This window comes from Lagopus muta, chromosome 2, assembly GCF_023343835.1.
Source record: "Lagopus muta isolate bLagMut1 chromosome 2, bLagMut1 primary, whole genome shotgun sequence".
In the NCBI taxonomy this organism is placed as follows: domain Eukaryota; kingdom Metazoa; phylum Chordata; class Aves; order Galliformes; family Phasianidae; genus Lagopus; species Lagopus muta.
In genome coordinates this window covers 96812923-96957101 of record NC_064434.1, presented here as the reverse complement: position 1 = coordinate 96957101, position 144179 = coordinate 96812923, and the positions used below count along the sequence as shown (strand labels likewise).

The 144179-nt window shown below is 38.5% G+C and overlaps 1 long non-coding RNA gene across 1 annotated transcript; it reads right to left on the bottom strand.

The window, feature by feature from the left end:
• Positions 1–72883: 72883 nt before the first annotated feature.
• Positions 72884–129142, bottom strand: LOC125689016 (uncharacterized). The gene is made up of 3 exons (XR_007374990.1): positions 129009–129142; positions 74151–74235; positions 72884–73026 (listed from the first exon to the last, which is right to left on the bottom strand). It is a non-coding gene; the product is annotated as an uncharacterized LOC125689016 (long non-coding RNA).
• Positions 129143–144179: the final 15037 nt, after the last annotated feature.

The window sequence follows — 144179 nt, the reverse complement described above, 5'->3', positions numbered from 1 at the left end:
ATAGCACACAACAGCCAGAGTTCTAATATTTTTGCCTAACACAAACCACAGAAAAATCCCGTGTCTGTGATGTATGAGGCAATGTTGGTTCAGATCTCTTAAATCTGTAGTTGTTCCCAGGAGCTGGTGCCATAAGAATGCAAAGAGCTTTTCCTTCCATAAATAGATGTTACAGACATACTTGCTTAAATCCTTGAGGTTGATAATCAGCCATAGTTCTTCCAACCCAGCAATAGCTTGAGAACAACCAAATATTGGAAATGGAGAGTTCGTGAACCATCTCCTATGTGTTACTATGACAAGAACTGGGTTTTGAGTGTCACACAGAGATCTGTCTGCTACTGATATTTGTTATGTAACAATCTGATAGCATGGGGGAATTGGGATCTAAAAATCTTGGCACAATATTGTTTGGGAAAACCATAGTATCTGATTAAATTTGCCTCCTACAGAACTGCGAAAAGCTTGCTGACAACTGAAGGAAGATGACTGTAAATAGGTAAGAAGGTTAGGCCAGCTGTACAAGAAAAGAATTATACCAAATGTGTTTACAACTAAAAGAGAATACATTAGGGAATGTCACTTATTTCCAAAGAAAAGACAGTGTGTGTGTTCCATTTAAAAGGATGGATCTCTGACATTTTAAATTATTCTGTCAAATTTAGCTTGTAAAGAGCTTCTTCCCAGGGCAAGCCTGACAGAAAGGGGGGTTGTGATTTTGTCACGTCCTTCAAGCAGTTTTTCAGGCAATAAAAAGATGTCACAACTAACCATCATGGATGAAGCAAAGGAAAAGATTTCTTCTCTTTCCATCTTTTCCTTTTTTTTTTTTAATATCAAGTGTTATGACATAAATTTGTGAGTAAATAATTCACAGTTCTCAAGAAGCCTAAACAGGGGGAAGCCTTTTTAATAATAAAAAAGACATCCAGATTTCAAAATCCAAAGCAGGACACACCAGCTCTCCAAGCAAAGAAAAAAAATCTTCTCAGGAAATCCAAAAAAGGCATAACAAAATTTAAAATGAGGAGCTTAGAAAATAAGTTTTTGCTCTTTCCTAAAACAATGTGCAATTACACAACATGTACTTAAGCAACTTAGACTGTGGAATTTCATCAGAAACAATTATAGTGGTAAAGAGTTTAATAAGATTCATAGCTGTCCTCGAAGAACAGTGACATTTTACTTAGCAAAAGGAGAGGAAAAGTTGCTGCCAGGCTTTCTCATTCAGTGTGTCACCCTCTGCACTGACCAATCTTGTGGCTTAGCAAAAATGGCCCCAAAAATCCCTTCTAACTATTGCATTCTAAGATAATCACTACTGTACTGAAGTCTTTTGCTCTCTCTCCCAACAGTTTTGTTATTCAGTGATATCCTAAGCAAAGGCCACACCCTACTTTTGCCCAAGACAGATAAGGATGGAAAATAATGACCCGAGTTGAAAGCCGTAACATACAATTGTGTTACTTTGCCAGCAGGAAGCTACCCCACTCTCAATCCTTTTTAGGCAGCATCAAATTGTCTTATGTTGTCTGTAAAAAGAATGTGATTGAGTTCATTTTACTTTAAAACTTCTGGATGAAGCACAAGGAGAGTCATGCTAAAGTACACAGCATAGTGGCGAGGCTGATAGAAAATAATGGTGTCTACCAGGAAGCAATCTCAACAGAAATGGAGCACTCATCCAAAAGGCATTTTGGATAGTTCAAAGAAGATTTCACAAAAGGTAGAATTTTTCAAGTTTTCTCAGAACTGTGCTCATCCTTCCAGGGAAAAAGTATTTTCCATTTTTCTAAAACACATCTTTGCTATGTTCTCTACTGAATTTCATAGAAAATATGGAGTTGTAAGCATTATTAACCTTTCGGAGTAAAACAGGCTATGCTCTAAAAGTACCTACCAATACACTTATGTATAATTTCCAAATACAGTTTTAGCAAAATCAATGGTAAATGGTAGGTTTACATATCAAGAAGGACTTTTGTAGATTTCCAGCTTTAGTTTAATACAACATATTTCAAACAAGTGTGTATTGTCATTCAGTATAGCTTAACAAGACACAAAAACAAAGAAAACTTCAAAGTGGTGTGAAATGAAGGGTTCAAACCTCCAGTGCATTCAACAGTTTCTATTATAAGCCTCAACTCATGAAAAATCTGAAAACTTCTAAGAATCTTCACATTTACAAGTAATAGAGCTTGAATGTCTTGGATTTTCTTGCTTGATAATCACCAATCACATCTGATAGTATTGTCACAGGACAGCAGACAGTGCTTGCTGCTCTGCTTTCAAATCCTAAGATACTCAAAATTGAGTGGCATATATAGTAAAATTAAACAATTTCAAAAAGGGTCACATTGAACTATGTCTTCTGATGTATATTTTCTCTCATTTCCTCTGCTGATTCACCCAAAGAAACCATGAGAAAATCAGCTGGGTTAACCTTCAGCTGGAAGACACTCATGAGTGGATTATTGCCTGTCTGCTTCCGTTTTCCTTCTAATATACTTTGTTGTGCAGCTAGCGGAACTGAATGCCTCACCGTATGCCGGAAAAGGCTGAATGTCAAACAGTGGCTGATAAAACAAGACAACATTCACAGCCAAGCTTTCTCCATGGTTTTGTGGATGTAGTTTCAGTATCATTCAGTATGAACCTCATACATTCATAGGTGGCTCTGCTGTCTATGGAAGGAGTGTGTTGTTTTGATTCACAATCTGAAAGAACAGCAAGATGAACATTCATGTAATTAGAGCTAGTCCCTGTATATGCCATTGAAAATGCCATCCTCAGACCTGAGCGGAGCACACTAGGTCTATGGGTTTGACAGTCACCCGGTAATCCAAAAATCTCTCAGTAATTTACATTATTTGGCATTATGCCTCCAAAATACGAGCCCAAAAATAATCTGACATAATACTGTTGACGCCAATATCCTGAGGACTTTTGGCAAAAATATTCCCACAGCTGGATCCTAGTTACGTTACTTAACAAAGGATTGCATTTCTGAATTTTTAACCATATGTCATCTGCCTTGTTACCTCTCCTAGTTCAGAGTGATTTGTACTGCAACAAAGTGGGTGCCTATTACTTCCAGTTACCCTTGATTCTTACTTCAAGATTATGATATATGATCTCTTCTGAAGCTCAGAGATTTCCAACTTTCAGTCTTTCTCTGTCCGGCTTTTCTTTCTTTCAACACCTTGTTACATAGAATAAAATCATCTAACAAGTAATTCAACATTTTATATTAAAATTAACATGAAGAGACAACAATTCTTCAGTTTTTACTATTTGATAGAAATGTGCTCAAAAGATCTCTTTTAGAGCAACTGTGTTTTTACATTTCAAACTAAAGAAGGATTTTCCTTTAAAAACATACTCATATTTCCTACATCATATGCTCCATATGGAAACTACTAGGTGAAATGCTACGGCCCTTAGGTCTGGCACCATGACTGTAATGGTCTTTTCTGACCTCAAAATCTACCCAAATGCTTTAACTTACAGTGCATGAAAAGAAACCAATTTTTTCCACATCATTTTTATGACATTACACAGGCATTTGTGAGCAGAATGTAAAGCAGGTCCAGCATGTCATGGATTTTGAAACCGCTGTATTTGCATGTAAGAAACAGATGGAGAGTTACAGTGCCAAGAGCTTACCCACTTTGTAAGAAATTAATATGAACAACAGTATAAAATCCCCTCCAATTTTAATGTAAGGATTGACTAGGTTTATCAGGTATTTTCTAATTAGTGTCTCAAAGCAGATTTTTGTGGCCATTCATGCAGTAAGGAAACTTTTCCCATAGTGGCCATCCTGAAATGTTTTCTGCACACAAGATATGTGAAAAAAAATATAGAAAAGGTTATCTATAATGCAAGAGAGATTACATCTGTTGCTGATATGTAAGGATCTCCTGCATGCCTGCTGTTTCTACTGGCTTTATCTTCTTCTTTTTATGACATTATCTTCTATGCATGGACTGTCTCTTTGTGGTGTGTAGTTGCTTATCACTTTGTCAAATCACTTTCCAGTTCATGATGGAGAAGAATCACAGTAATAATAATTAAAGCAATATTTTCTTCTCACAGATATTATGTTAGCCTCATGGCTATGGCCCTTAAGTTATGACAGCATTCCATACTGGCATGTACTGTCTTCTTGCAGACAGGCCCTTAGTGCTGAGCTGACAGATTTGGGAGTATTCAAAGCATTGCACTGATATTTCTACTCCACGCTGCACTGAGGACCCTCCCCTCCATATATGCCAAAACAATCCAAAAAGGATTCTGTAGGTTGCCTTATGATCTTCTTTTCCTTTGGTGTCATAAACCTCCTATAATAGGGATTTTCTTTACATTCTCCATCTTCTACTCTGCATAGGCAATATATTTATGCTATGTCAGTGCTGTTTTCCCCTCAAACAACCAGAATGGGAGATGCAGTAAAGATAAGTCTTACAGAACACTGCAGTTCACTTAAATGCTAATGCAACAAAAAGCTGAACATCGAAAGTCAATGAAAGAATTTTAAATAGAAACTGTCTAGCAATATTATACAGCAAATAGTAATAAAATAGTGGGCAGTAAGACAAAAGCCTAAATAATTTTGTTAAATCAGCTATAATTACTATAAATGTGTTACTAGTAGCAGGCAAAATATGCACAAAATGTCTCCTTCAGTATCAAGATGGAACTTGAGCTGATCCATGAAAAAAAAAAAAAAGGCATGAAGCACTCAGATTTGAAGGAAAGGATACATCATTTAGAATATTTAAGTAGAACAATCCAAATGATATCAGCCTTAGGGCCAAAGGAATCTGGACCAAAATCACACCCATATAAGTATTCAAGCTCATGCAGTAGATCTCCATCCAAGAAAAAGGATCAAATATTCTTTATTATTTTTCTGTCTGGCTTTAAAAAAACTTTCTGGAAATGTCAAACCAATACATTTTACACTTGAGATAAGAAAAAATAACCAGAAAACATGCTGCACAAAATGTTTCAGAACACTATTTAGACTCCTTAAGCATAATAAAACATTATTTAAAGGCTTGACCTGAACTTACCGTTAACTAAGATATTGTTGAGGCAGTCAGTCAAGCAAACAAGTTAGATATTATGTTACTCTTGCAATAGAAGAAGTTTTATCATGCAATGATGTGTTGTAGGAGTACATCAAGCACACTTTTCTCCCACAAGTTGTGTCATATAGGCTGTTTCTACATTGCACTTAGTCATAATTCATGAATGTGCAATATTCGTATCAGCAGTGCTAATCTGAATCGTCCTATTCCTAAAGCTAATGTAGGTATTGATTCAAGGATATGATCTGAAGTTTGCTGATACAGAATGCTTTTTCTGCCACCTAGATTTGAAGAGGCATCTCTGGGAGGCACTAAACCTGAAGGAGTGAGAGCTGCAGTCCCAAAGGGAGGAACAAGTGACAGTCTTTTTGTGACATGCATAAGAACATCACGAAGAAAGCAGATTTGAGTTCATAGATTCATGTGTGGAACAAGAAGTAGACTTGGACACGTGCAATAAGATCAGCCAAATGCAGCGTTCACCAGTGTTCAGAACTAAGTAGTGATGAGTAAGGCCAACAGTACCAAGCAGTGCTGGCAGATAGAGACAGAATAATTCAGAATCTGAGAAGGGCTGAAAGAAACTCCTAGAAAATTCTCCTTCTGCCTTGTGGCAGAAGTAAGGTAGTAAGCTGAGCAAAAAGTTCACACATGGAGTAAAATTCCAAATGGAGTATTTGACTATTTTTCAGTTGCCATTTCTACCTAAGCTCAACATGTGGAAGAGTTCAAGGAAAGGGCATACAGATGAAGATTTGCAAAGGTATTTGAAAATGTTTAGCTATCTCAAACTATCTAATAATAAAAATAATAAAACAAATACCATAAAGTGGACAAAAATCTTTCAAAAGGTTAATTTTTTCTTTTTCTTTTCTTTTATTCTTTTTTTCTTTTTTTTTTTTCTTTTTTCTTTTTTTTTATAAAGAGAGAATGCTCAGGATTTCAAACATTTCTGGTACCTCAGTTAATTTGCAAAAGAAAAAGAAATAATGTTAATTTTCACAACTTCCTAATATGGAACATAATAAAGGAAATGTGATGAATTTAGCAAGCTGGAGTTTCTGCATCCTTCACTCTAGACATCAAACAACTCTACCATGTTGCGTCAAGCAAAAGAAACAGGAAGGGAGAGATCACACAGCTTGAGTTCCTTGGCTCCAATAAAGCCTCTGCACTGCCTCTGAGGAGGATGGAAATCCTATAATCTTCCTGCGGGGCAGGAAGTACCTGTAAACATTGCAGAAATATTCTGCTTTAGCATACTATAAATGAGAATACATCATATCCACTGTTTCACGCCATGTAGGGAAAAGAGATGGGAAACCTTGATTTCAACCTAGGAGAGGAGATGGCAGGGGAACTGAGTCATACCTTAAAAAAAAATAAAAAATAAAAAAAAGAAGATTTAGAAGTGCTTTTGGGAAGTTACAGGAACTGAGATTTTAAGTAGGGGCAATTCCTAAGGAAGGAAGGACACCTACTACCTATTCCAATAATACTTTGCATTTATGTAACTGCGGTGGCTGCTGTCCAAGGATCTGAAAATACTGTAGGGTTTCCAGTTAACCGCACTTCAAATTCCATTGTGATTATAAAGCAGGGTTCTTCATTTTTACAAAGACACAGGACAGAAAGCCAAGTGTTTGGGTCCGCTCAAATCCTTAGCTTAAAGCCAGTTTTGCTCTTTCACCTCGAGGTCAGTGCTCATTAACTAAAGAACTTCAGTGAGCATAAAAGGTCATTCCCAAACAAGAACTGGTTGCTGTGCAGAGTGGAGTGTGTACAGCAGACAGACACAGTCGTGCCTACCCAAATGGACTTTATATAAAAATGGATTATACATTTGGAAATTCCCTGACAAGATTTATCGTATTATGAAACATGCAACATATACAGCTACCCTGATGCTTCTGTTCAAAAACGTATGTCCAGAAACCAAATCACAGAATCACAGGATGTGACCTCAAAAGATCATCTAGTCCAATCCTCCTGCTGGAGCAGAAACAGCTAGATTAGCTCACACAGGAACATGACCATGTTTATGTCTGTTTGCTGTCTGTTTACTGAAGGAAGATCCTGGGTAGCAAACTGTATCTCAAATAATTTTCCTTTCTCTGATGTGATGGGAGTAGATGTAATCAATTATACTACTACATCACAATTGAATTTTAGGCAGACCAAATCTCTCAAAGCACTCATGACCTAAACTGTCTTTGTGTTGGCCATCTAATCTGTATCAGAGTTTCAGTGAATCTAATGCCTCGCATCAATTACAACAAAGAAGATAACAGGAAAGTAGAGTATACAGGAAAGTGGAGATAACAGGAAAGAAGAATTCAGGGCAACTTTTCAAGTGTCTAGTTCTCTAGCTGAACCCTGTACTTTCAACACAGAGAAATCAGTGTGATACCTGTTCCCAAAAGGGCCTTAGAAAACTCATTTAATCTTCAGTCTTCCACCTGTTTAAAATGACACTGTGGGTCAGTAACAAGTTTTCGGTTAAAATTCAGCTGACCAATAGGTTTTTCTAAAACCACTACTGCTCTTCCATAGTGATATAGAGAAAAGAATAAATGTTGATGGAAGTAAACAAAGAGGGGTGTTTCCTTTATTGAATGGTGTCCTGTGGAAGGAGAAAATATGTTGCTATTATTACTTCAATAATGAAATCTTTACTGCTCTGTGGAATAGTAGACTCTTGCTAACACATCAAAATAAACAAACAAACACAGATAAAAACATTAATGGAAACCCTCAGTAAAACTACCTAATGCCAGAGCAATATTCTTGAAATGTTTCACTAACAAGCTATTGTATATCAGACTTCAGACTTCATATATTTTCAGTGGAGAAGAGGCTCCAAGTTAGAGTAAATTACAAGTAACCACAGAAAGATTGAATAGAAAAGCTGAAGTAACTAAAGGTGTAGTATACTTTTGCTGCAGAATAATAAATACAGCGTGAAGCACCTGGAGGCATGCAGTTCTATGAACAAACATACTCAGCTATCACTGCATTTTTGTGGATGCTGCTCTGTACATTTCTCCTTAGGATATCAAGAAAGCATGACCCACTTTTATGGGTGCTTTTGTGGTGCAGTCAGATGATCTGGTATGAAGGTTGTTTTTTTCTGTCCCCTGTGAAGGAGGGAAGACCAGACCTTCTTTATAAAGCCATAGTAGTTGGGACTATTTGAAAACCATGGAGCACTACAGCAATGAAGTGTTTTAGCTTGCAATGCTGGAGACCCAGGGATATCAAGACCCCATTTCAATGCCTCTACTGCCTCTGCAAGCTAGCACCAGCACTGATTTTGTTTATTGAAAAGGCTGAGAAAAATGCTCAAGCAAAATCTTCATCTAGCTACACTGAATTCAAGAGAAAATGCTGAGAATCTAGCCTATTTCAACCACTGCTCACATGCCATAACCCACTTATAGCAGTTGTGGGGACAGCACAATAAACTACAGTCCTGAGAAAAGAAAACCAAGATTATATTTAATCAGAGACACATGACACATCAATGGATAACTTCAGATTAATTGAAACCACTGCTAGCAAGAAATTAGGAGCTTAGAAGGTAAAGTTGTAAAAGTGGTTTAGGACTACTTGTGCTCATCAGGCAGTAAAATCTTAAGTAATCTTGCACATATGCAATACTTTGTTCTTTAGATAAATTGTTTGACTGACACTTCAGAAAATTTAGCTGAGCTCTGCAGACAGCAAATCACTATGGAAATTATACTATGGAAATTATATATGGAAATTATGTTTGTAATCTGCTGCACAAGAAGAAAGTGAAATGCATATCCCAAAGTAAGAAAACAGTTAAAAGATACCGATGTCTTTATAAGTTGTAATTTGTCTCTGAGGTAGCAATCTGCATCAAATGGCCTGTAAAATTTAGTGGGAGGGAGAACCTTCCAAAAGAATTATCTATGTAAGAAGAAGTCCTATACTATGAGGGGGAAAAAAAAAAAGCGATCTTTCCAAGATCAGTGTTTAATTATAGCTGACTATATGAAAAGAGAATCAAACAAGAGAGGAATGAAGATCCTACTTATATCAATATGTTCTTTATAACTCAGTTATGTTAGACAAATCATCTATTATGTCCATCATATAAGACAGATCAGCATGTACATATGCTTGCCCATGCATCAACACTGTATCTCAAAGTTTCCTACCAAATCCAGATCTATACTGAGACATTTAAAGAGCTCCATAATCACATTCTTATGGCTAATGCAGATTACTAGTGAACAAGTGGTTCGTGGGTTTGCTTAAAACGCACATCTTGCACACCCCATCTGTATTGTTTCTTGAATGCTCTCACACAAGTTTTGAGACAAAAGCTGCAATCCGTGTCCAAAACGGAGATCCATTTACAAACAATCCCACCCCTCAAGTGGGAGAAAATAAACCACCTTGAGAGAGGACCTTGAGACGTACTACACTTGCCACCAAAGAGTTAGGTTTTGTAAGCCAACAGTTGGATTTATCACAATTGTTATTCCGGATGAATTTTATTCAAAGTTCTCAGAAGGAAGCATGGGACTTTCTTGGTCACCACTTTGTGAGTAAGCCCCACTGCTCGTATCACATCAAATGTTCATAAAAGACCGGCCTAGTCGTAATGGTCTGAAACTGAGGTGTTTGAAGGAAACATTCAGGTCCTTCTACCTCTATTCATCATCAAGGAAAAAGGGATGGAAGATCAAAAGAGATGGGAGAGGATTTGTCTCTCTGCCAACGCATTTTGGCAGCTCTATAAAGTTGGGATGCCCAGACACCATATAACTGCTCTTTAATTACTCTGCATGCTGTCCAGCCCAAGCTGCCTTTGCGAGTGTCTGGGGAGTAGCAGTATTTGCAATTGTTACTAGGCTGCTTGGAAACTCTTTCTAAACTTTCTTTTGTCAGAAAATCAGGTTTTCAATAAGCATTTTTTTTTTCTTTTCATGTGTGTTGCAGAAAGAGCCTGATTTCCTTCCCAAGAAATTATTAATCTTTTGTTCAAAACTGTTTGCTATTGTTAGATTTCTGTTTTTGCTTAAAGTGGTTTTCCTCCAAACATTTTTTGGTTTTGGCACTTCTCACCTGAAAATGCACTTAGTTGCTACAAACTGAAGTAACTGTTCTGATTTTTGGTTTTCCAATTAAATTTGTTCTTTTAATTTGACATTTTACATTCTAATACAGAAACCAAAATATTTTTTGAGCAGCTCAGCCATAATGCAGTGGTCTTTTCTATCGTCTGTTACAATTGGAAGCCTGCCTGCCCTACAAAAGTCGAATTACAGTTCAAAGCCAAGCCCAAGGGAACAACATGAAGATGGGACAGGGAAGGTTCAGGCTGGATATCAGGAAAAGGTTCTTCACCAGAGGGTGATCAGGCACTGAAACAGCCTCCCCAGGGAAGTGGTCGTGGCACTGAGATTTCCAGTTTTCAAAAAGTGTCTGGACAAAGCTCTCAGACACATGGCCTGATTTTTGGGTGGTCCTTGTGGAGCCAAAAGTTGGACTTGATGAATCTTATGGGTCCCTTCCAATTTGAGATATTCTATGATTCTATACCGAAGAAACTGTGCTTCAGTCTGTCAGTATCCACATATATTTGTAAGTGACTTTACACATGAAATGACACTCTTGCATATAACAGGAAAGATTGGTGCAAAACTTCAAGGACATATGCAAAGACTGGCCTTCTATTTGCTTGGTCAGAATAGATACCTGTTCAGACAACGGGTACTTCAGCTTCATAATTCAAGCAGTGTCATTTAAACAGCTGAGTAATGGTGAGACCTTTTAAATTCATGAAGAGAAAAACTAGCTTCCCTCCTAACCTGCAGAAGCTCTTTTATTGACATTTCCCATAGTCTACACATGACAGTAGCTTCATGCCTATACAGCAAGTGATTGCATCCAGACCTCCTAGCAGGAGGGGGTGCAGGTCAGATGAGACAGCCTGCAAAACCACTTAGGACAGTGTTCTCAATACTGCAGTGTTGCTGGAGACCTCAGTGCATCCATACAGAAAGTAGGGAAGCACTCAAAAACCTTTGTGTAGACTCAAATCTGTTCTACTTATTCTACCCTTTGTGAATAATATTGACGGCTGCAAGAGGTCACAGGACACTTTCACATGGTGCAGTTTTTCTTTCTCTAACCAGTTCCAGTGAAACCAGGGGGATTGCTCATGTGAGTAACAGCTACATGAAAAGAGGGCTGGATTATAACACATGACCCATTGGATAGACAGCAGGCAAATGCACAGATTGAACAGAATTAGCAGGGACAGATTCCAGCCTTCTCTAGCAACAACTACACCTCCTGAACTGATGGTAAATCCTGAAGGTTTAGCGACATGCATGCACTGCTACTGAGAATAACACAATGAGAGGAAAATTAACATGAACTGGTCCACCTTAGATTCATACACTAGTTCGTACTGATTGAACTGAACTTGTTGCGAAAATGTTATGGATGGTGACAGCTTTATACCATTACAGGCAAAGCATGTGTTCTCTGTTTTTTATTCCAAATCCCTTTACAGTGATCTAAGATATTGGATCTACAGCTAGATTTTCCGCCATGTAAAGTCCAAGACAACACTGATATTCCTATGTATTCATTTGCTCCTGTGGGATCCCAATATCTGATCTCTCTGGATATTATTTTTGCAGTCCAAAACCACAAAAATCATTTGGCAGTTAAAATTAATGGGTATGTTTTTGAGCCAGAAAGGTACTTAAGCACATGTTCATCTTTAAGTGTACAAGCACCCTATTAATTTAATGAAGTTATCCGTTGCTTGAAACAAAGCAATTGTTAAAGCAGGACTTGCATAATTTTGTGTAACATTTTGCACATACACTAACACATATTCAGTAACTACTTAATTCTTTTTCCATGACTTATGCAAAGCTGGTCTAAAGCTCTGTCCACTCCTTAGGAAGCTTGTATAGCCATTTTCATTAGTTCTTAAACCTACACCAGTGTGCAGTGGTGCACTTGGTTGTTTAATCTACATGCACGTTGCCCATTTTCTATAGCACATATAGGACTACTAGTTTAGCTTAAAGTGTTAAAGATTACTGCATAAAATAAATCAAATGTACTTTAGGCCACATCCCAGTCCAAAGATGTGTTTCCAGGCTGGATTCAGAGCAAACTGTTGAACTGTGCTCTCACCTTATCCAGCAGGAAAGAAAGGAAGGACTTCAGGAGTGAAGGAAGTCACAACAAAGCTTTCTGTCTCTAAGATACTTTCAGCGTTCCCTCGTTACTTCCATAAAATTAATGTGATGCTGTAAAACATGTCACTGTTATAATCAAAAGCCTGTAAATGTCGATTCCATGCTATGGTGTTGTAAATGATGTTCTCATAAAAGAAAGCACTATCCTTTAAAACCACTTGATTTTTCAGTGGATAAGAAAAATCACTAGTGAAGTAATAATTGTGAGAGCTGTAACGAACAATTATGGAGTGATTTGTTTTCTGTTAAGCTAAAAAGGACTAATTTTGAGTAAAAGAATGGCTAATGTCAACCTATTCTCTGTATGTCCATTAGTCAAATTATAGCAAAAACTTGGCTTGCAAGGAAGTTTAGCATTGATGAATTCATTCAGTACTGTATCCATGCATATTTCTAGGAAATTCTGTAATCAGTCCAAATTCTAAGCATTAAGAAGGAAAGTTTCTAAGAAGTCAAAAGACCAGGAGGAAATCTTGCATTTAATTTACACTCTACTCTCTGTTTGGTAAATAGCAGCTATTGCTTACAGTAGAATGCAGTCACCATTCATTATATTTTGACTCTGCATTCTTCATTGGGAATTCAGGAAGTGGTTCAGACTAAAATATTCCCTTATGTTATTTGACCTGTAAAAACTTGGCTAGTGGCCAGATTCTGCAGTACTTGAACAGACAACACTCCCATTGAGTGCAGGATCAGGCCTTAGAATTTGGCTTCCCTACGGCACCATGCTGCTCAGCTCGGTGCAGAGTCAACCATTTGGTGCATGAGAGGCTTTCCTGGTCAACTGAATGGCAGCTTGGTCTGCATGGCAGGATTGTTTTTCTATTTAGAGGAGCAGCAGCACAGCTCGTACAAAGCAATACCTTAGAGACAGAAATAGTCATCACAATATTTCAGGAAATTTTTTACAATGCTGAACTTCTCAGAGCACAAGGTAGCAGAATAGCTGTATTCCTCTGTCAAATAGCTGTATTCCTCTGTCAGCTATTCTATATGCATGTTTTTCATCTCTAATACTTCAGCTCACATCAAACATGGTCCACACTATAATGCACCTTCAGCAATACGACCCGCACAGTCCAAGCTATGTATCCTATGAATGGGATGAAATATTTGCAGGGAGGAATCTGAGTAACTTATGAAGAGTCGGAAGAGAATTGCGGTCCCAGAACACCTGGCTTGGAAAAATATCCCTTTGCAGGTAAGGACAGATAACTGGTGGGTGTTCAATTTAAATTAGTGCCTGATATTTATAGTTCCCCACACAAAAAAATAGTATTTCTCATTTACCTCTTAGAATTTAACCTCAATCAGTCAGAGAAAGCTTAGTTAGGGACCTAGGGTAGGATTACTTGGCATTAGCTCACTGGTTATATTTCTACAGAATTTAAGACACAATTTTCTCTTTTTAGACTTGGTATTTTTTGATAGTGAGTTAATGCATGAAAGTTTATTCACCACTGCTGTAAATAATGGAGCCAGGTGAGGAACTTCCAGATTTTGTTTAGTGTTTCTTTGGCAGTCTTTCTCACTTGGGTCAGGAGAGACCCCTGCCTCTCTTCCACAATGAGGTCTATCCTCCAACCGCCTCAGAGCACATTCCCTTCCTTGCAAAATGGAGCTCCCCTCTTTGGCATCAACAGCAAACTTGGCAAGAGGCAGGTTAGATTTCTTTTTATATTAAGTTTTGAATGATCTTGTGGAATTCTGTAAATATTTTATTACATATTTTATAGGTGGAGCACTTTATATCTAGCAGTCTTTTTGGAAACGTAGTCATTTAGTTGGGTTTCTCCTGCCCCACGGTTCAGCTGTAACTGCTTCCATCTGTCAAAACCTATGAGCAGTTCACTAATTGTCAACCTCTTAGTCAGGCCTTGCATTTTCTACAGGTTTATTGTTAATCATTAGATTCAGGAAAAATAAACTTCTTTGGCAATACCAGTAAGTGTTTCCAAAAACAAAGAGAAAAATTCCTCATACTTTAATTGCTCTTAGCATTTTTAAAAGACATTCCTTCAACAATTTAGTAGGAAATACTTATTGATCGGGCTGCTTAAAAGAAATGTATACCAAAACAACACCCTGGGAAATTGGATTAAATTACCACTACTGCAAACATTTTGTTTTTAATGAAAGATTAATTTTTCAGTGAAGTGCAGTTGAAAGTATTTTTTGAAAATACTCTTTGCCGAGACCAGAGGATTTTTACCTTTTTTGTAAGAAAAGAGTGAAGGTAAGAAGATCAGGGTAAAGATCTTATAAATTGTGCCAGCAACTATTAAAAAAAAAAAAAAAAAAAAAAAAAGAAAAAGAAAGAAAGAAAGAAAGAAAGAAAAGCTACACACAATTCAAGAAATAGTTTAAAAAATATTTCTCAGTGAAATGTTTCACAACAAGAGCATTAATTCTGTCTCTATTTTTCTTTTTCAGCAAAACTGCAGATGACCAGGCTATATCACCTGTTAAATTTTATGTATTTAACAAAATTAAAAACCTGGAGAGATTCCGTCAATAAATCTAGGATCTGCAAAAGTTGATACATCTGATTTCACACTCCTTCAGTTACGCTCTGCTGCCAGCATGAATACAAAGAATAAAATACAGTAAAAGGACAAATGTGGCCCAGATAAATAACTGCACCAGTGCAGAAATGGGAAAATTCTTATGCCTACAAAATAGAGAATGGTACAGGGGGCAAATGGTAAAACAAAGGAAAAACACAGTACCCAAGGCAGAAAATGACAAACTTCAGAAGGAAACAAACCAACAAAGGATGACTCTGATAACAGGAAAGATATAGATTTTTGCCACTTCTTCCATCAGTTAACAGACATCACAGCATAAGAGTAAACTCATGCACAAAAAAGCACTTTTGTCATATGCAATAAAGGCGAGCTAATCCAAAGGGTGATTTGAGAAGTACTGCTTAGCCTGAGGACTGTTAAGGTAAGACTGTGCTTGAGGAAAACCTCTGCAGTCAAGATGTAACTTTGGTGGTGCTTTTGCTTTTTGGTTTTTCTTGTAACAGCCTCACCTGGTTCATATTTTACATAGCAGTTGTCAAAAAACTTAAGCTGTACAACAATATATGAATTTTATCCTTATCAGCTAACATATAGGCATTATTGTATAATCACAGAAGGAAGCCACTGCAAAACTCACCTTGATCTAGGTCCTTCTATTTAGCCCTCTAAACACAATGAACTCTGAGGTATTTAACTACCATATGTGAGTGTACACTGAGAATAACACAGCCACATGATTTTCATGTGCGTGGACAACTTCACATATTAATAAATAAAACCACATTCACAGAGATCAAAATAACAGAGAAATAGCCGGCTGCTTCTAAAAATGTGCCTCTCCTCTGTTGTGTAATTTTACCTAAGCTATTTACTGCTGTAATTGGAAGCCTTATTTCTAAGAGAACCAGAGGAAAGTTGTGTGGAAGTTTAAATGGATGTTTGATGCCTAACTCTGATGTGTAATTTAGAATTTTTCATCTATGTTGAGAAACTTTTTTCATGTCAGATGCATCTCCAGCCTCATTAGAGACGTGGAAAGAGAATAAAAGAACTGTGACAGGTACAGCTGAGTACATAACTGTAAATACATTCCTTCTTCAATGGAATTACAATCATTATGTTTGCAAATGTATTCCTTTCTCAATGGAAAAAGAAATAAATCTGTTCTCGTGAGAGAGAAGTTCTGCTTCTACAAGATAATTACAGTTTTGGTTTTTCTCTTTTATGGAATTCCCTTTAAAAGCTGCTGATTATACCATGAAGAACAGCAGCTGGTGAGTAACTTATTTGATTAACAATTCAAGCAAAATTTGCATACATACTTAGCATAAAGATTGCCACTTCCAGAGGAGGATAGAACCTTGGCTGCTGTATGTCCCAGCAGCCTGGCTGATATCTGTGCAACCTCTTGTTCTGACACATCTATATGTTATCCAGGGCTCAAATTCTTAAACTGATTTAGTGGACTTTACTACTGAATACTTTACACAAATGAAGTAATTACACAGACCTACTTGCGTATTTTTAATTGCCTGAATTCAGGGTTTTTTTGTTGTAGTAGTTGAATTATTTGTTTGCTTGCTTTTAAACATACATGTTCAATAGGCAAGTTTCCTATTCTTGCTAAAGAGGTTTATAAGATTAAAAAAAAAAGTAAAACCTAGAAAGAGTAAACAATTTACCAGCACGAACATTTACCAAGCTGTAAATAAGACGTTATTTGTTGCAAATCATGTGAGAGGATTGAAAGGTTTTTGCTATTTTTTTTTTTAATTAGAACAACCTGAAGTCCTGATGTTAAAGTGAGAAGGTTTTCAAAGCCACCTGAAGATACGTACTAACCCGAAGAAAAAGGAGAAGAGAAATAAAACAAGGAAAATAACAACAACAAAAAACAGTCAGAGCCTTTAGTTTCTGCCGACGAGTGATTGAAGCGATTGATCCTAGCATCCAATCAGAGTAAGGCAAATAACCCATTGCAGATTGGTTCTGCTTCCCTGGCCAGCTCATCCTACCACAATGGCTTTATTTATCCTAAAGCTGTGTTTCTATACAGAGAAAAGTGAAAAATGCAGGCTTAAGCATTCATGGAGAGAAACCTCCAAAACATATACAGTTTTTCTTCTGTACTGTATCTTAGATTTTCATGCAAGTTGCCACATCACCTCCTTGGGTTTACTACAAGCACTGGCCGCTTTACTACTTCTGCTTTCCTGCTGCTCTTACAATTGGAATCAATTTGCCAGGGCCTGTTGAACAATGAGTCCCTTTAGTGGTTTTGCGTAAGGGCTGTTGTCACTGAATCACCAACTACAGGCTTGATCTGAGTCTCGTGAATTTCAGTGATAGCAGGATTGGGCCCCAAATGAGATAGTGTCTCTGACTTCTGAGTCAGACTGCACTGTTAAAACTCCCAGGACTAAAATGCAGCCTTTCTATTTCTTTGTGCACGATCCTCAAGACTCCTCAATAGCAGCAAGCAAGAAAATTCCAATAATGCCAGAGGGAGATTTACTTGCCTCAAGTAGAAGAGAATCCATGGGAATGCTGAGAAGCAATCTCTCTCTTGTTCCCTGCAATTATTTCTTATGCTAGAAGCATAATTGAAGGGAAAAAGCAGATGACATCAGTTACCAAGAAGGAAAACATCCCGAAGAAATGAAGTACTCAGGAACACAAAGATACTTCGCTGTGTCAGGCACTAGGCTGTGATCAGAGGACAGCACTTGCTTCCAGGGGTGACTGTAGATTTCCCGTATGACCTTCAGTAAATATGGCTGCTGCAACTTTTTTTTTTCATAGAAAGCCTCTAGGACAAAACTGAGCACTGACTCATAGGTGTCCGCAGTCTACAGTGATGAAGGCTGTGTAAATATCTAGATAGCTAAAACAAAGCAAGAACAGTTTGAGAGAAAATGTGTAGACAAATGAGTAGTCAGGAAGAATTATCCCTTTAGAAATGAAAAATGACAGACTGCTTTGCCTGGAGATGTAAGGTTCACCCTCACTCTGCTTTGAAAGCTCCTCTCTGCAGAAGAGTGCACTTAGGTTATTGAGTTGTCACAAGAAAACTCAGTTTTCCTTTATTCTGAGGGGATGCATTAAAACCAATTGCAACCTTGTTTTAAGTGGATTAGGAAAAATGAGTCATGTGGGACCGTGTGCACCTACCGCAGGGATTTCCCCACTCTGTTAGAACCACCTGATAGCCTTAATTTAAGCACAGAATTGAAGATGAATTATATTCCTCCTTCCTTTTCCACACCTTCAAAACAAGAACAACAACAAAAAAGGTGACCTAGAGTAATACAGATTGCCTCCCATCACAGTAACTGAAAGAACTTTTGTTGCATTCCTGTTAGCTGGAGTTAAATGCCACCTTCAAATTGACAGGGCAATTCAGTAATGCTCTATGCACCACATGGGAATGATCGGTTGCAGCTCAGTATTGCTCTCAGAGGAAAGCTGAAAAGTCAGTCATTCTGGGACATGAGCAATGCTCAAAACAAGGGTTGGTCTGTGACCCAGAGTTTTCTGCTCTTAGTTTATGTATGTTCTTCCTTTGTTTCAGACATGAGACTGTAAGAAGGCTGGGCCCCCAAGAGTGCATTTTACATGACTTCAGCTCAGAGCAACTTCCCATAAAATATTTTTGAATGAATAAACCATCTTGCTCTGTACATTAAAATTCCTCCGCCTGCGGTAAATGAGTCTGTGACAATTAACCAAACCCACAGAGACCCTAATAAACCACTAAGAAAGGATTTAGAAATTGTGATTTCAAGAATTTAGAAAAGGGAATGGTACCTTTTTCTTGTGGGCACTCTGAGAAAGAAAAACTTTAAAGGGCCACAAAATGCAATCTAATTGGATGTTAAATGGGATTGTTTGAGTATAGAAAACATGAAAAGAAAATGGAAAGGAACACAAAGCTTGTAGAAACTGTAGATAAGGAGGTGCCAATATGATAGAATTTTTCAGTCTGTATGCGTTCAGCACCAAGGAACATCAAGGTGGGAAGAGCAGAATCAGGCCTTATGCATATGTACAAAATAAAAACATTCCCTCCTGATACTTATGATAGAAGCTTTTTATTCTGGCAAACACTAAGACTATCCCTAGGGCAGGCAGCTTTGTTAATGTAACACACATCGGCTCACAGTTACTGGACTCCCCCACAGCATGAGCCACACAGGAGGGATCTGGGGGAAACACGGCCCTTGTGTGGCACCCACCTTGGGTGGCCAGCTGCTTCCCTCCCATGCTCCCTGCTCCCGAGTTTCCTCTCAGTCTCAGGGATCCACTGTCCCCTTTGCTGGTCACTTCATTGGTCGTCTCCCAGCCCCACACATGTGGGGCCATGTCACACTATGTCACAGCAGCTCTCCATGAGTTCGAAGAAGGGAGGTCAGAACCAAACTGGCAGCCCAAGCGCTTCATGAAAGCAATGATTCATGCACACAAGGGACCTTCTTCTGGGCTCAGTCCAGCAGTATTTAGAGAATTCACATGCTCAGGCCTCATAGCCAGAGTCATGTCAACAGAAGAGCTCGTCTGAGTCTTGTGATCTGAAACAAGGGCCAAACAGAGTGCAGCACCCAGAATCTCCCAAAGAGACCTTATTGGAAAAATACAAACAAAAAAACAAACAAACAAAATAACAAAAAATGTTTCTGGACTTGTTCAGCCTAGAGAAAAGAAGGCTCTGGGGAGACCTCATTGTGGTCTTTCAGTACTTGAGAGGAGCTTACTAGCAGGAGAGGGAACAACTTCTACATGGTCTGATAGAAATAGGACAAGGGGGAATGGTTTTAAACTAAAAGAGGGGAGATGTAGATTAGATGTTAGGTGGAAATTCTTTACTCAGAAGGCAGTGGGGCCCTGGCACTGCTGCCCAGAGCTGTGGGTGCCACATGAAGAGTTTCAGGCCAGGTTGGATGGGGCCCTTAGCAGCCTGAGCTGGTGGGGGGCAGCCCTGCCCACAGCTGAGGTAGGTGGACTTTGAGATCCCCTCCAACCTACATCATTCTATGATTCTTCATCTATTTTATCTGAAAACTTGGCCAATTATTGTTGTAGCCTTGGTAACCTGGTCTATACTAGCCTAGAGATGCACTGAATGCTTGCTGTTGCAGGCATTAGCTAAAGCAGAAGTCTTCAATAATGGACCATGAAAAGCGCTTAAGAAAATGAAGGTAGGACAAGGCACTCACAGAATAGTTAGTTCTTTAAGATAGTCCTCATATTTGTTTTCCAAGATAACTGCTCTGCAATGTCAAGATTTTGTTATTTGAATTCTATGTGTTATAAGGAAGTCGTAATTTTAAAATTCCAAAGATAAAAGGCAAGATTTTGCTGAGGGAGAGGGGAAGATGGATACAAATGCCATGGCTCCAAAATTCCCAGGCATAAATCGTGTAATTTAAATCTTCTAAATCTGTGAGTGAGCCCACACTATGTTTACAGCTGTTGTTCAGAATAGAGAAATCTTTTGGCCCGTGATAGTATGGAATCTTATTTCTTTAGTCTTGCCTAGAATTTATTATTCATGGACCATGGTCCTATCCCTTAAGAGTATTTGGCTGGAAGTTCTGCATTTCATGCATCAGTTCTACTCAGATTAACAAAGAAAACACTTAGAATTAAGATAATTTAAATCTATTTACACATAGAATGTTAAAAAGGAAACTCCAAGAAAATGTATTGGTTAAGCTGCTCAGTCACTGTGGTATTCCTTCATCCTCCCTATATGCTTAAAATTTCTAAAAAAAACCCTTAAACTGAGTCATGAAGAAAACCCAGGGGGAATCCATAACATATCCTCTGACTATGTTCTTTCTTGGCCACCTTTTTCTGGTCTGTAATTACCACCTGTTCATTGCCTAAAATAGAAACTCCTTGTCCAGACTTTGTCACATCAAAAGGAAGCTACCATATCTGTCCAGTTTTCTAACCCTAGAGGGCATAAACACCCATTTCTGAGTGGCAGCCTGCCCGCCTTTCAACTCTGTGTACCCTGGCATCACGGGCCAGACCAGTGCTTGCACATGATTCTCTCCCACCTCCTAGTAAGTGTCAGACCTGCCCAGAGCTGCCCTTTCCCTTTAAGCCCACTTGTTGAACCTCTGCTTTCTGTGATCTTCGGTCTGACTAAACTGGAGCTGCTGATGCACAGAGTAGAGAATGCAGCTATTTTCTGATATCTTATCGGTAGGCTGATACCAATGTCTCAAAAAAAGCTTCTTAATGGGAAGGGAACTTCTCATGGTACCAGCATTTCACATAATGTGAAATTTAGCCTCTGGTGGCGCAAATACTTGCCAATACTTTTAATTTTAACGCCTCACCATAGTTCTTTCCAGGGCATTTTATGACTTCCACCTCCTAAGCTATATAATGTATGCAGTACAATGCTCTGCCCTTGCTTCCCTATTTTTGCTGGAGGAAAATCACTATTCAAAATGCAATGTAATCTTTTATTTATGGATTTTGAACAGAGATTTTTGAAGCCTGTCAGATTTTAAATCCAAATGGTCCACTTGGTTTCAAGCCAAGACCTTTTCCTGATAAAGGAGAGCGAGGAAACTTCTGTAAAAGTAGAAGTGTCTGAAAAGAATGTAGCGGCTGGGCTGGCTGATAAGAGGCTCAGTGGGCAGCAACTGAGCCAGCCTCCTAAAAAAAACTATTGCAGCTTGCTTTTGTACCACAACCAAGTCTTTATTTATTTGTTTGTTTTGAAAGAGGCCTCTTATCAGGAAGATAAAAATGAAGTCATATAGGCCAATTTTTTTATTCAGTGGTTTTAATTTAAATCCAAACATATCTCTGTTGAAGAGGCTTATCTTGTATTTTCACCATGATACTCAGAAGAGAAGCAAACATTCACGTCTACGTGGGATTTGATAGTACAGGTGCTTACTAGTCCAACTGCTGCAAAGCACATGTTTATTAATCTATCTATTGCCCACATTCTGGAAAAAGCTTCATTTGCCCATCTGAACTGTCCCACGAATTGTGTGGCTATCACCCCCAGAAGCACTAGTCAGCACAAGACAGATTCCAGCCCTCTTTCCCACACTGATCACCGCCAATCAAGGATACTTCCTTGATTTAAACAAGGGTTACAGAGTGTGGAGCTACTGAAGCTACACGGACCTTCCCCCATGGTTAGTCATTTGGAAAGATAAGAGTCATCTGAAGTCCTTTCCCGTGCAGAACAAACTGCCACATCCACACCATCATATCAGCTCAAAAATGCCTGTATGCTCACAACCATACTACTCAATAAAGTGCCAACATAACTTTGTTAACACTAAGGACTAGGAGAGGATTTAATTATATGAGTCTGGAAAAAAATACCCTCACAACAGTCTAAGTCTCTTGATTAATACTGCAATACTGGCTAAATAAACCCAAACTCTTACATTGCTTGGCTTACATTGGATTACAAACAGCTAATATTTCATTATTAAAGCAGAATAAAACATTAAGAATTGATTATTTAATATAACCACCCATATGGTATTTTTCAAAATATATAATAGCATACTTTTCACAGTTTCCTTGAGTGAAATACCGGTATTTGCAAATGCAAAGATTTTTTTTATTGCCCTTGATTTGTTTTATTTTTATTTGGGTTGTTTGTTTTTGCCATATTTTCCCCAGGTCAAGATTTCAACTGAAGGATGAAGAGAAGCTGCCAAAACACCCTATTTTCTTCTCTGATGTTCTTATAGATCTGAACTGGCTGCAGATGACAAGCATGTGCCACAAAGTTGATTTTCACAAGCTCTCAGATAATATGAGGCCGAAGACCCTTATATACTGTCCCTCAGTATGCTACAACAATCTGTGTGAATTTTACTATTTTTCCTATTCACTTTCATTCCTTATATTACATGCAACATGCCATTTACATAACTTTTCTAATCAGCCAAGTAGCTTTTCATCATGATTTCCCCACGAAAATCATCTTTTTATGAAATTGATATTTTGCTTTTTTCTTTTCCTAAAATCCCATGAGTTGTCTTAATTCTAGAATTTGCTCTAATCAAATGTATTCAAGGCCAATTTACAGCAGCTAAAAGGCCATTACATTTTCTTAAAATTGATTTAGGAAATGCTTTCCCTAACATGACTTTTTCAGTACATATGTAACAAGAATACCAAATTCTACAATGGATTCATCTTTTTTTGTCTTTAGGGTAAAAAAGAGAAACTCCGAGTTTTATTTTCACCTCTGTATTTTTAAACACTACATCCTAAATAAAGGGGTCCCAGGAAAATATCCTACCAGAGGTATCTTTCATTTGCCCTGTGAACCCCTTGCACAGCAAACCACTGTAGGTTTCCCTGACCTTGGTAATATTATAAGGGTCATATTTTCCCATGGATGAGTTGTTCTGAAACAATTTCTCCAGTGTATTAGGCACACTGGCTGTTCTTTGACTTCAGGCACGTACAACTTTTTGGATTCTTTTTTTTTTTTCCTCCTCTTATCCTAAAAACATTTTTTTGTGACTAGCAGTAGGGAAATCTCTCTCCCTTGAAATTTTAGCATGTCTCACTTTGTCCCTTCCCTCATTCCACATAAGAAGATATTATGGAACTATATAACTTCTGTATCCCTGTCAAAACCCACTTCTCCCACATCAAAATGTGGCTACAAAATAGCTAATAGGGTATGTTTCACTTTTCAAGCAGTGATTCGCTGTGTAAGGTAAACATAAGCTCAATACTGACATTTTATCCAGGAACAGCCAAGCTCAAATCAAAATGGATTCATTTCCCCATTTCAAAAGCACACAGAGAAAGCTGTAACAAAGAATTTAGACTGCATGCTGACGCAAGTGAAAAGCTCAGGCTTCAGAAAAATACATACATACATGAGAATATACAGACAAATACTGATCAATGGCAAGGACTGAACTTGAGGTGATTTCAGATGAGATATAATTACTCCCAGAGTTAAGCTTTGTGTATTTGTTGTTGTATAGTAATAAAGAACAACTATACATTTGGGATATGTCCCAAGTGACCAAGGAGAGAGCAGTTCCCTAAGAAAAGACTTTACATCAATTAACTTGGGTAAAATTATGGCTCTTGTTTTAAAATGGATACAGAAACTGGTACATGACATTTCACATGAAGTTGTTAATGGTTTAATGAAGCTGTCAATCACAAATAACATTTCCTATGAAATATGCATGACAGAACTGTGCTTAAGAAGAATTTACATAGAAAATTATAAATGAATGTAAGATGGAGCAAGTATTTATCACAGCTTAGTCTCATTTGCCAATTTGATTTATAGCCAGTTCACTCATGAAAGAATATTAGTGAGCAGACCTGATGCTTACATTTCTGAGCATGCTCATTATTGTGAAGACCAGTAATTACTGTTACTCTTCTTCTTACGCATGCCAGTAATGATTTATCAGTGTTGCTGGATTGAAATGTTGGATATAACTTTCTTAAGATTGTGTTGAATGAAAAAAGACTACAAAGATCAAGAGTTTAAGTTATTTATGTTAACCTTTGTTAAGAAACCACTCTCCACTTTGTAAATAATTTTAAAGAAGTGACCCACTTAGCAAAAAGCATTGTGAAAGACTACTGCCTTCAAGAAGACAATATCCATGGCCATATGTTTTGTACATGTGTTGATTTTCCTTAGAAAATTCAGGACTAGACAATTAGGATTAGGCAATTCAGCTAGAACAAGTCTTGTACAGGGCTTTGGCTGTTGTTTTTTTTTTTTCTTGAGAGTGGTCAAGCAATTCCATAAATTGCTGCCCAGCTGCAGGATTTTTCTTTAGGTGTGAGAAGGGAGTAAAGAGGAAATTCCCATTGGCTTAAACAAGAAGAAAAAAAAAAAACATCTATGAAAACCAAATGAGTAAGAACTTGCTGACTCACTACTGAAGGACAGTGTGGAATTTATCATCCCTATTTCTTCCCCAGAGGTCAGAAAGAATTAGTTTACTGTAATATTTTTGGAGTATTTGAAATACCTAGAAACAAAACAATAAGCCAACTGAAAAACATAGAACTTGACCGGGGAAGTAAGAAAGTGATTTCAACTGAGGACCAAAAAAAAAGTTTTAGAAACAGCTCTGATTTCTTCCTATTTTTGATTTCATCAACTGTTATTTAAAGCCATCTTAGATCTACATTTCTGGGTATCTTACCCAACAGTAAGAAGTCCGCATCACAAACACTGGCCTGCCTCCTTCTGACTTCACATACTGAGCACTCCGAGATTGATGTCCTCGCACACCAGCCCCACATTTTCCCCAAGAGCTTGCTGAAGCCATTTAATAGCAGCACAGTAGATCCAAGAGATCTCAAGAAAAGAGAGGATGGAAATTAAATGTTCTGATTCAAACTCAAGATCTGCCCACTTGTTTTGATGAATTAAAAACATAACTGGACATGTGGGCTCAGGTGTGTGTTCAGTGCCATAGACTCCTCATATTAAAGCTCAGTTCAGGTATTTCATTAATTTGTGTAATAAATAGTGCAGAATTAATGCAACATGTAATTAATGGCCATAAAAATATGGTTGTACATTTATGTGAGTACTACAGTATATGTTTATAACATTACTCAAAAATGAACGAGACTGAGGTGGACAGTGAGTAGTCTGTAACTAAAAGATGGAAAAACTTATTTCTCTTCTTCTTATTATCTAGTATCAAACAACTCAGTCTTAAACGTTTCAACAAACAGAAAAATGAACTGGTCCTGCTTGACAGTGTAGTAAAATGTCAATTGGACTTAATTGTTAAGGGCTAAGCCCTCTCCTGTCACAAAGCAGAAAGTTATTCTCATGTCAGTGTACATGAGCTATTTTATTAAAAGGAATTTGGAACCTCTTTTCATCATTGTTGGATTTAGTACTTCTAAAATAAATCTTTAATAATGATAAAATACTCCATGAAGTGTATGTGAATTGATGCTACATCTTTGTATGTCTCATGTACTGTTAATTTGTGCTATATAATTTTGTTTTATGTTTGTTTTACAGACTTTTTAATATATTGGGAAGACATTTGTGGCACCAAAACAACACAAGTTTTAGTCTTCCAATAGCATATCTATTCCTAAAATATATACATCTCATGCACATTGTCTCTTAAATGTGAGTAGTGGGAGTACACACAGAAACAAAGGGAAATATTGAGATGTTTGAGCAACAGATACTGAAGTTCCTGTGAAACACAAATACGAAAAGATTTGTTTCCATCACACAGTCTCTCTCTAAAAGTTTTTTATGTATGACTCATGAGCCTGATCCAGCTCCCAGAGAAGCCCATGTGAAGTTTCCCGCCACCTCACTGAGCTTTGAAGCAGGCTCCGAAGTCCGTCCATATTGTTTTCAACACAAGACATGCGATTTGCTCAAGTGTGGGATGACACAATGCATTTGACAAGTTTAGATAGAGGTCTGATTGCATTCTTTAAAGCTACGCCTTTATTCCTCACTTTAAAACCTGCTGACCAAGCAAGCTTGAAACGATGAGATGAAGTCTAAGCAGTAGTAGGAGTCAAAAGAATAGCCAAGTCCTAATTTCAGCTAAGTCACTGAACCACCGCAAGACCCTGCACAGGTCTTTATCTTCCTGAACATCCTCTTCCCCTTCTGAAAATAGTCATCCACACAGGTCATCACTAAAAACAAATGCTGCATCTCAAACAAATACTGTACCAAAAATAAAAGAAAACATGCTACCATAAAAAGAAAAGCAAATATCAGGAAGTCATGCCTTTACTTTTCAAGTTATTCTTTCCAACCATTCTCTTTCCAGTGCCTTTTATTTTTACACATGTTCATATATAGACACACAAAATAAATTAGTTAGCAAAAAGAGAGATCAGATCTGCTTTTTTTCCAGACATTTTAAGAAAAGTGACTCTTCTTACATTTTCTGCATCTGCTTCCTCAAAAACAGCAGAGTACTGAGAGGAACCCAGTCACGATGCAGATCGTTTTCCCAGGCTTGACTCAAGCAGCTGGCAGAGGCATGTGACGAGAGTAAAGTGGAGAACTTAAAGAAAGGTATGTTTTGAGAAAAGGCAAAATGATTTAGTGACAGCTCGCACTATTTCCTTCAGACTAAAATTGGTTGTTTTTTTTTTGTTTGTTTGTTTGTTTTTTAACCTCATCAAATAATCCTCAAGCACTCTCAGGCTTTGCAAAACCAAATAAAACAAAACAACATATAAGATGCCTCTTTGCACCTTTCAAATTATGTGACCTGAGCCTCCCTTCAGGCCAATTGCATGCCACTAATGGGGAGCTGATTTATAAGGGACCCTCCACAGGTATCTGACAGCTGTATAAGCCATGAAGATACAGCAACAGTGTACCAACACAGACTGAAAATCATTTAAGCAGAAGAAGCTTTTAGAATAAATGTCTGAAAGCTGAACTCAAGATAGTATCATTTAGAAAGCTATCAAACAGAAGTGCCCCCGTTTGCTTTAAAGTATTCTTACTGCAGGAAACAAAACTTTGTTACATTTTATTCTTCTTTATTCACAGAGTTTCAGTTCTGTTATCAGACAGTCTGGTGTTTTATATAAATGAGACTCCAAACAAGAAAATCCAATGACTGCAGGTTAGAATGGAGCCTACTTCTTGGCAACAAGTCCTCACACCGCATAAATTTGCATTAAGGCTCTTCTTATCTTGTGTAGAAGTTGTGACGTTTTTTATCACTAAGAGACAAATCCACACTGGTGAAAATAGAAATGCACATTATTTTTATTGTGTTAACATATGCCCCGCTCATATTTCTGCTTTTATATACAATGATCTTTGCATTTGCTTTTTGAAGTTTCATCTAAACCGATGTCAGTCCCCAAAACAAACAAAGCAAAAGATGAGCAGCTCTCCAAAGTAAGGAGTGCCTGTATTTTCAGCATAAGTATAGCCTGGTCTTATAATATGTCTTCATATATAGTAGAAAGAGAAAGGTATGCTTGGCTGCACAGGATTTTGTCACTGACCCTCCATGAAACTATATGTCTCAATCCTGCTTCACATCGATAATTTCACTCTGCTTATGTGCTTCACAGAGCATTACATGTACACAGAAGGTTTCATATCCACAGTGTACAATCTATTTTTGGGACAGTCCTTCAGCAGACAGAACATCAATATGAAGCAGCAGAGGATAGTATTCCCTAGGCATACCCAGGCACATCTCAGTGATCTTGGCCTTTTTCTGCTCTCACACATTAGGATCCTTGTCAGCAATGCAAAGGAAAGCCAACAGTTTGTTTCTGCTGTGGTAGACAGAGGTGGTGTAATCCATTGCCGTGTCGGCAAGCTTCTGGTATTTAGCTGTAAGCAAATAACTTTTTAACTATATGAAAAGAGATTGATGAGGTAATAAAAAGTGTTACAGTGGCGCCCAATATAGTCTCTCAGGTTAGTAATATGCAATTTAGAGTGTTCCAAAATAAGTAACAGGCTCTATATACAACAGATTCCAATGGCGTTTAAAAGTGCCCTCATTGCTGAGTTAATTTTAAAGAATCTAGTGTTAACAGTAACTTTTTAAAGTTCCCAACAAAAATTTCTTAAATGAAAAGATTCACAGCCAAATGCAACAAAGCAATGCAGTAGCTTACTGTTCCTCTTTCCCTAATAACACAGCTGCAGTGAATACAAATCCAGCAGCTCCTCCAGCAGCTCAAGAGTCAAGCAACAAGGCCCTGCCTCAAGCACCAGTGGCAGCTCAAGGAGCATCCTACTGCAGCACCTTCATCCCACACTGCTTGGGCTTGTCGGGACAGCAGGCAAGGTAACAGCAGGGCTGTCTGCATATCTGCAGGCTGCCTCCAGAACTACTGGAAATGTTATGACAGATTACAAAATATGTTATTGCTCGTGTTTCAGCATTTTGCCATGTTAGTTTGCCCAAACATCTCTTTCACAACATTTAGAAGGTTTCTGCCCAGTCCATGCTAGATAATCAAGCTCTTCCATATTCGGAAAGGAAAAATAGGATCTCCAAAAGGACATGAAGGTTGTCACCCCCACCAAGGGACTGTAAAAAAGTTGAGATAATTACCATAGACTATATGACTGATTATTAAATTCTACAGTTAGGTGAGACTTGACTCCTCTGGTAGTGGTATTCAAAGCTTTTAATACTAGGAAGTTATCTACACTGCCTAACAAAAGACCACAACTGGAATGGCTGAAATCAAGTGTTGGGACTGTGTGAATTAGGTCCAGGTACCTCCTGCAATTAAGTATCCTGGACTCTTCTTATCCTCTCAATTTTTAATCTCTTGGATTCATCTATGTTATATTTCCCAGTTTGCCCTGACAAGCAATGTCTTTGTTTTAATTCATAACTGAGCACTGAGACTCTTGAAGTTCTAGCATCTAAAGCTTTAAATAAATCCAGACTTTGTGGTATCAGTAACAGCAGCCAAACACTTTCTAAGAGTTAGAGCGCAGAGTCTGGACTATCATACTGATGTAGCCGATGCTTCATTTGAGAAAAGGGTGCAGGTGGCATTCTGTATAATTTGAGGGCGGGGACAGCACTTTTTCCCTTGTTCTTGGACTAAAAAGAGTACACTGGCTAAAGCTTCCTTTTGCTGCTTATTGTTCCAAAACACATACAGAAATAAGGCTGTGTTGTTTCCTATTTTCTAAGGCCTAACAGCAAGAATAAGTGAAACACTAATAACACGGGCCACTTCACTGATACATAATATTGATATCAAACAGTATTTTTCAAATGGTAAAAATAACAGTGTACTCTCAGATATAGAAGCCATAGCAATTCAACATTTCCTACCCTTCCACATGGTGGAATGCTGAAAAAGCTGCATTCCAATTAGTGGCCTTGTGGTACCAGTGATATCCTTTTGCTTTCTTCCCAAAGTATATGAAGTATTTCTTCAAGCATCTTAAATCTCAGTTATCCAAACTTGTTTAGTTTGCTCTATATTATTCAGATAGTAAAAACAAACTATATGTCCCATACTTTTAATTTAATTACGTCCCAGTTGTTTCATTATGCTCTGGTTACTGTTAAATGCATATATATACACACGTACATACATTCTCCACGTTTCTTGAGACAAGTATTCTCCAAGGCACTCTTGGAGCATAAAACAAAGTTGTAATGTTAAACAAGTGGAATATCCCTGATGTAGTAACGGAGGAATGGGGTGTTAGTCCTCAAATTGCTGTTGCCTTTTAACCGTGAAACGCACACCACAAAATGTTACTTGCGGCACAGTAAGAAAGAAGAATTCCTTTCATAAAATTTAATGAGTGTAATGTTTCTATGTTTTATAGGTCACAGGGTGTGAAAAACAGCTCAGTTTTAGCTCTGATGACATTTTCATATAGGTGGAAGTAAAAATAGAGAGAGATTTGACATCTTGACATAAAAGGGGCACAGTATTATGTTGCAAGGGTACTATGTACAAGTTTGAAGTGAAAGTATAACATCTGATTCTAGTTCTAGACACATATGGTTATACAAAGACATTTGGGCATGTTTTCCCTTTACAGCTAATAGAAAGTGCAGTGATTCAAGCATGACAGGAATACAAGATCTTGGGCTGGAAAAATGGATGTTGTCCCAAAAATATCTAGACCAAAACATTCTTCTACATTGTGCTAGTAGCTACTCACTTAGAGTTATTGATCCCAATTTATTCTATTGCCTGTTCAACATTGGAATATTTTAAAAGAAACAAACAAACAAAAACATGCTATTTGATCAATTAAGATAGAAACACAAGGATATAGAACTGATCAGGAAAATGACAGGACGCTGCAGTAACATTATTGTAGGATCTAAAATGCCAACAAATAACCCAAATGGAAATTATAAATGTGAAGTGATGCAAAAGCGTATTTTTTACAAGCTCACAACAAAATTAAAGATGACAAAATTATGTTAACACACACTTGCAATTGATAATATTACAGAAAGATGCAGTGATTTCATCCCTTTGTGCTTCTCTGTACCCAGCTCCTGCCCTGGCTTTAGGAGCATTTCAGTGTGCTTTTATAACTGAACTTCAACACAATCTCATCAGTCCTTGGCATGACCTTCAGCAAAGGCTTGAAGGCAAACACGGTTTAGTTCTAAATTAAGGACTAGCCTTCTACTTAGAGTTTTACGGGACCGGAATATACAGAGCTTTTAAAATAAATATAGAAAATCCCTGTGCATGTCGAAGAGCAAAAGACAGAAGACCCCAAGTTGTATGTATTAGTTCAGAATGGAAAAGGTGTGAGATCTTGACCCCAGGGCTCAGAAAACTTACACAGTCTACCACAGCTGAGTTCAGCCGCTATGTTCTCCACCAGCTTAATGGTGGAGGTAACAAGAAAACACAGCACTGACAGTTCACTGCAATTCAGTAGACAATAGAGTTCAGATGTTTTTATCTACTTCTCTGAATCCAGGGAATGCTTTTACCATAAAGAACCACTTTATTCTTCCAGTTACCATGATAGATTAGTACAAATCTCTCCCTTCACCTCTGGTTGATAGAGCTCCATCACAGCCATTTACCTCTCACTCGGCAGTATTCATTGTCCCTTCAAAATTTTTTAAAAATCTTGCCTTGCCAAAGGGGTTTATTTTTCAACAACTATGAAAAGTTTTTTGCCCACTATTAGAAAATTATTCAGTAAGAGAAGGCACTCTGTAAGACAAAATAAAAAGGCAGTTTCAAATACTCTTATCAGGTATCAAGCTCACTTATTTTTCAGTAATACACTCTCACACTTGCCTAATTTCCAGGACTGACATATTACTCATCAAGGAAAGAATACCAGCTCACATCAAGAACCCAAGGACCATAGCATCACCCTCAGCAGAAGGATTCTTTCAGTACCTGTGGTAATTACTTGATTGTTTCTTTTAAGCATCTACCTACCTCATTTCTTTGACTCAAATCATAAAGCTTTATTAAGCCAGCATTTTTTCAACACACTGGAATAATGTAGTATAGGAGATAATAATCTTCCCTGTATTTTGCCATGTCTGCATTTTTTCAAACATAGTTAAAAATTTAAATTTTATTAGCACCAGTGGAGTGAATCCAAGAGACGTTTTTGTCTTTACACGGTACTTGGAAATGAGGACTTCAAAGAGAACTGCTTTTTTGAAGGCATCAACTATTTGCTACATCAGCATTTTAGAAAGACTGCTTCAGTCTGTTTGCCTTCTTACACTATTGTTTCTGAGGGCCTTCATAAAATACCTGAAAAGATGTTATGCAACAAGCATATCACAAGTGTCATCTGTTCTCCTTCTCTCTTTTTTTTAAATTTTATTTATGGGGACAATTGTGGGCCTAATGAAGTATTGTTGTAGCACCCTGAGCTCTGTATATTTCTGAGGGCATATACTATGAAATTCTATTCTGGAGAATGTGGGATTGAAAATAAAGAGTTCTTTGCAATTGGACTGGAAGGAAGTTTATGATAGTCCTTAGGCACTTGAGGACTTCCTTAAGTCCCTGAGGTAAACTACCAGTCCTAAGCTAATGATACTCGAAATATCTAGTTACTCTTATGTATACTGTATATACAAACACCACCTTTGGAATTAGGTCCACAAAAGTAAGTGAAAGTTTCTACAGAAGACACAGAATTTAAGGTTGCTGTACTGCAGCAGCAGAGTTAGACCCTCACACTCATTCTTTGTGTTTAGCTGGAAACTGATTCATCATCCAAGACTAAAATTATCAGAAAGATCAAAATCAAACTCAAGGGTGCTCAATTCAAATATGATAAACAGCAAATCAGAAAGCAGAAATGCATCTAGAAACCTGAGTTCTTGTATCTTCTTGCATGTATCTTGTCAAATACCCAATCACTTCTCTTGGGAGATTTCCCTCCCAATTGGTCAGATGTGAGGAGAAAACAACAACAACAAAAGAAAAAAATAAATTTTGCCTTCTAGAATTGACAACATATGTACTTTGTTTTTAATCCCCAAATAAAGCTTTGATTAAACAAGAAAATAATACTTCTCACTAAAATATCAACATTTTCATAGAAAATTGAGAACAATTTTCTTTGCAGTTCTATCACTCTGTAAATTCTGTTTTTGTAGAAAATAACAAAATTAAGAGATAGAAGTGAGAGAGACACAGTGAATAGAACCAGTTGCCTGCTTATGTACTCTGAATTTTTAAGCCTAGAAGGAACCCGTCCTGCACACTAAGCCCAAACTACAGATGCACTTTCAGTGATTTTGAGCAATGAAAATGAAGCACCTGATTTCAGGGAAAATATTTAGAAATTAGCATTTATCTGTAAAATGTGAAAATAAGGAGTCATATAACTGAGATGCTTTGAAATTTTTTTGCATCTCAGACTTAATGACAGTGGAACCTAGAAAGACAGTAGGATTGTTCAGTAACACTAAATACAGAAGATGGTTGGAATCACTAAAAAGAAATAAATAAAAATACGTAAAATCAGTTCCTACTGCCTCTTCGTTGTTTAAAGGTAGTTCCCAAAACCTAGATTTATTTCCCATGTGACTATTCTAGCCACTTTTTGATTTATTCTTTGTTCTAATTATATTTTACTATGCCTTTGGGACTTCGTGTCATTTTTACGGCTATATTTTAAAACGCCTTGAGACACATGGAAGGTGATCTATAAATCAATTAGTAGTAGCAGTTGCAGTAATACCATCATTCATTACTTTGATGGAGATGGCAATTAACTGTAAACAAATTTAAAAGATTAATTTTTAAACACTTCATATTTTTCTCTGGCTGCTACCAGAGAATTTTTGCATACTGGTTTCTACTTAATGATACATTCTTTCAGAGGAACATTCAAAAACTTCTGTCTAAAAAGGCTGCATACTTAAGAGCACATTCTTGAGTCAGAATTTCCTGGAACCACAATACAATGAATGTATGAAAAATGTGTAACCTGAGCATACAGGGGAAAAAAAGTCATTCTAACCAAAGAGAGACCCTTGAAGGTGTCTACAAAGAAGCAGCATGCACTTACTCAAAATACTGTTCACAGTTTTGTTTGTGCTGCCATCCCCACACGTTTAAAACATGTTCCAGACTTTCCAAAGTGCTTAAGTATTTTTATTCTGCTGAGAGCATACTGTTCTCTGAATGCTGGGCAGTTTACAGGATGATTGATGATGAACATAAGTTGCACTGTTTCTCTTGAAATATTCTGTCTTAAATAATTTTTTTTCCTTACCCTTCAATGAGCAATTAATGTGCTTCTCTTAAAATCTCTTCTATATACTTTGTAAAAATAGCCACTGGGAAGTGGTAAATAGTTACAGGACTTTCATACAACAGTTTATGAATTACAGAATTGTTGGGAAGTACATTTCAGCCATGGAACTTCACTATATGGTCCTTCAAAGACCCTTCAATATCATAGAAGCCCAAGAAAATGTGTCTTACTCTTCCACAAGCAGGTATAGTGGAAAACAGTAAGGTGATGATTCACAGAGTGCAATTTAAACAGTTTTTCTCCAGTTTAAGCTAACAGTAAAACATTCTTTCATAACAAGCACTACATACCATGGTGTCTGCTCCTTCAGTGTAGAGAAGGACAGTAATTCACTCCAGATCTGCTGATGTTACAAGCATATAAGACATTGCTTATATGCTTGAGAGACCTTTTTCTGTGGATATGGCTTTGTATGCTAACTACTAAGCAGCTAGTAACAAAAATGCATAAGCTATATCTTCAAAGAAATAACTAACCTTTAGTGTTATCAAATATAGCTACCAAGTAACATCCAGAGAGGAAATAAGGTTGCAATCTTCCAACGCTGTGATCAATAAAAACACAGATTACAAAATAGAACAAAAGCCATGCCAGTTACTGTGTATATCCATGTTTGACTAACATAAAATAATCCCTGGGAATCCCAGGGACCTTATCTACAAAATAGTAAATTTCATCAGTTTTAAATGAGAAAAGAAGACCTGGTTTCAACACATTTTCCACTGTAGGTAATCTTCACATATACTACTGTCGTTTTTGACACTTAGTTCTGCCAACAGCCTCCCAAGGGAAGAAATTAGACAAGTCTGTAAGAGCAAATTACTGCTTCAAAGAGTTAGTTTTTACAGATCACAAAATCCACTGCTAATTTCAACATCTAATAACTCAGAATTTAGGGACAATTTGGCAGTGGGAAATGAGACAGGAAATGTTTTACATGTAATGATGTATCAAAGGTACCTTCCCTATACTAAAAGATACGAAGAAATTTACAAAGGAAAAACAAACAAAATTTCTAAAAAGAGACTTAGAGGAAATAAAGTCAGAATAGGAGTTAAAATTTTACATCCCTTGAAAATGTTTTAAAATAATTCATTGTAAAATAGCCTGTTCATTTATTTCGTAACAGAAAAATCTAGATTTTTTTTTTACTTAAAAAAAATTTTTATCATGAGTTGAAGGTATTTTTCACTTGAATTTTCCATCCATTTGTCAAAAATCTATTTGTTTTCACATTTTCAAGAAAAAAAGATAGTTCTAACTCAGCCACCACTCATATAGAGTGATTGTACTGCAGTAAACATACTGAAATCAGAATAAAGTCAAACTGAAGTTCACATCCACATCTCTTGACCTCAGTAACCACTGAGCTCTATTAGCAGGCCTTAGCATAGCAGAAATGATTGAGGCTGGCTATACTTATGGATTCAAGAGCTCTGTTTATTCATCAAACAGGCACACTAAGCAGTCGCTGTTGGGCTTTTAGCAAGCACTTGAACATTAGCTTAAAAAATGAAAGCTTATCTAAGATTCAGCTCTGCTGGTTTGGCTTTTCTCAAACTTTGCTTGGCCTCAGTAATCTAAATTGGGTTCACTGAGCTCTACATAAGCTGCAGAACCTTGAGAATTTGTCTAGGTACTTTATACAGTGGTGTTCAGCATTGGCTAACATTTTCTACAATAATCTATGTTGATAGCATTTGTTTTCCTGATAGCAGACAGACTTGCACTCACTCAAATGTTTTAGTTTTCCAAACCATTGCCCAAACTGTTTACGCAAAAGCAAAATTTGAGATTCCAAGAACGGTCAACAACCCCTTTCTGCAGAATTTTTAATGTTGTCAAGTCCCTTCAGTGAAACAGATGCTCTATATCTGTTCCATGCCTGTGGAGTGACCATCCTGAATCATGACATGCATTGAAATAGGATACATCTTCACAGAACCAGCTTCCCCTCCAGCATATTGTTTGTCATTTATACAGCATACATACAAACACTTCAGAATGAGTGTTGCCCAAGGTAAAAGCAAGCCTTCAACATGGAGGAGCTGAGATTTTGCTCCAATTTCTTGATGCCAACTTCAGTCTGCAACATTGAAGGCAGTCCAGGCCACACAGGGCCTGGCTGAACTTCTGGGCACTTACAGGGAAGGCAGCAAAGGGCTGAGTATTTTGTTTTGGCTGCTTAGCTTTTCTAGCAAGTCACAGTAATATTGCTGCTTTCTTTGTAAATGTTTTCCAGTGATACTGGCTACTTCCCAGACTCCAGTGAGGATGTCTCTGAAGTCTGCTGCAGTCTCTGAAGTGTGCTACGAGTATCCTATTGCAGAATTTTAAATGCTTACTAACTGAATGCAGTTGCCTTATTTGTGAAAGGTGGTGCCAGAAGTATTATTACATTTCAGATTCTTTTCTCTGGGTAATGGTGGAAAATTCTGTTTTAAATCCATCCAATACAACACAGGAATGTGTGGGTTTTTACTCTGTGTTGTTTTTAAATTCTGAAAATTACATTCCTTTACTTTTACCTCCACTTTTTTAAACTGTGTATCAAAATCAGATGACTCAGTCACACGTATAAAAATTGTGAGGTTTTTTATGCCTACTGGTCTATGTTTTTCAGAATAAATACATACACAATACCATGCACATTAAGAACTCTAAAAAGCAATCCTGACAGGTATGTTGGGGTATAATTACTGTCTCTGTCAACAGACACCAAGACACAGCAGAAGTAATCTGCTACTTGCAGACTTTCTAGTGACTGATTTCCAAATTATAAGAATATGAAAGTGAAATGGATGCAATCAGAAAAACCTTATCTCAGGAAGGTGGAAGGCAAAAGAACACAGAAGTGACTTTCTCTGAAAACAAATAAGAATCAGCTGGACAGCTATGTCTAGCATTAATCCAATTCCCATGTTAGTTTGGAAGTGGCTTCAAATTCTTGACCATACAGTTTTCATTCTTCAAATAAAAGCCTTCCTCTTTTAGATATTCACCTACTTTGTGGCTCCCTAAAAAGCTGTAAAAGCAAGTCATGTTTTCATGCTATTGTTTGTTTGCTAAGCAGTCAGAATATAGAAGGCATAAGGGGTAATCAGAGCATTTTGCATAATGAACTCACTCTGTGCACTATAAATAATAGTGAGAACTATTACTAGAGGTCCAAAACAATTTATTCTTTCTTCCATTTGAAGCCACAAGATAATAGGAGGAGGCTCCAAGAGAGGTGTGGATCACCCGCAAGAGGTCTGAAGAGCAAGATGTATTTTTACTGGAAGTCTGCTAACTAGCCAAAACCTTTGGAACATCATGACACCGATTTGGCAAATTAATCTTTCTCTCTACTTTATTGAAAACATCTTAGGCAGCAGAATGAACAAAAATTACTTCAGTTCCATGGTTTTACAGCTCGTCTTTCTGTTGGCCTGCAGTCCATCATGAGGGTGAAGATTAAAAAATGCAGTGGAGCTTGACAGATTTAATTTGACAAAAATATAAGGGAAAAAAGAAGCAAAGAAAAAATGAAAAGTCTGTCAAGAAGCCTGAGAGGGGATTTTCCCCTCCAGTGATGTATTTATAGCTCCTAAGCAAGGATCTAACCTGAAGTCAACTGAAACAAGTGGGGAGGTTTTATTGGCTTAAACGAGTATTGGATCAGACTCTAAAAGCACAGCTTCTAGAAGTACGAAAAGTATTTTGGGACATGTACTAGAAATTACCACCAAGAATGAGAAAGAATAACCCAGTCATATATTTGTGACACACTGGTGACTGAAGCAGATAGAAGAGATCTTCTAGCAGATAGAGCGCACAGATGGCAGGGCAAATTTGTCACCTGTCCAGCAGACATCCAGAGTGCTGAAGTTCTCATTTTGGTGGAACTTCTCTGTCTCTTGAGCTTTCACCGTAGTAGAGTCATAAGTATCTCCATGTCACCAAACAAAGTTCATCAGGTTCGTGAATATTCACATGGTAAAGATACTACTTGATCAACCTGATGGTACCTTACCTAAACACTCAGTGAAAGCTTCTGTACTACAGTAGTAGGAGAAAAACATGATTAATCAGACCAGAAGCAGTTCTGTTGACTTACTAATGCATCCATCTGCAATATGAATAATAAATAGAAGATTAATTGTAAAAATGTGAGGCAAGAGAAGCATATTATTGTATTTTTTACAATGAAAAATAAAAGCAAATAAAAGATGGTTATTCTAGAGCTCCCACAATTATGGTAAACATTTTTCTTGGTCAGATAATGTGGACTATTTAGAGGTACTATTCAAATTGGTCAAGCACTACAAGTTTTTGTTTCAGCAAAGGTAGCTGAGGATAATACATGTTTTTACAGATATTTATGTAGCAACCAAAGGAAGCAAGTGCAGAAATTTGTTTGTGTTCTTCAAGAAGCATAGTTTTTCAGAGATTGTTACAACATGTACTTTCAAATATTCCAAAGTTTCAGTGCAATTTCTTGTGAGATTACAAGCTTCTCTATGGTAGCCACCATACTAAGAGTGGATGTTCCATTTCCAATTAATTAACCATACTCTTATATTTAGCTCCTCAGAAAGAGCTAACAGGACCTTTCAAAAATTCAGCAGAAATCTTTCAATTGTCAGACATCCATTTTTGATAAGTGATGTTTGGCAGATGAAATATACTCTACCTAGAAGCTCAAGATGCTTTAGAAGATCACTAAACTCAAATAAAAATGTGGAGAAATTTAATAAGAGAAAGTGAGCTGAGAATTAGCTCCCCCAAGATCTAGTCTACTGTATCCAACCAGCTGAAAGTCGACTAGAACCAGCAAGCCAGTAATTAGAAATGACTCAAAGACTCCCCAAGTGCATTTGACCCCAAGGAGCTCCCTTGCTGTGAAAATGACTGCTGGCTGCTCTGAGGAGATTTGTAGCTAAAGTTCCTATCAGTTTGAGTAATGAGGATATGAGCAGAGTGTGATTAGATGAGTGGGGAGGAGAGTAGAGAACACATGGTTTTGCTATGCTGACAGATTAGTAAGCCAGTCTGTAGTTATCTCACACACGATCTATGGTTTAAGTACTAAGGCATGGTCTTAACTAAGGTTGATATCAACCAGACAGTGGCTGAGGTGAGCTTGTACCCCTGACCCTACTAGAATCACTTCACAGATGTGAAAACAGTAAAACTGTTAAAATGTTTTCATACTCACTTTATACTTCCCAAGCAAAGAATCAAGCTGCAAAAATATCTTCTTAAGATATCCTAATCCTAAACAGTTGGAGAACACTTATTTTCAACAGTGGCCTTCATATTACTGACTACCTGCAAACCAAGCAATCCTACATTTCTGGCTTTCAAGATGAATCCTCCATCAAACACAAGCCTGCCGCTGTAAAAACTGAGCAAGACACAGACAGATGCTTTCCTAGACTGTGTTAAACAGGTTTCTTTATTTCATAACCAGCAGAACCCAAACTTTGAAGGAAATAATTGCTTTGGGAAGCATTTAAACTTCTTTCTATGTAGAGCATACTTCCAGTCACTTATTTCCATTGGGTGCTCAGGACAATTCCTGTGCTGCACTGCCATAGGTATCATTTGTGCTATTTTCAGGTGATCTGGAAGGATAACAATTTAAGTAGAAGAGACAAAGCAATTAAGGGCATGAAGAGGGACATAGGACTCAGCAGAGAAGCATGACAGCAGGATGAGTGGCCTGAAGGTTCAGTTAGCTCAGAAAAAAATGAAAAGGAAAATCTTTTACAAATGTATTAACATGTTTAAATTCACTGAACACTTCTGCAGTGCAGATGTATAGCAAAAAAATGAACAGGAAAGAAGGAAGTTTCATTATCTCTTAGAAGACGTTTTCAGTGCTAAGGTCATACAAGTGAACTCATACTGCATTGGCAAAGCTCTAAGAAAAAATATTTATTGTTGTTCAAAATTTGCATGTTTCTTCTCTTGTTTTTAGATTTTGCTTTTGGGAGACAAGCTGCTGGTGGCAGAAGAGTTGGTGAAGCAAAGAAATAGTCATTTGAGAGATGTTTTTCACAGTATTGCCACAATTTTTGAAACATTGCACCTCTGATTGAATCCAGTATGTTAGATGATAGACACCAGCTGGAGACAAGATTGAAAGAATTATGAATTATAAATCAGCAGTACTTGGATGTAGCCAGTTTGCTTAAACTTTAAGCACACTTACTATGCATTATGTGCCAAGCTTCTAGAAGTGGAGTCCAAAGTTAAAGTGATATGTAGAAAATATGAAGGACAAATTCCTCCCAGCTAAATCAAATGCAGACTATATGTTACATTATGGTCAAAAAAGCGCAATTAAATTCCATGTTATGCACATAGTGACATAAAACTGAATTCCTTTAAGGATATAGTCTTTCATAGGGTGTGTACTAAAGTCTCCTGAAATTCAAAAGACATTTTCTTTTTTCACTTTGGCAAATCTTGGCATAATTACAGGTTACTGAACAGTTTTCTAAAACAGAGCTCTCCAATGGTTCTGCTCATCTGATACTACTAGTACATCTATTTTGCTGAGTTGGGACGCTCTGTCAGCCTAGCCAGTGTTGCAAATTCTGGCAAACAATATTGTATTGTGTTAGCAATTACCAAAATACATTGTTAGGATATGGCTGAAAGAAAAGGAGACTGGCAAGGCAATAGTCTGGGACTGGATCACAAGGCAAGAAAGATTTTTGTACGGATTATCTTAGTGATGTTCATGCCAAAGAGAAACTGGGACATGGATCTTCAGATATTACTGGAGGCTAGGATGGAAGATAAGTGGAATGTTCTCCAAGGTAAAGCATAACTGTTCACAAGGACCCAGGTTTTCTTCAGCCAAATGTTGAGGTTCTAAAAACTAAGATGCCATCTTCCCTATTCATCAAAAATAGAGACTGTGAAACAAAGAAACAGTTGAGGAAGAAAGTAGACGAGGTTTACAGAATGTTATACTGACAGAATCAACTACAGTATCTATTACTACTGTACGGGAAGGTAAAATATTTTAAATCTTAGATAGAGAAGACATTTCATCATGCAGTAGGTAACAACCAAGCCATTAACACTAACAGTCATCGTCAAATAGCAATAGACAGCAAGTTACTTGCATTGTCAGTGTCAATGCTAGAAAGCCATCAGTGAATGGCAGGCAGCTGCTCTGATTCAACACTAATTTCTTTTAACACAAAATTAGTCAACCAGTCTCACTAATATGAGAACCTAAGGGCCTGTCAGCCATTCTGCATTTGAGCCTTAGGGGCTCCACATCTTAGAATTCAGATGAATTATTTGTAACCTAACTTGTAGTTACCTTCCAGCCAGTGAGAGAACAAGTCACATGTGGCTTTCACAGGAAGACCACGGACACGTGAACACACTGGCCTCAACAACAATAATTTAAAATAAAAAATAATCTGCTAATCAATATTTACATTATAGCTTTCTCTTATATTACATTTTAATTAAAAAAAATCTCAAAGTTCTTCTGTATTTACAGCTGTGGAAACTGCATCGGGTGCCTGGAAGTTGGGTTCTTTAATTTTCTAAAATGTGGAGCATGAATAATCCCTTGCCCTTCTCCAGACATCTCCAGCCCTTACCACAAAGGAGGGACTGAAAAAATAAACCCAATCTGGTTGGCTGATAAAGAACACAAATGCATTCACGTCTAAATACAAAATGGCAGTCATGCCTGAAAAGTTTAAGTAGCATGCGACTCAAATATTGCTGAGTTCATGGGAAATGAGAAATACAAAAGGTAGCCAGATGCTTCAAAGAACCTGAGGAACAACTGTCCCAAGATACCAAAACAGATGGCACAAAAATTTTAATGTCATAAGAAGCAAAGAGGCCACTTCTCCAGACAAAGTCTCTGTCTCTTTTGAGATTCCAAATAATTAGTTTTGAAAGCTAACCAAGAAGCAGACTGGTTACAACTTTTAATAGTGATACTTCTATAGCATCTTTTTGAAAGAAAAAAAAAAAAAAAGAAATTCTATTCCACTGATAATTTTTCTCTAAGACACTCAGTAAAGATTCATTTTTCATTTTTAGTGAAGAACAAAATGGATTTTAAGAAATTCTGGGTAACACTAAAAATTTATACCTATGCAACATATTCCTGTAAGGACTTTCAATCAACTAAATAACATGTAAACTGAACTGAAAAGTGCTAGTCTTTTTGAAGAGTGGAAAGTTTCTCTAAAAAAGTTAAGTAGGGAAAAAAGACCATCGTAAACACTCATAACTTGCAAGCCTTTCATGTAAGTAAAGCTAACCTGAATTTTTATTATGAATAGAATTGTACAGTATTAATTTCATAGCCAGCAGAAATTTGGCAAGCCATTGCTTTCTAACGTATTAAAGTTCTCTTAAAAATTAATATGAAAGTAAATATGGAAGAACTTTTAATTATCATTTACTTACATCTCCCATTGATGCTGTCTCTCAAAACAGTCTTCTGAGGAAAATAAATAGCCAAGAAGGTTATGAGCCCTTTTGTACACAGGCACAGAGGAGAACAGTTATGGTCACAGCTGCTTTTAAGGATGAAAAAAGGTACCTGCAGGATAACTAAGGATAGCTCATCAAATGGTCCTCCTTACACTAATTTTGTAATACTTCTCATGGTTTGAAGGTTCATCTTACGTTAGTCAGATTTTCATTCCAAGTCTAAGCCACACATAGATTGATTAAAAATAGAATTGAGTGGGAAGAGAGGAAAAAGTATAACTAGAAAAATGAGCATCAGGAGACACACAAAGCAGATCAGTGAAAAAATACAACTATGGATAGGTAGGCAAATGTATATTTACTGGCACATTCCTAACCTACTTTCAGTGGGTAACTTCCTAGCCTTAACTCTGCACAGACTCTGGAAAACTGTGCTTTTGTTTTGAAATTAAATCACTAAGGAAAGGAAAATCAAGCAAACAGTAGGTTTGAATTATTGGGAAAAAAAAAAAAAAAAAGAAAGCTTTGAGATCAAGCTGGCTTTACATTTCTGATAAACCTTATGTCATGCTGTAGCAAATCTCAGGATCTACAGGGTTTGCTCATCCCTTCCATGGGACCAGTGTCCCTGGGCACATTTAACAGCAGACTGTGCTCAGCTGCCACTATCTGTGTCTGTGTGGTGAGAATCTTTGACTCTCTGTTTCCCCTGTCTGCAGTGCCCCCAGATCAGATCATGAACCCAGTTATCTCCCAGGAATATTGACCAATTTTTCACAGCAATCTCAACACTTGCAATGGTTTCCCCTACACCAGAGTCTTTTCCCTAGTCCAGCATACCTAACTCACGTAAGAACAGGAACAGATGCTGTCAGTGCTTGGACATTCAAGAGGTTGGATGTATCTGAGTATCAATCATCTTACTGACTTCCTTTTCAAAGTCTTACCATCATATGTATACACATAAATATATTCATACACACATGCTAACCCTAAACATACACGAAAAAGGCTTGTCCTATTCAGCCACTTCCCAGTACATAGATTCCCCAAAAGGGCATTGAGTTCTAACAGGTAGTAGGTACTCTTTCTTGTCTGGAACCTGAAATATGCATTTTACATTTTGACAAAGTCTTTGAAACTTGCCCTGTCAAGCACAGTTAAAATGAAATGGTTGTGAGACAGGAGTGCTGTGAGATCTTACAGATCAAACATTTATTTACACAGCTCTAATAATATCCAAGGGATCAAAGTAATAATGTGTTGTGTTCATAACAGTTTATTACTCTTGACCAATTAAATCCAAAAGTCAGATCCTCAGGCGCAGGAGCCATCAACTCCTGAAGTGGTTGGGTAGCACAGCTCACTTTACTTCATGCTTTTCATTTCTCACACAGCTTGCAGAGGAAGGAGGGAAAATGCTCAGCTCTGATTTTCACAGTGTCTCTTCCAAATCAATCTACAGAAGTTAATGAAAGTCTTCATGGACTGGAAAGCCCGTAAGTGCAAGAAGTCAGTCAATTCTGACTTTTCAAATGTATATGTTGCCAAGTCCAAAGAACAAAATTTCACAGAAAAAAAGAGATATTTTTAAGTTATTTCTACTGCTATTTTTTTTTACAAGTTAGAGTAGATTAAAAAACAAACAGCAAAAAATGTAATCAGTCTCAACTGTTTTAAATTCCAATAGGAGAGTGCAAAAACTAAGCCCAATCTCTTTTCAAGAATAAGGTCTATCCTTCAGTTAGTGCAATATAGGAGGTTGTTCCAGAATAGGTGGTGTTGATTATCATAAATTTAAGCTGCTTTCTCAGTTAGTTACCTTAACAGCACCTGTGAAAATTCATAATGGAAATAAAATCAAGGGACTTTTTTTTTCATTCTAGCCAATATGTCAAATAACAAAGCAACTAATTTTTTATAAAGCATTTTCCTAATAACTGTTTACTTCTCAACAAATCCACTACTCCACTACTGCTATAATATATCACTGAAAAATTCTTCTTCTGAACTATGTCTTTCTTCTAACTGTTTGTAATTTTCTGCAGCATCATGTATCATGGAGAATATACAAACCATGTAGCTAGGAAGACAACGTATTTTGAAGTCACACGAGGGGAAATAAATCAAAACAGAAAGCTGTTCTTTACAGGAAGAAAGCCAACACATCCTTACATTAAGTCATTCATGAGCAAAACTAAAAACAGTAGATTTAGTTTTGGTTGTAAATCAGGTTGTTCCAAAAGCTCCATAAAAACAGTTTCACAGCACAGAATGACTGAGAATCACTTTGTTGAGGTAATACGTCTTCCAATTCACAGTTAAAAAAGTAACTGCTCTTTCCCTGTAAAAAATTCTTGTGGCTGCTTCTGAGTCCACTCAGTTCAGCCAGCTAGTGTTTTCAGAAAGGAACTCCAACTGCTTCCCCTTCTTCCCTGCCTATCCTCGCTGCTCTCAGAAATAAGGTGATATATGCAGGAGGAAAAAATCAAATCAAATCAAATCAAATCAATAGAAAGGAAGCCACAACAGTTTTGCAACAATTACACTTCAAAATAATCTAAGGGAAAGAGAGATAGCAATGATGGCCTTGCTTTCAGCTCCTTATTTAACATGAGCATATATGACATTGCTCTCACAAAGCTCAAAACTTTTCCTGGTAACAGAGAGTCCTAAATAGATTTCCCATAAAATCTGGGAAAGTACTTTTAGCATGTACATTAGAGTAAACCTTTGATCATGTCTACACTCATTTTGGCTTTTCTCTTTATTTCAACTCCTCATAATCATGCTGACCACATACTCCTCTGGCTTGTTTGTTCATGGTAAACACTAACAAGATTCTATATGAATCTTCACTAGCTACAGCAGGAAAATCCTCAAATGACTCAGTCCATGACAAAGCCTGGGGTGTCCTCGGCATTCCCAGAATATCATGATTTGGTGTGAAAAGAAGCCAGGAGGACACATTTGCTGTGCTGCAGTTTGCTATGTAAGCAGGCATGACACAGTGATACACTTCCCATCTGTGCCCTGTGTCTAGAAAACCAAGTTCAAAGGAGCAGAACCTCTCTATCTCCACATTCTTCATGCAGAAACATATTTTAAAGCAACATTAAACCTCTAAATGGTCAAAGACAGATGCATATTTCCCAGAGAAGCTCATCACTGCTGCCTCCTCTCTTTGTTGTTTTTTTTTTTAATTTTATCCAGAGGGTGGAGACAGCATGTATAGTTTTGTCTTGGGTGTGCAAGGAGCATAATGAAGCAGAAACCATTTTTCAATGTTCCTTTCTGTATAAAATTTGGAGAAGGCCCCTGTCTCAAGATATGCATACAAGAAATCCATCAAGAGAACTCAGTCAAGTGATAACTATACTCTTTTCTTCCTGGAAGAGTTTTCATTAAATCCCATTGCAATTAAAGTTTTATTTCTAAACAAAGTCTGGAGGCAGAGGATGTAGAAAGAAGTACAAAGGAATGGCCTTCTCCTCACATCAGAAACACTTCTGCACACCCCAACCTCCCATTCCTGCTGGTGTTCCCCATATTGATTTAGATTCCTTTAGCACTGGGAACACAGGACACACACTCTGCAAGAGCCACAGGGAAACAAGAACCTGTCAATGCCACAGGATCACCTGCAATAGTAAGATACTTGTGAATTGGCGTGAGAGGATTAAAGTGAGTGCTTACACTTAATAAACAGTCTTTGCTATGTTGGCTCCTTGCCAGGAAAATAACCCATTACATTCAAAACCCAGGTGAGTCAAACAGTCCATGCTCAATTAAGTCCATTCTGAGTGTTTTCTGTTCAAAGCAGCTGATATTTTCAGCAGGTGAGGCTAAAGCCTGCCAGCTTGTAGCATCTAATTCCTGAAACATGAGTGTCTACACTGTGTGTACTGCTCACATGGAAAAGGGGATATAGAATCCCAAACTAGAATACTTGGAAAACGCCTCCGATGGAAAACACTGACAGATATATCTATGTTACCAAACAAAATGAGCCAGATTTATTCTCTCTGGCCTCGAGGCCAAATGATTACACAGCAGTTTACATTCACGAGCTGAATGTGTTTCCCTCTCCCAAATTGTTATCCGCATTCACACCACCCAATGGGACCAGCTCCTGGCCTGGCCTATTCCTGAAACATGGTCAGAGGTCTCATAGGTGATTGTTATTTAGCTCATGCCAAAACTGCCAGGAGTTCTACTTAACTGGGAACAATTCAACAACATGAGCACGCAGGATGAGCCTGTCCATACTCAGACTTGCATCCCAAGATTTTTATTTCATTGGAACGGTACACAGCCTATCTTTTCTACGATCATTAACTGAAGCAAACAAATTATTTTGACCTTAAATGAAGGGTGCCATCTTATAGGACACTATAGCAAGCCTGAAGCCAGCAAGATGCCTTCCAGTAACTCCAAAAAACTTCACACCCAACCCACTGCACCAATCCCTGAGTACTGACAGATATGCTAACTTGTACCAGACTGTGCCCTATCCTGGTTTGGCTGGTGTAGGAGTAAATTCAGAAAGCCTAATTCAGAAACTTGTTTGAAGTGCTTGGTGTTTGAAGGGAGGAGGAGGGAGGAGGAGGCTGACTGAAAACAATGAGCATCAGCTTTGTTTTAGCCATTAAAACCACAAAAATGTCTAGTGCAGATCAGTCATAAAGAACAGACAGGGAAGATAAGAAAGACAGGAAACCAAACACCTAAACATACATTCTTAGAAGCACACATCTGTGCACATACACAGGTTTATCAGTGCTGCTTGTCTGTAAAGTAAGAAACACGCAAATAAACAGCAATGCTATTCAAAAGATTTCCCCTCATTTTCAGACAGAGGTGTGCAAGCCAAGCCTTGACTCGTTTGGGGATAGGATGTTTCACTGTGGTTTGGAGATGCATCCAAAATTTTTTATTACTCAGAATCTTTGGTTGTGAGTGTATTTTTATAAGGAGTCTGAGAATGAAATATGATTCATATTTACATCTGTTAGCATGTTGGGAACAAAAAAAAAAAAAAAAAAAAGGATGAGCAAACTGCTGCTGAAACACAAATAAAAATGTTGGTTCAATTTCCCACAAGTCTTTCTAGGTTTGGGTTGCAAATGTTTATGTTACCAGAAACTCTGTAAGAGAGGTACAGGCAAAAGGCAGCGGCAAAGTCAGCAATTATTTGAGCTGCACATCTGCTCTTCTGGTCATGTTGATTTGGAAAGGATATAAAAAGTGTTGCAAATTAGTTATGTCAATTCAGGATTTTGATAAAACTGTTTAGTCCCATGATGTAATTTGCCCTGACTGGCCAGAGTTCTTTCCCTACAGAAAGAATACATTGTAATAATTTTTCTGTGTGAATGGTGAGTGTACATATTCTTACAAACACGATGTTATGTGCAATCTTTCCACATAAATCTGGGACAGTTGAAGAATAATGGAAGGAAAATGTCGTGTGTTATGAAGAATTTTTTCCCCAAATTAACCTCTTTAAATGTCTTAAGAACAGAGGGAGCATCTAATGAAAGGACCTTTATGCAGATAGAGAACACGACATTCCATTCACAAAACCAGAGAGACAACGTGATGTAGCTGCAAGACTGAAAGATAAATCAAAATCAGAGTATGGCAAAAAGTCAGAGGCATCTGCTAACAGCAAAAAAATTTGTGTCTTCCAGACAGCACATCAAGGTTTTCTGAAATTCAACTCTGAAAGCCTGAGCTTTACAGGGCTGCAATTCTCATATTGGGAAGCATTCTCCGTAAAAATACTATTTATATCAGAGTAATTAACCAGATTACAAGACAGCGATAAGCACTGCACATATAAACAAATATCAGGCCAGGCATAAGTGACTACAGATGTGCAAAAAGAAAAAACATTATTCATTTGTTACAGCTGAGTAACTAGATCAGAGAGATTCGCCTAGTAGACTGGCCATCTACAGCAGGGTTGAGAACTGAAACCTGCAGTCTTGCAAGCTCATGCCTTCCTCCTAGCCCCTGTCATCCTCAGCCAGATGCCAGTTCCTGAATTAAAGCTTAAGAAAGAATTTTTATCATATACTTTACCATGTATTAGAAGGACAAGAAGATGCCTTCTAATGACTAGTTAATTCATATTTTATCCATATTGGGATAAGGATAGTTTCCAGTCCACATACAGGTAGAGGTGAAGAGAATAGGGGCAGAAGGAAAGTGATTTTCTCAAGCTGAAATATAGAGTGAAATATAAAATATAGAGTTCCCCACTGGTAGGAAATGGGGAGCTCAGCAGATACAAGTGTGACAAGGGCAGCTGAGCATCCCTTGTGTAGGACCAACAGTGCCAGAGCAAACTCAGAAGCACTGCAGACCAGATGCTAGAGACAAACCACCAACCTGTCACAGCTGAGGAAGGAGCATTCAAAAGGAGAAATAAAATGTCTTGTACTTCTTTCATAAATGTTTATGTTTGAGGGGCAGCTAAGCAAGTGGAGGGCTACCAAAGCCCAAGTATCTGGCTGACACAACTCTCTTACCAAGTTTTTGAAGCATGTGGCACTGTTAGAAGGCTTTGAGAGATTCTGAGATGGAAACCACATGCTAGCAAACCCTCCTGCAAAGAGTCCAATGTGCAAGCCAGCGGGCAGACCACCAACTAACTACATGTGTACAAGTGCTTGCTGGATGTCTTTGAGATTTTTGAGAACCACAAAGGAGTTGGGGCAGAAAGGTTCCCACCATCTGGAAAGAGCCTGACACATGATGTGTAGGTTTGCTGCAGAGAAAGAATCCCACTCCAGTGAACGTGTTGGAAAGGCTGTCTGACAAGACCAAGTGGCACACACCTTGCTTTCTCTCTCTGGGTTTATCTTACTAACAGTGAGTTAAACTCAGTGTGGGCTGATGTAAACTGGAAAATTACTAGCACCACATATTTCATCTTGCCTTGCTTGAGGTGCTGACAGTAATTATTTCTAAGGTAAAGAAAAATCATATTAATGTTCCCATTCTCCTATACCAACTAATCACTGCAAAGCAAAGGATGCAGGAAGAGCTGCTGCCAGAGATTCACCTATCACATTTAGAGCAGAGGAAGGTCAGAGGCTCTCTTTTCATATTGCCCTTGCTTATAATTTTCCTCAGATGATGCAGAAAGATGACTTTTGCTGATATATTTCTCCAGTCGGTAACTTTCTTCCTTTCTACTCCTAGTTACCCTCACATTAAGAAGTGCCCAACATGCCACAATCTCTTGAGATGTAGCATTGTAAGTGTTATCTCCACGAGAGGTGATGGGTACCAATGGGATTACCTAACTCTCTGCACCACAGGACGCTCCTCTTTGCCAGCGTAAAATGCATCAAGCTTTAATTCTTTATGAAATACAGCATAACTGCTCAAGGAAGACGAAACTTGTTCTCATTGATGATCCTGTTATGATACTTAAACATTTAGCCCATTTTTTCTTTCAAAACTTTGTTCCCAGTTATGCTCACAAAAAAACTTACCCCTGCATCTCCATCTATTAAGATGCTCAGAAAATCTGGCTTCCCATCTATGCTGTGACATCATGGATGTGGGTAAAAGCACTCCTTCACTGCACAAAGCTTTGAGGAAATGAAGGCCTAAAGATTGGATTGAAATTCCAAACTGGAGTTCTAAGGCACCTTTTGGATAGTTCTGCAGACATTTCTGTCCTTTCATTTCCATCCTCCTTAAAATCCTGAAATCTAATCTCAGAAGAATATTGTAAGGCAAAATTGTTTTCTACTTTGTTTTCAAACCATTACTCTGAGCAGATTTCAATTAATAAATGCTGTTTTCTTGTTTGGTTGGTTGGTTTTAGTCTAGCAAAGCAATCAGGAACCAAGATTATTTTTTAATAAGAAAAAATGATATATTAAACTGCTAAATTCCTGCCAGTATTTGTATTATCTTAACAAGTAACAGCTACTATAGGAAGAATCTAAGAAAAATCAGCTGCTCTTTTGTTACTTTTCCCATACTCATTCAAAATTGAAACCTATGTACAAACATAGCAAAACTGAAATCACACAGTATTTCCAATATGAGAAAAAGTGACAATGCTTTGAGATATTAAGAAGGATATTCTGAAACACGGTACTTCCTATGTTGGAAATTAATTAAGTGAAACAAAATTACTAAGGTCAAATTAACAGAAAGATTAGACTGCATTCAATCTCTAATTAAAAAAAAAATAATCTCTGCCTTTATATTAACCACAGAATAATAATAATAAGCATAAAGCAATTTTTAAAATCATCTCCAGTATACATTATTTTTTAAATATTTGAGGTAGGAATATTTCTGGTTTCTTCTTTTTTTTTTTTTTTTTTTTTTTTTTTTTTTTCTGTTAGCAAGATATTTACATTGTAAAGAAAGCAGCTAAACCTCTTACACAACAACTTCAAGCTAGTGTTCTGATCCCAGATTTTAAGAAGATGTAAACTTGTGCTGCTCCATCCCTCACAGCAGCATTACATCATCTGCCACATCACTGGTGACAGTCTGACTTCCAGTTCAACTACTCAAAATATCAAAATTGCACAGGTGCATTCCCGCTTTGTCCCCTTTGAGGACCTCAAGCAGTTGTGCAGGTAGGCAAGTGAGCATAAGGCAGAATTACTGCATGGCTCTCCCAGCGTTCTTACTTACAACCTCCAGCTCTTCCCTGTGTTAAAATTCATTAACTGAATGAAGTGCAGGCAAGGAATGAGGTTTGAGGTGCAGGTTCAGGTCTATTAAAGACTAGAATGAGACATATGACTTAAATCAGCATCAGGTCTCCAAGATGAAAAGTAATTGAACTAAAGCCCTGTGCAAGAAGAGAGGTCTGTACTTTTCTTTCTACTACAGAAACACATAACTAGTAACATGAGAAACAGACTTTGCTATTCTGCACAGCACTCAAGTGAAAAAGAGCCCACTCTAAACCATGCATTTCTAAAAAAAGAATCTTCTTCATAAAAATCAGGCAATTATCACCGCAATAAAAACACCAGAAATAGCTGTTAGGATGACTTAGTAATTGCACTACAATTTGAAATATTTTAACTATTGTAGATGTCTGACTGTAACTAAAAACCAATACGCAGAACATATTCCCTATGCAGTTCACATAGCCATGAGCTACAAGAACAGTACAAGTCTTGGAAATGAAGACAGTGTGAAGTCTCCCCTGAGCATAAAAACAGCAGCAAACTTTGGGGTTGTGTGGCTGAGTGTTGAAAGTATCAGCACTTCACTTTTGTTGTTATGGATCAGCTCAAACCTGAAGTTAACTATCAGGTCTAATAGATCTTGTGGTCTCACGTCACAGATCAGATGTGTCCCAAAGCAGTGGCACAATGACACAACATCAGGGCTGCTGACAAAACAGCGAACACTAGAAAGAAATATTGGTTCCTTTGCTTGAAGCATACAAAAACAAAGCTACATTGATAGCTAAGAAATGCACTAGTTTCCATTAGTGCTTGTCAAAGTTTGCAGAATAAGATATTGCGGGTCTGAAATGTTAAAAAGATTGTAGCAACTGTTCTATTTCTTTGCAGTAAATTTAAGGAGTGTTTAACTAAAGCTTAAATAATTCAGCATTTATTTGAAGAGTGAAGTGAGACAGGTGAGGAAACAACAGAATTAACTCCATTATTTTGAAAAAAGTTTTTCTTGTGTGCTGTTATGCAACTGGAAATGGACTGCAGAATTTTAGGAACTGCAAAGTCTCATGGATCTTATTTACAGCCCTGACTAAAAATGTACTTATACTTTCATGCTCATGTTTTGATTCAGACACTAAGAAGCACTACTCCATTACGTTCCAAGCTATCCCATAATGTTAAATTTAAGTTAGAAATTCAATTTTGTTAAAGAAATTTCCCCCCCCCAAAATTAAACATGTTATTCAGTCTTTCAAAAAATAATTTAACTTCTCAAATACCAAATTGTTCTCTTATCTCTTTTGGGCTACTGCAAAGAAAAAGGTTTCCATCACACATTTATGGCTGAAAAGAGAGAACAGTGAATAACGGCTAAGAATACGATCACCACACGGCCTAGCTTAGCATCAAACCACTATTATTCCTATTCTGTCACCGGATTCTGAAGGCCACAAGAAAAAATTACTTTTTTTCAATCTGCTGAGTCTTCGTTTTCCTCTCATGAGTTATCTGAGCTCTATTATGGCTGCTGCAATGCTCAACCACTGAATTTAACTCCAACCTTTTCCAATTGCCTTTGCCTGTCTATGGAAGCCCACCAACACAGCACACATTTTAGACCTTCAGCAAGCAAAGGAATATCATCCACTGCTTGATCCTTGGCTACAATAAGCTTCTGAACAGAAGAGAAGACTTAGAAGTGCCTTGTGTTTACAAAGACATAAGAAAAAACAGTTTATTCCTTTATTCAGTTTTACGCACATCCATGAGAAGAAGTCTGACTGCCAGCCGTAGTGCAATTCACTCTGATAACACAGAGACTATAAATCTTAACTAACAGCTTAACATGTGAGGCATTTGATGTGTCTGGGAACCTGCTGTATGAAAGAAATTAGCTGTAGAAAAAGAAGTAAAATGAATATTCCCATGGGAAGAGTCTGCAAGACTAGTAATAGATCATTTGTTCATTTGGAAGACACTTGCTCCTCTAGTAAAACAGCAACTAATATTTTTGCTTTCCACTGTTCAGACAGGAAATATGGTGCTAAGGGCCAATAGACAGAGCAAATCATCATGCTAATTACACGGTCAGTAAACATTAGCTCTCCCATGTTTCCTAATGGTCTGACTAATTCCTGGTTAGAATTCTCTAGTGGAACCAGTTACCTGCTTCCTTTCTGAAGAAAGTGCTGAAGAGATATATCACATTCTAGAGGACATCCGGGTTAAGAACTCCTGACTTAATGGAACGATCGTATCACTCGGAAAAGGGTGAGCGCTGCTACACTTAGAAGGGAAAGGAGAAAGTTTTTGAAGCATCAGAGGGACAAGATCCAGAAACTGTTCTTCACTATTTGGAAAATATATAAATTCAAACAGGATCAAATTACAAATAGGGCTATGGAGTAAACTGCTTGCAAGTAACCATTTTTTGATTAGGTAACTGATCCCTTCCAGTCCTACATCCAAATTTCATATTTAAGTCAGATCTCTCATAAGAAGAAACATCCAAAATGAATCACCTGATTGTGCAAAAGGGCACCGTATTAAAAACCACTCACAAAAACCCTTTCCCATTAAAACAAAGAGAAATAAGCATATTTTCTTTAAGGCCACAAAGATCTACTTGCTTGCTGAACATCCTCAGTATATGACCTCTTCTCAGAGTGGGCTTGCATATTGAAAAAAGAGATCCCTCTACATACTTTTAGCAGACCATCTTCCTTACTTCCTCTTCACAAAAGAGAGCTGCCTCCCATCCACGTCCTCAAACTCCCAACTGTTATTCACTGAATAAGGATAGGCAAGTCATGGGATGCAGTTGTGTCAACAAAGGAAAACAAACACTCAAGTGTTTTGAAAACGTTTCAAGTGAAATCCTGTTTCTCATGCGCCCTGAGTATAGCTTCACACTCATAAATTTTTAGGTAAAATAGATCCCTAACAGTGCTTCTAGTGCCACAATCACAGACAAAATGTTCAACTTTTCCCAACTGCTTCTCCATGTTCTCAACACGTGCCACTAATTATTTTCATTGTGATAAATATTCTAAATGATAATTTTTCATAGTTTATTTTAATGAAAAAGTAATGAAAGTCTCAAAGTAAGGAAGAGATGTGCAGGGTCTGTACAGACCGCCAACCTCTCCCAAGACTCAGCAGAGCTACTGTGCCTCTGTTATCAGAAATAACTCAGCTCTGTTTTATTTCTTATATAGCTGAATAGATATGTGAAGTATCAAAAGTAGCGTTTGCAAAGAGAACATTACTTCGGAAGTGTTTTGAGTGCTGGACATTCAGAGACTTACGGGTCTAATTAATAGATGTTCTATACTCTCAAAGGGTGAGTAGAAGTTTGAGGTTCTAAATACCTCCCCAAACAATTTAAAATGCTGTTGCTTCCAGAAATCAGCATGGAGGATAAACAGAACAGCACTGAACAATAGGCCGCTTCCAAGGTCAGACTTAAATAAATCCAAGGCATTGAATTCAAAGGTATTACCCACATCTAACTAAAAAAAAGGGGTGTTACGTCCATTGCATGTAGATAACCAACAATATTCAAGGTGAAATTTGAATGCTACATGGGAGAAGGGACATAATTCTTCTGGACATTTTTTCCTTCATACAGTTCAGTGGAAGATCGCTGCAATTATTTTTAAATGATACTTTTACCCATATTTGTGAGCCCTGGGATTCAATAGATATTTTGCATTGCAGCAAGTTGCTTTACTTGTCTTTCACCAAGCTTACTTTAATGATTTTATTCTGCTGCCGTTAATATTTAAATGCTTCTGGAAGGCATTACAGTTGGTAACAATCTCTTCAGAAATCAAAAAACACTCCAAGTGACACTGCATTTAAAACGTGCAGAAAGTACCACAGATTTCTCCATTACTCTGTCATCAGAGATATCTGCTCTAGGTTGCGCTCAGAGCATTAGCCCATGTAGCCTGATATGAGTTCATGAGGCTGGAATTCAAAACACTAACCAGCTGTGGGAACCCGGGAAGAAGGCTGTCACACTAAATGGTATCCAGATTAGAGCTGTGAGAATTTGGGAAAGCCCGTCTAGCAAGCATGATCTCTTGGGGGGAAAGGGAGGGGGAGAAACCATTCCCAAGTTGTTAGACTCAGAAGCCTGAAGGAAACTAGGTCGCTCTGTTAGATACAGAAAGAGCAAGGCCTAACTGGAACTGAATCTATATCAGAGGATATTTTCCCAAGGGAAGAAATCCAGCATTTACTTGAATTAAAAGACTAAGATAACCAACTCCAGGACAGCTTTCACTCTTCTGTTCTGTCTGGAGCTGGATGTGCACAGCTCCCAAAGAAATCTCTCTGTGTCAGAGCTGATAGGATAGTCATGGAAATAAAGATGGACCCTCTGTGTTCCTCCATATAAGGTAGCATGTGTCTGGCCTGCAATGCTGGATTTAAAACCACCATGTAAGTGGACAGCTAGAAAACAAAGACTACATGGTTAGATATGCAAGGAAAAGAGAGGAAATAATTTATTACTTCTCTCCTGTGTGGAAAAACTGTTGCAGGGTAGATAAGAGGGAAAAAAACCAAAACATGCTTTCTGCTTTTTCTTGACTCAGCTGTCACAGGTAGAGAATACAGGCACACACCTTCACAAACAAGAAAAGCAACACTTTCTTTAAAGGGATTTGCTTACAAGTTTTGCTGAGATGGGGCACATTTGGGGAACAAGTCTCCAAGATTTTTTGATGCCCCGTGTGTGTGTTAAGAAAGAAGGAAAAAAATGGGAGCTCCCTGTATGATTTTCTGCATCCTGCTCATTTCCTTGGATTTGGCAGCACTAATTCACCACTCCAAAAGCAGAGTCCATATATGGATGAGTCAGGCAGGATTTGAGGTAAGGAGGAAGTGCTAATTTAGCTTTGGGTACATTCATCAGTGTCAGTACCAGAAAAGTGATGCCCTTCAGGTGTTGGCCATTTGAGGTATTTGTCATGGAGTGGAAGAGGACTGTTCAAAGGCAGATACACCTCAGGAAGTGATCTTTTTCTGCATACTGTTAGTGACCCTGAACGTAGGAGCCATGCAGATGGTGTCAGGTCCCTCTGAGACTCCAAGAATATGGTCCACAATCTGATTGATGTCACATCTGTAAGATGTGGGAGTAGTAACTAATGACATGTATCTAGTGAAATTCTTGTTTGCAATTTCCCCTCTTTCATTAGAGGCAAATATATTTATCCTCTAAACCTCTCTCCAGACTCAGAGAAAAATAAAAATCAGCAAGTCTGTCGACATACAAACTGGTCTGATTATGAACAAAAACAGCTGAAGGAACAACAAAGAAAAACAAACAAACAAAAGGGGCAAGACACTTAAAGGCTCTTTAGTATTTATAGCACTGAGACAACAAACCAAGGAAAGGCAGAAGGGCACAACTTTTTTCCTCTTCTAGTTGAGTGATCGACAGCAGTCAAGAAATTTGTGCTGCTTTGTCTTTCAACTTAATCTGTTTCTTCAGCAGAAAAGAAGATAGCCATTATTTAATGACTTTTTTTTAATTGAAAGTCATGTTTGCAATGAAAACTGGCACTATGTTCACATTTCTCTTTGCAACAAGCAATCACAGGTTCTCATTACTATATTCCCTTCTTACCTTGTTTTTAATTCCTTTTCCACAACAAAAAGTCAGAGAAAAGGAAACAAGGGCACAGAATAGTCACTGAGTCTTCAGAAGCAGAGTCTGAGCATAACTGTCACAGCTCATAAGATTTCTCAGTAATGACAGGGATCAAAATAAAATCACCAGTATGTCCCCATCTCTGTCTTACACAGGGCAGTCTGCATGCACTTGAAGGGAACAGCAAGTTCTGGCTGACATACATTTTTTTTCTCCTTCAAAACTTGTTGAAATCTCTGCTTGGGATACTACTACTAAGTTTTCTTTTGGCTGCCTCCTACAAGATAAATATCAGATCTTGACAGCTTCCATATCTTATATACAGCAGAACACTTTGCTACTTGGGAATTCCCAGAGCATTCTGGAAGACCCTGATCCAACACCCTGGGAGCCTCCCTGGCTGCCTGAGAGGAGAAAACTAGAGTTGCCAATTTTTCCTAAAGCTTACTCCCCTCCTAGACAGAAAAAGGGCAAGCTTCTGCAGAACCCCATCTAGCAGTCTTTACTCATGCAAAATCTCCACCAACTCCCAGTACAGATATTAACTACGGAAGGATGTACAGGATTAGGCTGTAAGAAATTTAACCTGAGGCTAGTTAAATGTGAGTCATGAAACTAAACATCAGTTACAAAGCATGGGAGACAGATTAAAGAAGAAGTGGAAACTGTTTCTTTTCAATAACTTATTTAAGCTGTATTTTATTTAAGATGCCTTTGAGAAGAAATGCATTTAAGGGTTTTAATACTTCAACCATTCCAAACTGGAACTGAATAAATCCAAAGGCCAAAGCACCTTGACCTCTAAACATCAACCAGACAGGAAAAAAATGTCAGGATATATCATGTCCCACCCAACACCCTTACCCAGATTTCAGCTACAGTTCTAAAAAGATGCAGGTTGCCAAGATGATATGACAGCACTTCTGTCTCACTCCGTAGTGGCTGCAGTGATTAGCAGCAAGGTAAGTATTCTAGTGACTTCTAGACTTAGTCCAGACAAATCCACCTTTACATTTGAAAGCCTGCTTTAGACACTTTTAAGCTGCCTAGTATTTATTATAGCAGTCTGCAAAAGCTTCAGAAGTGCATATGAGAACCCATTCTACATGGTACTGAGCACAAACAATTTGCAGAAACCTATACAGAGAAAACAGTTTGTTAGATTTGCAAGTTAGAACAGCCTCCTGATCTAAACAGAAAGTGGATGGGAATCATGAACAGCCAAAAGGCTCTTTCCTGTCTCTATTGCCCAGTTCTTAGACATCTAGGAAGATTCTCCATCTCATTACCTCCCCAGAGTGTTCCTGCAATTTAAAGAGAAATTTTAAAACAGATGAAAATAGCAGTTACATTGAAAATATGAGGATGCTTGTCTGAAAATATTTATATACATCAAAGAGGGGCATGCCCACTGCTTAAACGTCACTTGAATTTCTAGCAACAATTACACCAGGGTTTTTTTATTATTATTTGTACTTCTGCTTTTGATATATATTATCTTATTAGCAAATAATTTTCATCTGTTAAACATTTGCATCTTATGTTAGAAACATCAAAAGCTTCAGAACTTTGATGCCATTTATCCCCATCAGAGCATGGCAAATTACAGCAATGAGAACGAAAAGTCTAAACAGAAGGCAGGCAAAGAAAACCAGCATGGAAGGCAGAAATACATCTAGCTCCAAGCAATTATACCATAATAAATAAACATGGTTCTCTACTGCTACCTCACGCTAAGAGACCCAGGATATAGTCAACACAAGCTTAATTCTTTCCATTCCTCTTTGTTCCTTACAGCAGCTTTGCCACTTTTGTTACAATTTAAGGCTCATAACGTTATATGGCTGTGCTCAACACTGACATGAAACCCCTAGAGGTAAGGTTTTATACTTTGGGTTGGGAAAGGAAGATTTTATATACAAGCATGCAAGTAGTAAACACTTACTGCCCAGATTATAACGCACATCAGGCTACATGCTTCTGAACGGAACCATGCATGAAGAGAATCTACATTTTTAAAGTGGTTTCCATGAAACACAAGTAAAATATTTTTTTATTTAACTAGCTCTAGAAGTTCAGAAAATCCAAACATTCATGACTTCTAGGTTCAACGCGCTATCAGAAAATAGGAAGTGTTCTGTTAACTATGAACACTGCTTCTGTTTTCTAAACAAGCTTCCATCGAGATAAATGACAAAAATCAATAATCTAGTCTCGTACATAACTTTGCTGTTTGTTGATTCAGGAGGTTCATTATTGTAAGTCTTCTAGGCGCAGCCTGAAGCTTCTCTCTGGAGTTCCCCTTCTGACTCTCACAGGTGGAATGCATTAGCTAAGCCCACACCTATGTCAGGCAGGAAAATCACTATATTTGTTTAGCTGAAGAACTCCTTTTCCCAGGGTTCCAGAGTTGCCTAGATTTTTCAATGCAGTAACAGTCTTTTATTCCACTAAATCAGTCCTATATTTTACCACTTACACATTGTAAGCTACTCCATGAGAAGAAGAGTAGAGAATAGCCTTTTCTTTCACTATTTAGAATCAATAAGCATTGTTTGGACAGACCCTCGGGAATTTAACACAAGCATCACTCTAACAGAAGACTGAACAAGGCCTTCAGTCTGCTTTGGGATCAGTTTATATAATACAAAATTTACTTAAAACTATTAACCATTACAGCACCCACAATTCCAGACACAGTTAGAGATATACATATCAGCAGTAGTGTCATCCGCACAGTTTTAAGACTTTGCAACATACTCTGATCACATAGATCAATCAGTTATGCCCCCTTGGCATGCTATGGAACACTGACAGTGAACAATTAGAATTTTAGGAGAACCAATCTATAAAAGATTGCTTTCAAGCAATAAGAATCACAGGTGCCTCCCTTCATCCTGTCTAATACCTTACCTGAGCTTCATATTAGCCAGCACTGAAGAAGAGAGAAGACTTCCATTGGAGAGTCACCACTCCAGCTGCAAGAAGGCAGTCGTCTACAACCTGTGCACTGTTGTCCTAACACTAAGTCATCTGCTATTTATAGACTGGGCTAGAGTAAGAAACAATTTTATGCAGGAGCAAATGAACCATTGGATAGGTTTGGGGAAAATCCCCAAGAACACAGGATTCTGTAGAACAGTATTTTTTCCATGGTCTAGTTGAACAGCAGTGACATCATTCACTGCTCTTTGGAGAGGAGAAGCCTGGGGTTACAATGTCAACTTTTGCTAAAGTAACTAAAACACAGTTTTAGGGTTTTCTAGGTTTTGAAAATCCTTTACAGAGCTCACATGGTCACGCACAAAACAGGGGCAAAGACTTTCCACTCATGTACAGGAGCTGCGTGCATACATAAATGCCAGGACTGAACTGTACTCTGAACCCTCTAGTTCTGTATCTAAATGTTACTCAATTCACATTAGAAATGATCAGTAGAATCAATATGTAGAATTAATTAAAAAAAAAAAAACAAACCACCACCACAAACTACAGGAGAAAGCTTCTTTTCACCATTCCAATGGTGATAAAGTGTTATAATCTGTCAATTAAAAGTTATTAAAAACTTATCAGTGACTAGCTTTGATCTACATTTAAGCAAAATATTTATGATTAATTTCAGCTAGCCTCCTAAAAGTACTTTTTTGCACAGATTTGTGCCAAACCTGCTGTAAGATAAATATTTGAAGAAGAGAGTCTAAAAGTATTTATGTTGATAAAAATTATTCTGAGAGTTGAATTCCTCTTTCAGTTGACAATTAACCATAGAAAGAAGAGGAGGAAAGGTACCAAGAGATAGGAAATGGGAGGCTTGATTTCTTTTGCAAAATTATCTCTTGGAATTAAAATAAAATTCAACCTGTTGGCTAGAATTTGTCTATTTTCCTATTAAAATACCTCCCTAATCAGTTCAACATTTTAGGTATAAATCAAATTGGACCTTGCACATCTAGGGAAAATAAGAGTGCTGATTTCCATTTTTATGTAGGCACTACTAACAATATTCCGTATACTTGCACTTTTTTTGTTTGATTGATTTTAAAGGGAGAACGGTATTAGCATGCAGAAATAAGGCTACAGATTACATCAAGTCTTAATAAATGAAATATAAAATATGTTTCTGATTAACAAAAAGTGAAGTGTCCAAAACTGAAGTCAGCAAAATGTTGTTTTTAATCAGAGAGCAGTAATTCAGAGAAGCTAGGTGTAACACCTTGATCTGTAACTTGGAACACAGACATGCAAAGGGTTATAATCTCATAGCAACATTTTTCTCTTGTGAAGCTTTGGAGCACTTACTTTTAAGCACACATCTAAATTTAATGAACATTAAGAAATTATAGAGTGTTGAAATGCTTTACCAAACCAGGCTCATTTCCAGGAGCTACACAGACATTAGGCTACCACACAAACTCGAGTTGCCCACAGATCCCCTTCTTGGAGAGGAGTCAGGAAGCATCTTCCTCCAGGTCCCACCATGGACTAATCCATATAGCTGTGCTACTGCAGGCAAAATTTGTCACGGATAAAAAACAGCCTAATCTTTGTGTTTTGCCGCCTTAAAAGCTAAGGGAAAGTAGGGAGGGATTTTTGTCTCAGCAGCATGTCTGTGAGTCATCCTGCCTCCCAGGGCTGCTCCTTGGGTGGTACAGTTTACACACCATTCCTCGCTCAGAGGATGTGCCTAAAGTCATTGTCAAGTGCTTTGTGAAGGGAACAAACAATAACTTTACATAGGCTTGGTCATATGGTCTAGGTAACATTATCCAACATGTAATTAACAAGAGAAAATTTTCTAAAGCTCAGACTGTTTGCTCCCAAAGTAATCCCAGTAGAAAGCATTTCTACATCCACACTGCACTGCTTTGAATATCCCTTTTTTTTTTTGTTTCAGTTTTCCAGGTCCTCTTATAATTTATACCACCTACTCAGCAAGTTTCAATGCAGTCAATACAAACTGACCACATCCATATCGCAACTCAATGCTCATTCCAATTATTTTCAACAATGTATGGATTAGATTACACACATGCTGCCAGAAAAAACGATCTACCTCAGATTTAAATCATTAAGAATGACTCTCCAGAGACAATAATCTCTCCTAAATGTGAAAACTACAGACAAATGTCAGAATGCTGTCTGGCCCAGGAATGTTTCCTCATAACAAGGCTGGTTTGTGCAATCAATGAAGCTGACAAAATCTCCAATATGCTCTCAGGGCCTGATCCAAGACCAAGTGAGATTTATGGTAACACTCCCATTGACTGGAGATGTGTGGGAAACTTTTTTCCCTACCCATGAGAACCTTGAGATTTTGAAAGTTTTTTCCCCACAACACTGAATGAGAAAGAAAAATTGAAATCTCAAATTTTTGCAACCCAAAAATCTACTTCCTTGCATCATTTCCATAAAAGATGAAATTTCGAAAATAAAAATTAACCTGATTGAAATAATGCGAGTTTGAAAGGGAACAGAGAAATTAGGTCATGAAATTAGAGTTCAGATTTTCCTAGTCAAAACTTAGGATAAAGAAAATGTCACTTTTTACTTGAAAATGCTATCCCAAATCCATGACTAAATCTATCTTTTTCTCTTGAATTTTAGAGAGCCTTTTTCTGCATGAGCAAATCCACCTGGGCAATTCTGTCTTTTCTAAAATGCATTGGATGTAGGCACTCTGTACATCTTCATAGCACACCATTTCTGTTCCAGTCACTGAAGAGGGATGGTCTTTTACTGAAAGGCGAGAGATGGAAGTCATTTGGTATTAGAAGTATTAAAAAAACAAAACAAAACAAAACAAAAGAAGAGCAATTCCTCACAACTAACCACAAAATATAAACTGCATCTTTCACATTTAAATTAATTATGCATACTTTGCAGGGTGCTAACTGACACGTCATGTTTATTTAAGTAGACTTTTCCAGCCCTAGGGATCTCGAGCCCCTGAGAGCTAAGGTCTGCATGCAGATTATAGCAGAAGCCACTGGACAGAGTTGTTATAAATAGTCTCAACAAGAAGCAAGAATGAGTCAAGTTTTTAAGAAATCTGCATTGTTATTATTTAAGATGACTCCAATGGGAAGGCTGCTGCAAGCAGCAAGGAAGATTTCTCTCAGCTGCCAGCACCTGCACAGGCTTCTTGCTCACTGGGTAAGAGATATGTCAGTCTTGCAGAAGGACTTACTAAGTCCCTGTGATACAGTAGGGCATTTTGGGGGGTAAAAGAGCAAATGGCGCTAAGTATTCATACATACATTCCACAGAACTCACATTTCTTTACAGAAGAAACCAGTCTGGTAGATTCTAAAAATTGGATTATCGTTCAAAAAGGTCAGAGCACAGAGCAAAACCACATCTATTTTATGCAGAGCAAAGAGAAGATATGGGAAAAGGAATGATGATGAAAGTCATAAAAGAAAACCTTCATGAGAGCTGGAATTCAAACTAAAAAAATCCTGTTAGCTAATGCTAAGGCAATTCTTTATGCATTAAGCAGTTCCTGCCTACGTTTGAATCGTTGCAGCGTATAACTCCCACAAAACAGTAGTTTCCCAGGTGAAGCATCACTGAAGATATCACTGGTACAGAGCCAAGGAGTTCATTATTCTTTGTGTGAATGTACAAACTGAAAATCCAAGAAGTAATAATAAAAGCAGATTACAACACCTGTAAATAAATTATTTCTCCATTAGAATTTCTGAGCTGACATTTTCCATTCATAAACAAATTAATCTGTCTCCAAGAGTCATATGAACAATCTCACCTTCAGAACCTAGAGCATGTTTTTCTGCATGACAGGGAACAAGCATTAACAGAGTCAGAAGACAGCTACAATCGGAAATACCCTGCAATAGTACGCCAGTGTGCCGGTAACGCCAGCATCCACTGGACAGCGTGCCACTGCAGAAGCACACACACTACTAAATACATCCTACTGACCCTCCTGAGCTTGCCTCTTTGATGACCAGCACAGTAAATTAAGTTTCATATTTTTTCACAATAACAGCAAAATAAGCACCTGTTAATTTAGCCAGCAATCTACCTCAGTATCACCATCTCATTTTTCTGACTTTTGATGAACTGTCAGGAAATTCAGGAGAGCACTTCCCTCATTTCTAGCTAGAGCCTACGACCAGTTGTGCAGACACTCATTTAGACTCCTACTTCAAAAGTCTTGCTTGAGTGTGCCATGTTTTATACCAATGACCCCCTTTCCAAAGCCACTATCTCAACTCCCAGCAGGCAAATTCAGCAGCTTTCTCAGTACAGGAGCCCTCTGCAATTCTTCTTGGACAAAGGACTACAGAGCCCCACATCTTCCTCAGCCCCTTATTCTCACCTCTTTGCACCTATTCATGTTTTCACATACATCAGGCCAATTCACTGCCTTCTTTCCAAGCCACCATCCAAATGCAAAGCCTCATCTGTTGCCTGAAAGGTTTTCAGATTATGCAGCAGATGGGGAAAAAAAAAGCTTAATTTGCTCTGTTTGTTGTAGCAATGCTATGCGTTGCATCTGTTCTGAAGCAGGCTGGGGAATCAATGTGCTTACATTGTACTCCTTGATACGCTGGGGGTCAGGTGGGGTCCTTCAGGTCACAGGAAAGATTGTGTCTCCTGAGTATAGCTGAATGTATCTAGCTAGAAGTTTTTAGAAGGTAGAACGGGTCCAATTAACAGGCATCAGAGATCACAAGGAGAAGCTGTGGACTCCTGTCAGAAGTAAGGACTACAGCAAAGATTAAAAGAATAAAATAAAAGCAGATCTCAAAGTTCTTGGAAAATTGTAGAATATTCAGAGACACCTCAAGGACTGCAAGGGGTTAGCTGCAGCCTCTAGCCACCAATACAAATTAGAAACAACAAAGAACTAACAGATACGAAACACGCTGCATAACCAGAGTACAAATAAGTTTGGTTTCACTGAGGTTTCGTGCTTCTCGTACCACTGGGTTATGCAGAGTTTGTTTCTTGCCTTGAAGAAAACAGAAAAAACAGTAGAGCCTCAGAGACCATGAACATGTTGGCATCCACTGGCATGCTTGTTTTGAGAAGTGGCACTGTTCTCCCTCAAGATTAATGAATCATCCCATTACAGATGGACTCAAAGGATTATGTATTTATTTGACTACAATGTGAGTGCCAAAAAGCAATCCAGTTTTTACAAGATCTGTCCATCAAAGGACAAAGTAGAAGTTTGTATAAGAACATCACTCAGCAAGTGATCTGATCCTCAAAATGCTCCTAAAAGATGTACTTGCATTAACTGGTAATTTCTAAGTTTGTTCTCCATTCCTAGCCCTAAATTCCATTTGTATATTAATTGGATCCCTACACAAGACATTTGCCTAAAATACATAACTCAAAGTAAACATATTGCCCTTATGTGGAGAGAATATCATAGCTTTATGAATTTGTAGATACATACCGTTATTCATGCCAGTAAGAGCATGAACAACCTTTAAGTTCAACTTCCTTGATGAAAGTTTTAACAGAAGTAGAAAATTTAACTTCCAGCTTTTGAAAGGTTCTTTTTATTTTTATCCCATTTGGGATAAAATAAAATTTGGGGTCCCATTTATTTTCTCTCCATTTGGACTTTCGACTTCAGATGTACACCAGAATCTGGGTTAAATAATATTCAATGCTGAAATTTTGAAAGGTCTCTTTTTAGGACAAGACTAAAACCCACAGGTATTACAACTAAATGCTATTAAATCAGAAAGAAAATGTAGGGTAGCTTTTCATCTGTAAAAATGTTTTTGCAATGTGCAAGCAACAGATGGGCATAGAAATACGCACTTTTTTTCCCTTTCTTGCCAGTACGTTGTATTTAAACCACATTTCTATACCGTATGCACACGTGCAACTAAGAGAACATCCCAGAGTATCACCTTCACAGCATGCCATAGAAATCAAAGCTGCACTTTATCTCACCCAGCATTATCAACTAGTGAAAAAGGACAGTCCTTATACTAAAATACTGCACAAACTTGTTGCCGATTTATTTGTTACTGTGACCATGAGACCTGCCTCTAATTTACTGAATTGTAAGTTGCTCAGAAGCAGTGCATGTTTCCCAAGCTTCAGCTCCACTGAAGCAATCTGTTGACTGCAGTAATTTCCACAGGGAGCAGAAGAAGTGATGCATTGTGAGGTGTTGCCTGTGACCAACCCTGGGTCAGCAGCAGGCTGTGCAGCAGCAGCAGTGGGCTGGGAGGTACAGGAATTCCCCTTATCCTTCTGGAGGATTTGTACAGCCCTGCATTGCTGCAGTGCATTGCTTCTCCCTTGCCTCTGCCAGCCCCATCCCTTGCATAGTTTGAGAACAATACATGAATGTGATTCCAATTAGGTTAATAACAAATTCATGAAGGTTCAGCCCTCACCATCTGTCCAAATGGAGAAAGGATCTGTTTGGTTTGGGTTCCCCACCTCCTCTCTCCCACCCTCCTTTCTTATGAATACTATTTGACAAAGCCATACGCATAACAAAAAGATTTAATGGGTTTTATGGCAAAAAAACAAAGGAGAAATTAAGGCAGTTCCCCTATTAATTCTCACCATACTGGAACATTACATTATTTATTACTTAGCATGTACATAATTTAGCATGATTCAACATTCAAGAGAATTATACAAAGACAGAGGAGACAATAGTGAAAGCCTATTAATAACTACTATTCCCTTGCAGGGGGGTTATGTTTGTCTGGAATAACAGTCCCACTAAAAACTGCAATCTCTAAGTTGAAAATTCTGGTTTCTGAAGCCAGAGTAACTGAACTGGAAGATCCTTATAGCTTATATGACTGTCTCAAAATATTTATATCCTGCGCACACATGCATACAACCAGTGAATGTAGATTTTAGAAGTAATTTAAATCTTAATACATGCTGTCAAATAATACCTAGTGCTACAAAGTTCACTTCAGAGGATAAGGTCAGACATGGGTCTACACAGACATCTGGTATCTCACCTTCTGGATGTTTTACAGGTGACAACTTCAGTAACACTGTACTTCTGAATTAACTTCAGTGGTTAGTGGGTCTGGGCCCTCACCTTGGAAGTCTGGCATCCAGATCTCATTTCATGATATTTCTATTTCATGAGAGGAAGAAGAAAAAAGCAAAGTGCCATAAACATGAACACAGCTGCAAGTCTCAGTACCTGCTTACACTGCTGAGCAATGAGCATACACCAGGTGAGTCCAGATGCTCAGCACTCAGTGAGCCCTGGGATGCTTTGCAAATCCTGGGCAGTTACAGCAACTGCATCAAATACACAAGTGGTGTGTGAAAAGGCATAAGGAGAAAGAGCTCACTTCTGACATAGTGACATAATTTATTGGAGCAGATTTAATCATTTTTGCTTATGTCAAAGGGACCAAATACATGCTGATGGTGGAAAAAACACGGGAAGGAAGATGTTACTGAATTAAAGGGCAATGTGGGAGAAAGCAGCAAAATGATTTGCTTTGTTAAAGATACTCTGTAGGTTTATATCATCACATCAGATGTAGGGATGAGTAATTTATTCAAATTGGAGATTTTTCCACAAAGGATTTTCCTAGTTTCATTTCAGCCAATACAGCTCTCTTAGCAGTTGAACATTACAGTTCTTCAAAAACATGCTAATTTTCTGCATTAAGAAGCTGCTCAACTTTTGAACTCTAAGAACTAATGCTTTTTGTCCGGGCCTGTATTCCAACAATTTGATAAGAATTGGAGACATCCATTCAAAATGTGTTTCAAAATCCATCTCCCCAACAGTCTAGGACTGTTGACCCACCCTACTTTGGATTCTCAGTGTTTCCATAGAACTGAGCACCTGAAAAGCTGCCCTTCTGTGCATTAATTACATATTCATGGATTGACCATTTTTAATATGTGGAACAAGAAGATGAAAGGATGCAAATTGCAACTTGTACCTCCAGTCACAGGGAGACCCAGATCTACCCCACCAGAGCAATATGCTACATCAGAGGTCATTTTTCTTTGTGGGAACAGGAACCTCTCAGCTGTGATGTCTTTTAATAGTGCGCTTAACCTGCTCTTACTCTCCATGATGAATTCTGAAAGTAACTGGGAGCCCCTAGAGAAGTCTGCAGCCATAGGATGCAATACAAAAGGATGCTTTAAAAGTAGAACTCAGAATCTGTTTACACAAAGTTGAAGAAAGTATTTCAGTTCATGGCACCGCTTATGGCGACACAGACGTTTATGACACCTCAAAGAACGATTTGATTTACTACATTTTTTGTGGAATAATGACAAACCCAATCACACACACAAAACAAATTGAGTTCTACAAAATTTTTTGAAAAGCACGAAAGTTTAAGCAACACCTAAAGTGCTTTCACAGTAAAGCTAAGAGGAGAGATCAGGTCTGACACATGATGGTAAAAGGTCAGTAGTTTATCGTTCCAAAATATTATCTTCAAATATTAGAATAGGTGCCACAAGATGTATGAGTGAATTCAGTAGGGCTAGAACAGACAGCCTGTAAAATCAGACAAATCTTGCAAAGGGAGTTTCGGAAGCTGCACAAATTCATATCCAAAATATTAGAGCTTGCTGGACTCAAATCTGATAACATCTGGATTGTCTAACAAGATGTATCATGCATTTTTCCTCTGATAAGACCAGAAAGTTGGGAATTTTTTCATCAAAACATTAATGTCACTTTCAAGAAAACAAAAATACATGAAAACATGAAAAATAGCTGCTTTTTCCTATCAATATCAACATTTTCTCCAGTGTATTCACAGTTCAGCTAGGATCATCATCAAGAAATTAGTGAGGTTGTAGTGTAATTTCCATTTCCATTAAAAGGAATTACACCATTGCCAACCATCAGTCAACCTTTTTTTTTTTTTAAGTATATAGAATTTACTTGTATAAAAACATTTCTGATGATAACAAAATACTGATTTTTAACAGTACACTGCACCAGGAATCTCCTGGGATTAAATAGAAAATAAAATATTCAAAGGAAGATTTACACTCAACACTCAGTAGTTTCTGAAAAGCAACCCATGTTTGCCCCTTTCTGAAAGTCTCTCCTTGACTACAGGTTATCAACAAGATCACTTCTGGGAAGGGAGACTCACCATCATCTTCAAAACATTTTGCTACTCTACCATATCAGGACATGGCAAGAGCAGCATATATTCTTCACTGTCAGGTTCACATGGGACTAAATAAAGACAAGGCTTTCTGTTAAAATAAATGTTGAATTCTATTCTATAGTATTTAATAAAAACACCCTATTCCTATGAAGTCACTATCTAATAAAGAGCAACTCTTCTTTCAGAGTGAGAAATTTATAGATGTATATAATTTAAAGGGAGTAATGTGGTAAATTATTACATTAGAAATTATATTCTTAAGTAGTGTAAACTGACACAACTTCAACAGAGACAAGTTGATTAACATCAGTACCTGATCTTGCCTAACCAGTTTAACATTGACAATGTGCATGCTATTGCAGTGCTACCCTTAATCTCTAACATTTGCTTTCATCTGTCAGCACGTAGTAAGTAGTCAGATAAAAAGATAGTTCTTCATTTTAAGTTTTTCTTCAGTGTTCTGTACGAACTCCAAAAATCTATTTTTTTTAAATTATGTTTTGGTAATTTTTCTCATAGAGGCTTTGAGACAGCAGCAGTGGAAACTGAAGCTGTCTGATTAATCTGAGGTCACATTTTGTGTAGGCAGCTGCAATCCAAACTTCCCCACCCTTCCCTACCAGTAACCTCAACTCTGACCTGGGGGGACCACCCCCTCACTCCTGCAATGGCTCAGTCCATATTTCTACTGAGCAAATACAGCCAGTTAGCTGAAATGCCAGAATATCTGTGTGAAAATATATATGCACACTGTCAGGTCTTTGTGACTTTTTGGTTGGAAAATAACCAAGACCACCACATGCATCTGGCAGTCTAAAATCTACTGATGAATCAAGACACTTTGTACACATACTTTGTCCTTGTGAACAAGTCACATTTTGAAATGGAACAGTGGTTTGAGGAAAAGAAGAAAAAAGCAAATTAAGAAAAACTACACAGTCCTGCGTGCTCACGCCCCCCAAAAAATCCTATGGCATTTACAGTAAGGTCCCCAAGTCCACCTCTAACTCTTCAAACATGACTGTAGAAGTATTGAACCCAAATTAATCTCCACCATATTCACAGTGAACTGCTAGGTATTCCCTGCTTCAGGGAGTCAACCCTCTGACCCAGAAACATGAGTGTGGATTTAAAACTTGAATTTCCTAAGGGAACAAGAGTGATTAATTTGGTAAATCTCTCTGATACGTGGATATTCAGAAACTCTGAAAATCTCATTCTTGAAGCCTACTGTAAAATCTGGCGTCTAAATGTTTATATTATATTCAATACTTAACCCTCACTTCCAAGTTCAACCTCATTGACTTCAGTGCTGTAGCAATGTACCAAGTGCATCTGCTGTGGAGAAACTGTTGTCTGTAGGAACATTGAGCTAGAGGAACAGAGAGGACATTTTATCATCCTCCTTACACAGGTGGGAGTCTGAAGCACATGGAGGAAAAGGAGAGGCAGGAAAGAGGGAAAGGATATAAGTGATGTGTTCAAGGCCACCCAGGAAGACTGCTGCAGAGAGAAAATGAGCCCTCATTTCTCCCTCCACCCCCTTTCCTTCCTTTCTGCATACAAGGTCTCCATCCACAGAGCTGCTTGAATTTATATGGGTCACTGCTGTTGTGCACAGCAGTTACCAAAAGGAACCTACATCCTCACAGGTGCAGAAGGCTCATATGCAGTTTGCAGCTCTTGTCCTGTTCAGCAGAGAAAGAAGCAGCACTTGATTCCTACTCCTTGAATGCTGAAGCAGTGGAAAACAAGAATAAAAATGTATTTATGCAGAAAGGAGCAGTCAATCAACTTTCTGGCTTTTGAACTGTCCTAGCTACAGGGTAATGTTCAGCACTGTAACTGCTCACAACTGCTAACTATTGACAATGGCTTTGCTTAAAGATAGAGATAGAGCTGCTAATGAAATCCTCAGTACAAATCACAGTGAAAATCACAGAGAAGCACAGCACTGTGCACTACTCATGATCTGACCGACACTGACTGTTGAGTGGAAGGAAAAGAGGTAGTCTGAGTGCTTTAAAAGGCCAGCTGTACTGATTTTAGAGACACCAGAACAGCACAGGCAGACATGAATATAGTGGATCCAAAAGCCAGAAAATGCAGTATCTGCAGCTGGGGTTGATTTTCCATGTTATGTTTCTGTGAGATACCCCATGACTTCTCTTTCACCAGTTTCAAAGTATGAATGCCTTGAGACAAGGCCGTATGTCTTCATTTCTTATTAACCTGCGGACAGTCACCACACTTGAGTTTGAATCTTCTTGTCACTCAGGCAGAAAGCTGATGAAGGAATTCTGAAAGCTTTTTAAGCACATAACAGCTTACAGATCTGGAGTTTCACTTTACTTTTAAGCTTAGATCAACCACAGACAGGATGGGAAGGATATGTACTGCTCATCCTCCATTTCTTGAATTCTCTACGAATGACAGACAAGTTCTCCCCTGATTGGCAGAAAGTTTACTCAAGCATAAGACGCCCCCAGCCACACAGAGTGGGCACAGAAAACAACACCAAAATTAGGGCTCTGATATGGAATTGCTTGCTGATGGTATAAAACAACACAAGCGTCTGTTGTGTAGCTTCCCTCTGCAGGGAAGACACCCTGAGTGTCTGCAAAGTCACTCACCAGCAACAGCGGTTTTCAGGAATTACTGCTATGGGATGTTAAAATCCCCAGGAAAAGAGTTGGCTTGATTGTCTTCCAGCTAACTGGAAAATTCTGCCACTGCCAAGTGTGCTGAACCAAAACCACTCTGTTGATTCAGGTAGAGATGTGAAGTGCCACTGACAGTCTAGTTGAGTAACTGAGTTCCATGTCTCTGACAAGCATGGATGGATTGCCATTTTTGATTTTTTATAGGAACTATTTGATATACTTCAGTCAGTAACACCAAAGATACATTGACAGCAATAGTCTCATTTCCAGAACATGAAGAACATTTCACCCACCAATAGGCTTTGGTCTATAGATCACAGACTATATCTGTGAGAACTAAACACTGCCTCAATTTCAGCATTTGTTCAGGGCAACAGTGCAACTTTAAAGGAAATCCACCAACTGTCCCCACTGATGAAAATACAGGCTCATGTCAATGACATTTCTTAGTATAATGTGCTATCATCATCTTTCAAAACTTTTAGATCAAAAGTATGTTCACAGTGTTCCCCTACACTCATCTTTTCCCTACATAGTTCACCTGAAATCTGAGAAATCAACTGCAACTTATACCGTATCTTTTTGTTACTTTTTTCAGCCAATAGTTTGTTAGCACTTGCCCCCTTCTTAGCAGTTATTAGTCCCTTATTAATAAGGCCTGGTTAAAAACAACTGTTCTTATCAAACAGGAAGATTTTGAAAACTTCTGCCTTTCCTCGGCTGTAATGGTAATTAAGAAATTAAGCACAGTGCATTAAAAAAGTGACAAAAAAACCAAAACATCGTTAACCTCCATCCACAAACTTCAGATCTAGGGAGCAGAAACTACATTTCTTTAGCACCCCATTGCTTATCCCTGTTTTCATTGAATACTGTAAACACAGTCATCATAAAGTCTTCATTTCAAACCTTGCTAGGTAGAATACATGAATGCTGTACAATATGATACCACACTGGGGGCTTGACTGCCACATTAGCGTAGAATATCAATATATGTTTCACTTCTATTTTTTCACCCTTGAGAAGTCTGCATAAAAGTTTGTGCAGGTTACAGACACGTAACTCTGATGCTACAGAAAAGCCCCTCTGCATTTTTAGGCTGACTGGGATAAGCAGCCCATTTTCGAAAATGCAAACACTAAAACACCACCCGCTTGATCTGAGTTAGCAACAGGCATGATGTTACTAGCTTCTTGTGCAGGGGAAAGAGTTGTTTCTCTTAGATTCTGTCAGTCTTCTTGGAAAGCCCAACCTAAAAGCAATGAGGAGCAAAACGAATAACACTCAGCTATATGAAGCAGAATACCCAGCCAAGATCTGCTTGGTTACAGACAGTTGGCAAATACAGCCTGTGCTCTGAAACTCCAGATGTGTGCCTGAGATTCCTCAGATCTATGTGTGTGATCACTGAAGATTTTCAAATTATCTAATAGAGCAGTCTCCTGGAGGTTTGGGTTTCCAGACTTCTGTTTTCTTTACAAAGGACTACATTAAACTCACTCAGAACACATTCAAAAGAAAACAGTTCTCAAGCTTTACTGTTTAAAAACGTTAAGCACACACAAGCACTCAGGGCTTGATTTTTTTTTTGCGAGTGCAATTTGTTCACACTCTGAATCAGCAGGAACAGTTGGGAACATGATCACTGCAGAGAAGCTGAAGAGCACTCCCTCATCCTTTCTGGTCTGGATACCATCCAGCTGTCTATCACCATTTTCATTCTCTAGTTACTCCAGGGTACAGCCACAGCTCCTCTTGGTGCTCAGGGGTTCAGCACCATAACACCTACATGCCTGAATACTTGACCAGCCCCATAGAGAGCACATGTCCATGTTAGAGGAGGCAGTTTAGGGACTGTTTAATATTAAGAAGCCCAAACGTCTTATTTCAGCACTATTTTCTTGACTTCCTATTTCCAGATATTTATCCAATAAATCAAAACAAATTGTGACTTTGCCTTTTAAGCCGCACTAAAAGCAAACTGGCTCTATCCAAATAAAAAGTTTCAGCACTTCTGAATCAACACTTGCACCTTATTTGGCATTTTTAAAAAAAATACAATGATAAACTTATTTAGAGAGGGAATCATTATTTAAGAGTCCATATTTCCTATGGAATGAAAATTCCATTTCTGCTGTATGGACCAGTGGATTTCCACTTAGTTACTGGTTACATCATGAGGGATGGTTGGATTTTTTGGTTTTTTTTTTTTTGGTGGTGGTTTGCTTTTTTTTTTTGTTTAGGAGGAGTGGCTGTAAGTGCATGATATCCTCATGAAGACTTCAGAAGTATGTTTTTCTTAAAGGCCACAGACAGGCAGATTCCACATAAAACACCACAAACAACTACAAGTACAAAGGAAGTTTCTCTTGTTACCTGACTCATGATTGTGATTAAATCTTTGAAGTCAAAGGGTGTTCAAGATGAAGCCAAACTGTCCAGGTCAAAGCATCTGAAAGATCTGGAAACAAATATTACAAAAAATAAATGTAAAACGTAATTCATTTGGATAACCAGAAGGCTCATTAATCTCAAAAATCAAATTACAGAAAACAGCATTTTTACAGCTATGTGAAGTCAGTTATAACCCTACTGTCTTCTAGACTGACAACCAAATAAAGGGAGAGAAATACATGTACACAACACAAAATAAAAGGTGCTGAGTCAGTGGCTACCACACAACTAAAGTCCTGGGCAGGGAGAACCTAAGGAAAGTTGTGTTTACTTCACAAAAACGAAACAAGTAGGCTAGACTGCAAAGCAATGTTTCTTTCTGAGTTGGTAAAGCTCATATGTATGCAAATGGAAGGAAAAGAACAAGAAAAACCCTTGCAAAGCTGCATCATCCTATTTAGTTAGAGCTCTACATCTCCACATTCAGAACAGTACTTCATTAGATAGCTTTGCAGACTAAATCCCTTGCATGGGAAGTTTACACAAACAAGAAAACCAAAACAATTTATCCTATTATTTTTCTGTACAAATTATGTCAAATACAAGAAAACAAAGATACCACATATGTGAAGAGAACATAGACAGATGCAGGTTTCAGAGGAGTGACCAACTCTAGTAAACTAAATACCCAGGGCCTCATAGGCTTCACCTGGTCCTCAGTTTTCAATTGGCAGTAAAATGATGGTTCTTTTTTTTTTAAAACTTTCGTAGTAGCTCACTTTCATTCATTCATTCATATTCCAAGATACACTTGTTCAATCTCTGAAAAAAAATCTCTGTCATATGAAAATGAAAATACGAAAGGTGGGCAAAGGGCATGGCTACAGCAGCTGGCCTTAACTGACAGAATGCATCTCTCATTTGCTATGATGTCATGCTCAGCAGTAAGAGCTGGGGGACAGAGGAAGGGGAAAGACTCTTCTTAGACTCTTCTTTAAAAATGCCTGTCTTTCTGAGCAACTGCTACACACATTGAGGCCTTGGTTTCTAGGAAGTGGTCAAACATTACTTGCTGATGGGAGGTAGAGAATAATTTCTCTCTTCTTGTTTCAGCATAGCCTTTCCTTTCCTTTCCTTTTTTTTTTTTTTTTTTTTTTTTTTTAAATTCAATTGCTCCTTATTTCAACCCATGAGCTTTTGGGGACTTTTTTTTCTTCTCATCATGTCTTCTTCTATCCCTCTAAGAAGGGGCAGTGAAAACAGTGTGGCAGATCTCAACAGCCCATCCATTGTTAAACCACCATACTTGCTTAAGCAAATAAAGGCTGGGAGCAGAGAGAGCTATGAGGTATACATGAGGGAGTCAGCATAGGTGGAAAGTGACCAGTTGCATTCCATTCCAATGAAGAGAGGATGAAAATACCACTTTCTCCTTTGCTTGTCTGCTGAGTCAAAGCACCTGAACAACTAAACTGCATTTGGCTTCTTTGAAATACGCCTAACATTTGTGAACTGCAGTGCATCTGTAGATCTATTCTGGTACGCTGCATTACCATAACAGACAGAGCAGAGCAAAGTTGCCATCACCACTGAGGCTTGCCTCTCAACTACTGTGTATTTTGGACCCAGAATTTGGGCTATATGTGCCCAGAATACAGCTGTGGCACTCGCTGAACTGAAGCTGCAAAACTGAGCATGATGTCAACTGCAAACTTTCTCAAGAAAATTAAGCAAGTGGTGATGGACTATACTGAGTTCCATGCTACTTCATGAATATTATTGTTAGTGCCAGCTCAGTCACAGCGCCATGTTTGAATGCAGCAGAAAAGTACTCCTAGTATCAACTTGTTACCCACAGTTTTACTACTCTCATCCAGCTTACAGTAGTACGTTTCTACAAGAAATTTCTGCAGATGATTCCAAGGTACCCTATCTCTTTGCACAGGCCAAGCCTGAAGACTCTTACTTATAAGATCATACATCTCTCAGGAAACACTGGTAGACAATCTGTCCTGATCACCCGATTAATTCAATCATCTTCATTCAAATAGATGTACATAAACCACATGAATATGAATTAAAGAATTCTACCAAATTACTAACACTGTACTAACACTGATAGGACAAGAGGAAATCTTTACTCAGAGGTTGGTGAGGCCCTGGCACTGCTGCCCAGAGGTGTGGGTGCTCCCCCATCCCTGGAGGTGTTCCCAGCCAGGCTGGATGGGCCTTGGGCAGCCTGAGCTGGTGGGGGCAGCTCTATATACCTCTGGGTTTTGGAACTGGGAGGGCTTTAAGGTGCCTTCCAGTCCAAACCACTCTACAGTTCTATTCTCCCACTTCCTCATTGAAATAAGGCAGTCTGATTTCACATCCTCTGGCCTGAAAAGAAACATAATTAAGAAAGCATCTTGCAGCTTCTCACTCAGATGGATTCCCAGGATAAGATTGCTCAGCCTCAGTATTTGCACTGCAGCTTTGCTTCCCATTTTATTCTTTTGTTCTTGCTACCAAAACATTTCTCATTGTTCCTCCATAAATTCCTACTTTTCTTTACTTGCAGGGTCACATATCTGCAGATCTCTCAAGATTGTGCAAAGACTCCTCTTGCCTGGTGTAAATCAGGTCTGAACATTTTTACACAAGTGATATCAATTTCAACCTATAACATTGGAGAATTTGGCCTCTCCTTCAATCCTTTTATTCTCATGTTAGTCCCATGATCCTTGGCCTCTTTCTATCCAGGAATTCAATATCAAGGCACTGGCTTTCCTCACACACCATATATTTGCTAAGTTAATGGTGAAGATTCTTTCCAAGAATCCCTTCTTCATTAATTATTCTGGTTACCCTTACACTACTCACCACCAGAATATGAAGAACAAGATATGCTCCACAGGAAGGTGCTGGCACACCTGTCCTTCCTTGCAACTCTCTATTGACAAGCATCACGAGACTCAAAAGAAAACAAAGTCATGATGATACCTACCACTAAGTCTTTCTACTATTTCTATAGGAAATCCTCTCATATCTAATGAGATTTCCTTCCCTTTTTTTCAACTCCATATAGAATTTCAGAATGACAATTAATTTTAAAATGTGTTTTTACAAAAGTCTTTTTTAAAATATAATCTACTGTTACAGGTACAATTAATACTGTCATGTCTCAGCTCCCAAACCTAGGACTACGCCATTCATTCTTCAGCAGGGTCTGTTGTGACAGGACAAGGTAAAATGGTTTCAAACTAAAAGAGATTTAGACTGGCCATAAGGAAGAAGGTTTTTACAATAAGGGTAGAGAAGCACCAGAATAGTACCCTGAGGGATGGTGGATGTCTCATCCTTGGTGACATTCAAGGCTGGATGAAGCTCTGAGCATCTGATCGAGCTGTAGGTGTCCCTGCTCATTACATTAGGTTGGAATTGATGACCTGTAAGTGTCCATTTCAACTCAAATGATTCTATGATTTTAATCGTAGTTAATGACAAATAAGAGATGCTTTCACATTCCAGGTTTTGAACTACATTTAGAAGAGGGGAGGGACAATAATCAGAATGAAGTTACTTGAGCTTTCCTAAGAATTAATAATGTAAAACTTCAGGACGTGCTTCATCTTCAATGCTACTATCCTTTAGTCATTTAGAAATACTTGCTTTAATTAATTTTAGCAAGGAATGTGCTGTGCATTGATAGTTGCATCTGCTTAAAGGTGTTAAGCCTAAGTCCTCTCTAACATACATTATATACATTCAGATGGGTGAAAGAAACGGGCAGTGGGGAAGAATTCCACAATATAATCATTTGGCAGCTTACATTATTTTCTTTCAAAGGGCATTACAATACACTTCTCTCACTTGGAGAACTTCAAGAGAAGATAATTATTCTTGTCTGCCTTGTAATATATATTAAAAATGCTCAAATGTGGCTTTTCAGGGAATTCTGCCAAATATTTTTAGGCACCAGACCCAGCTTTACTTAATTTTGTATTGCCTTCCTAGTCTATTATGAAATACCCTTCCATGCAGTTTGAATTTGGTAAAAAGGCTGAAGCATATTCATTTATATTAAAAACAAAAATACTTCATCCCTTGAAATAGAGATCTTTAACTCCTGATGTTACAGACATTCAGATGCACCATAATTAAAGGGTCTCTCTGCAGAGCTCAATACACATCAGTGAAGTTTTACTGACAAAAGAAAAAAGCAGAAAGTTGTTTTATTTTTTGTTGTTTGTTGTAACAGACAACATACAACATACCAAAAACAGAAAGTAACTTTAAATACTTGTGTTTAATACTCCCTCTATTAGTAGCATAACAGTAGTACCTCGAGACTCTGAAGAAGACAAGAGCCCTTCTACACAAGGCTTTTAAAAAGCTTCGAAAGATGCAAATCCTGAACCTTCAAATGCTGTCATGAACTATGGTGAAGTATTGAATTGCACCAGAGTTAGACAGACAAAAAGTGTTATTTAAGGTAATAAGCTCTTATTTATTATCAATACTTATCCCAAGGGATAAGATAAAACAAGTAGTCAGCAAATCAAGGTCAGCAGTCTGCTCCAGAGTTTACAATCTAAGCAAGCAAGAATGCCAGGGCTGGACACAGAGACAGAGCTCATCACACAAAAACATAATACATATAGCTGGAAAGAGATGAGCTAAATATCAGGGAGCGATAAAACAGGTGTGGAGTGAATTTGATGGTATGATGCCCACAGACAGCAGTGCAAGGCAAACAAGTAGTACAGAGCTGGCAGTTGCTGGACAAGGTACAAGTGGGAAAAACACAGGCACAGTCCTGCTCCAAGGGGTACAACAGAGCAGGTAGCAGGGAAAAGTCTGACAATCAGATGCTCACATCAGCACTTACACTTACTCCTGGTGGTTCACTCCTGCAAAAAGCCCGAGGCTGTCCTAACACACACCGGTGAGAAAGACTGGACAACCCTTATCCTGAGCTACAAAAGAATGTGGCATGATTTCCATAGCAAGAGCAAGATCAGGATAAAGCCCACAGATATCCTCAGCAGTGTGTTTCCTGGATACTTCACCGTCTTCCCCTCACCCTTTTAAAAGCCAGCATCAGAAACAGTAGATAATGCACATAATGTCCATGTGTAATGTTGTATTTCAAGTGTTTATTTTGGCTTCCTAACACAGGCTGGAATCCAGCTCTTGTGCTCAGCCCCACCTTACTTATACTTGCTCCATTAGGCACAACATGCTTGGAGCCACATGTAAATTCAAAACACTTTAAAACTATATTAACACTATCTCTAAATTATCCATATACACTAACTTCTTTCACAAAGGACTGGTCCAAGGATCGGTTGTTACAGATTCCTTTAAAGTGCAAGTTTGAGAGAGAAGCAACACTGTTTTTCTTTTCCCTGATAACCAACAGAAAGCCATTCCAGACTGCATGTTGAAAACTGAAACAGCTGAGAGGGCTTCTCCTACCTCATCTCATGGTTTCATCTTTTATGGTGGCAAGCTATCCTGTGCTAGACAAACTCAGATTTCTTACATTCTTCTGTCACTCAGCTGTTCTTTCCCATAGATATTCCAACAGCAGATAAATTTCAAGGCTTGCTGAGTCAAAGTCATGAAAATCTGTGAAGACTTCAGTTAATCAAGGGTGCTGCTGGATAGTCTTTTTTTCTGCTGTTAAACTCAGAACTTGCAAACAGACCTTGGTCTGATATGTGTCAGTTCAGAGTAACTCACACCAGAGCCAAGTATCACGGGTGTCAGGTCACTTAAACCGTGTCTGTAGAAACACAGTTGCATGAGGAAGTATACCATCTTTAGCATGCAGCTGCATATGACATCTTCACAGTTTCAAAGCACTGGACTTAACAGACACAGGGAAACAAGCTGTGTGGCTCTCAGCAGAGCCAGCAGCACCAGGCCTTCTCCATGTACACATGCACAACCTGGCACACACACTCAGAGGGTGGGCACAGCATGCAAAAGCAACACCCAAATTTGTAAGCTAGTGAAAAGCCTGCAGCATTTAGAGCCTCTACATTACCAAGACAAGAATTAGAGGTACCACACCTGGAGAACTGATCAGGGCACGTCTGCAAAATGGAAGAAATCTTGCATCCCCCAATGCCAACCACCTCCCAGAGTTGGCAGCCTGTAGCAGGAGCACCCAGGCAATCACTGTCATTTGGAACAGCAGCCCCAGGGCTACCAGGAGGGAATCTGCAGTTCAAGAGAACATTCCCAGCAGCTCTGAACTCCAAGGTAGCCATTGCATCTGGTGGAAGTAAGGTGTCACCCTGGGAGGGGTGGTGACTCCCACTGAATTCTGACCCTCATGCTTAAGCCCTAATATGAGATGGAAAACACATTCCTGAGTCCCACCCTTTAAAATGATGCTAATCCCTTCTTTAAACACCTTTGTAAGTCCTTCACGGGCACAGAATCTTCCCTTCTCATGACAGCTACAGAGAAACGATACAAAGGTAAAGTGGCTAGAAAGAAGTGAAAATGCTAGGTTTAACAACACAGAGCAGGGAAACACACTCTTCTGCACACCATTCTTTTCTTAATGCATTTCTTCTTAACTATCATATCATTTTGCAGTGAAATCCAAATAACTCCTCTAAAGAGAGAATAGTCTGTTCACATTTAAGCTATTCTTATCAAGCTGTTTACCTGTGATCACCCCACACACTGCACTAGTGTACCTCTATAGCAACACATGATTTTCACCAGCCTGTATTCAGCCTTCATATATCTGCTCACAAAGTTTATGTCAGGAGCAGGAATCCCATTTAGAAGTCAGGCACACACGTCACTGGCTCTGAAGGTCTGCCCATGCCCAGCACCTGTGCTGTGACTAACCTTAGTTTTAAAGACAGACCTATTCCCCGCAGTTCAAAATGAAGCTGCTCTCTGGCTGATGATTACCACCACTCCAGGTGTAGCCTAGTCTTCCTCTGCAGCTCAGCCCTCCAGCCAGCACGTGACCCACACCCCTACAATTCATAGGTATCAACTTAAGTGCAGACCACACAGCGTGTGCGGATTGGGGAGAGGGTAGGAAGGAAGACAAGAAAAAAACCAACACATACACGAAATAACTCATCTTCATCAATTCCAAACAGAACACATATGCATTTTCTCCACAGTTCAGAGAAGCAGTTAGAATTTTTCATCCATAACATCCACAGAAAAAGTAAGTGCATCTTAAAATAACATTTTAATAAAATATCAAACTGGAAGTTTATCAAGTCAGAATATCAACCTAGGATATGCCTCTTTTCTGTGCCAAAATTGATCCTAACCTCCAACCCAAACCTCGTCTTAGAAGAAAAGCTCAGAGCACACTTCCCAGGGAAAGGAAAACCAAGATCTCTACAGGTGTGCCTCCTCTCAGCTGCTCCAGGTGTTGCCTTTCTCCACTGAGAGAGCCCTTCTGACCCTCCCCAGTGTCTCTGGACAACTCTTTCTTTGCCAGCTCAGGGTTTAATTCTACTCAGTGCAATTCTTGGAAATGGTGAATCTAAACTTCATATGTAATAAAGTTTCTATGCATCCAAGCTTGGTCAGTGAGAAATCTATAATGTCCTTGGATTCCCCATAGCTAGCAGTGTTTGTTACCTACTGTACTGACAAAAAACATTTGGCTCTGTGAACACAAAAATTTAAGTCTTCATCACTGTATGCATCTGCCCTCCATTCTATTCCAGGAAAAAAAGAATATCAGAATTTGAAGCAAGATTATATGTAAAATCATGACTATAAATATCTGCATCCCTAAATGAGAATAAGATCTATTCTTCTTCAGGAAAAGGTTGATCTACTGCTGAAGTAAAGGACGTAGACTTGTCAGCTGTTAGGCAACAGATGGAATAAACTTTGGGTTTTTTTCCCTAATAAGAGGCACCTGAATCCTTGATGATGTGTGCATGATTGACACAGATATGAATTATCTGTGTGACCAGAAAGGGGGGAAAGAATACTGAAGTCTACATAACTCAAACTATGGAATAATAGTGGTTCAGTTGGCATGTAATCAGCTCAGAAAAACACATTAAATGGTAAAAACTATACATTTGTTTCTGCACGGTGGGGTCTGTGAGAAGGTTAAAAAACAAAAATGGTTTCTGCCCCAAAAGTTTAGAATCTGGAGCTCCAAACAGTACAGCTTACGCTCTTCATCTATCACCAGATTATTTTTCTTTAAAAAACTCAAAAAATTTAAATACTACACTACAAATATCTCAAAAGATATTCTTAAAGAGCTGAAGGAGAATTAGATACCAATATTTTGCAGTTTAAAGTGCTGGCACCTTCTAAAGAGAAGCCTTTTGTTAGAGACAGGAAGTTTAGTTTATTGCTTGGTGTATACAGTTCACCCACTACATTATTCTGGGCTATTTTCATTCCTCACACAGTAAAGAGGAAATTCTAAGAACATTTCACTGTTTTTCTTTGTTTGATGAAGTGCAAATCTTTGCAGTTTACTGACCACTGTACTGCTTTGCTACTTGACAAATAATTTCACTTCATATAGTTCTTCTGGTGGATAGAATATTTGTTCTTTACAAAAATGAATTGGTTTTGCCCCATTCATCTTAAGTCCACCACTCACTCTCATTTTTCATTACTTTGCAAAATAAGCACACAACTGCAAAGCTGCAAAACAAAACAAAAATCTCAATCCTTGCACCACCACCCCCTACTTTTTTTTTTTTTTTTTTTTTTTCCCCAAAGCAATGCTTCTGGCTGAGAAACTAACAAGAGAGAAACAGTGACGACTCCTCTCCCTTATGCACTTTGCCCAGATCTTTTTCAGTCAGATGCAGTCTGAAACAGAGCAATAACAGCATAGCTATGGCACAGTAATATTACAATTGCACTTACAAAGGGTGTTCATTTTCTCAAAATAAATACTACTCATTTACTGTCCATTATGATGCTGTTGTCTGTTCAACAGATTTTTGTGCAGCTCAGATTATAAAACAAAGAGCTAGAATACTAGAATGCTTGTCCCTTTACTCTTTTACTTTTCAATGATTCACAAAGTTATCCCAAGTGATTTTGAAACCATAAAATAACAACAACAACAGAAAAAAGATTCTTCATAAAAGGCCTGGTATCTAAAAAAATGCTAAGCATTTAAACGTTTATTAGAAACAGTTCTAGTTTCTCATTAATCTGAAGGTTAAGCATTATTGATTTACAACGAACAACTCATCCGGTACCCATCAGCAGCATACAAAAACAGTCTGAGAACTGAAAAATGGGTGATGCCTTTCTGGCTGTGTCTTGCCAATGGCAAACCTGTACTACTGGATGGGAAACAGCCCGGCTCTTTCTTTGTGTTCTGCATGATTGACTGTATATGTCCCATAGATCATCTACTAACCTACATTTATTTTTATATTACAGGATCAGCAAGTATAAAGATGAAGGCTTTGGGGACTCTGCATATTGCTTAACATCAGTCGCTCAGGCTCTTAGTCACCCCAGAGGTGATCTTGGTAAAAACAGATAAATTACATAGATAGATTGACACAGAGACATATGTATACCTGCACACATAGACATACATGCCCCCCTAGGGCCTGATGGAACAACTCCAGTTGACTACAGTGAGCTTTGGATCAGGCCCAGCGTTGGTATAAGATAGAGACTAACTGCCTCTGATCTTTGAAACCAGTTTTAGAGTATGAATCTCCAGTCCGTGACCCTGGTTCTTCACCAGTATAACTCCACTGGCTTTAACTCCTTTGGCTTCGGTGACATGTAAAACCAATGTAACAAAGTGGAGAATTTTGCTTACATTAGATTTTTTTAAGTAATTTATTAGCCCGCATATTATACCCTTTTTAGTGAGCTGCCCTCTGTGCAAAGGGCTCCGAGGACGTTATTCACTGAAACTGATATGACTCTTCTCACTGGCTTTGGGTCAGAGCTCATCTGAACATCCTGTAGAGACTGTATTATAAAATGGTCCAGCAAATGTGTTAATGAAAATCTCTTGAGGATGACATGGCCGTTATTAGTTTGGAGAAGATTTCCAAAAATGAAAAATATTTTAAAAACGTATTAAATTGGGCCAAACGGTTCTGAATATTACATTTTCTTTTTACTACTATTAAAAAAAACAAAAACAAAACAAAAAAAACCCACCATCATCAAATTTCATGCTGGAAAAAAAAAAAAAAAAAGTTACATTTTTCCAGCCTAGGAAGCTTTGTTTACAACTCAAAGCATGCAGAAAGTGCATAGGATAGAAATGGAAGGTAGGGGTCACACAGATAAGAGAGTGAAGCACTTCTGTGCCAGCCTCTTCTACTTTGCTGGCTGCATGGCCCTCAGGGTGAATTGCCTGCCATTGTTGCTCTTTCAGTACTCTTTCAGTATTTTCAAGGTTGCCTCCCCCTCTGTGTGCCAAACTCACATCTCAGGCTCTATAACCGCACCTGCTTTTCCCCTCTGCTGCCATTGGCTATTTATGTCTCTCCTGGCTGCCTCCTGTCACACCCAGCCCTACTGCCTCCCCAGCTTCCCACACATATGCTCTTAACGAGCAGGTAGAGTAATTGCTTTCACAACCTTTTTCCCACAGTGACATTTATTAGTTTGCTCAGCATTTAGTGCTATTGTGATGGTTCCTCAAGTCCCATCGAAGAACAAATTCCTTCAACCAGCATGGGAGTTTTGTCCAAAGAAAGACTATTGGATGCACAGCCATAGTGACCTATAGTTATGAAGAAATATCAGTGATTGGATTTGAAACTCAACTTCTCTACGATCTCATGCCAATTTTTTGTCCCTCAAGTTCTGAAGAATAGGAATTCATAATAACAGTCCTTTTCTCCACAGAATAATTACAAGAGCAAAGGCACCGATGATAGGGGACATGGCCACTTCTCAGGTCTATGCAAGCACGTGAAATGGACCCAAAATGCAAAAATAGCATAGCTAACAATTTTCTGAAATCATGCCAGTCCTTGGCCAGTACCTATCATTAAAAGAAGATAGGCCAAATTCCATTCATCTTATATGTCAGTATAGATGCAGAGGCCAAGGGGAAACTACAAGAGGTTATACCCAGAGCCTGTAAACCATGACATACTACTGTTAATGAGGTTCAGTGATGTTGATATGACTCTAGTCTCTGGGTATTAAGTCAGGTCCATGAATTACGGTCAGAAGCCTATAAAGGGGCCACAGTATGAGAAAATGATAATGAGGGGTTTTGTTATTACTGATATGACAGTAGCTTATGAAAACCCAATAGACGTCAAAGCCCAAAAGCAGAGGCAACCAGAGCAAGCATACATACATAGTTCTGTATCAAGTTTGGAAAGGAATAATGCAGATAACCTTAAGTTTGTTCAAAAAAGGAGAGAAAGACAAAAATAAACCTCAAGCCTTGCATACTACAGTAAAATATCCATTGTAATGCACCCTTTATCAGCGTGTTCACTGATATTTATTGTGACAGTTTCTTGGATTCTTTTTCAGCAACGCCCAAACTCCACCTTCACTTTGAACACCAGTATGCTGCACAAGGAGGTGACACAGCATTCACAGGCACATCTTTAATAGCCATTCTAGAAGAAATTGGCAGCAAACTGGCAGTGCAAGCAGCTCTGGATAGTACCTGGGATCTAACCTAGAGTGGCAGGCAAGAACAAGTTCAGCGTGGGCCCCTTCCCTTCACTGCTCTTCATATTTCAAATGAAATCTAGCTCAAATCACAGCATTTGCTAAAATCATATTCCTGATTTTCTCATCAAAGCTGGCTAAATTTTCACTGAGAATTTGCCTTTATGTTTTTCATTTATTTTTTTCCATTTACTTTTTTTTTTTGTGATCAGTTCCAACATTAAAAAATAATAAGCAAATGGCATTCCAGTAGACACATATTACTTTTCTTATAAGTGATTGTGAATATTAATCTACTGCTCAATTATCATATCTTAGTGACTTGCAATGTGTAAAGGTTTAGAAACTTGAACTGGATTATTTTCAGGGAGGATGAATAGAAGGAATAACTACTCTCAACTCTTCAAATATTTTTTCCCAGTATATTGGGATTCAGAGAAAAATATTCTCAAAATAGCACAAACCAGTTTAGAAGTGCCAAAATATTTCATTTAAACATACTGTTGTGACACGTGTATGTATTTTCATTTCAAAATATTACCTTTTGTTTCAAAATATCCTTACAACAGAAAGTGGAGATTAAACTAATACTGTAATACAAAATATATATATTCTATTTCATGCCAAGACATGGATGTAATCTGGGAGGTTCACATTTTCTTGAGAAAGAAAGGGTCAGTTTGAGTTCCTGCTCAAATTATTTTCTAATAATTTGGCATTGTAAGGAAAATATGAAGAAGAAAGGCATTCATTCATCCAGCTCTTCAAAATCTTTCAGTATTAGTGACACATCGTGACTACAAGTTGTCACCTCCCTAGGAAGTGATTTCAAGGACTAAAGAGTGACTTTGGTACCATTCTGCATAGTGTAACAAAGGGATGCAAATCCACTCAGATTTTCATTTTCAGAATTCTCTACAATAATTGTAGGTGAAATTTAACTTAACAAAGAAGATCTTATACAGCAATTTTCAAGCCCTTCTCCTTTTGGACAAATGTCACTTTTTAAATTATAAAAAAAAAAAAAAAAAAAACAGAAGGAAAAGCTGTACTTCACTGTACACTTCTGATTTTGTGGTGCTTTGAATCAACAGCTGCTATTACTCTCTCATCCAACAATAATATTGCATCAGAGGCTTAGAGAGGACAAAAGGACGGAATTTCTCATTGAAAAGGTGAGTCTGAAACAGTGCCAGTCCTCACACAATTTTCTTGACTAAATGCTACACATACCACAACATGTCTTGACCAGGCCACAGACAACTTTCCCTGTAACACAACTAATCAGCGCCACTGGATTCTGTGACTTACGTCAATGCCACTGCTTATACGAACGTGGATTACTCATATGAATAAGGGACTGAGACTTCTGTCAGCACAGTGTCTAGAGACTCTTGATATAAGACACAATATGGAAGTGAAGCCAATGAATCAAGCAGGGGGCTGCAGCTGCCATCCTGCTATTTGAAATATAATTGAGACGGGTGAGGAGGGGGACAGAATATTCCAGTTAAGGTGGGGAGGTGGGAAGGAAATACATTGTTTCTAGTGCAGCTGTATTTCAACTCTGAAATGTCCGCAGTTTCTTCAGCATGACACCTGAGCTGTGCTGCCACAGCAGAGTGAAATCTAATGCAATGCAAAGATTTAACTGGCTGCAGTAATTGCAAAGCAAGGTCAGTTACGCTATTTTTACATAAAGGACTGTGAATTTTTCTAGTGAATCCAAGGTTTGGCATCCAATTATAACTATTAAAATTATTATTAGGTTTGAATCCACAGGCAAAAACAGGACCTACTCTATTGACTTCTGCCTCTAGGAATTCCTAGCATTTCTACAGGGGTTTTGAAATACAATCAGAATGAAAAATTATTCAAAAGAAATCTGCTTCACAGACATGTATTGCATCTGTCAGTTCAGAAATGACAGAAAGTTTCATTTTCATCTCTTAAATCAGCCCAGAGCTTCATTTCATGCTGCATTTCCCAATGGTACTTCACTGCTTCACTTAGGGAATGTGATGCTCTGTTTGCTTCTAAATAATGGGGAGCCTCCTAGGAACTCCTTTCCCTTGAGACAGCAATTTCTGTAGGTAAAAGCAAAACTAAACTATGAGAAATACGCATTAATTGACATAGAAAATTTCTGATCTATATAATTTCACTACTTTTTGAAACAACCAACCAGCACTTGCACTTATAAATGAAAAATTTAAGTATTTGAAGCAACACTTTGGTATTTGAAATCACAATTAAGTATTTGAAACAACAGCTTATATATTTTTAAAAGTAATTAGAAGGATTAGAATACCACAGTAAAATTGTAAATCATATCCTTAACTTCTTAATTGTCTCAGAAATAGAAGGCTTCTTTTTCTTCCGAACAGGAGCATAAGAAGACAGAATCCACACTGCTACTTTGACCTAGCTTCCATTTTGGAATGGAAGTGGTTCTTGAGCAGGATTCAGCAGCAATAGACTCAGACTTGTGTGCATGTTTGCTGGCAGAACTTGATGTCTGACTGCCCACCATCAGGGCCAGGGCAGATAGCAGCACTACAAGATCTCTGCTCCCCGCAATGCCTTCTCTGCTCATTGAGGGACTTGAGTCTCCCTGCCAATGTTATGCACATGCCATGCGACCTGTGTCGGTAGTGAAGTGCAATGGTCTGCTCCTACTATCAGGTTTCTGGTAATCTGGTTGTTACTAAAAATTAACTGTTTTGGGCCTCAAAGCCAGGCAGTGGTATTCACTGTACTACCTATCTATTTTCTGACTAACATAATGCATAGTGTGCTGTAATTTATTTTTCACCCTGTTAACTTTTTTCCTTGTTTATTTCTTTTGAATATTCTGAATAAAATTATGGGCAGTTTTCTCTGCCCATAATAAACTCAATAAACACTAACCAATTACTTTAAAAATGGAACAGACTAACCATGCTCTCGTTCGGTAGGAAAACCTTTTTACACAGTCTATTCTTCCTGCTGCTTAGAAGACTGCACATAAGCAAGCAAAAATTGTAAGATTTACCTATATGGTTCTTTTTAATCTTAAACTAGTTACTTTCCCGTTAGTCAATTTGAATAAGCAACAAATATTTGTAGCTTTGAATAAGTGTCTAGGGAGTAGTCATTACAACTAAATAAATTATATCTAATTAATTGGCAATCAATTAACCTGAGGGAAAATTATCTACCACAGATTAGCGGAAGAGGAAAAATGAACTCTCTAGTGGCCCAAAGAGGTACAGTAATAAACAGCCACAAGCCCTCAGGAAAAGAATGTGAATTAGACCTCCTGCATCCGTTGAAGTATGCTTAGCACTCAACCTTTTACAGAATTGGACTTTTAACTTCTTTAAAATCTCTGTGACGATTACAGATAGCCTGATAGACCTTTTTTTTTAAAAGATGAGTCAGTGCTTCTGTATGAGAGTTACTAATAGAATAAAGACCACAGGTTTCTGAGTCATGCATAGGCAATAATGTTCTTTAGTGGAAACACAGCACTGATGTATGCAGATAAAGCTAGATATAACTGCAGACAAATGATAGTATGCGATGGTACAAAGGCTTTGTTGGCAAGGGTTTGAGAAATCTGAATTGCTCACTGATAGTTATTTATGCATAATGCCCTCGAGGAGTGATGATGCTGTGTATTTCCAAAAAATTGTTACACTCTTACGTCAGACCTCTACTTTTTTCTTAACCTCTTCCTCTAAAGCCAAGGGCATACTTAATCTGGCAGATAAGCAGTGAAGTTCAAACTCTTCATGTTAACCCTCCTAGCATAGTCTCGTGATTTGCTCCTGAGCATCCATAATTCCTAAAAACTTCTGAAGAGACAATTGATTTTTTATTTCTAAAAATGAAAAGAAAAAATTAGAAATACTAATACAATTGGTGGTGGAAATAAGAAGGAGTAATCCCATGAACGGCAAGTGCTCTTTGGATGAAAAAGAATTGAAATGCATAGGATTCTCCCTAAAGTCAGCTGATGAAAAAACAATTCTCAGTGCTTCTGAAAATCTCACCACCTAATTTGCAATGCTGGAAGTCAAACACTTGACAAAAGTCTATAGACTTATGGAGAATTAAGAATAAATACAGCTGTATTGTTAAGAGCGTTCCAGTGAAATGCAATCAAATTGATTAGTTTGTCTTAATTACATGATTTTACTATCAGTTTTCATGTCCTGCAGATTCCAGATGCTGATAGGTTGTCTCAATTCCCCATTTTTTCCATTACCAAGTTTTCATTATGCACGTTAAGCATGTTTCCATTTGCCTGAGGTACATCAGGGGCAGGGAAGCATTTTTCAAAGATAACTCATTTAATATTAAATGTCAAAATATTACTCACTTCTTTAGCAAGATCATGCAGCTGCAACCTGGAGAATTAATTTGGGATGGTGTCTCTGTGGAGTTCAGGGCGTTGGTCTAAGCATACCTTTTGCTGAACAAAAAATCATTGACTTATTCAGAATTTAAAACACTGTATGGGCAATTTAAAACAACTAAAGGGCAATCATGAACAGCTAAACATACAAAGGAAGTTTTTTTAAGCCAGAAACAGGATTAATTCCGTATAAAACAATCAGGGGAACTTCTCCTTGCATAAGGAAATTAAATAAATCTATTACTGTGATAATAAAAAAGTGGTAATGACTTCTGGCTTCGTTTTGAAGATTATCACCATAGCATTTCACTTCTGCACAAGCAATTAAGAACCCAGTGAAGAAAAGAAGCACAAATGCTCCCATTTTACAAAGAGAAAAATAATATATGAGGAAAAAGGTAAATTGACTGTTTATATAGCACTTGCTTCCATGTGTTTCATTGGAGACAATTCCTCATGTACATTCATGTAAACCAGGTTAGATCCAGGCCATAAATGACATAACCAAAGATGTTTGTCAACAGAGTAAACTGTCACCTGATTCTCCATGTCTCAGCTCTCAGAATCAGCAACAAAGCCTTATTCTTCATGGGAAAATCAAAACTGTACTCTGAATGCTAAGAAGAGGTGTTTCCACTGCCTGTACAGATAATCGTTTCAGAACTGACCATCTAACTTGTCCATCACTGAACTGTGCATTTGTAAAAAGAAAACAATACAAGAGGATAGCAGATCAGTCCTCCCATAGATTTCATTATTTATGCTGCTATTTGTCGGATCAAACTAAGAAAAATATCTTTTTAGATTCTCTATTTTTTGTTTTGTAATTGCATCCTTCTAGAGCCCTTCCACATAGAAGAGCTATTCCAGAGAAGTTTGGGGATGTAAAATTAAAACAGAATGGCTGTTGTTGAATAAAATCACGAGGAGATTCTTTGATTTTATAATATGATTGTTCGAATTGATCAGTTAGATACAGTAACTGTGCTTCCAATATACATCCTTTTTTATCTTGAAATCTTTCACAAGTCCTTAAATTCAAACTGACCATACTCTTCAGACTGTAGTGTTAATACACCTGGCGCAGTGGCACTGCAGTAGGCAAACACAGCCACCTTACAGTCTTATTCCAACTCATTCATTACAGAAGCCACGTGAAATTTGTTTTGCTGAGAAAAGAAATGAAAAGGAGAAAATTTCAGTTTCCTCATGTTTCTTAAAAATGGCATTTGAATTTCATAGTGGCCACCTTTTTGCTTATAAAACAAGACAAGGTCAAAGTACTCTTTAAAATGATAAACCAACCCATACGCCTGAAATCCCCTCTAGTCCCTCCATTTAGTTCTGTTATTTAGAAAAACGTAGGCTAGACACTAGTCTTACCACTCTTCCTGCAAGTGTCTTCTGCCATATCATCTTTGTTGAAAAACAAAGAACCTTAACCATGTGATTTTCTCTCAGGACCTTTATTTTGAAAGTTGCTGCTTTTGAGGTATCAGGTAATTCTTGGTGCCCCCAAAACAGTCTTTAACTTGCTCTTTTGGGTTTGGGTTCCCATGCATTTTTTTCTCTGTCTGCAAAGAAAAACAAACACCTCAAAATTGTTCTGGAGGCTTGCACTACAGTTCCCCTCTAGCGCTGGCCTTAAGCCAGGCTTCTAGGTGGGGCCTTGTAACCCCAGGGTGAACTGAGATAAATTTGTAGAACTAGCATGAAGAAGTTGGTAAGGCAGTACTTACTTCCATTTCAGAAAATGGCAAACAAGAATAAATGGCTTTCTTATGGCTATATTTGCAAATTCAAGATTTGAATTTATACCTAAGGACTGTGTAGTACTAGCTGCTTTAACTGGCACGGTCCTACCTGTTAAGGTGCTTAGAGTGCATGGTGATGGATACAATATACAGCTTTTCCTACAAAAATTATAGCCTTTGGGGTGCACTTTGTGGATATCAGCCTTGGAGGTATAGCTGCCAGCACACAAGAAATTATTTTCCTGTATGTGATAGATCATTGTTCTGTTCTTCACCTTGATTGCGCTCTCACAAATATTGCCAATAAATGCTGCAACCCATAAAAGCTTTATAGCAAAATATATTCAGAGAATCCTTTTCCGTAGTACACAGTAATAATGAAATACAGAGGCTTCTCTATTTCCTATGTAAAGACTGAGAAAACAAAGGAAGCAAGGACAGGTCTGCTCTTAACCCAGTAGAAGTATTTCAACATTCACTTTTCCACAGGCCCAACTGAAATATCTTCATCTACGAGAGATGTTCCAAAAACAATGCTTCCTATTTTATTATGTTGGCCCATGATATCAGAGATAGTCCAGATGAAGCAGAAATGTGTCATTGAATTCCTTCATGTGGACAAAATGGTACCCACTACCACTGGCATTCATCACTGCTGAAAGTTCACGAAGACCAAACACACAGTGAAGTGGTGGCTGCAGCAGCAACAGTGACATGAAAGACAAATCATTCTGGACATTCTGGATGGCAGTGCACAGCTGTGACACTACAAAAAGAAGGCTCAGGAAAATCAGCTCATCCACACAGATCCTTGTGTTACAACCAAAGAACTGTGTACTGAATATCAGCTTCATTGCATTGTCAAGGATGGTGGCAGCACTGGAATATAGAGAAGTTGGCACCAGATGGGTCCCACAGATGTTCACACAGGAACAGAAAGAATACCATATGCGGTTGTCAGAACTTATTAAACAAATTTGAGGCTGAAGGTGACAGTTTCCAGGATCGCATCACTACTGGTGCTGAGTTGTGGTGTCACCACTAACAGCTGGAGTAAAAACAGCAGTCCATGGAGGGGTGGCATGTGAGTTCCTCTTTGCAGAAGAAGCTCAAGACACAGCCCTCAACAAGTAAAGTGATGTGCACTGCCTTTTGGGATATGAAAGAGGCCATTCTTGTAGATTTCCTGGAGCATGGACAAATGATCAACTCTGACTGCTACATCACAATGCTGACTAAGGCTCAAATTTTCAGAGTCAGGCCAGAGAAGAAGACAATCTTCCTTTTGCAGAGCAATAATACCAGGCCCCATGTCAATTTGAAGAACATGGAGAGCATTGCCAGACTTGGCTGGACAGTCCTACACACCCACAATATAGTCAAAATTTTGTGCCTTCTTAATTCCATCTCTTTGGGCTGGAAAGCTGGAAAGATTTTCCTGGTAACAACAGCGTCATAGCAGCTGTGAAACAGTGGGTCATCTCCACTGGTGCAGATTTTTGTGAGTGCAGCCTGCTGGTTCTTGTTCACTGCAGGCAAAAATGCATAGCTAATGGTGGTGATGATCAAAAAATAGTGTTTTGTAGCTGAGAAATTGCTACCTCAAGTAATGTTATTGTGCTCTTTTTATGTGTTTTACTTTCCATGGAAATAATTAAGAGGCATTACTTTCAGAGTGACTTATGTGTGTGCAATCTACAAACACACTTAAGTAGGAAATGATGGAAAGTCCCTCAGATTGAGATATACCTGTTAACATTACAAATAAAATAAACATGTTTTGGGGGCCTGCAACAACAGGTGCATGGAGAGAGCGATCTAAAGGACTGGCTGAAGAGCTATGAGTATATAAACAGCATAACTTTCCAGATAAGTGCTGTATTTCCTGCAACACAGCATGATCGGAACAGAGTTTCACTTTGAAGTGGTTCAGCACTTCTCTGTACTAATCTCTCACAGTTTTGCAGGTCATGTAAGGGATTGGGAACACGCAGCGTTATTTTGTCTTTGTAGTCTCCAACACTGCTAACTCCAACACTAGCTGCTCGTGATGGCACTGCTCCTCTAGCTGACTAGTCATATCACCATGCCCCATAAAGTATGTTATATAGTACAATTATTATGCATATTAAAGAAAGAATCATTGCTGCAGGACAAAAATAACCTTTCATTATAGATGAACAAATAATAACATTTTTTCTCCATTTAAACTCTCAATTTTTATTTCAGATTTTTAATGCATCTTTCTCATGAATATTTTGAAATTTATAAATTCCTTACAAGTATCCCATATTTAATGACTGTTTACATGGATGAATAGTGATAGGACAGGGAAGAATTGTTTTAAACTGAGGCAGGGGAGGTTTAGGTTAGATACTGGGAGTAAGCTTTTCACTCAGAGGATGGTGACACTCTGAACAGGTGGCCCAAGGAGGTTGTGGATGCCCCAAATATGAACGCAGTCGAGGCCAGGCTGGATGTTGTTCTGAGCAGCCTCATCTAGTGGTTGCTGACCTTGCTATGGCAGGAGGATTGGAACTAGATGATCTTTGAGATCCTTTTCAACACAGGCCATTCTATGATTCCATGATTTCACTTTCAACACTCATTAGCAGGTAATGACCAAATTTAGGTGGGATAGCCCAAATAATTTAGGAATAGCTCAGCTGCACTGTAAGATTTGACCCAATCTACATGGTTTCATATTCTGTCTATCTTATTTTGGTCAGCACAGACCTTCCTGAGGAATTGCTAAGGTCTCAGTTGCTACAACATGTAATACTTTAATTCCCCACAGATCTCTTCCTTGACTTTACAGTCAGATATTGTCTTGAGCCGAGAATCTCAATATTTCTGCTCTAAAGTTATCATGACCCATTCTAAATCTAGAGCTGTTTTTTGTCCATATTGGTTGGATTTCTGCTCAAAGATTTTAATTTAATATTTGCTGTTGATAAATATTCTCCCTGGCAGAAATGCTGTCAGAAACCAAACAAGAATGATTTGTGGATACTACAATGAAAACCATCTTCACAGATGCAGAGGTTTTTAAAAAAGAGTCTCCTTCTTTCTCTCTTTTTTGAATGATCGTCTAAGAACACTCCTTCTGTTTTATTTATTATTTATTTTATATATTTATTTATTATATATAAATATTTATTGTTTACTTCATGACTGATATGTTCCGTTGTTTGGCATTTCATGACAAATCAGATTACTGTGTTTTGACAAGGTAGCTTCACTGAAAGTTTGAACAATAGGATTTTATTCCAGCCACTGTTTTATTCAATCAAGAACTAGCATGACTTTCACCAATACATTTCTGTACACACCTTCGTAAAGACTTTTCCTTGATTAAATGAACATGTGGCTTAGCCTGAAGTGATGTGATACTGTTTTTTGACATGCCCTTATTTTTCTGTAAAGATTTACATAAGCCTCTTCTAATATAACAGTATTGCAGTCACAAAGATTAATTACATTAAGATAATAAGTGAATTACTGGAAAAAAAGGGTGAGTTCTGTGTTTAGTATGTCTTAATAAAATTTCAGCATTCAAATTAGAAAATCTCTGTGCAAAACCTAAATTCTGTTTGAAATTACACTATACAAATATTAGCATTTATTACCCCACAAAAATGTAGTGAAGGAGCAAATTTTTTCTGCAACAAATTTAAGAAAATTCTGACACTTCTAATCCTCTCACTTAAAACTGCTCTCATGACTCACTTATGTCACTTTAAAATGTAGACATATATCAGGCTAAGTTGTGGGTGTGCACTGATACCATGATTTGTTCACAGTTGCTGACCAGAGTTATCAGTTAAAACAATTTAAAACACATGGGATATTTTTCTCAACCACAGACTAACAGGCAATAGCAAAATGGATTTAACCCCCACAGTTTGAGAGTTGCGTGGGATTTAGCCACACAGCACTCATTAAAGTCACCAGAAGTTCAAATCAATGGGTGTGGTATGGCAGCCTTCCATTAACTCTCATAAAGCTGGAGGCTTTGCATGTCTGTGGGGGTAAGACAGTAGGTAAAAAATATCCAGTGGGAATCACTACCATTATGCTGACTTCAGTGGAGAATTTGATTTGATACCTTGGCTAGCTGCAACCTAACAGCTAGACGGGCTGGTGGGCCAGTAACCAAGCGGTGAGATCCCTCTGAAAGTACGGAGCAAGTGAAGCTTAGGACATTTTGGAGTAATTCACTTCTTGTAGCTACTCTCAGAAATAGGCCACCTATAACGCACTGTGTCAGCTAAAAATCTGAGTGGGCCCCCACATGGGACCACTGCAGTAATCAGTCTGATGGTCACGAAGGCACAGACTGTAACCAAAGCAGTCAATGCCACCCCTTGGCAGCAGGAGCAGTTGAAGATTCAGATGAATCTCTTAACTGTTAAGATCATTAACATAATGCAAGTGAAACCCATCAATTGCTGAGACCCATTTAATTTGTCAGGTTGGCCATAACAGTTATTATATTCACAACGCATATATGATCTGCTCCTTCTTTACATTGAAATGGAACTCAAGGTGTTGACATCACTCTCTAAAAGCCATGGATGGAATCCTGATCTCAGGGAAGTATGTGGGAACACTGTAATGAAAGATTTCACCCCGGTGTGGTTCCAGAGATACACACCTCCCTAAAACAAATTTTCCTAGAGGAGAAACAGATTTTGAACTCTCTAAAAGGCTTGCAGTAATGTTTTGATTTGTCCCAAGCTCTACTGCCTTTTGCATATTTTCAGTTTTGAAGAGAGCTTGGGAAAGGCTTCCTGGAGCTGATACGTTAAAAGACTAACTCCTGCATTTCAGTGTCTCCAGCAGCTCCTGCAGAGTAATCTGAGCTCAGTTCTGGGCTCTGCCTCAAATGTGCTCCTTTCCACAGTTTTCCAATCTTAAAACACAGCTGATAATGCTTCCTTTTTTGTGTGTCATGTCCTCTCTACAGAGACCATCAGGCCCAAGAAGGGGTGTCTGCTACAAGGCGCTGTTTGTTCTGTGCCTACAACACAGGGCTGAGAACCCACTTAAGGCTTTAGGGGTATTGGGCTCTAAGCCAAGATTCTAATAATCTTGGCTTTTGGTTCAAACAAAGGTTCTCTCTCCTCGCAGGCCATCACAGTCATTTATTTTGCCCTGTGGTGAAGTTAATGCTACATCTGTGATGTCACCAGTGTTTCCATGGCAACAAGTTTATGACTTCAATGTAAAGTCAAATGGAAGGAGAAGCTCGGGGACATGAACGAAAGCTCTTATCCAAATCAGAAACAGCTGACAGAATAACAGAGAAATGGCCAAGAAGGTACATTTCTTTTATTGTTATACATATTTGTGGTTTCTTCTTAAGTTTTCAACAACATGTACTTCTTCTATCACGCATTTTTATAGCTACCCTTCCACTACTTTTCTTTAGTCGAAGCTGATTTCTTTCTTCTTTTAAATACAAAAAAATACATTTAATACCATTTGTTTAACTAGTTAATGAATGCCTTTGCCTTTTTTCAATTAGGTTTAATTTAATAGGAGTAAATTTGGACTTCAGTATAGTCTTCTTTCTGGTGCCAAATATGAATGATACTATTTCTGAACAAACAGGGGAATTGTTAAAACTGTGGCTTTCCATACTTAGCAGAACAGTCTTTGAAAAAAAGTTTAGAAAAAAAAAAAAAACACATCAAAGTTTTCTGAAACACAAATTTTAAAACAACAGCTGTAACAAAAAGATGCAAGAAGGCAAGGCTGTTATGGAATAGAAATAACTAGTGGGCAGAGTAACATAAAAACTCAGAAGCTTTTTGTTATTTTTTTCCCACTTGTTTTTTCCTTGAAAAACAAATTCCTCAAACTCAGAAGTCTGTCTGGGATTAAGGTGCCATCAAGGTACAGACTGTAATTTGGCACTCATTTGTCTCACTGTTTGTCCACGGTGGGAACCTTCACACGAGCTATCTGTAATGTAGTCTCAAAAACCAACCTGAAGGAACACCTAAAGGTGGAGATGAAGCCTAAAGGAGGCCTGCAGCAGTTTGCTGTCCATCCTCATTAGCAAATCTAAACACAGAAATGAGTCAACTCAAAGACCCCGAGAGCCACACTCAAATTAGCATGGATGGTATTGCTTCTGTCACAGGTTGCAGTTGGATCCACTCAAAGTACTTCAGAACAAATGCCAATAATAAATCCATTAGTCTTAGTCAAAAAGTTTTGACTTTGCTACTGTGCAACCAAAACTGACTAGGTTTAGCATGTTATGTCTCCACTACACTTCTTGGTTCACAGATAGTTGATTGAGTCAGTTAATTAAGATAAATAGTTAATTATGGCTGCAATTTTCAAAGAAGCCACAGCAATTAAGTAACCAAATTCAATGAGATTTGGGTACTTAACTCCCTTAGACTCCTTTGAAAAGCCCAGCTATAGATGCTCACCTCTTTAGCTGCAATTATTTGTACTCAAAATTGTGGGTGCAGCTGTTTATGAATGCAGAAGGATGGCTGCAAAAGCAGACATGGCATGAGAACAGAGATTTGTCCATGCTTAGCATAGTACATAAATGCTTATAAGCAGTGGTCATACATTTAAATTGTTCCCAGAGGACAAATACCACTGGCGTTAGTAATATATCTGAAGATGGTAAGAGCTTCTTAAGTTTACCTAATTAAAAACAATTAGATCCATGTACTCACATATAAATGTGCAGAAGCACATATATATAGTCATATGGACATATGTGTAAAAAAATATATGTATGTATATAAAGACCCTGAAGTGAACATGGGTGCAGACAGTTTTTTGTTTAGTATGCATACATTTATTTGTGAAATATCAAATTGTAACAGTCTTTACTGCTGGGAAAAGGAGTGGCATAGCTGCCATGATTATGTCCATGATCTTAAAGCACAAGAGGAAATGTTTTTCTTAACAGGCAGCATGAAGGCAACTTTTATTTAATAAAGAAATAGGCCCTGTAGCAAAACTATAGTCTAAAACTTTAACTAACTGATGAATTAAGAAGTAAAAATAAACACCTACTGTGCTTATTTTTATTCAAATACTGTGAAAAAACAGCCTCCCACTCAACAAAACCTAACACCATATCTTTATACTCAACTATAAAAGGATTAAGATTATTTGATAAAGATTCCAGGTGTTAATAACAAACATACAGCACGAACATCTAATTCATTCTCGGTACTGTTTCCCGCTGAAACCAGTGGAGTTACCTGGAGGCGCCCTGGCATGAGTAGTTAAACCTCGACCCTACCAAACTGAATGAAAAAATGCAAGACCTTGATACCCTTCTCTGAACATGGCACCGAGTTTTCCTTGGAATAATTGCAGCTTGCGATATAGCAAAACTCTTACACGAGTGAATTCAGGCCTACAACCAATGTTGGTACACTCATGTGCACAGATATATGCTTAGACGTTTGTTACAAAGTGAATTTCAAAAAGCAGGATATATCCCAAGGCCAAAGAAGTGGGAGTGAAGATCATCCAGCCAAATTCTATTCATTAGTGGGCAGCATTTTTTCTATTAAAAACTGCCAAGACTTTAATTCTATGCGTTCACAGCAAGAGTGCTGGCCCATAAACAAATCCAAAATATACAGATCAATTTCTTCTAATAAGAAGGGTCAGTGATTTTCCATTAGAGTGAGTCACCGAGTTCTCCAAACTCTTAAGGTGTAGTAGAGCAAAGGAAAATGAGGTTAGCTGTGGAATGCAAACAGATATATGGCACATATAGAGTTTTAGCTTAATTCCAACATCCATATGTGGCCATAAAGTATAGCTTCTTAAATGTAAAACGTATAGATTTCCCTCTGCAACGAAGGTATAAAATATCTCACTCCCAAACAAGTATTTGAGCATATGAACATGATCTTTCACTTCATCTAGGACTACCCACCCAGTAAACCAAGCTGTATTCTTTCTGGGTGGCTCAGAGAATAGAATATTACAGTGGAAACACCCATTTATTTCATTTACTGCCATTTATAATATTTTCCACTATTTGCAGATAATGAATTCATATACTTTTTGCCAAGATTATGCAGCCTGTTTTATAGCCAAAATTATCCAGAATCCTTCTAAAAATGTGTTACCCTTCATTTTCCATGATTTCTTAGTGGTTCTCTTGGAGCAGGACCAAAATCAACCATATTAACAATGCACAGCAATAACTGAACTATCATGCTCATACTCTCCTAGCAGCAGGAAGAGTACCATCGAGCTGGTCCCTGAAGTATGTACAATTCAAGAGCACAATTGCTCAGGTTAACTAAAAGCCATCAGATGAGAAGCAAGGAATTGCTCTTGGAGATCTTTCCTCTGTGAATTCTACAATAGTCTTCTCCTAAATGTAGACAATTTAGACTATCTGATGTTTTCTTGGCACTGCAACACTCCAGTTCTCCAACAAAAATTGCATTTGTAGAACATAACAGAACAGAGCCCTGTAACATGGATCATGTCTGAATAGACCAAGCTCTGATCCTGTAAAGACTAATGGATATCTTTAAGATTCCAAGCCAAGAATATCCCTTTGAGATTGCAGAGGGCCACAGGCAGCAGCTAGTACAGGCGCTCTGCAACACAGCCCATGCACACTGCGTAACTGTACCAAGCCACAAGCAAGGAAAGCAGAAAGCAGTGGAGAGGGACAAGTCTCTCTTGCTTCTGGGATTATGTATAATTACGTATACTGGATTAATGCTCATTTCTTATTAGACAGCTTCCCTCTCCCTTCACTTGTTCCATTGTGCTGGCATGCTATGAAGGGCGGAGCTGCAGCACCATTTCATTCCCCACTCCATGCAAGAAAAGAGGAGAAACAGGCCAGTCACATCTGCTCTTCCCTTGTGCAGGGTCTGGCAGCCTGAAAATCCCATGCAGGGGAGAAAGAGGGCTCTTTGCCATCACTAGGCTGACAGCCGGGCCCAGAATGTAAAACGAAGCACATGCAAACCTCTGCAGGAATTCCTTAGTGCTCAGCCTGAGGGTTTGATCTTGGAGTTAGGGAAATCAAAGCTCAGAACTCTAAATGCAAGGAGCAATCCCTGCCCAGAGGTTCCAGTGGTCAACGTTAGCAGTGACAGCAGGAATAAGCACAGCAGTAATTATAAACGAAGACTAAACTAAACAAATTCACGTTCATTTTTTACCAATTTTATACCAAAAGAAAATGAGCTCAATGAATATGCTAACAGCCAAGTCTTTGTTTCTTAATTTTATCACTATTTTCTTTGGCACCATGGGGGATCTCTTACTGAGACCTAAGAGGAAGGAGAAACTGATTCAGCAAGAGGCCATGTAACACCATTGATCTGCAAGGCTGAAGCCAAGCATCTGGTACTGAACAAGTTAATCAGCTGCGATGTGTGACTTGAGCCCTGGGGGGAGGCAGGGAAGCCACACAGCAGGTTGAGTTACAGCCACTGGAATAAAAACAGGTTGTCATGATATGACTGAAGATTTCTTTGCACTGACAACTGACAGCGCTGCAGTAAATAGTAAAACTCCAAACTCATACTTGGATTGACATAAATACTTCAGACATTGCCAAGAACTTCTTTCCCTTTGGCCACTTCATTATTCAGTTTTAACAAACATAGCTGGTTGGGGCCTTTATAGTTTCTCCCTCCCTTCCTCTACATGCAGCCACTCCCCCCACCACTTTACCTCTTCCTATACAGCATGCTCCTCTGATATCACCCAATCTGGCCTGGGTTAAACTTCTCCAGCCAGCCTAAGACATACACATTTTCTCTTTCTTTGGCTCCTTCCCAGTACCGTTGTGAGGGCTCAGTGCATCCAGATGATCTCAATGGAGCAGGTTCTCAGCTGACCAGCTTTATTCAGATGGGCTTGTTTAATCTTAATCTCACTCACACGCACTTTTTCCTTTTAATTCTTTTTTAACTTTTTTTCTTCTTTCTTTCTGAGCCCTTTGATTCCCTTTCTGGTTCTTCTCAGGGTCTCCAAGTTTCAGGCACTTCTCTAAACACTCTCTAATGTTTTGACTTTTGATGGTTGAATTTAAACAAAACTTAAAAGCTTTTCCAGCTATTTTTATTCATTCTCAGAGTCATTTATCAATCTCATAGAGAGCCTGGATTCCCCCTGTGTAAATGGATAGTCCTGTTCATGTGTAACCTCCTTTATCACATACAAAGGCAAGAGACTGGCACCTTCTTCTGGGTGAAGCAACTAGAAGCCCCTGAACCTTTCCTGCTTAAAATCTAACCACTTCTAGAATATCTCCTGTCAGATCCACCACTGAGGCCACAGCATGTTGAGATCTGTGCTTTCAGTGTAGCTAAGATATAACTCAGAGTGGCTGCTGGCATGCTGTAATATATTGTGGCTTCAAAGGCAATCATCTTATATGCCCTGCCACAAAAGATTCTATGTGATTGACACTAGCCTGGGCAGCTGCATACCAGCTCTACCCACCTTGAAGGTGTATTTCCTTTCAAAGCTCTGCTGCAAGCTGCATGAGCTATATGCTTGCTGCTCCTCTTGTTCGTCCAGTTCCCTCAGCAAAAATTTTGACTTGCACTTCATGTGCTTACTGGAATCACAGTGAGGCACATGAGAAGAAAATATGCAGCCTCTTGAATCCTCTAAACATTGTCCAGCTGCCACTAAAAAGGTGTCCTGACTTGAATTCACTTTTTTATTTTTTAACGCACAGCTACTCTGTGCTTTTGTACAAAGCCATAGGAATTTTATTCTTGGACTAGTAGATAACCACAGCACATCTCTCCCAAGTTTCCAACCCCACAACCATTTCTCTTAATTTTTAGACTTTAAAGAAAGAATGCTGCCTTGGCTTCACGATTTTACACAACTTGGTAGAACCACGGGAGAATGTTATGATACCAAGCCACATGAAATGGAAACATTCAAAAAGACCTTTGGGCTGGATCCCATGCTTCCATCAAGCTGCCCTCAAGTCCATGACTGAATAGTGTCTGGCTTGGGTAAAAGACAGTTTTTTTGTTATCTCAAGTCCTGGTGGACAGTGAGAGTCTTTTAACCTCCTGGTAGAATTAATAACGTCCTCAAATCTACTCAGAATTTTGTCCCTGATTCATGGTTTCCTGGGGACATTCTAACAGGTAGTGATAACAGAAGCCCTACATGCTGTGCTGTACTCTGGGACCTGGGAGTTACCCCAACTTGCTAATGAACAACTCTTTCCTAACACCTTTGGCAGGAAGCTCCTGAAGCTGGCTCTGCGAGTTTCACTGCCAACAGAGCAGTGCACAGAGACCTGAACAGTTCCAATGAACTGTTTCCCCTAAGAGGAAATGAAAGGAGAGTCCGAAGCCAGTGGCCAACATACATTAGACAGTTCAGTTAAAAGCAGCTAGACTGCACTTTGGAAGGACTACTTTTTTGCAGAATGCTTTGTTCTTCTGTGTATCCCTGCAATTCATTGCTCCAGCTATAGACTGTTTTTAGTTTAGCCCTCCAAGAATGAAATTCACTACCAAAAAATTCCACATTTCAATGGGCCTCAAAATACAGTAGAGATGTCATACCAAAGTGATGTTCTGCTCATGAAGGCAATCTAGCTCAGTGCACTTCAGAACATAGAGCAGTTATAAGAGCAACGCAGGACTGTATTAGGAAAGTATGGTTAGCAGGCATCAAAAAACAGATTCAAGAGAGATGGGCTTCCATATGGCAGGTCTGTACAGAAGTCTACATAGTTAGCTAAGATACTTTTAAATTGGTGTTTGTGAGCTCAGTGTTTAGCCTCAGTCACCTGAGGAATCCCATTTGACTGATCATTCTTTGAGCTGGGCTGCAGTGATTCCTAGAGAAGGGCTAGCTACTTCCTTGTTCCCTTGCTTCAGAGGAATAGACATCCAGAATCCAGCACTGGTCAGGTCAGTATTTCATGCCACCTTGCTAGGCACTAGGAAAACACTTTACAGCATCTTCCCCAATAACCAGAAAACAACCTATGAATAAGACTGTACCACCTCTCTTGTATACACACAAGTGAAACACACAGTGATTCTGTGACCTGCCCAGGGTTATAGAACTCTTGTGAAACAGGATATTGCACACAAACCTATTAACTCTCAGTCCACTGCCTTTTTCAGGAGGTCATTTTGCCTCCTGTTCAGAACATAGTTCAATGCAAATAGATCTTCTCATACAACATTCCTTAAAACAAAACAAAATCCCCCAGTCCTGGTCTTGAAAATACTTTACAACACAAATGTAATAAACACAGGGGGAAGTAAGAGCAGGAGTAGAATGAACTTATGAAACAACAGAAAGGCAAGAGAGAATAACAGAATCATAGAATGGCTTAGTTTTAAAGATTACCTATTTACAACACCTCTGTCAGGATAGGGTCACCAACCACTAGATCAGGCTGTCCAGGACCCCATCCAATGTCACCTTCAACAGTTCCAGGGACAGGGCATCCCCAGCTTCTCTAGACAGCCTGTTCCAGTGCCTCAACATCCACACATTTCTCCTTTCAGTTCAAAGCCATTCCCCCTTGTCCTATCACTACTAGACTGTATGAAAAGTTGCTCCCCTTCCTGTTTATAAGCTTCCCTCAAGCATTGGAAGGCTACAGTGAGGTTTTCCCAGAGCCTTCACTTCTCCAAGCTAAATAAGCCCAATCTCCTCAGTCTTTCTTGGTAGGAAAGATTCTCAAGCTCTCTGATTATCTTTGTGGCCCTCCTCTGGACCTGCTCCAACAGCTCTGCATCCTTCCTGTACAGGGGCCCCAGACCTGGATGCAGTGTTCCAGATGGGGCATCATGAGACAGAGCAGAGGGGGACAATCCCCTTCCTCTTCCTGCTCACCACCCCATTTTTGATGCAATCCTGGATACTGTTGACCTTCCAGGCTGCAAGCACACACTGCTGGCTCATGATTGTCATCTACCAGAACCCCCAGGACATTCTCTGCAGGGCTGCTCTCAATGAGTTCTTCTCCCAGTCTGTAGACATCTGGGATTGCCATGACCCAAGTGCAACATTCTGAACTTGACCTTGTTGAAACTCATTAGGTTCTTGTAAGCCCACTTTTCAAGACTGCCCGGGTCCCTCTGGATGGCATCAGTTCCTTCTCTGGTGTCAGATGCACCATTCACCTTGAGTAGTAAGCTTGACAGGTATGACTTCAGCTGAGAATGAGAGCCATTAAAGAGATAAAGAAATGTCTTTCCAGATGAATGGAGATGTAAGAAGCCTCTTATGCTGAAGCTGGCTCTGCTGGGTAAGGTTTAGTATAATAACAGGGTTCCACTAAGGTCCCAGAAAAACAGTTCTTTGCAGTAGGTCAGAGATTGCTTTCACACATATCCAGATTGCTGGTGAGCTCTCAGATGATGCTGAAAGTGAGAAAGACCCTGCCTGTAAGCTCAGGCTGCACAAAAAGAGGCAACATGATCTGGCAGAATCACTGCAGCTCTTCTGGGAGCAGCCCAATAAAGCACCAACAGCCTTTTAAGGGTAGTGGAAGCACAAGCCTCAGCATAGGATAAATGGTTGAGTCTGCATAGCACTGACTTTGTTGTGATCAGTACCCCACTCAAACCAGACTAAAGTGACCTCAGACAGCTGCACTCATATCTGTAAGTCAGCACAGAGATATTCTGTGCAATTCTGCAATTTTGCAGAATCCTCTCTCCACAGCTATCACACTGTCTTCCTTAGGTTTGCATGTTTGGAAGTGGCTGAGAAAAATCTACAGGCTTATATATTTAGAATGACTTTTAAGGGCTCTTTTTCTCAGACTCCTCACCTGATCTTTCAGAATATTCTTTTAATGCTCATTCCCATGATAATTTCCCATGAAAGACCATAACTCCCAAAGCCCCAGAGTATCTTCCATCTCAGTATTATCAGGAAAGAGCTGATGACGATACGATTGTCAGTGATGATTACAAGTTCTTTACAGACACAAGAATGCATATTCTGCATTAATTGCTGATCTATTTCAGCCAATTTGGCACCATGACAAATGCAACTGGTTGTATCCAACAAACTGGGGGACTGGGAATGATTCTGTTCCAGTACAGTATGTCCAGAGAGAAGAATCAACTGTCAATCCCAGGTGAATAGTTTCTTTATAGATATATTAGCAACATAATGGAGGGCTTTTAATGGGATTATAACCACACAAGTGGACCCCAAGCAGCTGTTCTGCTAGTCAAAAGGAGCATGGCTGACAGTAAGATTTAAGAAAGTGAATGCAAGGAAAATGGCAAACCTCTGGCATGGCACACTTAAATGACCTTGCTGCTTAAAAGGAGTTGGATCATGTTGCATACATGAAAAGAAAAGCAAATATGATTAAAGCAATCTCTTTGGGCATGCTCATCCCACTTTTTCCCATTCACATTTTCCCCCATCAGAGGAGAATTCATCTTTACATATATGGCAAATAGGTTCTGAAGCCAAAAAGATTTTGCAGGTTCACTGAGTAACTGAGGGATCATTGTCAAGGATGGCAGAAGTCGTATATTCTCACAGTCTTTCTGTTCTTGTCTCAACAGATCTGAAATAGTTCTTCTTCCTAAGTACAAATTAACAGTTCAGTGTTGTAAATATGCATGCAAGCACATTTCAGTGTGTGTATACATATAAGAGTCAACCATGAGCCAGTTACTGGGAAAGACCCTGCAACAGCATGAGAAAGAGAAGTAAATATTCAGGAATCCCTCTTGAGACTTTTTATAGGAGTACTAAACTCACAGTCCTGGTTCTGCTCACAGTAATACCTGGGCTCCTTTCCACACCATTACTTTAACTGAGAGGACAGTATTATAACTTAAATATGTACTCTTTTTTTAAACTGACAGAAGTAATGAAACAGTATAAATGGCATGTCCACCTCAGAATATAATGCATATATATTTTTTCAAGTCATTACTTCCATTTGTAGTTTAGCAGCTTGAAGCTGAGGATAAGATTTGGTTCTGTGGCTTTTAAAGGAATACAGTATGGTATAAAGCACCACTGTTACGGAAGACAAGTACTGCAGTATCTAGTTGGCTTAGCTACCGCTATTTAGGCAGCTTAACTTTAACACAGCAAAAAATCATTTCTGAAATCCACATTTAATTCAAACAGTTCTGGAATTCTGTTACCAGAAGCCCTTGGTTCAGAGTGGCAAAATGATTAACAAGAACATTAAGCATGCATTTAACACCAAACTTGCAGCTCTGAAACGCTTTGCTTAGAATTAGCCAAAAGCAAAGGATACTAACTGACCCTTACCACCCACCTGCAATCCACTGATACAAACAAAATACTCCAAGTGATTTCATGAGTTTGCAATCAGTTTATTCTCCAGCACCTCCTAAGCTTTCAGGATTTGACCTCAGCAGCCCTGACACCAGTCCCAGAGACACCGTGCTTCCTTTCAAATAACTGCATGGAGCACAGAGTTAGTTCTCCTATTCACCCAAGATTGCTGAGCCTATCACAGTGGCACAGGAAAAGCTCAAAGCACATATTTACACACACGCGCAGGCACCAGCAAAGATACCATGGCGTGCAAAAGTTTAACTGGCATCAATTTTCAGGGTTGTGAAGGCTAGCTAAAAAGGCTCAACAAATGCTTTCTTTCCCTCCATGATGGATTCTGCACACATTACTGTATGTCAAGTATCTAACAGTCTCCTCTGAAGCAGCTTCCAAACATGCAAGTGCATTACCCTCTAAGTAACTTCCTGAGTCCCTTCCTGCCTTTTCTGTATGAAATTGATCACTGTTATGAGAGCTCTCCATCTTAAGTCTAGTTGGTGACAATACTTTTGCAGTGCACATGCTATCAGACACAGTACAATCCCCTGACACATTTACAGCTTACTAATGATAAGCACTGGCTGTGGTGCACTAAAAATACTGTGACTGAAGGGAGAATTATGTGTATCTCTAGTGTCTGATTCAGGAGAGCAGTTAATGCTGTGATTAAGTCCATGGCCAGTCAGGACAAGAATAAGCTTATGTTTAAAGAGAGCTAAGTATGTCCGGAAGTGCCGTGCTGAATAATACCAACATCCAGAACTGGGTCTGTCCCAAGACTGGAAGGAAATCCTTAAAGAGCTAAAAGCTTCTACAGCCGTTTCTGCCTGGTTCTCAAGGGATAAGATGTGCTGCTTTGAACTGGTTTTAACACAAAAATGCAGCAACCTGTGTAATTTTAACTTTAAAAAACAAAACATGAAACTGAAGCCTACACTGCACATATTACCTCTTCTTGAGAAAGAATGAAAAAGTTTGCAAGAGACAGCTATTAAACATGGTGAATAACACACCACTGGCAGTGCACTTAGATAGTTACAGATGCCTATCAGAATACATAGAAAACAGACTAAAATACTGGAATTATGTAAGAAGACTTGCAGGGAGACAGAGGCTTTGAGCAGAACAGTTTTTCAGCTCAACTTACTGCAAGCTTCAAAGTGTCACCAGCTCTCAGTCTGAAATGAGTCAGCAATCATTTCATTTTTATCAAAACACAATTAGACTGTGGTGAATGACAGCATAAAACTTAAGAAAGATACAGGATGAAAGACCACCAACGGTGGAACATAACTGTAAACCTCTCTATAAAACTACATTAGACTTCTGATCATGTACACAGAAACTCCTTTAAATGATCCAGCAAGAATCTTAACTTACTGATTTCCAAAGAAAGTGTTACCAATTAAGTGGGAGAAACTTTAACAGTCAATTTTAATTATGGTAAGAGATTCACCAATCAATTCCCAGCTCAAGTTGAAGTTTTTACTAGAGACAACTGGAACCAATTTACATGCTTTTATGTTGCGTCTAGACTTTAATAAATGGTCTAAGCACAGAACAATTTGATGCCAGCATCAAACTAGTTTGCATATATGCTGAGAAACACACTAGCTTCTCTGAACCTCTTCATTTTTTGTGTCTTGAAATACTTCTGAGAAATGACTGCAAAGGTTACTGAGTATTTTACAGAAGTGTCACTGTGGGAATTGCTCATAATTTGTACCAAAATACTGGTGCACAGATGGTCCTTCATATGTTGCTTTAATCTAACAGATACAAAGAATGCAGAATCACTCTTCCCTTTGTGTGAAATGGAAAAGCTCTACTGATTACCAGCTATCACCCATATTGAACATTAACCCAAATCCACTTGAGTAACAAATGGCTAAACAGTATGGAGCTATCCAGGGAACTACGAGTATTTGTAGTTGTGGCCTAGAAAGGGAAATCCAGGCAATCTTCTAAACATCTTTATGTTTTCACCCCTTCTCTGTACTTTCCATGGTCACGATTAAGCTGTGGTCTACTGTGCTAAAGGACCAAAGCATCCAGTCAATCCAGCAGCACTGATACAGAGGAAAACAAAGCACCTGGCTGCTAGACTGTTTAAACACTGCAGAGCCCGCCACTACACACTCAGTAGTACTCTAGTATGAGGCTCACCATTACGGCATCACTTTGATCATTGCTGTAGGTCATGGAATCACTCTGAAGCCAAAACAGCCTCGTTAAAAAATTAAGTTGAACTACCATTTAGGGAGCTCTGTTGCATTTTTTTCTTCCCTTCCTTCCTTCTTTTTAAACATGCCTGTCGGGAGTGTGAAATTGTATGCATTTATCACCGCCCTGCTTAGCAAAGCTTGTTAAATTAAGAAAGACATATTTAATTAAATGGATTGATAAACATTCCCATTCTTCTATTGAGAGGGCGTTATATACAACTTTAATTTTTAAAAACTAAGAGGTTGCAGTGATTCAGTGCCTCTTAAGATGTTTCCTATAGGATGATGTCAGACTAATAAGCCTCCAGGGAGTTCTGCATGCCAGAGATCTGAAAAAGTTGGGCCTCCTGTCTTCTGCAAGCAGGATAGGGATTTGCCTGCGATCTCTCCTTAGGAAAAGGTATCAAACAACTTTGGAAGTGCTGCACCAGGCTAGCTGCCACCAGAAATAACAGCCCTGAGACTCAGGAAGGGTCATTTTCTAATATCCCATAGCACACAGCCCTTTGATGCAGCAGCAAGCACAGGTTGCCCCATCTCATTCCCCCCTCCTGCTTCTGGACTCTGTGCAGAGGGCTTATGGGATTGGCCAGGTGTTAATCTAAACAGCACACGCAGGCATACGATACTGTGTATGCTCTGCAGGGCATTGATTTGGGCAGCACATCGTGAGGACTGTCTTTGGAGCTACTCTAAAACTTCAGGAAAGAAGAGGACTTCTATTAAATGCAGTACAAATATACAGAAACAACTAACAAAGAAGGGTTACCTGTCTAAGATCAGCTGGCAAGTCAGTAACAGATCTTAGGCCAGCACCTGCCAGCCCAGGTCCCTGTTCTGATCACAGGGTTGGTTTATCCATGGCGTTTCTCCCGTTTGCTGTCAGAATGAGCAAAGCAAACTCAGACAGATGGGGTCTTGACAACGTATCCTTTGCTTTCACTGATTAATTTTGATGAATGGTAATCAGAGTTTGTAAAAATTGAATGAAAACCAAAAGCACCACATACTATAAGATGCTGGGATTATATGAGGCACTGTTAGCAATGCTTTTTTTAAAAAGTGGGGAATGTTATTCGTCATAGTTGTCTTTTATGGGCAATCTGTTCACCATTCAGGGAATTCACACTAACACAGGATCCTACCAACATAAGGAAGAAAAGGTCAAAGGATTATGTTTTTCAAAGGGTTTTTTTCCTTCTCCTCCTGAATACATACACAACTTTGGAAGTTACAGTGGTCTCCTTTGCTAAAAAGAAATTACTAGCAATAAAAGATCTTATGTTTCCCACACGCTTTCATTCCAAGGAGTAACATACAATGTAAAAAGCCACAGACGTTCAAGGAAGCATCGTGCTCTTCAGACCTGACCCTAACGCAGGCCAGAACACTTAGCTTAGTGGCCGCCGCCTCAAGCCCAGATCTTGTGGCTGAGCTGCAGAAAGTCATTCAGAAAGACATTCATCTTGATTTATGAGTACCAGTCTTGATGTGAGAATGTCACACAAAGAAGTTCCTGTCTTGAGCTTCATGCAATGAATTGAAAAGTTAAACTGGTTTGAAATGCCTGCAATCCAGTGAGATTCTCTCTCCTATTCAGGCAGAAACAGTGTGTAGATGGCGTATAAAACTTCCTTTCTACAGTGACCCCAAATCTAAGCAAAAGGTCAGAATCATTTGTGTTGTTTCAAAGGTTCAGTTGTTACTCAGGCCAACAAGTTAGCCACGAAAAAACTACATTCAATTCTTAAGTCTATGACATAACTAAGAAAAACACTGTGAAAGACTGTTATTGTTTATTCAAATTCTTTCTCTACAGAGAGAAACTGTAATGCCACTTCTCAGTGCATTAATTGCTTATGGTTCTCATGCTGTCATTTTTCAATCCTACGTACTAATAACTATGCTCCCAGATACTCATATGGTGAATAGCTTTTCTTCATGGAAATTCTGAAAGAAGTGGATGAAATTTTTATCCTTACTAGTCGCAGTAAATTTAAAAGAAGATTTGTCAGTCTGTAACCTGAAGGACAGTGAAACTTTTCTGGGAACAATACCAATTTCAGGACCAATTTAAGTAACAATTCCAGCACCAACTGGAAAGTGAGGTGATAAAGTGACTCTTTTTACTTACTTGAGGAAGGTTTCTGTTATTTGACCATAACTCCCTGGCAGATACAATCTTCAAAACGTACTGTTTTATGCTGGGGAAGCTATTTAAGCCTGCAACTCAGTACAGCCTAGGTCTACTGTTGCTGCATATGAGTACATGCCTGTGTCCAATGACACAACTACTCATGCTGCTGTAACGATGTAATACAAGATATAAAATACATATGTTACACTGCATAATGTAGAATAATACTACAATGACATTAATTGCTCACATTTTAGTGCTGGCGACTATGATAGAGACCTCACCATATGCATATTGGGCTGATAAGTGCTTAATTGACATTACCCCATAAGGCTTAAAGATAGTGTAGGCAGGTAAATAAACAGTAGAAAAAGGAGAGAGATTGATTTACCAGTGGCCACACAGCAGATAGCTGCAAAAATCATGAACTGGATAAGATATATCAGAGAATTATCAGCTATCTATTATTTCTTCACAAACATCAATCATTTAAGTGCCAGAAAGTCATTATTAGGTAACAAGGTCCATCAGTTCCCAATAACAGCCAGACCATTTCTATGTGGAGTGCACCTAACAAACAAACATACATAAGCCCCATGGATGTGTTCTTTGAAATTCAAAGTGTTGGCTGAAGTTTGATGTTTGTCCTCTTAAGTCATGCAAACCTGAGAATAAATCCACCTGTCGTCCTATCTTCAGTGAGGTCACTAAAATACTCATTTCTGTTTGCAAACAGCTTAATAGCTATCAAAGAGCAGTCACCAATAAACTTATTCCAAACAAGGATAAATTCTGATTAACCACTTAGAATGATTACATCAGAACTGCACTATTTTCTGCACTAATTTATTACAACTTTCCATGCAAAGACTAGCTAGAATCAGCCTCCATTTGGCTAAAAAGTGAAAGACCTTAAAAGACTGAGAAAGTTGATAGTGTAAAATGACAGGAAAGACTGGGAATCAGGAGAGAAAGATAACAATAGTGACAGAACAAAAGAAATTAAACATTTGGTTAATAACCTGCAAATAAGTATCTGACCATTATATTCAACGGGGGGAAAGGTAAACTATGATGTAATTTAGGGTTTTTTTTCCAGAATATGCTTTCCTAAATGAGAGCTACCAATGCTGTACAGACGTTTATCTGTAACTGTTGGAGCGATTACAATGATGTGATGGTATTCTTTGTTATGAATCGACTGTCATGATAAACACATCTGTCTTAGGCAAGAAATATTATTTAAGGAATGGAAAACAACGCCTTTTTCTTGAAACATTTTCTCAAATTACTTGGTTTTGTCTTTATTTTTCTGTTTTTAATAAGGCGAGGCAAAACCATCCAGGAGGGGAAGAAAGATAAATAAAGAGAGACAAGAGTGTGGAAAAGAGGGAGAAAGGAAGAAGGAGGGAAAGGGGGAGGACAGAGAGAATGAGGTGGATAGTAAAAAAAGGGAAAGAAGCAGAGGGACAGAGGGAGACAGAGAAAGAGAAAGAAAAAGAAGAGTGAAAGAAAATAAAAAGCAAGCAAGATAAAGAAAAAAGAAGATAAGCAGCAAGCAGCTGGTGCTGGAAGTGAGCATGACTCTTTCTCTCTCATTTCTTCTGTCTTTTAATAAATCATTGTAGCAGCTTTGTGACAGGTCTCTGTTATCCATAATGCCCAAGCAAACAGCTTTTCTTTCAGCCTCTATTCAGCTGGCTGCCAGGGAAGCAGGACTGAAGGCAGGAAACTTCAGTGGCTCAGCCTGTTCCACTGTAATTCAATTAGAAAAGCAAGCATGAAGTCAATATTCATTGCGCCTGGCCAGAACTGCACAGCACAATGAAATGATAATGAGAAAGTTCACAAAGGAGACAGGCTTAATGATAAGTTTTTAAAGAGGTGTTGCAGTGGGTGACCCTCTCTATGACTGGCAAACACACACAGACATATGGGCCTTTACCCTCAGGGACTTACTCATCCCATGCCATCTGTATCCAAGGCAGACGGCTGATTGTCAATCCAAGGGAATCTCATGATACACTTAGGTCTTAGGTCACCCTATTCAGCACTTTTGCATTTCTGAAGGGAAAGAAGATGTGTCTCTTAAACACCCAGGCCTCAAGGGAACATAGACATTTTGCTAGATCACCAGCAATGCAGTTTCAAGCGGCATGAATCCGTGACTCCCAAGCACAGAGGGAAGGCTGGACCTGTGGGGCACAGACCAGCGAAATAATAGGAAAGAACTTCCAAAACTTTGTGGAAGCATGGAAGAAGAGCTGTATCTTTCTGCTTTCAGAGAGACAGCACTTCGTCCCTACCACCGTGAGAACTCGGAGGGAACATCTGTGCTTTAGAGTAGCAGTATTGGACCAATTCTGCAGCTCCCTCTCAGAGAGGTCTCCCACTGAAGAAGGGTTCTACATGATTTCTTTTATTCTCCCTTTAGCACTTTGCTGGTGACAAGTAAATATGTGGTTATTTATTTTGTAAACATCATTGCTTTTAGTTTTAAAAATAATGAACGATTGAAGTAGTAATTAAAAAAATAGCACTGTGTGTCCAAGACCAGAATTGCCTTGTTCTAATTTTGCTCCGGCATTCAGGATTCCAGCTATGGCAGAATTTGTTCTTTTAACAATGACTTCTATGGTAAAGCCCTGAGCCCCTTACAACATCGACTTGAGTCTCATTCTCTGATATGGTGCAGAAAGAATAAATGGCCCTGAATCTGAAACATGACAAACATGAGAAACAGAAAGGGGTTTTTTTCCTCCTTTCACAAAAGGAAACAGGACACACTGAGCTTATATAAGTACCCTGAGGTCACACGAGGTGTCAGCGACAAAGTCACAAACTGAATTCAGATTCTCAAACTCTTGGTCTCAGTTCACGTCTTATCGCAGTGCAGAGCAGTCCAATGCTTTAAAGTAATTTTCAGAAATGTGTTATTTCCCTAAGTTAATCTTTCAGCTAAATATATAACATTTCACATATTTCCTTCATCATTAGTGGCTCTTTAATATCCCAGTAAGTAACCAAAGTAAGTCAATAGCTGTGTGCTTTCTCAAAATCAAGAGGTATTTTTCAACACTGCTCATGACAACAGCTCATTTTTCACTTCAGAGCCCAAAAAAAGGAAGTCAATTTTGCCACTCTTCCTGAATGAAAAACCCTTCAACTGTTAATAATAGAAGTGGGTAGTGAATTGCTTCATCTGCAGTAGGAAGCTCTTCATGTCCTATTGGGCCAGCTCTTCAGCTGCTGTAAACCCACACAGATCCACTGAAGGCGGTTCAGCTTTGTCAGTAACTCAGGTCAAAGGCACGCGTATTTGTGTCCCACTGCCCTCTGAACCACTTAGGACTGATCGAACCTCCACACCTCAAAGCAGTACTGCCCACAAGTGGTGCTGTATTTAGTTGGACCTATTAGTATTGACTGTCTGAGACCCTCTTACAGCTACTATTCTTCTCCAGAAATCCTTCACAGGGAAAACCAGAGGCAGCCACCAAAAACTGCAAGCCATTCCCAACAAGCCTCATTCAGATACTGGACTCAACACCCGTCCCTCCGGAACACAGCACAGGGTAACAGCAAAGCATCTCAGAAGTAGCTCCTTCCTTTGGACGCTAACCAAGAGACTTCATGCAAAAAAAAAAAAAAAAAAAAAAAAAAGGAAGAGTTTTATCTCTAGAGCTGTGCACATTTGTGGCTGTTTCTGTAATTCCCACTTTTCAACAACTATTCTTGCCCTAACTACAGTTTCTTGACTTTTGCCAGAATTTCGAATGATGTGAAGGGACGCATGGTGAACACAAAGCTCCCCATCTTATGGCTGCGGGAATTAGATTCTGAACTGATGTATATTCATATCTACCTTTAATTAACGGGCCAGATTTCAGGATTGTTTTAGCTAATTACTCTCCAGCACAACTCCCTTAGAGACTAAAGTGGTAGGATAGCCACATCTTCCATGTGCATTTGTGCTCAATCTTACTATCATGTAAGAGGACAGGAAAAGTAACAAACGCTGGTCACTTTAGACGTTTGTACTGGATGTAATTATACTCTACATTTTCATAAGAGTATAAATCACAATTTTCATAAACAAATGAAAACTTTGGGTACCTCTGAAGGGAACAGATGTAAAACAGACTCCTTGTTGCTCAGAAAACTAGAGGTCAAATGTCCCTGTGTAACTCCTGCATGTAGCTCTCAGAGATTATCACAATAAGTTCCCTTTTCTTATTTTAGAGGCAGCACTTTCACTGTTATGTAACAAAGGCAAAATCTGTTGAGGTCAGGGATTCAAAGAACACCAGTTTCATCCACTGAACAGCCCTTGTCTCTCTGTGACAGGCCCTGGGAAGGTCATAGGACACCACAGGTACACATCTCCCTGCAGTTATCACTCATCCATGTCAGACCTTGCTATCTTGTTTTAATCTATGCTTTTATGGGAGATGCTGTCTGCACAGTATCCTCAGCTGAGAATTAGCTTTTCCTGGAGGCACTAATGCACACAATTGGCACCTGTTTTTCTTGAGTATTTCTATCACCTCTCAAAGACAGAGAAAATTAAATCTCTCCTACATTCATTGAGCAAATGCTTAATGCATCAAGTGGGGAATTCCAGACTAGCTTATGGCTAGCACTTACTTTACCTCAAGCAGCAAGACTGCATAGCACAAGGGCTGTCACAGAGTTTGTTTTGAATTCTCTGGTGAGAAAAACATATGACACGTATCCTGGATGTTTGAAATCTTCCTCCCCTCCTAAGGAAGTCAGGCTACCTTTGCTGTTTGTGCACAGCTGATGTTACTTTTCTTCAGCCATCTGCTGTGCACACATGCTGCAGAGAGGCACTGAGGTCTTTTATCCTAGGCCAGACAACAACCTTCAAAAAAGTAAGGTAAAATAAGGATCACACGACAGAGGAGCAAAGTACTGGGAAAAGACCAATATCTTTCTCAAAGATCTGCATCTCTCTGTAGTTCCTGGCGTGCTGTTTTCAGTTCTGAATACGGCAATTTCAAAATTGAAAAATCAGGAAAAATACATGAAAAAGGGAAACTGTTGCACTGGTTATGTAACTAGCCCAACCAGGCTTTAATTTTATACGCTGACATAAGATCTTTGCATATTGACAAGCATATGAAGCAAAGGGCTCTTTTCACTATGTTGTATCATGAATAAAAAGAGAACTTTTCTTCAACTTTTTTGTCTCTGGATTGTCTGTGTTTAGAGGCAGTTCTTACTTGATCAGAAAGTAACTTGAACATAGGCCCTCTCATCTTCTCAAAGATTGCTGCACTGTGCTGTGATATACCCCTTACTGGTGAGCTACAGAACACAACCAGAATGACAGAACACAGTCAGGCAACAAGGAATGCAATGCACTTCTATACTCCAAATTCACTGCTTATTACTGTGATTTTTATTTCATTTGGAATAGGAGACACAGATAACGTAAGTGCAGGCTACAGACAAAGACCTGCAAAACTCCATGCTGAATCCAATCCAACGGATTTGTTACAGAAACAGAGAATGAAGATTTATGTAATTAATAGTGAAGGTACTGCAACCAGCGAGTCCAGAGCTATGCAATTACAAGGAGACATGCAGTGTACACAATCAGGAATCCTTATCAGATTGTTTGGTCTATCTTTTCCATTTAAAAGTGATGTTTAAACTATGTTTATAGACAAAAGAACTGATCAATGAACTTGTCATTTTGTCACGAATAACACAGAAAAAATTAATCAGGTGATGAAATTATTGCTTTTTTTTTTTTTCATTTGGAGAATAAACTGAAGAAATTTCGAAAAGATTTTGTCAAAATTTAGGAGGAACATGCATCAACAAGGCCAAATATTATATCTTTGAAAATTTTCTGTGAGCAAACATTTCTAAAATTATTCAGAAATGAGATTTTCCAAAGGCAAAATATCTGGAAAAAAAACAACAACAACAACAACAAAAAACAAAAACAAAACAAACAAAAAAACCCGCAGATTTACTCCTATTTAAGCTTTTCAGCTGTTCATCCCTTCCATTAGAAAATAATCTTGGAGATAAACAAAAACTTCACTGTTTTCCTGTGTTTCCAAAATAAATTACAGTAACTTTATACCACTAAACAGGAATCAGCTGTATAAACAGTTTACCTGCCTCTGATAGCATCAACTGTAGAGAGATAACTATAGAGAGGGTAACTATATTCAAAGAAGGAATAATTCAAGTTATGGTAACCATTTATCATGTACTGAAATACAATATGAAGAAGCAAATAAGAGGGGAAAATACTTAAAAATCTTCATCTTGATTAAGCATCCTCAAACTTTATACTAAATAGAACATATTAGGCATCACTCTTCCTCTTACACTTAAGCTTACCCAGTAGTTGTGATTATAAGCCCTTGATTCAAGGTTTGACTGTCACTAGCCAGATAACGTCTGTTCAGTCATTTCTGAAACCTAGGTGTCTGATTTTCCACATTCATTCCCTTAATCCACGAACAAACAGACGTTGTATCCAATTTGCATGTATTTTACAACTTGGAAACAAAACACTATTTTTCTGTCAGGTAGCCATCCTGGACACCTTGATTAATTTCAGTAATATAAATACGAAGATTTTGCAGATCTCAGGTGGCCCAAACATGGGAAGAAGAGGATAAATAATCATATCCTCATATCCACTGTATCGTTCTCTGCAAACTTGAATTATAGCAATTCAGTGATCAAACAATTTGCAGTTGTGAACACTAAGAAAGAGGAGCCTTTGAAATATGTCAGCACGTCAGGAATATATCTCCCCCTCCAGACTCATTATTCCCAACAGATCAGCATATGTAAACCTTTCATTACGCATGTTCAAGTTGCTCCCACCACAATCTATAACAGAAAAATATATGCTGTCGCAGAGCATGGGCATGCGTAGTAAATGTTATCTGTGCTCAAGAGCCTAGAAATAGATTGGAAGCTACATGTGTGTTACAGATTTATGTCATTATAGCTAGATACATCAGGTACATGAAGAGAAATGATTCTGATGGACACAGCTGGCTTTCAAAACCTGCCTCTGCAGACATACTTACAGCAGTAAAACTGTCATGTTCCAGTTCAGCTCCTGACAAAAGGATATATATAACAGAGCTCTACTAATGAGGTTGCCTTTACAGTAAAAGCACATCAGCTGCAGATCACACAGTATTTGCTACTGATACATAACACCCAGAGCAAATCTGACACAAGAACTGCAGATAAAAGAAGTTTGTTGAGGAATTACCTCCCGCTCTACGGAAGTACTTTCTGAAGAGCTGCAAAAGGTTTGACTCTACTTTGTCCCAAATTTTGTGGTATCAACCTCAATAAAGCAATCAGCATAGAAACCCTTCTCTCTGCTTTAAGTAACAAAGAGAAATAACAAATCAAAATCGAATAATCTGAGTCTTCTCATGCAATTTCAATTGTCATTCCTCCAGTCACATTACTTTTAGAGGGTTTTCAGTAAGAACTGAACGTTGAATTCCCCCTGTGCTTCTGAGGACAAGACCCTCATCTAGTCCAAATTAACACAATGTAACAAAACTTTTCCCTATTTGTATCATCTAAAGATTCAGCTTTTGTTTGCCAAGGAGAGTGTTGCTCAACGGCAATACATTTTCTGGTCCATGTCTTTCCTGACACCACTGTAATTTGCAACATTATCAGGCACAAAAGGGAAAGACTAACCACCAGGAAATCTACCTGCCTAGAATACATGTATGTAGTTAATCTATGATCAAGAGAAAAAACACAGAGACCTGGCTGTAAAAATATCCTATAGTTATCCTAACGTGCTGTTTTGGGCCAGACTTCATTGTTTGCTTTATTCAGATGCTCTCCTGCCTCCTTCCTCACACCCTTAACACTGTCAGTTTGCTGTCAGCTTTACAGTATCAAGCATGTGATCTCCCCACTGGTACCCTGTTCAGTGTCATTTAAGCTGCCCAGTCTGCAAGGCCACCAAGGTCAAGGAACTGTCAGGAGTAAGGTTTCTTAAGTGCAATGTGTGAGACACCATCTGACACTGTTTATAGATAAAGTTAGCCTCTTATTGACCACAGGATAGAAGTTAAAAGCACTGCTTTGGGAGTTCAAATGTGTTAACCTCTAAAGTGATGTTTGAATTAGGGTTATAAAGGGCCTAAAGTTTTGATCAGAGGTTTGGAGAATAAAAAGAATTTGGAAAAATTTTAGAAAAGGATCAGAGTGGCCACAACGAATGTGCCAACTGCTATATTATTGTTGATTTAATTGAGTCCATCTATCAGGTCTGTGCATTATGTGATCCAGTTCCAATAATGTTTCCCTGCTGCAGCTGACAAAATACAGACTATACACTTCAAATGCAGTTGTCGGTCTTTAAAACAGGCAGTTACAAAACATGCTGGCTGTTCTAGCAATCAATAATGGGAAGGGCAGTGTACGTTGGACCAATTCCCAAACAATTAAATACTTGCCAGTGTAAAGTAAAAAACAGTACAAGACTATGCCAAAAGCTTGTTCACTGTTTGGCAACCCATAGTATTACAAACACCAATGGTTTAATAATCAGGCCAATTAACAAAGCTGGAACTGCAGAAAAGTTTTCTGAGAAGTTTTCTGATTAAGACACTGAAGAAATTGCAAATACACCTTCCCTTGAATTGTACCCATATGCCATCTGGAATTCTGCTACCTTGTTTTCCCGGAACTTGACTCGCAGAGAAGGAGGTTAGATACACATGATGAATTGCATACACAAAATCTGAAGATGTACACTATCTTCAGAGAAAGAAGCAGTGCCAGAAAGAAGGCACCAAATAGCTTAAATATTTTAGAGCCTTGAAACTACACTTTACAGTCTGAAATGAACAATTCAGCCAAGCCCTGAGAACAAGAGAGGGAAAGTGTCATGCCAGGGTGCAACAAGGGCCAGCTAATATCTCAGGGACCAGCTGCTGAGTGTGATGACATTGCCAGGGGACAGACAGTGAGGCAAGCAGGGCAAGCCTGCAGCAACAGCCAGGAGCAGTCCAGAACCCAGAGCCCTGAGCTCCAGCCAAGTCTGTGGTATCAGGGCCGGGGCTGAGGGCAAGACATCATATTGCTTGTCAGAGTTGGTTCAGCAGGGCCTAAGGCTGGGCCAGGCAGCTCTGTGGAGAATTTTGAGAGAGATCCTACAGCATCACTGGGGCAGAGAATGGCTGGCCAGGGTTGGGTTGAAATAGAATCCTGGTCCATGGGGAAAAAATTGAGCGAATTCCCATGGGAAGCAGGCACAGCCAATAATGCCATTTTTTCCCCCTTAGGAATGTCACTGCTTTTCACTGTTAAATAAGCTCTCTTTCCATATCTTGGTTTCACCACAATGAAGTTTTAAGTATGTTGACATTTTAAACACTGTGTGTAAGAATGGTAGGAAGGTGCCCTCTTCCAACAGGGACGCTAAAAGTGTACAGACTTCCCTTTGCTATTCCACAGTCTTGCAATAAGCACACTGCTCATCTTCACCAAAATAAGGCTTGGGCCTTATTTTATTATATGACAGCTAATGCCTTTTTATAAAAATCCTCAGTCTTTCAAAGTGTAGAAAACATGATAGATTTAGTAACTTTTCTCTGAAACTTCACAAGAAGTGCATTATGTTCAATTATTCTTGCTATTTGCTATTTGACCTAAAAATTGCTTTCCTCACTGCAAGATAAGATTTGATGAATGTGTTTGAGGGAAGGATGTGACTAGGAGGTTTCCCTGTAATCATATATGGGCCTTACAAGTTAAAAACAGCCTTTTGCCCTCACTTGTTGATCTACATCTGACTGTACTGCATAGTGTGTAGTTTGAACATGCAGACTAGCTAACATAAAGCTACAAATAAGGACCTTACAGCCTGAGACCTTAAGGGAGATTCTCTGACAAGGCAGCTCAGACTGCCACCTGGCAAAAGGAAGAAAAGGCTACAATTTTTTTTATATATAATATAATATATATATATTATAATATATTATATATATATAATATATATTATATATTATAAATATAATATATATTTAATAAGAGAATGTAGTAAAAAAAAATTCTTAATATCTCCAGCGAAGGAGACTCCACAGCCTCTTCGGGCAGCCAGTTCCAGTGCTGTGTAGCCTTCAAAGAAGTTTTTCCTCATGTTCAGATGGAACTTCTTGTGTTGCAGTTTCTGCCTGTTACCCCTTGCCCTTTTACTGTGGACCATGAAAAAGATCTGCTCCCACCCACTTACGTCCCATCCTTTTGATATTTATAAGCATTGATAAGGCCCCCCCTCTGTCTTCTCCCGGCTGAACATTTCCAAGTCTCTTAGCCTATCACAGAACCATAGAATGGCTTGGGTTGGAAGAGACCTCAGAGATCATCAATCTCCAACCCCCCTGCCACAGGCAGGGCCACCAACGTCCATATCTAATACTTTTCTCACATGGGAGATGCTCCAGGTCCCTAACCATCTCTGTAGTCCCCTGCTGGACTCTCTCTGTACAAGTTCCCTGTCTTTCTTGAGCAAGGGAGTCCAGAACTGGACAGAGTATTCCAGACATGGTCCTCCCAGGGCAGAGTAGAGGAGGAAGAGAACCTCCCTAGACTTGCTGGCCATGCTCTTCTTGATGCACCCCAGGACATCATTGTCCTTCTCAGCCACAGCGACATACTGCAGGCTCATGGCCAACCTGCTGTCCACCACAACACCAAGGTCCTTCTCCAAAGAGCTCCTATCCAGCAAGTCAGCCCCTAACCTGTACTGATGCATGTGCTTTTTCCACCCCAGTTGTAGGACTCTGCACTTGTCTTTGCTGAATCTCAACTGGTTCCTCTCTGCTGAGCTTTCTAGCCTGTCCAGGTCTTGCTGAATGGCAGCACAGACTTCTGGTGTGTCAGCCACTTCACCCCAGCTTTGTATCAGCAGCAAACTTGCTGAGAGTTCACTCTATCTCTTCATCCCTATTGTTGATGATATTGAACAAGACCATACTCAGCACCAAGCCCTGGGGAACGCTGCTAGTTACATGCCTCCAACTAGGCTCTGTGCCACTGATCACAATACTCTGATCCCTGCCAGGCAGACAATTCTCAGTCTACTTACCTATCTCACAGTTTCTAAGCTTACCTAGAAGAAGTTTATGGGAGTTGGTGTCAAAAGCCTTGCTGAAATCAAGGTATCTACTGCTTTCCCCTCATCTACCCAGCTAGCAATGGCATCATAGAAGGCTACCATATTAGTCAAGCATGATCCCCCTTCACTGAACCCATGCTGATTACTTCTATCAGGTTCTTCTTTTATTTCTAAGAATAAAATGTCTTACACTCGTTAAGTGTAAGTCTGTTGCTCCTTTCTCAAGTCCACAGCTGTTAAATACAGAGAGTTCAAAATGAGCGTGTTTCCCTACTTACAGTGGTGCTCTAAGATATTAGATCCAGATTAACCTATCTCTAACTCCATCTACTCATATCCAGACTGTATTTCTATGAATTATATGGAATAATAATCTAACCATATTTTATATTCCTCCCACTGCATAGTTGAGGAAATGACACCGTGGAGGTAGTTACTAACCTTTCTTTTAATGGCCGGTTAGTATGCTCCTTACACACACACAAACTCCATAGACTTACCTTCAAAGTCTTTTCTGTTTTTAAAAGATGGTCTGTATGCCTGGGACAACAAACATTACTAGAAACAAAATATTGAGGTGCATAAAATGATGATAGAAAACAAACTGGCTTCCTTGGTTCCTTCACCTCTCCCTGTGACACTCCACCTTCCCCGCCACCCCCCCCCCATCCTGTCCCACTTTTCATTTTCTGTCTTTCCTTCTTTCTTTATTGTGGTACATGAAACTGTAATGTGGGAATAACTGGATACAGAAATACATACCTATTAGCTTTTAAGCTTCCGAACCTTACAAAACATTGCATCATGCAATTTATAGGCATGTTCAGAGAAAGATAAAGCAAATCTGGCAAGCGTCATTCCTCATACCCCAGACTACCATTTCAGAGTGCTGCAGACTGCAATTCCCCTCCTTTAACCCTATGATAAAATGAGTATCAAATGTCTGTAGACCAGACCCCATGTATTCCTAGTCCAAAGCCATGCAACTACAGATGATACTATGGTTATATCACGAAAAAAAATCCATCCAACCATGAAGAAGGAAGGTACAGACAGAGTAGCATGTGGTGTTTACTTCAGAAGTGTCAAGAGAGGCATTCTTAAACTTAGTCCTACAACTGCTCAGCAGAATTATGCTAGATGTTTGGGCTTCCAAAGAAACTGTGACAGTCTCATCAGAAAGTGGAACCAGGGTTATACATGCATCCCCCTTTCACACTTATGCTGAGGAAAGGTACATGTGAGAAAATGAATTCCGTTAGGACATTTTTAGTTTGTAGCAGAAAAAAAAAATTACTCAGCACTTTATAAGGAAATGGCACTGATTTGAGTTGCAGTCAAATTCAAATTGCTTGTTGGCAAGCAGATAAAGAGAAACACTGGGAAAAAAACAAACTCTATGTGCGCTGTAATAGAAAAAAATATAGTTCTAGAGGCTAATTTTGACCCCAAAATTTTTTTGAGATCTCTCATAATGTTAATATCCTTTTCTCTAAGTCAGGGTCATTTTAGATAAATGTATAATCTGAACTACAGTCTGTAATTATTCAAGATTTCTAAGGCATGACTGAGTTTAAAATCAATGCTTTGTCTGAATGTTCCATCTTAGCAGGAACCAGTAGGCATTTAGAAAAGAAACCTTAGGTCCTGATCACTTGCAGATATTATTTATAACAATCAGAAAAAAAAAAAGTTCAGTCTTGAAAATTCATAAAAATGCAGGCTTGATTTCCCATCATTTAAGAGCAGAATAAAACATAAGTTGGTTAACTTAAGGTAATATTTTATCCAGAAAACGCAAGAAAAGAAACATCCTAATTGACTGAAAATCCAGCTGTGGACTTAAAATAGAATTTTTAAAAGTCACATTTTTCATGTTACTAAGTTCAGCACTGTCTAGTCTTTGAAGAAACAGTTTTGCTCAACAGAGCTAGCCAGAGCACTCAGCATTCACACGGGAACTTTCTTCTGCTGTCAGTTGGCCCAAAAACATGGCTGTGAGACTTACCATATCCTGGCTGCTGACTATTCAACATATCGACTAGGGCCACCTTCATACACAGAGAAGAGATTTAGACATGGAACTTTTTGGGCTTTTTGTGGATGCTTTGCTCTGCTTAAAACATCTTGACTTTTACCAGAGAGATTTTGAAAGCTGATGAAAGAATCTGTGCACTAGATCTATTCCATTTTAGTAGTAATGAAACTCTCTGTTCCTAAAGGCTCAATCTAATTCCTAATGAAATAAACAGCATAACTCCAATTGAGTTCTAAAGAGTCAGGATCCAGTTCCATTTACTTGGGACTCTTCACATGAACACTTTCTGTTACCAAGATAAAAGTAGTCAGAAACTGAGTGTTTGATTGAAAAGAGTATCTCTAGAATAATTAATGGGACATTTTCCACTATTGGTCCCCTAATAGAAGCTTCAAAATACATATGCACTGCCTGTTACACAAGCATTCTGAACTTAAACTAGCCACTTCAATTGTTAATTTCCATGTAACATCCATCTCATAACCATATACATGCAAATCCTTTAGTGCCATGTATTTTGGGATCTTGAAATGAGTCCCTGCTAGCAGTAACTTTCCTATGTTCAGGCCTTTACCCTACCTACTGAACTCTCGCCCTGTTTCCTTGCCTCATGACTCACCACTGAACAAGTCTGTCTGTGCAGTGCAAGCTATCTCTAATCACAGAGGCCCCAAATCCTTGTCACTCAAAAGAAGTACAATAGCAGTGTTCCAAAATTCAGCTGAACTCATGGGCTTTTGGCTTGTCTTAGAACTGATTGTTGCTGGAGAAAATGCTGATTTGGCGAAATCAAGACATTTCACAGAACCACTTTTTCTTTTTTTTTTTTTAAATCGAGAAAGATTTCAAACTGAAACCTCTTCAGTTTCCTGACAGCTTATCTATCCAGCAAATTGACAGCTCATCAGGTAGAGAGGCATACAGCATCTGCAGTTTATTACCCAAGTGGAGACAGGGGACCTCAGGCTTCCAACAGATCACTGGAAAGCTCAGTAGTAAGAAACAGAATCTATCTCAATTTATGAGCTTCAAAGACAAAGTTTTTCAGAGGATGAAATATCAGCACAGACAAATAGAAAATAAGCGCCAGGACATTTGCAGAAGAGGATCTGGCTCTTGTTTTGTAATATTTGATTAAAACGGAATTCCACATCTCTAATGATAAGCTGCCAAAGTTGAACATCAACTGCATGAGCAGCTATGTGACAGGATGTGGAAAACTACTTTGTGTTAATGATTCTATGCTCTTATCAATATTTTACAGTCTCCACACGAGCAGGTTAGTGTTTGATAGAAGATACCACAGTGGAAGCAGAAAGTGTCAAATCTGACACTGAAAGATTTCATGCTGCTCCAATCATGTTCAGCAAACAGTTGAAAGGCTTGTAAAAGAAAAATGCAAAAAATGATACAAAACATACGCAAACTAACCTCACAGTACAATGCAACAAAGCATTTAATTACTTAGATGCTTGCTATTAGGGGAACAAGAGAGGCATAGAACTGCAATGAATAATCTTTAATAGGAAGATAACCAGCTGCTTGTATTGCATAAGGACTTGATCATATAGCTGACTCTTGATTGGAATTTTTTAAAGAATTAATGATATATAAATCACATGATTAAAGCAACGCAGGGTGTTTCATAAATGTGGGTTCTTTATATAAACTGTAAGTTTACTCTGTGACCAAAACCTGGCTCTGTTTTATACATGCATTTTAATTCAATTGCAAGAAAATCAAGTGGAGATATCCATGTAGACAACTAGAAGTTTTTCAAGTGTTCATTTTACTCAACTCTTTCTACCCGCCTTGGTTAAAATTCAGTGAAGTTCTGCTGATTGGCTAGAAAATTCTCCACTTGAAGGGCCTGGGACCACAAACCTGTGTTGTTCTCCCCACTGGGGCTTCACAGAGGCACCCACTCATAGATAAGCCCACAGTAAGCACATTTCTATACAAACACCTTCTGTTTGTGCATTCGTTACATGTGATTTTCCCATTCATAATTTTTCCTAAATCCCAGAAACCTGTTCTGAGCATTTGACCAGTCACTCTTTACCTTCTTACGTTAAGGGGTCTGGAGGAAAATGAAAACTTCGTAATATGAGATTCAGTCCACTGACATGAGTGTGGAAAAGATCTTTGACACTGTCAAAATCACCCGTTGAACTAAATGTATTTAATAAAGACATAACTCTCTTGATGGCAGGAAAATTAAAACATTTTATCTCAAAGACTTTTTTTTTTTCAGATCAATTCCAATTCTGGTATTTAAAGGTGGCCTCAAACTGTTCCTGTTTGTAAAGTAGCACATACTTTGCTAGCCTGAAGACAGGAAATACTCTAGTCTAGAAATGTCTTCTACCTGCACGTGGGATGGTTCAATACCATCCCAAAAAGGCCTAAAATGTCAGTAAAACCCTCTGTTGTTTTTTTTTTTTTTTTTTCCACAGGCAATTCAGGAATAGACTGATAAATAGAATAATGATAAAGTTAACCTCACAGTCTAGGAGCAGAGATGCCTCAGAAGGTAATTATGAAGGCACAATTTCTTCATTCTTGAACTAGAAGATAGTTGAGAGAGAAATAACCTTTGTTCCCAGAAAAAAAAAAGCCAGGATAAACAGGATAGACAGAGCACAGCCTGCTACAGTCTGCCAGCGCTGCTACGAAAGTTTGTTTTAGCCTGATATGATTTTTAGCTCTCTTTGGAAGATGCATGCCATTGATGCTACATTTGTTCTACTTACTGTCAGTATTAAAATCTTTTTCCTCCTCTGCAGGGAAAGCTCAGTCACTGAATCTGCCTACTCCTTCTCCCATCCCTTCAGCTCCCTTCCCCTCTGACACTCAAAACCAAGGCATGAAGTTACATCTCTCTAGTTCTTCCATCAGTTACTGTGGTATGTGAGTTCCACTAAGACATGGGTACGTTCCAAAAATAACATGCAAATAAGGACTTCTGTGTTTTCAAGACCTGACCCAAAATATTTATTTATCGAGAAGTTGAAATTCTCACGAGCAATGGGTGAGATTTGGAGGAGAGGAGATCTGCAGCATGCCTGCTCATAACACTGAATCTGAAACAAGAAGTACTATAGTATAAAAATAAAGGGTAAACCATAAACAAAATGTCAGTAGAAATGTACATGTTAATATTATAACTCACATCAATCACTTTTATTTTAGAAAGAAGCGATAATCAAGGCATAGGTACACTTAAGTGTTTATAGAGATTACTACAAATTCTTGAATGATTTATTACTGCCAGGGCAGTAATGAATTGCTTATGGTAAACAGGAGATTCACAGTTTCCCAGAAGGAATATTCCCCCACAACAGGATACAAATAATTCCCAATGACTTCAGTGCTTTTCCTGCTGTGAAGAACTACTAATTTGCTGGCTTTGGTGGGAGTTATGAATAATTTGCATCAGGAAAACAAAATCCTAAAGAAAGAAATTAAGAATGCCTGTCTATTTCTTAAATCTATTTCAAATATTCCCCTCTCTTAGTTGGAAGAAAAAAAAATCTACTTAGAACAAACTCCTCCATAGAAATTCAAAATTCTAACAATATCTATAAATAAACATACATGGCTGGTATAGAGCAGAAGGAGCAATTAAAGCCCTAAGAAGCTGAAAGAATTGTCATGAAAGTAATTGTCTGTAAAATATGTGTCTGCTGGACAGATTTCACCAGCTAACAATCAAGATGCCTTCAACCTGCAGATGGACATAGATGCACAATACCTCACCAACTTGCATAGTCACCCCACTAAAATTACTGTTTCACTTATCAGCAAAAAGCAAGTGCATTGAAAAATCAACCCAAATAGAAGATTCTTCTTTCTGCTTGTCATGTGTGTATACACCTGTCCTGCCCATCTATATCACTTGTCTGACAATTTACCTGATGCACAAAAAAAAACAACAAAAAAAGAAAAGCTCATCTTTGAGAACCATATGTGGAGAAAAATTATTCATGCATTCAAGGAGACATAAATGGTAATATTTAAGCTGTCCGACCAGCAGACGGACAATCAGAGAGCTGTTGGCATACCTCGTTAGTTATTTGAGATTTCCACTGCAGGAAAGTGGTTTCAAGAGATCAGTGAAATATGCATCTTTGGTAGCTGAGTAAGCAAGACTGTGTATATTTCTTACCTTGTCCTTGCAGACATCTGGATGGGATGACACCTGATGACAGGAAGCACAACCAGAGGACTTAGTCCAGCATGGCGACTAGCATGGAAGGAGATTCTACTGCAATCTCCAATGGAATGGCAGCACTGAAGAAATCACTCCTGGAAAAAAAAAAAAAAAAAAGAAAAAGAATTATTACATTACTCTCAGACATCCTAAGAGAACTCCCACAGATGTCTGTGAGAATATCAGCACAGGTTGGTGAACAAATATGGAAAGACAGGGGTTTTCATCAAGAAGAAAATGCACGTAGTGCTCTCCCAACTTAAATCAGAAATTTTGTACCTGATGCAGGATTTATGTTCAGCTGAGCCTTTCCAAGTTAATGAAGATACACAAAACTGAGTAAAATATGGAAATAAATCCTTGTAAAAGTCACCCATATAAAAACGAGAAGTCCTGTGCTTTACATCCCTAACATGTACTATCATGAAGTGTCTCTGATTGTACTAGAAAAGTCAGATGAGTTCCATCTTCAATAAATTGAGGGGAGGATTGTATTATGATCAAGCAGTTCAGTACTATCACATTATGCTGGCAGGATAGTTCAGGAACAGAGCATTTAATCTATAGATTTATTTTCCTTCTAAGGAAATCCCAAAAGATCTAACAGTTAGCGTGTATACAAGATTATAAGCAATGCATTTCCTGGAATTGGTTTGCACTTGAAGAAAGTAGGGACACCCCTTATAGCTAAGTAACAAAGTTTTTGCTGGATAGAGATGAAGTAAACACACAGTTTTGTAAGGGACTTAAAAGGGAGCTGGAAAGAAAGTGAGGCTTCATCCTCCATTTTCAATATTTTTTGAAACACCTGCCTTCAGTTAGTTCCTAACCTCCAAAAATAAGTATCCCTTCAAAGCAATTTCATGGGCCCTAAGGCAGGTAATTGCTGATCTGGATAAGTCAAGAGCATCCACTACAGAGGAAACAACAGCAGGAAGCAGGGAAATCATCTCAGATTTCCTCTGGCTTTATTGGTTGACTGTTAATAGGGAAACCCCACCTACATATCTTATAGGGTCAGAACCATAACCGGAGGCTATAGGGCATACAGCTTCTCAATCATTCCATTACAGTAAGAATGTATGTTTCCAGCTAAGTTCACAAACAATGCTGAATAGCTACTCAGAAGAAGATTAACAGGACCTCCCACTTCATGGAAACAGTGACTGTTTACATAATATGTAATGACAGTAAATCATAACAAATCCTAGGAGAAAACTCCAGTGAGAGACAAAATAACAAAACCATCTGATTTTATTTCTTTTCCCAGTCTAACAATCCACCACCCTGTCCTGTAAGGATTTCTTTATATGCTTAGCTTTCAGCACATCTGTAATGCCACAGACTTCAATTAGTCTAATTAAGTGCAAAAAAAAAAGTGCGTACATAATGGCGTGACCTTTTTTCCCCCCTTTGTTTATTCAATGACTAATGGGGTAAAATCTCTCTTGATAGCTTGACTTCCCTTTCACTATGACACAAATAATGCCATACTTTCCACTTTGCAAGGTTAAACAATTAGCATTCTTAAAACAGGGCTGATACAAAGAAGCACCACTATTGATCTCCATTACTATGCTGAGCTAGACCAGCTGAGGATCTGACCCTGCCTAAGACAGTAATTTGTAGTGTGCAAAGGAGCTAAAATATCTTTTTGCAGGATAAAGCTTTGCAAAGGGACAACTAGCTTCTGAAGCTCATCTGCCACTTGAAATTAGTTGCTGAACAACGTCCTGCTTCAGAAATCCTCATTCTAATTTTCTGTATTATAATTCAACATAGCTTTCTCAAGACGAACAGACTTCACTTCTCCCCAGGGAACTCCTGCACTCCCTTTCTGTCTTTCTCCATGCGCACATGAGCAGATCCATAGATATAGAACCAGAACTCAGATTTCCTTAAAGTGAACCATTGGGGTGTAGATTTTCTGAAAGGACATTCCTGTGAAAAAATTATTTCCTACTAAAGCAAATGAAAGAAAAAGGAAAGGGAAAAAGGAAAGATACAGATAACAAAAAGAAAAAAAAGGACAGTCTATTCCTGAAGCTTTCCAGTAAAGGAATGCCTACATTACAGGATGACACACAACTTTTAAGGGAAGGGATTGCCTGTAGTAAATGTGCAAGCCTTAGTGCTAAATGTCAGCCTAACAGTCAGTGGCTGCAGGAATGAAAATTCCTCACATCAGTGCAAGAAGGAAGCAGCATGCATCCTGGGAGCCATCCGCAGCCTTTTTCTATCAGCCCCTCACAATATGATTATGGTGTCCAACGTGCTGCACAGAGAGCCCTCCTGCAGAATCTCCCTACTTAGTCATGGGCAGAAGAGGGTTCTGGTTGCTTTTTTTTTTTATACTAATAGTGATTTAAGCATCAAGCAAGGAAACAAAATTCAAAACAAAATTCTCTCCCGTGAACTCACTACGTACACTTCAGCACTTGCCCAGCTCCCACTCACACAGCAGCTAAAAGCTCTAGAGGAAAAGAACAGACCTTAATGACCACGCATCCCCGCACTCTGGAGTGTGGGCTACGGCAACTAATAATAGATGAAAGTTTACATGTTTTTCTTGTGTTTCTGCTGGGTTTGCTGTGTCATTAACTCAGCTTGTGCCTGACTACTTATGTTAAACATCCCCTTTGTGACTTTCTCTAAATCTTAAATTTTGCATGTGACCACATGTAAATGTAAATGTGTATTTTTATGGTCCTGTAATCTCAGCGCTTTTAAATTCCCGTTGCCTGAAGGCATGCAGGGAGCTGAAGCAGAAAAGCTTGGTCAGTTTGTGATCATTTAAGCTAGTTTATTTGCTCTTTCTGAGTAGATTCAGTTCCTGTAGAGGTTTTTGCCTTTTGTGTAATAGAATAAAGATAAGATCTAGGAACCTAATTAACCCTGCAGGGCCTGTGAACGAAGCTCATTAGAAAACAGTCAAACACATTTATATTTGAATACCTTATTTACAGGAATTCATATCATATTTCTGAACCGCAGATATACATACCACATAATCATACCTTAAGCACTGTAAAACATTTCCTTAAATTAAGCAGAAAAATGCACCAAATTTGAGCTCAAAGTCATCTGGATTATATATGTAAATACCCCACGCCTTAAAAAGAATAAAAATTAAAATTAAAAAATCACTCAGTAATAAATGGAAATTCTATCTGCAGGACATTTTAAGCTATAATACCCCTTACCCACACCCCCCAAAAATCTGTATTTCACGAAATCAGTATTTATTGCAGCCTGACCAGAAAACACCAGTCCGAAACAATTTCTCTAGGGGATTTCCCATCCGCCCAGGGCAGTGACAACGTACATGTCATCACAGATGCCATTGAAGACTTCTGGAAAGACTTCATAAGGAGTAAAAATAAGGCTACTGAAGACCTCCTTCTGGTGTTATTTCATATGTCCGTAAATTCTCTGTGTCAGACAATAGCAAAGCATCAGTTCTGGTACTCAATGTTCATGAATACACATCTTTGTCATACACGTTCCAGTTACTTGAAATATCTTTTGCAAATCTGAATTCTCTTTACTAATCATTTGTTCCTTCCACTCATTACAGAAAGACTAGAGAAGTCAACTGAAGAGAGATCTTTGGAAATATCTGATGAAATTTTCTACTCTGAAAAACAGAAAATGCCCCATGCACCTACTTTGAGGTACGGGGAGGAAAAAAAGTCATCCATAGGCACCAACTGATAATGCAAATCCTGACAGTGCCAGCTGACTCTGAGCAAGAACTGACTATATTCCATGGGTTCAGGACTTTAGAAGCCAACAGCACAATGCTGGTGACTGATTGCTGACTCACACATTAGTGTGGTACAGGGCACAGCTCTGCATATGCACTGTGTACAAGGAGACTTAGAAACCAGAAGAATTATTCCAGCTTCACATGACATCTTGTAGGGCAGCTTGGATACAGAATTAGGTCTGGTCAGTACTTAATTTTGTTGTAAGAGACTGCCTGACCGGTGAGTAGGATAAATGATGCCACTGGGACTGAAATGTATCTTAAAATTAATCATTTGCTTAATGGCTTTCCTAGACGAAGCTAGGTTTAAATATGCATTTAAGGATATTTTCTGATGCAAACTTGGGATAGAGAAGATTCTGTCACAGAGAGATTCTAAGCAAGAAAGAGATATATTGTGCCACATGTATTTTACAAAGGACATTACATTTGATATGTTTTAAATTCTACATGCAGACAATTAGTAAAAGCAATTCAGGAGAAGGAATGAGCTTTTGTTTGAGATTTACAAGGTATTTCATAGAGCAGAAACCAATACTATAAAAATAAATATGATTATGTATTTCTAAACCCGAGCTTAAAAATCTGCTTTGAAGGCATAGAATACCATATTAGCCACTTTAAAAGCCTACTGTTTAGAAAGACAAAACCTTGACTGCTTCTATAAGTAGATTCATGATTTATATCGTGAATCACTTCGGCAAGAGTAGGAAAATCCCAAATCAAGTTACTCTTCAACCTGCACTAATAAATCCTGCGTTGACGTGAATTGTTTTCTCAGTGCACCATTTTAAAGAAGTCGTGTGTGTTTTTAATCACCAGCCTTCTTGTTTCCTCTATATCCTATTCAACAAAGCGGTGACAACTGCAAAAGCAACTTAGGCAACATACTGCAACTCAAATGCAGCTCTGAGAAATATCTCTGTGAAATGAAGTTTAATGAGATATCAAAATGTTACACATGCAAGTCTTGGCTTCTGGACAGTACTTTGGAATGCAAAGCCAGTTTCCCTAGTCCAGATTAGTCAATATCAGGTTCATTGGTCTAACATTTCACAAAATATTTTCCCACATTTGTCTGACTGCAGTTTGAAGGGTGTAGCTGACAACATAAATGTGCCCTAAGGTGAAAATCCCTAAACATTTCCCTCAGCGATCTTAGAGTCTGGACATTACCAATGCAGATGTCTGTAATCAAGAGATCTCTGCAGACCTGCTAATTATTCCCTAGGCTTTTCCACTGGCAATAAAAATCCCATTTGTCGCAACTTGTTTGCAGAACTGCTTCCATTTCCACAATGGTGGCATTAATTAGCAAAAACCTGTGAAAATTGTCAGAGTTTATAGGTTTAAAAAAAAAAAAAACCAACACAATAAGCATTGCTTCTAAATATTCATATGAATTCAGCCATGGCAACAAGTCAGGGAAGCTCAACTTTCTCAATTGGAACAATTTTTCATGCTTGTAGCAATAAGTGGGAAATAATAGGGGTCTCAGATTCACATTAGGGAAGTTGCTTCTGTGACCTCTTCATGCAGATGGATGGTGAATTTCTCAGATAATAAATCAAAGTTCCCTGATGGTACAGTGGCATCTCTTGCTGAGGCCCATAGAGCTGCTGGCTGCCCTCTATTCAAAGGCAGCAGGCCTCTACTCTGCAGGATGCTTTCTCTACAAATCCTTCACTCAGGATCAGGAGATACCAGGGCCTCTATAAACTGCCCAGGCACTTTGAGTAACAGCCAGCATCCTGCTGGGAAATAGACACTTTTCAACTTCACTGACATCTGTCACACACGCAAAGAATAGAATGTGATCAGGAAAAAAAAGCCACGTTATGGCTTTCCCATCAGCAGGGCCAGCTAGGTCTTTACTCTTAGTGGATATTTAAAAAGTCCTTCAGAGATACCTTCCTTAATGGTAGCATTACAAAGAGAGTCTCACCCTTGGGTTTTAAGGAAAAAAAGTCCTCAATTTCTCTTGATATATTTTGCATTCAGCAAACTTCCCTGTAGGAATTTAAAAAAAAAGCAACAACAAAAAATAACCTGTGATGTTAGTTTTTCCATGCAGTTTTTACTAACTTTCTACCAAATATGTCTCTGAAAGGAAAATGACACCAGTTTTTATTATCAGAAATATATTTATTATGTGACAATCTAACTCCTGGAATAGCAATGCTCCTCCTTTTTTTTTTTTTTTTTTTTTTTTTTTTTTTGAGTTAAAGCTTTTTCCCAAATGACCCTATAATAAGCATGGGAAAGCAGTATTGTAAATACAGTAATGGACTTCAAACAAGTATACTTTTAGCTCAACCTATATTAAACACTAGTTTGGTGCAAGGGCTGCCAATTATTGTGCTTACATGATGCAAGGATAAGGCTTAAAAGACACTCCCTTGCTAATGAATATCATTTCTGTTTTAAATGACAACACTTCAGTAGGAGTTTCGCCCTCTCCAAGTGTGATCTTTATGCATAACTTTTTCATCGCCTCCTTCTTTACTTAAGTATTTCCCTCAAAAAATACAGTCCTATAGAGAAAGTCATTTTTTCAGGAAAACAAGAATTTCAGCCATAGGTCTGACAGTCTGTGGAACCATGGGCATCTTTCTGGGACTCCTCAGTTTCTTCTAAGGCTGATGGTGAAAAATTTGCTTTTGTATGGTGCTGTGATACACATTCTGATAAAAAGAACGTTAAGATTTTCTTTTTACGCTCATTACAGAAATATCTGCTTATTCTGTTTTTTCCTCTAGTGACTTCAGTAGGGTACATAACGGTAACTGAAAACAGGTTTTGGCCAACTGGCTTCATTCTTTTTGTTTTTTAGTTCCACCCAAGTAAACTAAATTCAACAGTGATGTGAACAAGGTAAATCAGACCAAGCCAGAGGTATTTTATATAGAGATTTCAGCCTGGTCTGGCAGAAGTATAGGAAGTAGTGTATTTTCCCAAAGAAAATCTGAGGAAAAAATTCCAGTGTGCCTCCTCAGCTTAAGATGACAAAGCCCTGGTACTGCATAGGCACCTGAGGGAAAGGATTTAGCCACTAGCAGCTGCACAAAGAGAAGCAGCAAGAGACTGGAATCATCAGTCACTGAATGCTGACCATGTTATAATATCTGCAACTTAAGATTAGATGAAAGATAAGATGAGAGAAGGATAAGATGGGCTTAGAAATGAGTCCTGGTGATGTTTAGAGCAGAGTGCTAAGCTCAAAGCCAGCTGGTGCATTGGTTTCCCAAAGCTGCATGAGCCAGAGTCACAGAAATGGGTCACACCTGCCTAAAGCCATCGCAACTGAGAGTGATGAAGGGTAACCCGGCAGTGGAAAGCAGCCTGGATCCTTCCTTCCACTGGGCGAAAGACTCTTAATAGCTTTTCCCCACTACAGTTTTAGTTAAAAGACTGTTTTCTAAAGGCAGGACTTGACTGAACAAATTTAGCAACACTGTCAAATCTAGTAGTCATTAAAGTTCTAATGGAAAACTTCATCAAATTCTGTTGGGCAGAAATGTGTTTTTAATGAAGAAAATCCCTTTGTTAAATATTAACGTACAAAAAGCATTAACATTGTGTTTAAAAAGACTAGGCTTGTTCCAAACACCTTAAAACAATGATATCTACAGCTTTCCAGAAATAGGTTTTTATTCAGTCAGGAGCTCAAGCATTTAAAGGTCCAAACTTTAGTATTTAGATCCTGGAACTACTTTTCAAAACTGTTCAGTTCAACTAAAGCATGCATTTTTTTGTAGCAAATACGCTCTTCTGAAATTTAAACTGCCACTTCCATCTTCATCACAACGATTTCTGACCTGCTCACAGAGCAGTTTTGGGTGTATGCACACAGCACAAAGCCAAAGGCACTCAGATCTCCACTGTCAAGTCCCACATGTTCTCAGAGTGCAGTTGTGGAGTACTCTGCAACTCAGTGAATTATTTAAGTACACACTTCAGATTTCAAAAAGCCTGTTCAAATTCTTAAAGTTACTCTCGGTATCATTTTGCCAGAAGTACTCCCTGCCTTACTGAGTCAAAGTCTGATGGAAAGGCATAGAAGGATAAAACTGCAACATAGTCAAATCAAGCCAAAGACAGCACTGAAATCAGTAAATGATCTCCCCAGTCATCCCAAAGCAAGACCATAGAAAACAATTTAAATGTTTTTTAAGGCACATATGAACTCTTTTCAAAAAGCAAAATGATTTGAAATAATTCCAAGAGGATTTTCCTATTTTTGAGCACTGCTGGTTTAAACACCAAAAAGAGATTTTCAAACGATTGTTTTATTTTCTAGAAATTGTCAAGTACATTACTGTTCTACTTCTATCAGACCGTACCTTTTTCCAAAACAGCTGAATCTTCTATAACTATATAGAGGCCATCTCATCACTGAAATTCAAAAGGATCTAGATATTTAGGACTATAAGCATTCTAGAAATGTCCTTAATCTGAGTATCTACATAAACTAAGGAAATATATTTAATACTAACAATCAGAGCACAGCAAGGATCTCAAGGCAAGAAACACAGATCCTGAAACACAAGCATTTGTGGTCATTATACCTTCAGGTCCTCTTTCTAGCATAATGAAAGAACTTCAGAAATAATCTTGTATTGTTTCCTTGTGCCCTGTATATAGTAAGAAGCTGCCATCAGTTTTCATCTACTGTCTTCATGGAAGGATTTCTGGGCTGTTTTCTTTAGGAAAATCCTAAGGAATGCCAAACACATCTTACATGTATCAACATGTCATTTGAGTACATTTAAATGCCATGGGATCTCTCTCCTTTCCCTGGGCCAAATAATTTCCTCTGCGTAAACATATTTGAAAATTTCTTTAACATATAAAAAAAATCCAGTAATCTTTTCCCCAGGATTCTCTACAGAAAGTGTGAATACTATGTATACCTTCATTGTAAAGGGGAAAATTCATTCATCCTCTGAAATCTCTAGCATCTTCGCTGCTGCTGCAGAAGATAAGCTAATGATCCAAGATTTGCAAAGGAACGGCCCCATACTGTGACTTCCGGCCTTGTAAAGGCCACATGGTAGGTTTCATTTGTCTCATTAGTTTTCCCACTGTACCAACCAGAAGTTTATTATACAGTACTCTTCTCTTTCAACTTTTACAGTTCACGTACCTCAGCAGGAGTCTGGGCAATATGACCCAGGATGCTCCTCCATGTCCCAGGCTCCTATGAGATACATGAAAAGAAATCACAGAGGCCCCAAAGAAATATTTTTGGAAACTCAGGATTAGATGAAACACAACAATGGATCATATAAGCTCAACAACAACATTCAGCGTAATAGACAGACACAAACCACACTGTGTTGTATATAAAATATACAAATATCTCCACTTGATTTCCTAAGGAAATGAGGCTTATGCAGTCATGCTGTCTGCCTGTTCATCTGTCTCCCTTTAATAACTCTCAAACCCACTGGCACATTTAAATGTAAACTCTCAGGGGAGAAGCAGAAAACCAGGAGGCAATTAAGTTTCTACAGGTCTTGTGAAAATCAGTCACTGCACAAAGGAAAGAGACCTAAATTCGAGCCCCAAACTGGTGAAAATCTCCTTGGCAGTGTGGAACCAAGGGTTATTTGTCCAATCAATACAAATCAGCTTATTTTTAGCCCTCAAATCTTTATGTGCATGGGTCTGTAACAGATGTAGCAGAAGCTGTCTTGTGCCCTCCTTATAATTGAGGGATCTGGGAAGAATCCTGTGGTCTCATGAAGGTGCATGAAAAACACATGATATGGTTTCATAGGAAACTGAACTCCTGCTGCACTTGGAACAGCTCCTTATATTTTTTTTTTCCACAAAATGAACAAAGTAATTTCTGATCTTAATTCCTTGGATGGACTGTGGTTTCTTCCCTCTGCCCCAAAGGCCTAGGGAACCTGTACATAGTTATTTGTAAGTGCTTGGTCATACTAGTAGCTGCATTTTTCATTTGATATTGAAAAATATCTTACGGAGATCAGGATTCGCTCAGATCTGGGTATCTGAAGGAGGCACATTTCATTCTCTTCATCTTCCAGTAGTTTATTAAATCACATGAGACCCAGCTGATATGCAAGGCTTGTTTGCTCTCACACTAAAGTTAAACTTAATTCTACTCTCTTGCCACCTTTGCTAGAGGACGTTCTTTGGAAACAGTTCATCTCCCAGCTACCTTCCTTTCCCCAGTACTTACCTTTTCTTTTTTATTCCCAGATCACATACATTAATACTGATATATTCAGAGGCATTCTGAGACACGTGCTAAAATCATGCTAAGTGGGAAGCAAAACAAGAAGATACTCCTAAAACTGATGCGAATCATCAAACAGTTTTGAAGGTGGCAAACTTCAACATCCTGTGGAATACCCTATATCCTGTCGCTGAACTTGAGGAAAAAACACTACTTCAAATTATTACCTCTAGATACAAGAAAAATCTTCCTGAGAGCATATTCTGAAAAACTTGTGACATGGTTTCCAAGCCTGCTCAAGCCTGAGCGGGTAATGCAGCATCATGAGAGCTGAGCATAAAAAAAACACATTAATCCAAATGTACCTTGAAGCACAATACTTAATGATCCAGGAAGGTCTGTCTTCATAATTTAACAGCTATTATGCACTTGTACACAGGGAAGAAGAACAGATTCATTGCATGATTGATAAACAGGATACTGATGCCAAGCTGGGGAGTCTTTTAAAAGCCAGATCAATTCAGTCAATAAATTGAAGTCAGCAATGCTTTGCACACTTGCAGTGGAAAGCTTCCTTCTTTTCAAGTTACCTGATCCTTCTTTTGAGAAATTACATGAAGGATTTCTAGACTGCGATTCTGAAAAAGGTTTACACTTGTATTCTTTGATGAAAGTTACTTGCTAGGCATATAGTCATGTTTTTAAAGGAGTCACCAGCAAACCATATGTTTAGTAACTATTTACCCATTTTGCCAATATAGCATTTCATTCAAGAAACGATGGATAAATAGTGTTAAAATAGTGTTAAAATAGTGGGTTAAAGGACTAAACAAAAATGAAACTGCAATCAGGGCATTTGAACATATAACATCCTTTTAAAACCAGTTTTATAACTAAGTTAGGCTATGTTGCTCAAGTCAATCTGTTATTTACATGGATACGAGTTGTGGGAATTGGACTTTCTTTCTAATGAGCTATTGATTTTGGCAAAATCACTCCAGGCAGAAAATCCATATATTAACAGGCCTATTTTGTTCACCAAGATGTGTTATTTTATAGCACTACTGAGAAAATTCAGTGCATGAAGTTCTTTCAGCTACTCGACAAGATAAATTGATGTGCCTCATAGGCAGAGATCAGTGCATTACAGTACTGATCAGGAAATAGCTGAGAGACTCCCCCCAGAAAGATCAGGATATTTACAATTTTTGCAGTGCAACAAAGACCTGAGATTTTTAACTAGAAAGTGAATATTCTATTTACCATACACAGAACTTCTATATCCAGTTGATCTCCTTGTCAAAAAAAAAAAAAAAAGTTCTTGAAAACTAAAAGCATGCGAGAAAGTAAAGGAATATACTTTGAAACTCAACAGGATGTTAAAGTGGATGTTTTCAAAGAGAAAAGAAGAAAAGCAGCAAGATGCCAGAGAATAGAAATCCCTTAAAATAGTTGAAGCACACAAGATTTATATCCAGTTTAGGAAAATATCCCTATTCAGAAAAGGTCTTATGCACTCAGTGACATGCTGCCCAACAGAAAACGGAATTTCAGTATGCATTTATATGCTTAGTACACTTCAGTATGCTTACATGGCCTGGATTGTCAGTCTTCTATAGAACAAGCGCATTCAAATACATTTAGAATATCTTCCTAAACTGAAGAAACACAATGGTAACAAAGCTCAAAAGGATTTTTTAAAAGGATTTTTTAAACATTCCCTCCCCCTAAAAGTATCAACTACATACATTCCTACTCCAACTATCCTAGGTGTTAAAGGTATTCACTTCCTTGTGACTTGCTGACTGACAAGTTAAACATTGATTTTCCTGTACCTCTTTCCATTCCTTCACTTGAACTGTGGAATTATAAATGGAGAACATACATAAACCACTTATTCAGGTTTCATGGACTTCCAAATCATTATATCTTTATACAGTAAACCTACAACAGACAAACCAGACTACATCTTTAGAATGCACTATTACTTTGAAACCGAAGTAGTTAAAGCCAGCAGGGGTATGATCTGGCCAACTATCTGGCAGGAAATAGTTTTTCAGAGATAACTGAATGGATTTCTATGGCATGCAAAAATACATGGCCGTATTAGATAGTCTTGAGTTTCCATCTGACCTAAAACCCATTAAATTAAGTTATGTTTCCTTGGTAAATGAAAGACTAACTTTTGACAAGATGCAGATATATGTGCATCTTCACTGTGTTTCTTCTTTATGTCTTGAACTCAGTGTTGTCTCAACTTTGGATCATGATTTTTCTGCTTTCTGTTTATGAAAGCACACACAAAAATGAATAAAATAAGCACAGCATCCTATGAAAAAATATTTAAAAATTAAAATGTCATAGAAAGAGACAAAGCCCAGAACTATAACCTTTTGAATTTTGAGACTGCTTTCCTACTTGCTCCCAAGAGGTGAGTTATTCACTTCATTTTTCTGCCTCATACGCTTTCTTCAGAGTAAGAGAAAAGGTTTCTGCTTGATTTTCTCAGAAGAATGATTTTTGTTCTTGCTTGGTTTATTCAGTTTACTCATATTTAATAAGCTTCTCATCCAGCTAAGTCCTAAGCATGCACTCCATCAACAATTGTACAGTGAAAGCAGAAGTCTTGAAATCTACTTTCAGAATTTTTTTTTTTTCTCTTGCTATCTGTGCACTCACTGAAGTTTACTGTTACCCTTCAGACTTCTTGTTTAAATGAGTTCCCCTTCTACATGTTCAGCGATGAAGTCTGCCCTCCAGCTTTGCTTCTCTGTACACTGTAGAAACTGGACCAGTGATTGCAGAGAAGAGGAAAAACTTGTTGTAGAGAAATGTAAGGGAGAAGAAGAAGGTTTTTATGTTATGAAAAGAGTAATACCATAGATGGGCAGAAGACAAGATCTGAGATTCTGTTGTGGGTTTTTTAGGTTTAAGCAGTAGTCAACTATCCTTGTTTCTAAAGATCAAAGCAAAAAGCAGCACGGTGACTGTACACTGTAATGGGTATAGTATGTCCCAGAGGGAAATTAATCTAAGTGTCAGATTTAAGGCCCATGGAAAACGTATCTTAAAGAAACTGATATGTATCAGTCACACTCTTATTGGCAAATGAGGTTCCAGCATTAAGAGATGTAGGCTGTGGAAAGGTAGGCTATTGTCAGGCCCCTTGATTTGGAGTGGTTTCAGAGAACCGTAACTTATCAGGCAAAGTAAATAAAGACAATATCTTGCCTGGAAGAAAAAACTTAAAAATCACACCAAAGTTTAAGACCTTCTGAATGACAGAGTAGAGATGAAGGTGAAGGCAATAAGTTTCCTTTCTAGCCAACTGGAAAATAACCTCCTTTCAGGTAACAGCTGATTCTGAGGCCTTAGATTTATGTAGTTTAGTTAATTCAGGCACAGAAGGTATACTAGTAAATGTATGGGAATACTATAACAAAAGTGTACAGTACTGAATACTGAAGTATTGTTACTAACTGACAGCTGAAAATATGGTATGAGAGTATCAAGCTCATGTAATAGCATCAATGGGAAGGAAAGAGAGAAATACTGTTAAAAATTATAGTGGCAAGAAAAGGAAGCCACTCTATCCAAACTGAAACTCAGGGTGCTGTGACAATTCTGACAGATATAAAGACAGCAAGCAGGGGCACATTTTTTGTGGGTTCTGCAAAAACAAGTTGTAGTTTTTGAATAAGAGAAGCCAAAACAACATCTGGTATTTGGAAAAAGATACCAGAACTGCAACGGCTCACATCATTTTAGAGTTTGCCAAGTCTTGAGGGAAGTACTAGCGAAAGTCCTGTACAAAGTCAACAGCCAGTTCATGAGTAACTCTGAAAAAGCTGTAGGAGAGTAGATAATGCTGAGAACATGGATTGTTTAGGCTGGACACAAACGTGCAGGACAGTGGGATCCCAGAAAGAAGAATATTAGTTCTGCCTTGTCAATATTAACAACAATCACGGGAAAAAGACAGCAAACAAGAAACTCTTCCTTTTTATGAGGAAATATAAACTAACAGCTGAGGTAGATAAAGAGATTTGTGTGGCATTACAAAGAAAAATGTATGCTATGCTATGGTAAAAGCATTTTCCTTCAAAGTTACAGAACAGAAAAGAAATAAAGATTTGTGTAAATCCTCAGGATGAGCAATAACAGTTACAGAAAATTCAGACAGCCTAAATATGTAATATTTCACACATTTGGAAAAGCATCCTTGGAAGCTAGTAGAATATTTGAATGCGATTAATGTTTGAAAATAAAAAAAAAGCAGCCAAGAATCAATTCAAACACCAGGTCAGACTAATAAAAAGGACAGATTTCTTCAACCATGTATTGTTGCATCCATTCTTCTCAACCAAAAAAAAAAAAGTATTTACAGAATCTTAGGGCTTATTAGGGGTCTCTAGAGATCATCTAGTGCACTGCTCTGTTAAAGCAGCTTCCCTACAACATATTGTGCAGAAAGGCATCTAGATGGGTCTCGAATATCTCCAGAGAAGGAAGCTGCAACTCCTCTGGTCTGCCTGTTCCTGTGCTCTGTCACTCACAGTAAGAAGCTTGTTGAAGATGGAATCTATCCCTTCATCCTGGGATATGAAGATATTGAACAAGATCATATCCAGCAACGCCTGGGGAATAGTGCTGGTTATACTGCTAGTTACAGGAAGAATCATTCAAGTATTTAAAAAGACTAAAATTACTATATCTAAGGGGAAAGGATTTAAGATAAGAACATCAATGCTTTTCTATACTAAATAAAGTACAGAAAATTATGTTTGGAAGAAAAAATACTTGATTCTACATTTAAAAAATCCTTTTCAATTGGTCTGAATAGCTCCCACATGCAGACTAGTACAGAAAAGAGCTACTAATGTGTCTGAAGAGCTAGACTGGTTATCAGGGACAACACAACCACGGCAGCAAAGATTCCCAAATGTAGTGCCCATACTCCTCTTCCAGCACACATCACTCTGCATCACTGCCTACCTTTCATTGCTGTAAGCTGACATTTAAAACACAGCTTGCCTGAAAACACAGGAGATTGTATGGTGCTTTAGGCTGAGAAAAAAAGGCAATTCAGTCATACAAGTACGAGGTTATTCGCATCATGCCCACTTAGACAAGAGGTTTATTAGAAAAG